Source organism: Serinus canaria, chromosome 1 (genome assembly GCF_022539315.1).
Source record: "Serinus canaria isolate serCan28SL12 chromosome 1, serCan2020, whole genome shotgun sequence".
Classification (NCBI taxonomy): domain Eukaryota; kingdom Metazoa; phylum Chordata; class Aves; order Passeriformes; family Fringillidae; genus Serinus; species Serinus canaria.
In genome coordinates this window covers 43,071,416-43,176,720 of record NC_066313.1, presented here as the reverse complement: position 1 = coordinate 43,176,720, position 105,305 = coordinate 43,071,416, and the positions used below count along the sequence as shown (strand labels likewise).

Below are 105,305 nucleotides of genomic sequence, written 5' to 3'. Positions count from 1 at the left end.
TCCAATCCAATCACAATCCAAGACGTCACCCTTTCTTCTAATGAGCTGAGAAATGTGCTCTTAAAACTAAAAGGCTCAATTAAAAAAAAAAAAAAAAAAAAAAAAAAAAAAGGAAGTAAGTTGTTAAAACTTCCTGCATGCTACAGCCTCTGAAATTAAATTTAAAAATTTAAAATCCTTAACGTCTTATAAAAAGATTATTCTCCCTGCCATCTTTACTATTTTCCTTTGGTGTTTTGAAACTCTGACAAGTGTCAGTTGATTTGCCCACGGCAAATCATTATACTCTGGAGAAAGTTTCCTATGCTTAGATGGAAAACAGAATAGAGAAGGGATCTCTGAACATGCCTACAGTATTTTTGAGAGAGAAAACTTTTTATGAAACCTATTGTAACCCTTACTGCCTTATGCCAATAGCATAAGAAAGCTGCAAAGACAATATACGGTACAGTCAGAGCACCCTTTTTATGGTCAGGGATTGTCCACATTATGCAATGTTATGCAATGTCAGGGTCTTCTGCTGCTCACTTTTCAGCCTCAAAGTTCTTTCTGAAGAGATAAGTGCAGAGGACAAGTGAAAGGTCTTTCTACTCTGGCTCCCAACAAGAGAAACAAAGATAACATAAAGAATTATTAAGACATTATCACTTCTTGCATTAACCTGTTCACATTTCATGCATGAACCACTTTCACACAGAAACTTGAGACTTGCGACCTTTGGACATGAGAATCTTTATACCTGAATTTTCTGGAGTACAAGTAGTTTGCAGAATAACAGACAGGGAATAATAACAGGTGGGAAAGATTTTCAGCTGCACTACTTGCCATTCCTCATAAAATTAAGCATAAGAAAAATAACCCCTCTTTTTCTGCCCATGACTCCTCATTTATAATTGAACCTGTGGCTTTTAGATTTTTCTCATTGTCCCCAAATGCATTAATATGTACCTGAGCAATAGGTAGATTGTGCTAGCTCTGCTATCCAGCTTGTCCATATTGGGGACCTGGGCATACTGGTTTCCAATAAGGGGATATTGGCATCCTGGCATATTCTGACATTTCAGCCCAAATTTCCAGGGCAGAGAAAAGAAGGCACTGTGTTAAGGAGGCAGTGCATCTGATTTGTAAATGAGGTGGTGCCAAGGCAACCCTGGAATCTGACCATGTTCCTATTGTCAAACTTCCTTACCCTCCAAAACTATGTATACACTCAGACTTAGGTGGCCCCTGGCCTGTATGGACTCTGATTATACTGGAAACATGTCCTGGCCCCGGTCCTGTGCCCTTGCATTCCAGCTGCTACTTTTGACATACTCACAAGAATATGAGAGTCTCAATAATTTTGTTCATGTTTTGAAAAGCTGTGTCAATCAACAGAGCTGGTTTGGTTTTTTTTTTCCCGGTGCTATGAAGTATAAATGCATATTAATACATGAAGATTTCACACAAACCCTCAAAATCTCAGGATCCTTTGTGGCCTTACTCATGGGTTGTGATCATAAGACATCATTTAACAAGATGATGCTACAGTAAGAAAGCCTGTAATGGTGTAAGATGATGTAATTGTCTTTATTGGCTAAATCCAGAGGGCAGCCTAGAAAGTGGGGGAAAAAAAAAAAAAACAAACCAAAACCAAAAGAGTAAATTTGGTATCTACTCTAGTCCAAGTAGCATTTTATGCTTTAAATAATTTAAAATGATCATTCCTGATCATTTTAAGTTGGATTAAACCACAACTGTCAGTCACTAAATGCCCCACATCAGTCCTCTGACTGGCATCAAGTTACACACTTGTGCAGCTGAAGCAAACTGCTAATCTGATGAGGCTTTCCTTCAGTCACTATTCAAGACATCAAGTACCTGATCCAGAGAATTCAGTGAAAATTTAGCACAGATTAAAGAAACTGTGAAGCTATATTCTGAAATAGGAATTTCTTTGCCTTTCAATGCATGGTGTATCTGTCTTTTTCCAGCAGTAACTTTGCAAATACGGACTCAGACAAACTATGCCAGGAGGACCTACTAATTTGGGTTCAGGGGTTACTGGCCACAGTCTGCCTGTTATAATTGCTGTTAGTGTGTACCTTTTATAATTGCTGTTAGTGTGTACCTTTTATAATTGCTGTTAGTTTGTACCTTACCCTTGCTCTGTCAGTTGAACTGTATCAAGCACTGATTGGTGTTTTTCTAAATTGAAAATGTAATTCTCCCACTGTAATCTTTCAAAAATTAATTTTCTAGTACTGAACTCTGGACGAACCAGGTCTTCAGGATTTCCTGCTGTCTTGCAAATTCAAGTAGCTTGACTGTCACAAACAGTGAAGCTGCATTTAACTGCTCCTCATGGAACTAAAGCATTTAGTCAGCATACAGATTGAAAACAAAGTGAATGGAAGAACTTCATTATGAATGATACATATGTTACAAAACTGTAGAATGTGTGAATTGGAAGGGATCCACAAGAATCATCAAAGTCCAGCTCCTGGCCCTACACAGGACACCCCAAGGATCACACCATGTGCCATTCTTTGTTGTACCATATGTTGTAGTTTGGGTTTGAGATGCATTTGCAACAGGAAAATAGTTTTCTTAACAGGTATTTTTACTATTGAACTATATAAATCTATCTAGTTTTGCTGAATTGTACTTTAGCAGTATCTACTTTACTGCTGTTTACTTTCTTATTCTTTCAGATTGCTTCTTTAGGAATCAGCATTTTGACAATATTGATAGTATTTGCATCAGGCCATCTGGACTTTGAAAAACCACTCAAATTAACAGTATGAACTACTAACAAAAATTAAAATGATAGTTTTAATTTTAACATAATTTCAATACAGCCACTAGTTATAACACAGTATGCAAACCATTAGTTAGAACTGCAAACAGCAAAAAAGTGATTAATTAAAGCTATCTTTTAAAGGCATTATACTTCATGAACCATTAGGAACGTAGTAGCAACAGATCATAGTCCATTACCAAATAAATGTACTTGCTGGTTGCTCTAGTGAACAAGTGATATATTAAACAGATCTAATACTTAACAAAGGTGAACTATGCCTCTGTTTTTATTCCACACTAAAAGCTTAGGCTAGCACTCTCTGTATTTTAAAAGCATACCATTCCTTTATTTTCTCCAAGGGGAATTCACATCTCCTTCATATTACATGGCTCAAAGTTATTGAGAGTTATTTCCCCTTGCTTATTACATGACCCTTTTATACCATCCTGCTTCTCCCCTGCAGTAAATCCACCCCTCTGTGGCCAGTAGCAGATTTCAGCTCTGCCGGAGGGGCTGCAGAGGAACATGATCCATAGAAAGAGACTAAAAACAGAGGGATCAACTGTGCAGCTCCCAACACAACTCAAATCTGCCTCTACACTTATTTGACTTGGAAGAAAGAACACATACGCTGGCGAGTGCATGCCTGCTGCCAGTAAAAGCCCTACTTTTTATTCCCTAATGGAGCTCAAGTCCTTTCACCATGTTATTGGTTGGTAATGTTTTTTTATGTTTTTGGGCTTACAGCATGTCTTTTCCATGTGAATTGCAGAAGAGGGAGAAGAATCGCTGTCCCTAACTTGTGGAAGCTGCAAGAACTGTGCCTAAAGCCCTTATACTATTACACAAAAATTAAACTTGTACTTTGTTAGTAAGTCATATTTTCTTCCCTTGACTTGCATTTCTGAGAATTTAATTATCTATATTTTCTTTCCTTCTTGCAAACTTCTCTCTCCTCTTTTGATCTTGTTTGGACTTACAGTGTGTCTGATCACTGCAGGTGCTGGGGAATATGGCTGTGGTCAAACTCTAGATTTGATTAAGTAATGCTGAGCTATGGGTCTTTGTCACTAATATATGGATAATAATAATAACAACAACAACAACAATAATAATACAGTTCACATTTCATTGCCATAGACTTGTTTTGTTCACCCCCAGAACTAAAAGGCCCTGTAATTGTTTTTATCACAGCTGTGATTAGTTCGAAAACCCTTGCAGTAACACTCGGAACTTTTAATTCTCTGAATCCTCTTGTAGATCTGCAATGGCTTTTGTCTCTTAGTCTATTGCTGATGACAAGTAAGGTATAAATACATGTCTCAGGAGGTCAAAGAGTATTAAAATAACTCATAAGTACTTCAAAATGGAAGTGATGGTAAAGCTGTTCTGAAGACCATTTTTCTCAAGCCCAGGTGACATTACTTTTATGTTCTAGGAACTTATCATTTTTTCCTGAGTTCACAAAGTAAGTATGCATTGTTTCCTTCAGTTATGCTCTGTCTATACAAAAGTCTTTGTGTTTAGAACACGTGCCATCATGCCATTTTGAATTAGTTTTCAAAGGAGCAAAATTGCTACATGCTAAAACCTAAAATGCTGCTTTTTACAGCTGCCAACATAAGCCCTGAGCAGCAGAACTGGCACAGCATGCTACATTCTTCTGCCCCCACCATGGCCCAGTTTACTACCACTTGGCTCCACTAACACTTCTCAGCTACTGGCATATGTCAGGTTACATGGGTGGTGTTAAGGTCAGGAAGCCAAGGAGCTAATAGTTTGGTTTTCCACCTATCTGTTGAGCAGTCTTCATGAAGCCATTAGGAATATATAATTTTGAACTTCTCCATCTCGCTGTTGAATGTGATTGGAATAAGCAAAGTGTCAGTGAGCAGGCAGATGTACCAAAATATTGTGTTAGCCTTATTTATTTTTCTTGGAAAGTAGAAGTTTGTTCAGAAGAAGCTGAACAAACTTTCAAATAATAGCCAAACAAATGTTCACTGAACTTCATCTGTAACTATCAAACCTTTATTCTGGGTTCGAATGTATTATTTTTGACTGTTCGGGTTTTTAATAGAAAGACAAGGAAAAAGTATTTATTGGATATATTAAGAGTACATTAATATAATCTTTGATATTAATCAAGCATTAAAAATGTCATGTTTTCTCTCGGTGCCCGGGGAGCGGGGGGGGCGGGACCGGGGGGCTGCGGCCATGGGAGCCGCCCCCGACCCGCCCGGGTCCCGGCCCCGGGCAGGCTCAGCCCCATCCCGGGTCCGCCCCGGCCCCGCCCCGGCCCCGGGCAGGCTCGGCCCCGGGGAGGGGGCGGCCGCGGAGCCAATGGGCGGCCATGACATGGCGGGAGCCGCGGGCGGGGCGGGCCCGCACGGGGCAGAGGTGGCTCATCCCGCTGCCCATCCCGCATCTCTCGGTCGCGGCGGCCGCAGGCATGGAGCCCTCGCAGGTTACCATTATCGGCAGGTAAAGGCTCTCGTCGCCCGCGGGAGGAGGTTCCGGCGCGGTGCCTGTAGGACGGGTGCCCGCGGCGTGCGAAGGGGCTTAGGCGCCTCTCCCGGCTCGGTCCGGCCTGCGGGAACGGGGTTTGGGGACTCGGGGTCGGGTACGGCCCTGCCGCAGCTGTCGCCAGTGCTGCAGCTGCCGGGTGTGTCTGCGAGGTGCTGGCTCGGGGCAGGAGGTGCGTTTTGCCCAGCCGCGGGGGCGCGCTGCTGCTGGATCTCGGGAAGTTGGGGGGATGCACCTGCTTGCCTCTACTTAAGTGTCTTTCTTTAAGCCCCTGACAGCTTTGTGCTACCGTAAAACAAACAGTAAACAAACATCTGTACCGAAGTAAGTCACCCTTTACGTGTGAAAGACTGCTGTCCCTTTTCATTGCAAAGCCTTGTGTGTAAGTGCAAGAGGAGTGGAGAAATCCAAGCACAGCTTAACGTCCGGTTAGTTAGCTATGTCAGGAATCTCCTAAGTTGGTCTTAGACACTCCTGAGGTGATATTGACTTGCCACAAAAGTCAGTAGTATTTCTGGCTTGTGTGAGAATGCATTGTTTTGTCCTCTCATTGAGCTGAATCTAAAGTTCTTTACTTGATCAAGAGTCAGGAGGGGAGAGGAAAGAGATGCAGGATAGTAACAGTCCCCTGTGCACCACCGTGCCTTGGTGCTACAAGTGTGGGCTGGAGCCAGCTTTATTAGCAAGGCCACTTGAACCCTCAGGATGGGAGTTTGGGTGCTGCTGTGTGACACTGACCAAACTGGCTGCTGGTACTCAGGGAAATTTTGTTCACTGTAGGTGTGTCTGAAGGGTCAGGAGAGTTGGGCTCTTGCCTGCTGTGGCTCCTGTGGCACTACTGCAAGTTTTGGTAGCACCTGTGGAAGTTGTGTGAGCAGATTTGGTTGTTAGTACTTTTATCTTTCACTGAGCCCAAAATGACAGCCCTTAAAGCGTCAGAAAGCGCCTTGGGGTGAAGGATGCTAACATCAGGTTGTGATGATGCTGTCATGTACAATGCAGTAACGGTGCAGGCCTGATACCTACCATCAACTTACTTTATGTGCTCTGTGGTTAAAAAAAAAAAAAAAAAAAAAACCACAATCCTAAAAGCCTGTATTACAGATTGGGTTTTTTTTTTTTTGTGTTTTAATGAAATTTAATTTAAAAGTGCAATTTAGAGACATTATGCTACTTTGTAAAGATACTGGTAGCTCAGATATGCTTATGCCAAGTTGAAGGGATTCAAATGCTTTTATTGTACAAATACTCATTAGCCATGAGGCTGCAGTAGCTAGCAAACCTTGACCATGCCTATTCCATAAGTTTTTCTGTTGCTTGCCCCAGAACTGATGAACTCTGGGCTTACTACAGAGATATTCTTTATTTTTACTTTTAAATTGTAGGTTTTGAGTGAAACCTTACTGTGTGCTTAACAGCACTAAATGCAAAACTTCACTTTTCTTATGTCCCAGTTATTTCTACTGATTCCTGCTATTTCCTGAAACTTCCTGTTTTGATCCTTTAAAAAAAGATATAGTTAAACCAAAGGCTGAGCATGTTCCTGTTTTTTCTTCCTTCTTTTCTCATCTGCTCCATTACTTTATCTCTGACTTTTGCTCCCCTTTTAATCTTTTATTGATGCCCTAATGGCCTTGAATTTTTCAGTTGCCAGACATCACTAAAGTTTAATGCTGCAAATACAATGATCTTGGAAGTGAGAGGAAATGCATGTAATTATCAAAACCCCCACTGTATCAATCATGTATCTTGAGTTCTGATCTTGTCTCTGTTACGGATTTTTTTTTCCCAATTTTTTGTGATTTCAGGTTACTTAAGCTTGTGACACTGTGCTTCCATTTGAAAAGACTGCTGCCTGCTACACATCTAATGAAGTTAGAACCTGCATCTCTTTAAGAGAGATAATAAAATTGTCAATTACTATAGATTTCCTCCGTGTATTGCTCAGTAATATGATTCACCAAAAGATGTAGGCAGACTGTTCCTACGTGTATCCAGCATGATAAAGTGCTTAATCTAAAAATAAAGGTAGTGCTAGAGGTGGATGGGTGGAAAAATAGTATCAGATGCATACTCAGTTGAGATTTTTTTTCCCTTTACATGTGCTTGTGGTACTTTCTGAATTGCTAAAGACCTGTGACTTCAGTAGCTGGGCCTTGGGTTTTCTAGTCACCTCTAAAGCAGGATCCTGCACTCTGGGATCAGTGGACTGCTGCCTGTCTTCAGTCTATGAGTTGAACAGATTTATTTATTTATTTAGTTAGTTAGTTAGTTACTTTTAATCTCTTCAATGTAAATGCATTAACCAAGTCCAGGTTAAGATTGTGGCTGACAAAACTGTTGGTGGTTGTGTCCAGTATCCCAAAGTAGTGGTTCCTTCTATTTGAATTCTGCTCTCCTGTTTTGTTTTCGATTTTTTTTTTCTTCCCCAATATTTTTGTTCCAGTTTTCAGAGAGGCTGCTATACACAGCCAGCAAAGGGTATTTCTCTGTTTGAGAGATTTGTTTCTCATCAGTATGTAACTGATCTTTTTATCAAATATCAAAGAGTCCAAGATCTGGTTTGGTTTTTGCAATGCTTTCAAGATCTCCTTTCCCCATTAAATGCTGATTTATTAATTGGCTGATTTATTTTTTTTTCAGTGGACTCATTGGTCGCAGCTGGGCCATGGTGTTTGCTGCTGGAGGCTTCAGAGTGAAACTTTATGATATTGCACAAGAGCAGCTAACAACTGCACTGGAAAATATTCGGTAGGTAACCCCACTTGAAATAACTGGGGTTGGAATGAAACTGTGGGATTTTTGTAATTATGAATCAATAGCCATATCTTGTTATTTCAGAGAGCATAGATTTTAGGCTTTGAAGAAAGCTTTTACTCAGAAGTACAGGTTAAGATCAGATCTGTGCTTCCAAGTGTCACTGACACTTCTGAAGGGAAATTTAATTTTTAAGTTATTCAAGATCTTACGTTTAAATTCAATTTTTTAAAATAATGCCTACCACCATTCGGCTATTTATAGGCTAGGTTTAAAATATGTGAATGTAAGAGTTTTTCCACAGAAAGACAACAAAGACCCTTTCAAAGTGGAGGTAGGTTAAGTTGGATTGTTGAGAAGCTCTGCTACAATTATTAGCATTTCATAACTGGTTTTTAAACTCTTAAACTGGTGTTTTTGAGTCCTAGAAGAACAAATTGCTAGCGTCATTGGTCAGTTGTAATTGAAGTAGGGAGCATCTTTAGAAGGAGTGCCAGTTTGAGGGTGTGAACATGACGTCACTCCCACCAGGTGAGTCCATGAAGCCTCTAGCCCTCTTCTGTTGCCCATGGCACTGTGGCTAAAGCCTCGCACTTTTGGTACTACAAGAGCTACAAGTTCAAGTCTTGCTTGTCTGCTCCCCTCCCCCAACCTTCATTGCCAACAGGTTAATTATCGATTCAGTCACTCTTAACTGGATTTCTTCCAAGTATTTCTCTAACCTTCCCTTGAACTGATATAAATCCTTCTGTGGCCTCCTTACCAAAGGACTTTGTGTTCTGCAGATTTACTGCCCGCTGCGTGAGGAGCCGTTCCCTTGTGTTTGTTTTGAACCTGGCTACTAACTTACTTTGATCCACCCCTAGTTCTTGTGCTAGAAGGAACATGTCTGCTTGGTCCTATGCACCCTCTTGCTGGGCCTGAAAATACAGCTTTTATCTGCCTGTGAGGGTGAAAGTACATTTATAAAGTGGCTCTGTGCACAGCCTTATGTTGCTGTATCGGCATTTAATGCTGGACTTCAGATGACTTCACAATTAGCATCAACCTAAAAGCATCAGCTCTCCCTTCACGATGCCTTGGAGTGACATGATGTCAGCTTGTGTATCGGCTGTATGGGGTGTAAGGTGCACCTGAGAAAATGTTGTGGTGTGTTGCATCCTAATTGCTTTCTGTAATAAGCCTTAAAGCAAACAGGAGTGACTTCAGGAACCCCTTGTAGATCAGTTCAGTTGTTGGAGTTCAGAAAGTAAGCAGTAAGTTAGAGTTCAGAAAGTAAACAGTCTAGTGAGATTCGCTAAAAAAGACTCAATAACAGAAGCGTGGGAAAATCCATCTCCTCTTTTTTTTCTTTTCAGGTAGATGTTAGACCAAAACATCTCTTTTGCCTCACATAGATGACACAAACTTTTGGGTTTTTTCAGAGTTGCTGTCATAGTAGTAGCCACAATACAATTCTGGATAATTAGGTGGCAGCTTTGTGGTGTTCATTACTAAAGCCAGTACTTGCCTCATATTTTTTCTTTTTCTAATAGCATCATGAGGATGTTAGCCTTCCAAGGTTTTCAGCTTGGAAACATGAAGCTTAGTGTAATAGGATAAAGTGCTATGTAAGTGGGTCTGTACTGTTGTGTGCCTGCATGTGTTCTCCTGTAGGAGTTCACAGAATCACACAATGGGTCATGTTGGAACGGAGTACTGAAGGTCATCTAGTCCTTCAGTCCTTGCTCAAGCCAGGTTTTCTAAAGCTCCTTGTATCTGACAGCTTTTGAATAGCTCCAGAAAAGAGACCCTACAATCCTTTTGGGCAAGCTGTTCCAGTGTTTAGTTACCCTCAGAGTAAAGAAGCTCTTTCTCTTGTTTAGGTGGAATTTCCTGTATTCCAGTTTCTGCTTGTTATCTTTTGTCATATTGCTTGGCACCACTGAGAAGAGCCTGGATCCCTTTCTTGACACCCTCCTTTCAGAGGCTTATAGACATTGTTGAGGTCCCCTGTGTTGTCTCTTCTCAAGGCTGAACAGGCCCAACTCCATCAGCGTTTCCTTGTAGGAGAGATGCTCTGGCACCATAATCATCTTTGTAACCTGCTGCTGGATCCCCTCTGGGAGCTCTGTGTCTTTCTTGTGCTGGACACAGCACTCCAGATGTGCCTCACCGGGGCAGAGTAGAGGAGCTGGATCTCCTCCCTTAACCTGCTGGCACTGCTCTTCCCAATGCACCCCAGGATCCAACTGGCCATTTGGGCCACAAGGACACTGCTGGCTCATGGACAGCTTGTTGTCCACCAAGCCCCCAGGTCCTTCTTCACAGAGCTGCTTTCCAGCAGGTCACCCCCAGCCTGTGCTGGTGCCTGGGGTTATTCCTCCCCAGGTTCAGGACCCTGCATTTGCCTTTGTTGAATTCCAGACAGTTCCTCTCTGCCCATTTCTCCAACCTGTCAAAGTCCTTCTGAAGGACTGCACAGACCTCTGGGGTATTGGCCACTCCTCCCAGCTTTGTGTCATCGGTGAACTTGCTGAGGAGGCACCTGCCCCTTCATCCAAGTCATTGGTAAGTTCAAGGCAAGTTCAGTTGAGTTCAAGGGAGTTTTTGCCTTTTACATAAGGTGATCTTAACTTATAATTAACTTGTGTATTTTGGCTATTGTAACACTCCAGTTAAAAAGTCTAGTTTCAGGAAAACATAGTTTTCGTGACAAGAATACAAAGCTACACAGTTTCTTCAACTACTATTTTAATGATTGTCTCTATCAAGATACAGTCAAACTTGTTTGCATTTATTTCATAGCACACAACCTGCACTAAATCACAGTGATTTACTGATTTGATACTTCTGTAAGAGCTGGAGCTTGAGCAGGTAATATGTGCTCACAGGAGAGCAGCAAGGGAATATCTGTCTGATAGAGCCAGCTGGTGACTGGTTCTCTGAACTTGATGTAATTTGCTTTCCTTTTTCCCTCCAAATAGAAAATACTTTTAGGGAAGTTTTTAGGCTTAGGGGTTTTGTGGTTTATTTTGTTTTAGTATTGGAACATATTTATTCCACTCGAGTCTGCAGTCCACAAACTTCTAGTGTATGGAGGTACGACTTACTGGGGAGAAACTGAAGTGTACAGGTGACTATTTGTAGTTTCCCTTTTCCAAATAAAATGGGTTTTGAGTAGTAAGCAACACTCACTTTACTTCTAAAAGGAGATGATACTTCTTTGATGGCAGAAGTGTTACTTAATTATTTTATGTTGTTGCCTTTTAGTCTGTTGACCTAGAAGTCATTGCCTTTTATATAAATTTAGAACATCTCAGGGTCTGCTGTAATGGAACCAGCTTTTGTTCTGATGAAGAAACAAACTAATGAACACCCTTATATCACACTGGACCTACTGAATGCATGCTCTAGTAGCCTGCCTTGGGAAATGTAATTTTTCATATCCAGCATGCTTTTTTTCCTGCATCGGTGTGATTCTGGTTTGAATGCAAGGTTGCTAAATTTTGAAATAATGAGAATTAGAAAAACAAGTAGTATCCTATTCCTGAAAGTAGTCCTAAAACACAGGATGTAGAAGTGCTTTAGTGCATGTCCCTCTGCCAAAAATAAATTTATGATTCTTGTAATACATAAACTTTTCTAAGTAGTTACTGTGCTATTGTTTAAACATAATTATTCTGCTGATAAAGGCTGATTAATTACCAGGCTTACTGGCTTAGTCTTCCAGTCTGTCTTATGTACTGCTTTGTTGTATTGGTACTGTATATATCAAGGGCAAAATGCAGCTTGGCTTAGGTCTTCTTTGATAGTTTTATCTAGCTCCTTTGAGGGCAGAACTTCTAAACAGATGATTCTTTTCAGAACACAGTTTAATACTGAGTGCCTGATCCTGGCACATCAAGCTTGTGCTAAATCATAGGCTTGATTCTACCTTTTGATTTTATCTCTGCCCCCCCCACCAGGCCCAAAAGTGCAATTAACTAGCTAAGCAAAACTGCTTCACTTGCAGAACTAAGTAGAGAACATATTGATAGGTTTTGGAAGGGGGTAGAGTCCTTCTTTACAAAGGTTCTGTCTGACTGTTCTGTTGACTGAGTTGAAAATACTTCCAAAAGGAAATGTTGTTTTTCACCTCATTCCTGTGTGGTAGCCAGTGACCATGGCAGCTGGAACAAATGATTTCAGTAAGGGTGATTTGTGTAATGACTGAAGTTGTGTTTTGAGAACAATTATGGTGCTCACATTTACCTGGTATGCAGAGTAACAGGTTGTCCAAGGAGTCAGTAAAATCTCCTTTCCTGAAAGCTTTCAAGCTTGGCTACACAAAACCTACTTGGTCTTTTCTGTCTCGGGCTAAAGATGAGTGATGTTTTGGTTTGTTCTCACCATGCCAAATACCCTCTCATTTATCAGACAGCACTAGATGGTAGTGCTTTGACTGATGGATAGTTCTAGTCTCTGGGCAACAGCAGCTGGCTGAACTTGTGAAGAGCAGGGCTGGTGTTTTCTTCTCTTCCTTCCCTTCTTGTTAGTGTGGGCAGTGTGGTTGTGATTAATTCTAGTAAGTATTTGCTGGTTGCAGCCATATGTGCTGAATACAACTGCCCGGTAGTGGCTGTGGATAAAGGTGAGGCAAGTGGGGTGTGAATAAGATAAGTGTTAGCATTGTTTTCAGGGTCCTTCTCGAAAGACTTTTAGAGTAGGATTTGTAAACAGAAGCATTTTATGTGATTAGGAGAGTTCCTGTAGATTGGATGCCTTATCCTGAAGCAAATACTAGCCCAGTTCCCAGAATAGTGCTGATGTGGGCAGACAGGTACAACAGTAAAGCATTGGAGGTAGGTGAAGCATAAGCTCAAAAAGGAAGTAGTATTTTCTTATCGGTGTGAATTCTTCATTCTTGAAAGACGTTACAGGTATTGAGTGAAACTCACTGAGCTGCACATACAATTCAGCTGCAGAGTGAAGCTGTGGATATGGCTGCAATGATTGCAGTCTGGGGTCATCCTAGGGATGATCCCCTAAAAATTTAGGCTGTCTTCATTAAGAAGTCATCCAGTAGAGGTCAGTGGTGCGCTGCTCTATGTACAAACCTTTGTGTCAATGTATGGTAAGTATCAGGGAACTCTGGTTTCCCACAGTACTTCAGCAATCTAATACCCCATGGGAATATACAGATAGTTTAATGTTTGAAAGATTAAAATTTGTTTGTGGAACAAAACTACCAGAATGGCTATAAGTAGATTGGCAAAGGTTGCAAAAAATTAAAATTTCCCAGGAGGGAAAGCCAAAATTGAAGTAATGCACAAATTTCCTACTCCTTGTTTTAACTGACTCAAATGCATGGCTAACATGAAGAGTGGTTATGTTAAAAAGAATTCTTTTTGTTTAGGAATAATAAAAATCAGTCCAGCCTCAAATTCCAAAGATGAAGATGGTAGTTTTGAAGGTTAACTAAGAAATGGTATTCTGAGTGCACAGTGTATTGTTAGTGGTTTATGCCAGAAAAGCAGAAATGCAGAATGGTTATCACTGGCACAGAAGGAAAGTTATGAGATGGGTGCTGCAAGCTGGGGGAAAAAAAAATAGAAGCTGGATCTCTTAGTCTATGACTGTAGCTTTTTTTACTCCCTCAGTCACCACTTATGTACTGTAATTTTGGAGAACCTGGGAGGGTGAGACAAATATAGTATTGTAATGAGAGTGAACAAGAACTTCACCCTCTTCTTCAAAGAAGAAAGTAATTCTGATATGGTCTCTTCAAATGTAACTTTTGTTTTGTGTGTGTTTTTGTTTGGTTTGAGGTTTTTTAAGCATGTGAGCAAGAGTATGCTGGATTTGGGCAAAAGCACCTGGGAAATGAACTTCTAATGAATGGATACTAAAGACTTTTTGAATTATTCATCTTGTCTCACAAGGTGCGAGGGAGCCAGAAGTTTGGATTCTGTAGCTTAGGGCACCTGTTTCTTTCCAGATGAAGCACTGGCATCTTTAGTGCTATAAACTTTAGGTGTTGGATGAAGTTTCTGTCTAGCATGCTGTATATTCCCTGTGACCTTGGGAAAGGGAGCTGAAGATCCCTGTTTCCTATTATTTGCCATAAATTGCTTAAGTTGAAGTCTGTGCTTTTCGGCCATCCATTTACCACGTCCTAAATTAAGCTGGTAGAAAGAATAAAGGATTTTTTTTTCCTGCTGGTGTTCATTAGGTCCATTTCCTCATGTCTTCATGAGGATGAGCAGTTTTTGCTGAATAATAACCAAAGGCTCAGAGGAGTTCTGTGTCAATGAAACTGATGAAAACTGAACTGATTTAACCATGATAAAGACTGCATCAAGGAGCTTTAGGTTGATTGTGATCAGACAGATTAATCCCACCTAATTTCTGTGGCTATTGTTCCTCTAAGCAGCTTAGAATGGTTTTGAAAAATGGCTTACTTGTTCTGGATGTTTGAGGGCTTCAAACTATAGAGACCTTTTCTGAAGAAGTGGCATGTCCAGTCCCAGCCAGGGTGTGTACCTGAGCATTCATTTCAAGTTTAGTAACTATTTAAAATTTTTGACACTTGTTCTGTAGTCATTAAAAAAACCTCCAAATGTAGTGGCATGGTTTTTATGAAGGACTCTTGCCTGCATTGAATATTTTTATTTATTTCTATACTAGTAAAGAGGTGTTCCCACAGTGAGGCTTTTAGCAAAAGAGCTGTTTGTAAAACTAAATGAAGTTTAATAAAGGGACCTTGCTTCCCATTAAATATGAGCCAAAAAAAACTCTTGCTGATTGTGCACCAGTTAAAATAAATTTGAAGTGGTGACCATCTGACATCTAGGTGTAGAGCTTGGAGCGGTCTGTGCTTGAAGAGAAGAAAAACCTTTGATAAGATGGGGAGGAAGGAGAAATTACTGAAATGAGCCTTTATATTTTTGAACAGAGATGTGTGCAGTGGCATGACAAATAGTGTAGTACATGGTTTGTTAAGAAGGTTTTTAAAAAAATTGATGGTAGCTGAACAATGATAATGTGTTTAAATGTGTCTGTGTTGTTTCTGTCAGCAAACAAATGAAAGAGATGGAGAAGTCGGGAGTCCTGAAAGGAGCTTTGAGTGCGGAGCAGCAGTTGGCTCTCATTAGTGTTTCTACAGACCTGAAGGCAGCAGTAGAGGGTGCTACTTTCATTCAGGTAAGCAAAGATTTGCCAGCTCATAGCAAACGGCTCAGAAAGATGATTAAAAGCTGTGCTACGCAGTAGGTGGGCACTGGAGATTTCAGCTTCATGACCCCATAAGCATATAGTCATGCTTGTTAAAGTTCTTTCTAACCTAGTATCCTGACATGGGAGATTATGCCTCTTTGCAGAATTTCTTACGCTAGAGTCCTTGCAAGTTTATTCTGAGTTATGGGGGGAGAGGCTGACAGCTAAGCTGAAAGGGAATTGCTGACCTCCATGTATAATAATGATTGTACCTGTTAGAAAGATGAATGTAAGGTGAAGGTTGGCAGGAGGTTTTTGGAGGACAGATTATCACCTAGAGAATGCCACACATTCTAGAACTGGGTCTAAAATGTGTTTTTTCCTCTCCAGGTATGTAGTGAAGGCGGGGAGTATGATATAAGGGAGGGCTGTTCTGACTGTGAGGGAGTGCTGTAGCCAAACACAGCTATCCCAGAATGCTAGAGTATTAAAACCAGGGTTGATACATAGGTTTGAAATCTGTCCTGCTAAGTAAAATTGGAATGGGGAACAAGCTGAACTGCTAGGACTGATAGTTTGTGGCTGCTTAATTATTAATATGCTCACTGGATTGGACATAGTGCAGAGAATAGGCTAATCTGGGATCATTTCTGGGATAAAGTATGAATGCGTTTTTGTTAGGATTGGCATCTTCTACCCTATGGCTCCCCAGTATTATTCCAGTGTTGTACCCTTAGCAGTCTCTACATGTATTTGTGCTGCACTCTCATTTACCTCTTACACTGTTTCAGGCTTTAAATCCCCAGTCTGATCAGCTGCAACACAACCCTAATAACAAATTGAACTGAAAAGAGCACAGACTTCCAGACCTTTTATTCCTCCCAATTTGGTGACGTAAGGAGGACAGAATGGGAGTCAGGGCGAAGCCTCATGCAGAAGTAAAAGTGTGAATGTACTCTAGCTTTTTACAGTGGTTCACTGTTTTGTGTTCACTCCTTTTCTTCATAGCATGAAACTATGTATTCACCCCTTACTCTTAAGCATATCTTACTCTTTCATCACTGATGAGCTCGGAACTTGTTATTTCGTAGTATTGTCTTCATGCATGTATTGCCTACTTCTACTGAATTTAATTTGCAAATTTATTGTCTAATCACTCAGACTTTTAAAGTCCCTTTGCAAATGTTTGTGGTTGTAATAATGATGGCCAACTTAAATTTCGTGAGCTAACTTTCAGGTCATTTATGAATGGATGTAGCAAAGGGCACAGCTATCTGTGAAACGCTACTGGCCAGCCTATTCCAGTAAGAACTGACTGTTCTTCCTAGCTTCTGCTTGTGAAAGCTGTCTTCTTGTTTCCAGTATTCTCATAGTTCTTGTTTTCTTTTGCTGTTTTAAGCAATTCTTACTACCTGGTATATCTGTATAGTGTCCTTACTTTCCCCTGTATCCTATCTGTAAGAATCTGATCCTTCTTAGTGCCAACTTTGTATCTCTTTAGCATTCTGACTTCTATTTTACTATCTTCTTTTGAAGCTGAACCTAGCTGTGATGGAGTTCTTGGGTCTTGTTGCTCTGGCAGGGATGTGGAGTTTTGGTATGCTTTTGGTCTCATGAGACAGGGTCTTTGACAAAATCTTGAGATTTTTGAACAAGGTCTTGCATGAAATGTCAGATTAAATCAAGATCCTGCCACTATCAGTTCATTTCCAAATTGGCATTGGGAAAATGTTGCAAAATCAAAGTAATTTTCTGTTAGAAGGAACCTGTGGAACTCATTTGGCCCAACCCGTTGCAGGACCAACTTGCATGAACTTGCACAGAATTTGTGCAGTTGAGTTTTGGGTAAGCACTTCTGGTCTCTCTGGGTAACATGTTACAATGTTTGATTACTGTCATTGCAACTTTTCCCTAATATCTAATTGGAAGTCTCTGCTTGCAACTTCAGTCTCTTGCCTGCTGTCCTACCAGCCTGCACCTCAGAGAACCTGTGTGTTCCTTTCAGGTAGCTGAAGACAGCGATGTTGTGTTGGTAGTCTCCAAACAGCAACAGTCTCCCTGGGGTAACTGCAGCTTTCTGGCACTATTTTATGTTCCCTTAGCCCTCTTGATGTCTCTAAACATGTAGTTATTTAGTATATAAATAAAAATAAACAAAATAGCTGCAGTGTGCCCATGGATAACAAGTCATATGTGTGAAACATGGTTGGTACTATTTGTATCAGCCCTCCAAACTATAGCATATAGTTTAGTTTTATTCCAAGTCTTAACAAATGCATAATGGAAGTGGGAAACTTATTTCAAATAGACTTTAATTTACTCTTGAAGGAGGGTGGTGGAACAGAAAGAAACAATCTAGGCTCACAACCTTATTTCAGCAGTGAGCAGACTACTTTGTGACTGACCCATGTTAAATTTAAGAAATGCTGCTTAGTGCAGCTTTGAATGTGGAAGGAAAAAATGTACTAATTGTAACTTATGAGCTCAAGTGTTCTGACTTTCAGTTACTTAAAAAATAAATATTGGTTGCATTAATCTTAGTCGAATATGGAGGAATCAATTTTCATGATATAACCTACTGATTAGCTTATTTCAAAATTTTCATGAGAACTCCATTTCTTTACCCTGGATTTCAGTTGGTTAAATCTTAACTTCTTTTCAAATCTGGCCTTTGTAGAATAAGTCCACTTAAAGCTTTAAAAAACTTCTTGATGTTTGCCCTCCATGAGTAAATTCTTCAGACAGTTGCCTTCTATGTAGTTTTCATAGGACATAACTTAAAACAGAAGGGATAAAATAGTAAAAAATGGAACTTCCTGGGTTAAATCAGTGAAGATACAAACGGGAAAAAGATGCAAGAGATAATTAGAAGGACTGAGAAGAAAATTTATAACAGTGATGTCTTGAACATTTCAAAAGGTTATATATTCTCTCTCCTGAGCATTTTCATGAAGTAACTTGTCTTGCTTAGTGTGCTTTACATCAACTTCAGAAAGAAATCAGTCTGTGTTTTGCTCTCAACCTGAGTATTCACACAAGTTCACTTCTCAGAACTTTCCTATGCTACTTGGAATAAGTGCATAGCCTATAGCATGTAGGTGAATGTACGCTGCAAGTTTTTATATCACTTAAAAGTTTTAATTCTGAAATAACTTTTCCATTAGCTGAAAACTCCATGGAGATAAATTAATGGATATGTTTGTACTATAATATTGCTGGCATACGACTCTCATGGGTGAGTTAAATGTGCTTATTTTTGTGCTCTTAGCTTTCCTGCATAAAAATATGATCACTTTTGTTTTCTGTCTGTGACTGTTGGGTACTGAACATCTTAGTTCTTTAATTATTAAGACCAGATTTTAGTCAATATGTGTCTAGGTCATAAATAAGATAAACTGAAAGAAGCGCAGCACTTGTATTATCTCTTACCACAACACTAGTAAAACAAAACCAAAGGTTTTAAGTTGAACAATTTACTAACTGAACAATGAAGTTTGCTAGCTGTCAGAGGAAGATTAGATGGCTAACCATTGCTAAGATGTTACTCTTGACATCTGAGCTGCTGTGTATTTTGGTGACTTGTGAGGACTGGCTTGGCTGGTTGAAGATGGACACAAAAGGTCGCTGAGAGGTGATCTCTGAACCTGTCTGTTGTGCTGTGGCATTGAACAGAACAGACTGGGCAAGGGGGTGAAGTTAAGATTTTAACTTACATCTTGTGTTCTTGAAGTAGTTATCCTTTTTACTTTGAAAAGAACTCTGCCTAAAAGCCTTAGAACAGTATCTTCATTCCCTGCCCACCTCTTTAAAAAGAGAGGGTGTTCTGCCCCCTCTCTTCTTCCTCCCCATTACACCTGCACAGGCTGTTGAGCTGGTGATAACCACACGAACAGATTTTCAACCTTGTATCTTTCAGATCTTCCAGAACTGGCTCTTTCATCTTTTCCAGTTAGACATATTTAAAAAAAAAGTGTTAACAGCTTTCAGAAAGTCTGGTGATGACTTCAGGGTGCAAAATCAGCATTGGCTTCAGAGCTTTGACGACAGGTGTCTTGTTTCTCTGGTCACAGAAGTTACTTTTTGACTGTCTGTTACCAGTTTCTGCTTGTAACTTTTGTTTGGCTTTGCTGACTTCTTTCAAGAACCCTTTTACTTGTGTGGATGAGGGAATGTCTGCAGACAGTGGGTGAAGATATCTTCAGCTGCCCTGAGCTCATAGGTGAAAGAACACACTGTTTTGGAGGCTCTGTTAGTCAGAGACCTCTGTGAAAACAAAACTGCTGGCAGGCAGAGTGTGCAAGCTTTGCAGTAAGATGGCATCTTCTGAACGGAGCCCTGGACAGACAAACATGGGTCTGTTTGCTCTCAGCTGGGCAAATATAACCTTAGGCCGGGTTTTACCCTACAGAGCTGAAAGAATGGCCTGAGGCACCAGAGGTTGTGCTTTGGCTTCTGAGGGAACATGTTTTAGGCATGGGACTTGACTTGCTGTCTTTGTATAAGTTTTGAGAAAATGATTTCTAATTTTAAATGTTGAAAATGATCAGATCTTAAAGACTTGCTGTAAAACATTTTATGAAGTCAGTGTCTGAGTTGAACTGAAAGATGATGTTGAGGTAAACAAACATCTTGTCAGTGTCACTGTAGTGGTGCCGCTCCTGAATGGACTTAGGCCCTTCCAAGTTTTCTAACATTTATTTCCCATCTATTCTGTGCATATAGCAGCTGATGTCATCTACCATTACAGTCTTGAATATGGTTTCAATCCTTGTTTCAGGAGGTTGTCGTTGCCAAAACTGTCATCCTGCCTGACAACTAATCTTGCTCTTCAGGTTCCCTTCCATTGCTCCCTGGTCCCTTTTCTGGGGTGGTGTTATGTTTCCCTTGCCTTTCCTAATCATTTCCCCTATTTTTGGTGGATGAGATCAGGGTTGAGAAAAACAGAAAATCTAGTATTTTGAGAGAAGATGTAGGGAGGAGGATGTCAGTCAACTAGTTTGAGATCTTATTGCCCTTTCCTGAAGGAACAAAAAGGATCTTCAACTGTCGCAGCCTGATCGACTCATCTGTCTTTTGAAAGTTTTGTTGGACATGTGAACATCGTGGAAAATGATTGATCTTTTCATGGCATGATACTAACAGGAGAAGAAGCAAACTTGTCTTCATTTGCTGTATTTGCTTTAAACAGAAAAACAGCCAAAAAGCCTCTCAAAGAAATGCCTCAAACCCTCCTAAATTTGTCTGATTTTAGAAAATGTAGTTCGGAAAACTAGTACCTCCACAAATCCTGTTTTTTTCTGCTAAAGGTTAAAAGGACACTTGCAATTCAGTAATTTATTCTGAACAGTATCAAATGTCAGTAACTTGATATTTTTATTGGTCAGATTCTTTAACAGACTATGTTTATGAAATGTAGGAAAGTACAAAATGTTTCCATCCAAGTGCTGGATTTCACCTCAGTGTTTACTTGCACAGTATCTTGCAGTCAACAGTCTTTTATGTCACTCAAGAGGTAGTGATTCATGAAGCATCAGATTTCGTACTCATATGAGCTCACAAGTTCAAGACAAATAAGAAGTTATCACTCCAGATCTAAAGTGATTTATAGCCCTTAATTAGTTTTTTAAATTAGGTTAGCCTGAAAGTGCTGGTACCTTTACCTGATCTTTTAGGACTGCTTTTACAATAAGTTTCTTTATCTCGTGATGAGACCAAAGGCAGGCAGGATCAGTCATACCTAGACAACTGTCTGTCAAAAGTGTGTTAACCTGTTCTTAAAATTCTCTTGTGGTGTGATTCCTTCTCCTCCCATGTTCAGCATGTTTGCTCCAGTGCATACATAACCCATCAGAAGTCTATAACTGAAGCTCTGGGATGTGAAACTCACATGCCTGTACTTTACTCATATTTTTTATAATTGTGTCACATGGTGATAATGTGGCCCTCCAATGCCTAACAAACAGCCAGTCTGCTCTTCAGTTAAAGGGGTTGCTGCCATTTTGATGCCTTTGTACTCTTGGATTGCAGAATAGCCGTAGTTAGTAAAATAGTTACGGTTCAAAATAAAAGTCTTGGTTGCCAAGCTTCTGTAGCTTGGTTTGGACTAACTAGAGATGGTTTACACCTAAAGAGACTTTTGTTGCAAATGATATTTTTGTTAATGATTTGGTTTTTGTTCATGAGCTTGAAACCGTCTTGGAGGAAGTTGTGTACCCACTTAGTGGAATGAGTATCTGCTGTGGGAAAGGGGCACAGGAGCTGATGAGTTCCTGTTCCCCTGTGTGTTCCCACTGGGTTGGGTTCCTGCCTCACATCCAAGTGTTTCAGGGGTTTTTTGTGGCGATTTGTTTTTTGGGGTTTTTTCCCTCCTTCTACCTCATTTTAACTGATCAAAATCCTGACACTGCACTGAAAGGTATCCAACAGCCTTGGGCCTCCTTTGACAACAGCTGTGTGTGTGTCTCATCCCAAAGCCATGCAAAAGTGTGTGTGCCTCCTACCCACCTGCTGGCCCTGCCTTTATCCTCAAGGAGGGTAGCCACAGTTTACAAAGGGAGACTGAAGTAAATATGTTTTCCCATTACCATCTTTGAAGTAATGAATCTTTGTTAGTCACCTTGTCTTAATAATGTCTTGGTATACTGTTAGATGCACATACTATCCATCTCTAAAGTGCCTCAAAATATGCATCTAAAACTATTTTTTGAGGGGAGTGTGATGGAAAAGTCCAAAATACTTGAAATCAAGTATTTGCATTTGAAATATTTAATGATTTTGAATTTTTTGAAATTACCAAACTTACTCAATGTCTTAAATATATACATATATATATTTGAGCTAAGTTCTATTGGCTAACAGTAATATCAGAAGCAAAATTGATACTTCTATTAAATAATTTGTTCTGATATTAAAAATACAATTTTCTGTCTCTGCTTGTTTCGCTAGCGGAACTCCCAGCCCCTGCAGTCAAAATGTGACATTTTTTAATTGCAGGTGGTATAGTTCCCCAGGTTCGTGTGTGTGACTATTGTTTACTGACTGGAGTGCACTTTAGTGTCTGACATGGAATACAATAAAAAAAGTACTCAAGTTTCCTTAAAAGAAGGTGCATCTTCACTCTTCCAGAATGGAGATACACACCTAAACCCTGCAGGAACAGAACAAACCAGCATATCAACACGAAAGCCTAAATAGAAATAATAATAATTAGGACTGAAATACTAATGATAGTAGTGAATGTTTTAAACACTCTTTTGTTTTAAATATAATTTGATGTGGATTCAATAAAAGGATGGCTGAAACACAGCAGTCTATATGCAAGATGGAACAAATAGATGGAATTTTGCTTTGGTAACTTCAGTAACCTCGACTTTGCCAGTGATACTGGAGGAAACAGAACTGGTTGTCAAATGGCAGGGTTTAATTTGAAGAGAGCTTATTTTAGCATATGTACTATTTTCAAAGAGGCTTTTACAAGAATCCTTTATTATATTATTTAGGTATGGTAAAATCATAGGGAATAATTGTATTTGACTATACAGTTGCTATAGATAGTAATTTGAAATCTCTATTTAATTAAATTTGCAGATCTGCTTTCAGGTGTTTTTAATGTCTGTCTTAAACAGCATTCAGGTTATGTGTATAGAAAAACCACAGGCCAAAGCTTTTTGTAGGTTTATATTAATCAGGCTTTATTTTAGAAATAAAATTGAAGATTGAAAGTAAAACAATCATGCCTGTCTTTTCTGTGAATTTTTTTTCTAGTGGATTATAACTACAGAAGGTAATGGAAGTATTTGTAGAAATGTATTAGGCACCAAACTTTCAGAAAAGCTCCTTTTCTGACATGCAGAACTCTTTGTCTCCTAATCCTGTGAAGTCCTTTATATTCCCAGAAAAAGCTGGACATTATTTGGTTCCTGTTGCAAGAATGCTGACAGTCTGGGTCCAGCTTGTGGGATAGTTTGGTGCTTTGAAAGCTGCTGCTATGGTCTCATTCTGAGAGGAGAGGATTGCTGTCACTTGACTCTGGGAACTGTTCTACAGGAGTGCCTTAAAAATGTCAGCAAAATCACAGCACTGACAAGCTGAGGCTTCCTAAAATGGTGTAAGTTTTCTATGTGTGTAAACAGGGCAGGGGCTTGTGGCATGTTTGGAGATCCTCACTTAACTGCAGAAGATGAGGAGTATTCTTGTTGCAAAGTGCTTACGGCTTCTAAACAATTTACCTGCTGCTTAAAACCTTACTGAATTTACTGGGAAAGGGGAAGTTGCAGAGCTCTAGAAAAGAATTTTCTACCTCAGCTGGCAAGGGCACAGGGTGTTCTTGCTATAGCAGCTGTGGTGTGGCAGTGAAATGCAGCTCTTGGGGGTTAGGTGGTACAAGACAAAGGTGAATAGCTGTAGGAGGGAGATAGCTGTGGGAGGGGAACAGGGTGTTTCTTGCTCTCCTTTGGGTTGATTGAGGAGCCAGTTGAGATCTTTTGGGTCAATGTTAGCAGGACCACCAATATGGGAGACTTTGTGGTAGATGTCTGCTATGGACCACTTGATCAGGAAGTAAAGGCCTTCTTCAGAAGCCTCACAGGCCCATGTCTTCATGGTGGGGCTTCAGCCACATCAGTATCTGCTGGAGGGACAACACAGGAGAGCACAAAGAATTCAGAAGGATTGTGGAATGCATTCATGGTAACTTTAACAGAGGTGGTTGAGGAGTAGAAGGAAGGACATGTTGTGCTGGACCTCACAAACAATGAAGAACTGGTTGGAGATGTGAGGGTCATGGGGAAGTCTTGACTACAGTGACCATGAGATGGTGAAGCTGAGGATCCTTGAGAGGAGAAACAAGACAAAAACTGGGATTACAGCCCTAGACTTCAGGAGGGACAATTGTGGCCTATTGGGCCAAAATCTACTTGGAAGAGTCCCATGGTATGGGATAGACTCCTGCAATGAAGGTGAGTCTAGGAGAGCTCAAGGCAGATCTATCTTCACTTGCAAGGATGTATATATTATCATAAACCTTCATATTAAGATTGCCAGGGAATAAAGACTTTCTTGTTTATGTTTTGAATTTGCACCAGACAGCATCTAGTCAGGAGGCAGGAATTCACTGTTGCGCAGCTTAGCTTTCAGACTTCTTTATGCAGTGATTCCTAATGCTGGTGGCTACTGTCAGACTCGTTATTGAGAAGGCTTGATGCTGCTCCCTGTCACAGCATCTCCAGATGATCTTACAGAAAGTGCCTTGCTTGTTGCTGAGTGGCAGCTAATATTTGACCTTCTGTTTCCTAGTTTAAATACCTGGCTTTCATCTTATACTGCTTGTGTAGGATGTCTACTTATTTTAGACCACTGTGTTGCTGGGCTTTGCTTCAGGCCATATTTTCTTTTCTCCCAGTGGTAATACATTGCTTGGAAGCAATTCTCATTGATAGTTTAAAGAAAAGTCATTTCACAAGATAGTGTTTTGGGAAGTGTTTTTCTAGGAGTTACAGAGGAATTGCTACCTTGGCTTATTTGAGAATGGATGGGAAGAACCTGGGGAGATGCCAGCATGTAAATATAGGAAAGTGAAGTGGTACATTTAGATGAGTGTGGATGAATGTGGAAGCACAGATGGTGGGTGGCATGGTGAGAAAGGCCTATACAAAAACACAGAGACACTGGATTTAAACAGATAAAACTCACTGGCTTTCCATGTACAGGGGGTGTGTCATGTGAGTGCAGTTTCTTATTTAGGGACAACTAGACCTCAATCACCATGTGGTGTATCAGTTAGCTAGGGAGGGAGTCTAGCATGTGTTTATCTTTGTGTAGTTCTTTACTGGTTCAAGTAGCTGCTATGTGTTCTCTGAACATGTATTTGAATAGTGTAATTCCTATTACATCTAAGCCTTTAATTCAATACAACACTTTCAGGAGATGAGTTTTAAAAATTAACAGCTGTCATGTTCTGATCAGGCTCTTAAGCAATGTCTAATAAATTCTAAATTAGAAGCCAGATTTGTAGCAACCTTGTTTAGGTGACCAGGCCTTGGAATAAAGGTTTATTGTTCTCTGCAAGTGAGAACTATGATCTTCCCTAAGAAAAGGGCACAGAAATATACAGTGTCACTTAAAATGCGTAGTAGTGCATGCTAACCTTTTTGCACTGATTCTTTGAGAGAAACTGTGGTAGCTTTAAACCCATATCTTACCTGCTCTCTGTTTGATATTCCCTTTCTCATGGTGAACAGAATAGCTTCAGACCTCTCCATAACTGACCACAAGTGAGGTTCCTGTTTAATGGATTGTTTAGAGCTTAATTTTCCCCCTGTTCTTCAGGGAATTGGTGTCTCTGAGAAAATAATTGCATGCTTGAGAACAGAAGCTTTATTGCAGTGGTCCAACAACCTGAATACAATTGTGACACTATACAAAATACTCCAAGCAAATGGGCCATTCAGAAACCTTACGTAATGGCAGGTTTGAGTTTCCAGCAGATTTGAGTTTGCCTTTTTGATTATCATCTGATGTGAGAGCAGGCTTAGAGTTTCAAGTTCACAAACCTATTCAAAGCAGCTCTTTTATTAGCTTGAACAGTATCTGAAGAGTTCTCATCATCGTTGGCTCCACTAAAAGAGACTATTTAAACTTAACCAACAAGCAGTGATTCTGGAACTATGAGCAGAGTATCATTTTGTTTTGATAAGGCTAATACTTTGGGCTCTATCTGGAGTTCTTAAATGACCCTGTTTATCTCTTTTGCATCATGGAACCTTTAGTACTGTTCCATGCAACTTATTTTTTAAGACTTCAGATTACTTTTAACCCATTTTTTGGTTTAAAAACTCTGGCCCTGGGTATTCTTGCCACAGAGTCTGTCTGAAGCAGCAGATGTTAAATGTAAATTTTGGATTACATCAAATGCGTAGCCTTTTCCCCTAATCTTGCTGTATGTAGATCAACATAACAGAAAGGACAGAATGAAGTACTGGCAGGTGGGAGATGGTTAGAGATGGAAAAGAGCAGGTATTTTCTGTGTGTTTTAAAGGGAAGGCTGAGGTTTTGCAACTTTGGGATCCTGTTTGGATTTTTTAAAACTCTTCCAAAACCCCTTGAAAACAGGCTGGCCTTCTTCCTCCATTTTCTTCTCATAGGCTGAAGACTGCTGCTTGTGGGGATCCACTGTAGTTATTATCCCATGTCCTTCTCCTCCCAGACTAGTGGATCTTTGCATGCTCTCCCTTGGGCATCTCCTGGAGATAACTTTGGAAATCTAGTGATTGTAGGTTGTGGCTCTTGGCTCACACGTGTAAAATTTCACACAGTGATGTAGAGCTGAATGTGGTCAGTAGCTTTGATAGCATTCATTTTACTTCAGATGGTCTTCAGAAGTCTTTCTCAGTGACCCTCATACTTAAAATGCATAAGTATCTTCATTAATTTCAACTCTAGGAGTTGTGTAAGCACAGGTTGCAGAGATGTACCTTTGAATCTCCTGCCATGGTTCTGGAATTTGTAAGTTTGTCTTCTTTTGAGATACACCTGTTCATTTCCATCTTGTCTTAGAGAGAATACTGACTTCTATCATGTGCGATACTCTTAAAAAAGTGGAAACCAGGTCTTATTCCTCTGTATTGTGTGATCTCCCTGTGTGAGTTAAAGTCTGTATTTTAGACAAAGCAGAATATTTTATTTTGCATTAAATCTCCTGCAGGGTGTGGTGGTCCATCTTCTGCTGTACATAAAGAAATGGAAAGCCCAAGAGTTTAACTGTGGGAAGATATTTTTGTGTTACTGGCTCACTGGTATATCTAGGCTGATTAAAAAATGGTTTGTGCTGAATTCCTAGGTGTCAATCTAGAATGGGATCAGTGAAGTCTGAGATGTATAGATAGGTACTATTGAACTACATGACTTCTAATACTGTTTTTTGGTTTTATTTCAGGAATGTACTCCAGAGAATCTGGAACTAAAAAAGAAGATTTTTGGTCAGTTGGATCTTATTGTGGGTGACAGTGTTATCTTGAGCAGCTCGACCTCTTGTCTCTTACCCAGCAAATTGTTTACTGGCCTTAAACATGTTAAGCAGTGCATCGTGTCACATCCTGTAAGTACGATGGCATGTTTCCTTTTTGTTTAAACTGCATCCCAGACTCTTTCCTGCAGTCTGAAAGACTCAGAAGGCTGTTTGGGGCTCTTGTGTGTCATTGTTAGTGTGCAGGGCCAATTTTTCAAAAAAGCTGTAGTTTGATTATTCTGCGAGCAGCAGCACTAATCTACAAAATTGAGAGGATGTAGCATGTTGCACGCTGTTGGATCAAGATATGTTCTGTGAGTCGTTGTGCTCATATTGTTGTGTGTTTCTTAAACTACTGGCTTTCAAACTGTAGGAATCCTATGTTTTGGGTACAAGTTCATAACATTGCTACTTTATTCTTGTGTCATTTTTAGTCTTTTCTAGTATCCTTTCTTAGCTTCCGTGGGGTAACAGTAAGAATCCAAAGACTGAGCTTCATGTGCTGGTCAGGCTATATTGATAAAAGATGGGAAATCTAGACTGCAGTTTCTTCAGACTTGTGATGCAGAAGCAATATTCCTTAATTTCTGAAAGAGGGATTAAGGAATGATGAAATGGAACAAACTGGACTTGGAGCTGAATTTGCATGCTTCATGACCAACAGGGCAGTGATGCAAAAATGGAATCACTAGAGGTTGCAGTAGAACCTCAGAATGGTCAAGGGCACTTGTGGGCTTCTGTAGAGGTCTGTTTGGAACTGCCAGACAGCAGTTTATCACATCTCTCCTCAGCATGGAAGAGCATTTTATATTGATCATCACTGGGATTCTTACTGCTTCTGTTTTCCACTATTCAAGAAGCTAAGGAATTTGTTAACCCAGTGTTAGTTGGGCGGTCAGCTGATCAGTTAAAGAGGACTGTTGTCCTGAAGAGAGGTGCTGTTCTGGTCTTTGCAGTTTGGCAACTACAGGATGTCTCTCCAGGGCATCCCTCAGAGTGTAAAGTAATTGTCAATTCCCTGGGCATGCACAAGAGTACAAAAATACAGCACTGCTTCGCTGTAGTGTCTCTACAGCTACCTGTGGCTTCCTGCTGTAGTGCCAAAGCATTTGGTTAGTGCCTTTCTGATACCCCTCTACCACCACTGTGCCTTGTGGTGCCTGCATAGAAAGGGGAACAAAAGGCTTGGTTTGTTTTTTTTTCTGTATAACAAGTTTTCAATCCCTTTTAATTATAAAAACGGTCAAATTTCAAAATATGTATCTGTGCCTAAATCTAGCCTTTCTCCAGTCTAAAATTCAATAGTTTCTTATCTCTTATTTCCAGGGTTACAGTTTTCTCTAGTGCAAGAGAAGAGATAATGTCTCTTTAACACTTCTATATTAAGTAACTATACAATTTCTTTTTTTTTTTAACCAGTTCCTGGCTGTGTGACTGTCTGTCTTTGATTTTACTGTACTCTTTCTTACTGTTTTCCCAAGCTGGTCTGTACCAGTTGACTTTATTTAGTCTGAGCTACAGTCTTCGTAGGAGCCACTCCAGAAACCAGGTTTTATCAGATCTGGAAAGGTGGTCTCTGCATAAACATTTTCTACATTTCTGTTGTAAGAATATGTATTTTGTCAAAACGAATGCTCTGGAGTACCTTAAAATGTCTGATTGTTCCCAAATGGCTTTGCAGTCCAAATGAGACTGTTTTTGTAGCTTCACTCAGCTGTACTGAGTGTACCAAAGAAACTGTAAACCAGTGTACTCTTTCAGGGGCCTTTCTGCATCTGCATCAGGAAACGTGCTTGCTTTGTAGTAGTTGTTGGCTTTGGGTGAGTTTTTTTGTTTTGTTTTAGTTTTTACTAAGATCTTGAACATAATAGTAGGATTTGGTGGCTGCAGGAATCAAGCAGCTCTGCAAGACAGTGAAAACAAGGGTGGAATTTGATATACCAGAAGAATTAAAAGCTGAAGTTGTACAGCCTCTGGCATGAGTGAGGGTGTTGAGATAAAATGAAAGGAAGTGCCCAAAGGGCAGAAGCAGCTCATCCCTTTGCTTAACATGGTTCAGTAACTAGTAAAAAAAAAACAATCTCACAGCACAGCTGTATGATAGAAAAGCACACAATAGTTACATTACAGTACAAAACAGGTACAGCTATTCTCTGAAAGCAGTTTCAAGCAGTGGATCAATAGAGGTCTGCTGCAGGGTGGTTCTCTTCTCATGTACTGTATAGGCCTGCTAGATGACTCAACTAGAAATATGGGGCTAGAGGAGACTGAGTGAAGTCCCCTGTTGTACAGGAAACCCTGCAATCAAATAACTCTAAAACGGCATTAAACTCTCTCCGATTATTTTTTTAACTCCACTACTCCTGTTAGAAATTGTTTGTGTCTTCTAATTTTTGTTCCAAACTCATTACTGGTCCATTAAAATTAATATTTATGTTTGTTGACAGCTTTTCTGTAATTTAATTCTTTTGAGCATTTTCTTTGTCATCTCCTTTCTTAGCTGTGTCTTTGTTACACTAAGGTGACCTTCTGTTCCCTGAATATATAACTTCTCATTTTTAGAAACTTTCCCCCATTCCCTACTTCATCTATGTTCTACTACTTTGAGTTTTTACCAATATCTATTATCTCACTCCTGAAAAATTGTCTTCCTGTATATCCTCAGTGTGCTCATGAACACACCTGTATGCTCCCTGTGCCAAGTTCGTGAAATGGAATACTTCAATAAGATCACTGTCAACAGTAATCTTCCAAGAAATTTTTAATAGCCTTAGTCTCTCTCAACAATTAACTTGTCCTCTTTCTGGCTGGAACCTGTGATATACTTAAGCCTTAGAGAATGTCTTGATGCTTGCAGTGCTTTGGGTCTTGCTCAATTGCCTGGCACCACTGGATGGTGTCCATCCACCACACCGTTCTCAGCATTGCTGACAGCACTGCCAAAAATACTGATGTGAGAGAGGCTATGTTGGGACACAAGCCCCTCTAAAAGGAGTGAAGTGTGTTCCATCAGTTAGAGCACATGTCAGACCCTGCAGGAAAGGGAACCATGTAAATACTGAAAAGAAAGAACACGCAGGGAGGAAAGGCTGCTTGCATATTCCTGTGACTAAATCCTGTCCTTGCATTTACAGGAGTATGGTTGAGAGTAGTTGACTATAAGGGAGCATGATGAAAGAATCAGTAGGTAATTACCATTCTTCAAATGTCAGTGTTGTTCCTGGTAGTAATTTATTATATGTTAGCCCCTTCTATTGCCTGGAGCTAGATGAGGAGCTGAATTTAACATCTTTAAGAATACAGCTGAAGGACTGCTACTTTGGAAAGAGAATGCATGCAGCTTAACTGTCTGTAACACTATGACCTGAAGAACTTTGAGCTGTTTCTAGGATGTTCTTTAGGATTTTTTTGTTTTTTACTTCAAAAATACATAACACAAAGGTCTTGACTTGATGAGAAATTACATTGGGAAGAGTCAGGGAGAGGCAATTTTTTTTCTAAGTACAGTGTTTGAAGGTAACCTGTTCTGCAACATTTTCAAAGTGTGTTTTATGTGATATCTGTTACTGTATTTAGCATATATTTACAGGCTTGAGCCAGTAGCTGCTTATCTGTTAAGTGTTGCATCTTACAGGTGGTGTTTAGCAATATTTTTGTTATAAAGTTCTTGACTGTTCTAAAAGGAAATGCCTTGCTTAATTTGGAAAGACAGGTGCTGATCATATGTCTCACAACAACAAATAGCCTGAATATTGAGCAAACAGTTCCTCAAGTCAGAATAAAGTCTTCTAGTACTGTTTGAGTGCTGTCATCTGTGGTGTAACTCCATGAATTTTGCTGGGGTTAAACAGAGTATGATTTAGTGAAAGTTTAATTTTTTCTTTTAATTTGAGTTAATGCACCAGCTTTTATTGGATTAGTGAAGTCTTTCAAGGTCTGAATATCAGGCTTGCTGTGTTCACTGGAAATTATCCAAGCTAGTGCCATTTATAAAAATGCTTTATATTAACTTGTTCTGTTGGTAGCTGATATTCTTCTTTTGTCTTTCTTCTTGAGGTAAATCCACCTTACTTTGTGCCGTTGGTTGAAATTGTTCCTCATCCAGAAACAGATCCTTCTACGACAGAGAGAACTTATGCCCTGATGAAGAAGATTGGTCAGTCTCCTGTCAAACTAAACAGAGAAATTGAGGGGTTTGTTCTGAATCGACTACAGTATGCAGTGATCAGTGAAGCTTGGAGACTTGTGGGTGTATGTATATCTTTTGTTTCAGTACTTTGTCAGTTCTGTAGATGTGATGAGTGAGATTTTATATTTAAACACTTTTTAAATTTGTCATCTTTGTTCAGCTGTCCCTTATGAACATAACATGTATATTTATATCTAAAGTAAGCCCAGTAAGAAGTGATGTCAGTTATAAAAAGCAAAGACTGACAAATATGAGGTGATATGCAATGGTAAAAATTATTCTTTATCCCACTTTCTTTTTTCAGAATGCTGTTATTTTTCAGGGCAATCAAAAGAATTATTTTAAAAGCACAGGAATCAAAATAGCAATTTTCTTTTTGTAGGCTTCTCATAATTTTGTTTGGTTTTTTCTAGTGTTGTTGGCCTGCTGTACAGTGGTCATGAAAATATTTTAAATTGTTTTCTCTTTGGCCTTTCAGGAACTGCACTCATAGGTTTAACTGTTACTTGATACTTGTAGGTAAAGACAGATTTCTCCTCCTCCTGCCCATTCAGACTTCTAGCTGAGGATCATTTGTTTGTGTGCCTTCAGCTTTTCCCACAGTTAGCTGCTCTGTGCTGAAGTCTCATCTTTCAGCAGGAGCTGAGTTATGAGTCTGTTGCTATTCTCCTGAGAAGAATTTCAACTGAGCTTTAATAGGACTTACTTTCTTGTTGTGGAGTGTTTTGATTTTTCAAGCTGTTTAAAACAACCATGCACACAAATACCCGAAAAGATCTTAAAACTAAAGTAATATTTCTGTAAACAAAGCAACTCTTTTTCCAAATAATAATAAGTAAAACAGTGTTGTGAGGAAAGAACCGTTCTGCTACTGGAGATGTTTATTTAAATTTTATAAATGGCTTCTGTTGTTAAAATTTTAATACAAAGTCCAAAGTTTATGATAAGAAAAACACCTTCAGAAAGCTGTAGTCAGATTGGAAATCATAGAATAGAAAAGACAGTAAGATACAATCACAGAATAGTTTGGGTTGGAAGGGTCCTCTGGAGATCATCTGGTCCCACTCCCCTATTACAGTAGTGTGCACAGGATCACGTCTAGGTGGGTTTTGAATAACTTCAGAAGAAAACATTCATTTTCGTTGGGCAGCCTGCTCGAGTGCTCTGTCACCCTCAAAGTAAAGATTTTTCCTATTCAGATGCAACTTTCTGAGTTTTTAGTTTGAGCCTGTTGTCCCTTGTGGACCAGTCACCCATGGTCAGCACAGGCATTCATGTAAAGCTTCAGAAATCTAACAGGATTCTTTCAGATCTCTGAGAGGATAAACTCAGTGGTGGAAGCCACTGCCATAGTAACCTAGGCAGGTTTGAAAAAATTTGAATGGATCCAGGGATCATTTAGACACACTGGACTGTGCAGAAGCAACCTCCAGCTTCAAAGTCTCAAAGACTTGACTCCTGGGAGCTGAGGCAGTACAGTAGATATCCCTGAAAGAACCATTGTCTGTTTGGTCTTGCTGTGGAAGGCATTTAAGAACACTTCATGGGCTGCTGTTGGAAAGGAAGTACTGAGTTGAGACAAACCTTTAGTATGAGCCTGTTGTATGGATGCTTTTGTGGCAGTGGTGGTTATGCGAATAGTAATAAAATAGTGCTTGAAGGGCTGACAGATTTAGAAAGTTGCTTTTGTTGTAAATCAAAGTTTCCAAGTTGTTCTGTTCCTGTATAATTTTATTGCATTTCAGCCAAATACACATTTAAACAGTAACAACTTTGGTGGCCGTATTTCCATTCCAGAAGCCTGAACAATAGCAGCTGTCAAAGGTGTATAGTTTCAGCTGTGTGACTTCAGGCTAAAAGGGCCTTTGATGAGAGGAGAATCACTGCAGATAGGTGAGAACTGCAGGCCTGGGCCAGTTTGGTGTTTCTACTGTTCTGCTGCCAACTTAGTAATTTTTATTGCAAGTCATGTTCTTTTGGTGTATTCCACCTTCCAAATGGGGAAACATAATTCTTGCTTCTGATTGTGAAGTCACTTTCCAGTTCTTACTGTTGGAATCATCAATCTCCCCAATTCTGTCTTTGAGAGACTCCTGAAAATCAAGTTTTACTCATGTTGGTTACATCTTGAATGAATGTTTTCATTACTCTGAGAAGCTCTGGGGGATTGTTGTTTTGTTGGAGTTTTTTGTTGGTTGGTTGATTGGTTGGGGTATTTTTTGGGTTTTTTTCAGTCAGTTGAGCTTATTTCATTAAAGAAACTACTAGAAGTTTCTCCAGTAAAACTACTAATGTCTTGTTAAAGTCATTGGTGGTAGGACAGACACGCAGTACAGCTGTACTTACAACATTTATCTTGAAAATGTTATAATAAATAGGCTGATTAGCTTACAGAATATGTCTTCATTCCCATATCTTTCTGGGAAACTGACAACCTGCCAGTCTTTCTCTTTTCTTTAGCAGTGCTGTGTTGGGATGGATGAGACATGGGCAAGGAATCATGTTATGAGAGAAAGGCTCTGATATAGAGCATGACAGTAAAGATGTGGCTGTGTAGAAAAAAATGTGCTTGCTGAATGTTGTGTAGGGCTCACTGACTTCTGCCACGTGGGTACAAGAGTAGGGCACACTTTTAACACAGCCAGAAATCTGAGGTAAGGCTCTGCCAGCACAGAAATCTCGGTGCAGGCTCAAGACTCCACATGGTGCTCAAGGTGGATGTAGCATGGATGCCGGAGCACAGAGAGGAGCATAACTCAGGGCAAAGAGATTAAAGTAGCAATGAGACACCTGAGTGTTGGGATACAGTTTGTCTTTGCTGAAGGTGCTGGGGTTCCAACCAGCTGCACACACAGGGAGGCTGGCATTTTACAGCAGGGCACAAAACAAGTGCTTTGAATGAAGGACTGGTCTGAATGTGGGAAGTGTGGTGATAAAGTGGTAAAAAATTATTAGGCTTGAAAGTTGAGATCCGATTTGTTGGAAAGTAGGAGAAAGAAAACTTGTTTGGAGATGTACCATTGAATGCTGAGAACTTTGTTTATGTGGATAATTAGGAATGTAGATTACAGAATGCAGAAGTTTGACTTTACAAGAACTTAGAAGCAAAGACCATTGATTCTTTTATGGGTCTAAAAGAGGTAATTTGAGCAAGTGCTTCTCTTTGAAGCAAGAGTGCTACAAAAAGATATTTTGGGTCTGAAATAGTCTTTTAGTGACAAGATGTCTTTTCAAAGATTGCTTTGACTTGCAAGTCACAAGCATTTGGGCAGTGCAGGTGTTTGTGGCAGGAAATTTTTGTATCAGTTATCTCTGTCTCCTCATGCTCCACATTTATTCCATGTTAAAGCAGATAGTGAGAGCACTCCCTTCTGTCTCTTTAAGGTCATGTGTCTGAGAACTTTTTGTAGGACCTCATAGCTTATCTGATACTGGCATTCTTGTAGGCTTCTTATTTATGTATTCAATTGTTAGGGCTCTAGTAGAAATGTTACAAAGCTGATAAAGATGAGAATAAAGCAAGTTCTATGAGATATTGAGGTTGAAGATCCTTATTCCTCTCTTATCAACCCTAAATTTTTATATTATCAGTTTGGAACTATTAGAATAACCTTTAGCCAGTAACAGGAAAAAGCCTCAAACTGCTTTCTCTGTTATTCTCTGTTACCATTTATTTGCTTTCTCACATCTCCATTGACAGTGGTCACTGGTGTGTCTGATTTTGTTCATTACTCTTGGAGCAGAAACTTACTGTGTTTATTTGCCTGGGAAGCACACTGTGCACTGAATACATCATTATTTTTGTACTTTTACCAGTACCAGTACATTTTAGAGTAGTTTAGGATTATGTTGCAAGGGGTATTAATTAAATAGCTTGACTTCATCTTGTTCTGAAGGTAAAATTTTTGTTAACATAATCAAGAAAATAACAACCAAACACTTCAGGAGTCTCAAGCCTTACTCTGAGTAGCTATGATTGTCATTTAACTATGGATCACTGAGTGAAATCTTACCTTTTTGAAATATTTTCCTAAGCATCACCTGGAATTTGCAAGGAGGTCATAAAATACAGCAGCAGAGATAGCAGGTGGAGCATGACAGTTTTTAACCTTGATATAATTTAGGAGTTTCAGGTGTTTCAGTTTTAGGAACATGTTAAAACTGTTACAGGATGAATTGTGTACATACTTTACTTATCTCTGCATAAGATTTTAATACTGTCTTAATGTGTTTTTTTTTTCTTAAAAGTGGATTTTCTTTTATGTTATAGTAATTGTAAAACATGAAAGAACAGGAAGGTCTTCAATTTTTGTTCATCTTTTGGAAAATAAAGTCATGGTTTGGCTATGTGTCCATTTTGGTTTGTTCTTGTGGCAATCAGGTGCATTGGCTTCAATCATTAATTTATGTACCTCTCTTTTCTCAAGTGACTAGCTTAGCAGACTTTAAATGTTGGCAAGACTTTTAAAGTCCAAATTCCTTACTATTAATTACACTACAGTGTTATTCAGACACTTTTTCCAAAAGATTGAAGATAAGGTATAGGATTAAACATTTAGTTACAATGCCTCATAAAAGGGGAAATATCATAAAAAGGAAGTTTAAAGGGACAGGAAAAGAAATAGTGTTGATACTAAGTGTTTCTTACAGGGTGAGGTGAATGAGGGTGCCATGGAAAAAGGAAGATAAAGGCCAGCAAAGCAAGGAGGTGTGAAGTGTGTAGGACAACAAGTTTCTTAAACGTTACGAAATGGAAAGATGTAGAGGGATATAGGAGAAGTTATCTGCTCAAAATGACAGGACTGGAAAAAGATCGCATCAGGGTGTGGATGGAAGGGACTTGATGGAAGTGACAGTGAAGAGGAGGGTGTAACAAGTACTGCTGAGACAGAATGCATGTTTAGTGGCAATCAGAGAAAAAAAAAAAGAATACTGAATTTGGAAAAGAAAGAGAATGAAATGGCAGATTTGGAAACAGAAAGTATGTGGTCCAGGAGACTACATACATAAAGAGTTATTTTAGACTAAAATAACTCTTTAACAGACTGGAGTGAGTAGGAGAACATGATGAATTGGTAGAATCAGCAAAAAGTAAGATTGTGATGTTTTTTGGTCATTGCATTTGGTATGATTACAAACCAAGTCCATGACAGAAATTGTGATGTAGGTGTGACTCAGAGATTAAAAGAAAGACTGCTGATTAAAACCAAGCAGGTTGGGTCAGAGCCTAATGCTGTAGACTGCAAAACCACCACAGGTTTCTGGAAAAGTGAAAAGGGTCCCTACATAGGGAGAAGCCCTAATAAAGTACCAAAGGTTCATTAGGATAATCCTGTGGTATCACTGGAGGTTGTAATCTCTAGGAAAATGAGATTGCAGTATATGAATGTTGTCATAAGAAGTGTGGAGGATTCTGAGATAGTCTGGATTTTGAAATTTGACTGGCCATTGGGATTACTGAGGATTTAGGAATTTATTTTAAATCTTAATTCTGTAGCTCTAAGAGCTTTTAGTAAACACCTACCATACTTTCTCTTCCCTCTGACAAGTACTGGAGGCAGAGGCTTACCAGAAGGGTAATCCAGGATGAAAAATCCCCTTGGGAAGATTAATTCACACCTACACTTAGTGAAACTGGATAGGAACTCGTTCAGTTCTTAGCATAAACATCAATCCTTGTGGAAGACACCTTGCTGACCTTGCAGCCTGGTGAATCATACCACCAACTGATGATCTCCTTACCATAAATGGGAGTAGGGTTATTGCCTAGGATAGGAAGGTCTAACTTGTTTATCATTTATGTGTTCTAATTTATGAAGAGAAGTAAAAAACCTTTTCTTTAGAAGGGTCTTTTTGACAAGTAGAAGCTGAACTCAATTGTATAGATAAAACACTGTATCCCTCAACTGAAGGGATCTGTCATGGTTTCCTTCTGGTAGCAACAATTTTTGCCTTTTAGCAGCTGCAAACATCAAATTGCAGCTATAGTCAAAAGGCCAAGAGCAAAACACTCATGATTCTGAGGGCACCTGTTCTTCAAATATATGAGGACTGTGGTATCCAAAGAAAGTAAGTTATTAATTTGGAAATTAATTTGCAATGACTCTGAAGTGCTTCAAGAGCCTGTTAACTCTTTTAACGTTGTTTACAGTTTTTAACTGCCACTGTGGTTCAAATGCTTGTCTGGAATTTGTGTTTAGTCTTTTGTCCACAAATCCATGTCAGCCAGGGGGGGCAGGGGGGAACCACTCATCAAGCACAGCTTTAGCAGCACAACTCATTGTTTGGATGAAGCATTCCCAACAGAAGAACACTTTTGTTGACTTTGCTGATGTTGTTCAGAGAAGTTGTGTTGCCATGTCAGGGGAAAAAGCTTTCACAGAATGTTTGGTGCCTGTGTTAGTTATCCTGATGCTGGTCTGTAATCTGAATTATCTCTGAGGTTTTTGTTTAGTCTTGTCTTTATGCAGGCCTTTCTATATGCCTCTAGATGAGTTACCTTACCATGTCTATGCTTTACCTTTAATTTGTAGAAAATAAGGCTTTCTTATCCCTGCCATTTTATGGCTAATTGTTAGGAGAACTGTGTGTTCCATTTATGGTCCATAGATCTTAATAATTATGTCTGTGTTTCCTTTTCAAAGTAGAGTTCTGCAACAAGGATTTAGACCAGCTTGGTTGGTAGGAATAAAGCCTACTAACAGGTTGAGTCTTGAGGTTGTCTTACAGAAGTCTCAGTTTAAGCCTTGAAACTGATGAAACTTGATGTCTGTGGCCAGCTGTAGAAGTTATGTTGATTTGTGGCTTTTAAGTTTCTTTTAAAGTAGCAGTAGATTATGTAAATCATGGACACAGGAACTGTGGGTGAGATTCAACTCATTTAAGATGGGATCTTGAAAATGTAGACAGTGATATCTAAGCTTCTTACTCATCTTTCAATGTGTGAGGAGAATTAGGCCCTTTTAGGACACAACTCATCTTACCTACTCTAGATGCCTGCTTTAGGATGCTGATTTCCTTTTTCCCCTGGTGATTATAAAGAAAGTCTAGATGGCTAGCTTAGATGTCAATGTCTACTACAGATCAGAAGAGCTGTCCTGTGTGCCTGTAACTCTAGCCCATGACTGCATGATACAAAGGGGCATTCAGACAGGGCCTTGCAAGAGAGAAACTTAACAGAAAATGATGTGGTTTTATCCAAGCAGATGAATAAATAAGTATGAGTATTCTGAAGCTTAAAGGGGCTTGTTAAGGAAGAGGCATTGAGTTAGGCTGAGCACCTCAGAGTAGGGGGAAAAGATAAATTAGAAGCAGTTCAGCGTCTCTTCCGCCTTTCTACTCAGAAGGAAATGTTTTCATGTCTCTGGGAATAAAAAGAACAAGTTTTCAAAACCTGATGAAAGTGGTTAGAACAAGTCTTCATTAATTCATATCTTTCTAGTAGGTGGAAAACAACCTCATGTAATAAATAGTATTCTTCTCAAGTAAATCTGTTCAGGTAAAGAACTGTAAATCACTTTTTACAAGCTTTTCTGTGCTTGCCCCAACCTGATGGAGGCCTTGGCTTTCTTGTAAGTGCTGCACATGGGTGGAACTTTCAACATGAGAAGTGCTTCATTTTGCTTGCTCCGTATCCTGACAGCTCTTGAGATGTGAGGCTGTCCGTGAACTTGAGAACCCTGGGCAGGTTGAGGCTGAGTAGGTTGAATGTTGGTCGAATTTTGTGGAAGGGAGTGGCAACTGCAATGCCTGCATGTTTAGACCCAGCCTTTTTTGGTGGCCTCAGGAGCAGTACCCTCTGGTACACCACCATTCTACCAATTGGGACTCTGCCCAAAAATCCAGAACTAAGAGAATATGAAGAGAGGTGTAACATTTAGCCAAAATTTAGAAGGGTTGGTATAGTACTTGGATTTGATATAAACTCTTTAGGCCATGTGCTATTTAGAGTGTCATGCTTGCTTTCTTCTCAGATTCTGGGACTAAGAAGTACAGTCCTAAAGATATGAATGAATGCTTATGATGAACCATAGGAAGGCTTGCATAGTAGATGGATATTTCTGGCACACAGCTGGGTTTTTTTCTTTGCAGCCTTAACTGCTATTTCTACCCTTAGTTTTTATTACTTCCTAATTTTTAAATTATATACAAAAAAATGGGAAATTTTGCATTAAAAGCAAACATTCACCATTCTTCCTTCCTGTTGTACTTTTGCTACTTAGGAAGGAGTAATATCTCCTACTGATCTAGACCTTGTGATGTCTGATGGATTGGGAATGCGATACGCATTTATTGGACCTCTGGAAACCATGCATCTTAATGCAGAAGGTAGGTAGTGTAAAATGTTAAGAATATGAAGGGAAGGCTAGCTTTGCACAAGACACTGGAAATGTTATGTAACAAACCAGGTTAGGATTGGTGCAACTAGGACTTGTCTCTTTTTTTAATATAATGGTAAGGAAAACTTCTTTCAAGTGCGAGGTCAGTGAAAGGAAATGGATATTGATTATCCTGTTACAAATGATCAGATGAAAGATGATAACCTATTAAAACACTACCTGTGTAATAATTTTTTTCTGAGATTCATGCCATCATACTTTGATAACATTGGTGTAGCCATAGTTCCAAACCATCTGAGTGTCAGGTAAAAATAACTATTGGAAAAGTTTAGCTGATAATCCAATGTCAACAGAAAATTACTTTCTATAGATGAATACCCCCCTGCTGCTGAATTTGTAGCAAAGCTGAATTTGTAAATATCCCTGGAGCTGCTGTACTTTAAGCTTAAATCCTGAGTAAAATAAAATTGCTTTTGTCAGCAAAATCCTGTGCATACAAAGCTGACTTGACAAAACAGTCAAGTAACAGTTTGATATCTGTCTTGCATAATTAATACTTTTAGATAGTATATGTGAATCCCAGGTAAATAAAAAGTGAATTACATAAAATGAAATAAAAATTATGGATCAGTGTCACAAAGGTTTGAGCAAAGACTTTGAAGAACTTCAAAAAGTTCAGATCACCTAAATACTAGCTCTTTATATTATGGGCTGTGTCTTTATTTTGCTTTTTTATGGTTCCTGATATGGTAGGCTCTGCTCTGCTGCTGGATCTTCTAGGCAGTGCTGCAGTACACTTGTGCACTGAACCATTTCCACAACAGCACCTTGTCAGCTGGCTCAGTAACTTGGATTATGAGAAGTATTGCTTCACTTCTGCACTTGCAGATACATTGTGTCTGAGTCTAGAGCTGCTCCTGTTTATGTGCTCACAGAGTGACTCAGGCTCTTGCTCTCATTAGTTGGTTTAAATCAAAATTGCTGATGTCAGGACATGTGATGGCTTATGTTCATAGTTCTGTGCCAGTGCCACCTTCTCTTTGGTTGCCCAGTATTGCTTCACATAATGTGGAATAATATGGACCTCCTCTTCATTGCCAAGGATTTACTTGACTAACCTGATCTCCCTCTAAATCAAGATGATCTGCTTAGTGGATGAGGAAAAAGATACTGTTTGCCTGGATTTTAGTAAAGCCTTTGACACCATTTTCCACAGCATTCTTCTGGAGAAACTGGCTGCTCACTGGGTAAAAGACTGTCTGGATGGCTGGGCCTAGAGAGTGGTGGGGACTGGAATTACATTCAGCTGGGGCTGGTCACAAATTGGTGTTCCCCAGGGCTCAGTGCTGGGCCCAGTCCTGTTTAATATCTTCACTGATGATCTGGATGAAAGGATCAAGTTCACCCTTAGTAAATTTGCAGATGGCACCAAGTTGGGTGGGAGTGTTGATTTGCTGGATGGCAGGAAGGCCCTGCAGAGTGATCTGGACATGCTGGATGTCAAGACCAATTGTGTGAGGTTCAGCAAGGCCAAGTGCCAGGTTCTGCACTGGGGTCACAACAACCCCGGGCAGCGCTGCAGGCTGGGGGCAGTGGCTGGGAAGCTGCCTGGTGGAAAAGGACCTGGGGGTGCTGGTCAATAGCATCTGAACATGATCCAGAGTGTGCCCAGGTGGCCCAGAAGGCCGATGGCATCCTGGCCTGGATCAGCCAGGGTGTGGCCAGCAGGAGCAGGGCAGTGACCGTCCCCCTGTACTCAACCCTGCTGAGGCCACAGCTCCAATCCTGTGCTCAGTTCTGGGCCCCTCACTGCAAGAGAGACATTGAGGGGCTGGAGCGTGTCCAGGGAAGGGCAACGGAGCTGGGGAAGGGTCTGGAGCACAAGTCCTGTGAGCAGCAGCTGAGGGAGCTGGGGGTGTTCAGCCTGGAGACAAGGAGGCTCGGGGAGATCTCATCACTCTCTACAGCTCCCTGACAGAAGGGTGTAGCCAAGTGGAGATCAGTCTGCTCTTCTAGGTAACAAGTGATAGGACAAGAGGAAATGGCTTAAAGTTGCACCAGGTAAAGTTTATATTGGATATTAGGGGAAAATTCTTCGTGGTAGGGGTTGTTAAGCATTGGAACAGGCTGCCCAAGGAAGTGGTTATGTCACTATCCCTGTGTGACATCCCTAAGAGACATGTAGATGGGGCAGTCAGGGACAAGGTTTGCTGGTGGACTTGGCAGTGCTGGGTTAACAGTTGGACTTGATCTTAGAAGTCTTTTCCAACCTAAATGACTTCACAATTCTATGAAACCCTTCTCTGATGCTTTGTACTAATACTGTCTGTTTTTATTAGTGGAAGGAAGTAGAGGTAGATACAAGAAACTGCCTCTATCCTTTTCATTAGCCTGTCAGCTTCACCAGCTTCACAGCACTTGCCTTTTTACAGCTATAAGATATTAGTTGCCCATGGTCTTAAACTCTTTGTTAATCCGTGAGGAAGGATGAAGGAAGCTTGTGAGAGAAAATAGTGTTATTTGCAGAGGGAGAGTCCCTTTTTTTGTTTTGTTTTGCTATGGTGATGTGACGTTTGGATTTGAATAAATTTATTCCAATTATTTTTTCTGAGATCAGTGTTTCTTCTTTCCCTGTGGGATGCATACATCAAGATCCTCCCCTGAACTTGCTATGGGCTATTGTCACTTTTTGTCTCTGTTAGTTCTTGCATCCTTTCCTCCATATTCATAAATGATCTATCAAACCTATTATCTAGGCCATTTCAGGTTACCATTTAATCAATGCACGAATATTAGGAATGCTGACTATTTGGCAGTGAGCCAACAGCCTTGAACATGGAATAAAATGACACTGTCAAGTAATTTAAAGGAGCAGAGACAGCAACAACAGTTTGAGGACTGAATTGCAACAGACAGGAAGGAAACTGCTTTGGGGAGGGGAAAAAAGCATACTGCATAATAATATAAAGTTGATTGTTGATTTCATCAAATAAAATTGATGTTGATATCTGTTTCAGATTTTGAGTTTGTCCTCTTATAATTTCCTATGCCAACATCACAACAAGTGCTGTTAAGTCTTACAAAGAAGATCAGTAGACTTCACTACAGTCAGTTTGCCTGTTTACTGTTGTGGGATTATGTTAGCAGCCACAACATCCCACCTGTATATGTACTGGGCAATCTGTGAATATAGTGAAGATGGTCCAGACTCAGTGAGATTGTATCTCCTAATTGCTTGTTTCCTGAAAAATCTGGTTTCTTCTTTTTTTTTTCTTTTTTTTCCAAGCCCTTGCAAGCAATCATCTGTAGAAGCAAAGGCTAGACTATAATATCCTGTGCTTTACAGGTTTGCAGCAAAAGTTCTTCATATGTATTTCACAATTGGCTTAGATCAGTTATTTTCTTAGTAGGTTATTTAGTGAGCTATACTTGGAACTTGATCTAAACTGCCAATACTAGCAGAAGAGCAGGATGGGGGGAGGTTGAAAGATCTTTGTTACTGTTTTCTCTCCTGTATTTATATAAACACCACTACAGGATTATATTCTACCTGTCACTCACTGAGGTATTCATACAGGTGTCTATAGGAGTTATGTGGAAATTTGGTCTGATGTATGGTCCCCATAAAGAAGGTACAAATATCCAGTAAGCTAGAAATGAGTCTTCATGACCAAAATTGTGTTTCTCTTACAGAAAGAGAATACTTGCTCATCCTAGGAAGCACCTGCCAGGTGAATTGGTTTTGGATGATAGGGGCAGAATGATTGAAAAACACAAAATATGAGAAGGAAAGAGTGGAGAATCATAAGTCATAGTTCAGAGGGAAGAAATGTTACTTGTTTTGTTGGGCAAGACATAGCCAGGTGTGGTTTCTAAGAATTATTCCAAACAGATATGCTGACTGGTTCAAGAGCAGAGATTATTTCCATTGCTATGGCCGCTACTTCAGTGTTGATGTACAGGGAGCAAACCAAGCTTTAACCCAGTTCAGGAGCTTTTGTACTGCGAGCTGGGCAGCTGATGTGAGAATGTCTAAGGTAGTAACATCCAAGAAAAGGAAGACTGCCTTCTTTTCTGTCCAGTCTATGTGTTACATTTTAGGATAATAAAATATCTCAACCTAGTTCACGATACTTGTAAAAGGATGCTCTGAGATGGAGTATCACAGTGGTATATAATCATACAAACCCTTTTAATGTTTGTAAACTCACCATATATTTCATATGTGTTTACATGCCTTCAGTTCCCTTCCCAATAGGCTGAAGAAAGCAGTTTATAGCCCTTCTAGAACTGTTGTTTGCCTCTGTGGAGCTGCCGGGCTTTTCTATATGGAAGAGTTGATATGCAGTAAGTCAAGGTGTGAATTTTTCAGGATACTGGCTGCTGTGCACCAGTTTCCTTCTATGGGCTCTTAGGTGTAAAGTAGCTCCCTCTGCTTTCTGAAAGGAACATACGGTTTTTCACAGGAATTATTTGTGCTTTATTCCTCAAGTCCTTATAGATGGTTCCCAAAGAAAGTGTCTTGATGCATTAATGAAAGAGTGTGAAATGATAACCAAGTGGTTCAGACTGAGGAATTCATCCCAAGTTTGAAACTGATCTAAGAAAATAAGCAGTTCATAATTACTCAGTGTAATTCCTTGGTCTAGCTCACAGCAGGCCTGAAGAAATACTTGTGCATTGCTGTTGGGATGGTAACACTGGCAGAACGAGAATAAAACTTTCTTTGGTGTTACCACTTTTTCAGTGTAGTTCCAAGTATTTGTGTGACTAGAGCCGTAAGTGAACTCATATAGCAATTAATGTAGTGTACAAAACGTCCTGTGAATTCACACCCTAGCTCAGAGCATGCATCTGTATTCAGACACACCCTTGATGAAGATAGGATTGCATTTAGAAAGTTGCCCTTGGAGGTGTAATGTCTAGAAATGTAATCCCTCTATCATTAAAAAAAGTTTGGGACTTCTGTTTCTTTGAACATAATATAACCATGTCAGATTCCCCTGTGATGTTCCCTTTTTTCTGTTAAAATATGCCTTTTTTTTTTCTGTTATCATCCATGCTCATCTTTCACTGCAGCCTCTTCTTAGATTTTATGTGCTAAAGTCAACCCCACCCCAGTCTTTTCAAATTGTTGATGCTATTGCATCAGTGGCTTGACCATCATGCCTCCTCTCTTTGAGTCATTACAGTATCTTAATATGCTGCTCATCAGGTTGAAAGTCATCAAGTTAATACTCAGTATGGTGGAGCACCCTCTCTTTGGCATGTTCCCTGTCCATGCTGGTGACACTTGTTCCTGACTCTCATTCTCTCTCACAAGTGTCTCAGTGTTCCTAGGCTGGTTTACTGAGTTTGCTTGCTTGTATCCTTCAGCCCTCATGCCTGTTGCCTTTCTTATAAAGAGAAAGGGATTAGACAGCATACAAGAAGCTGATACTTTAAACTGCTAACAAACTATAATGCATGAATATACTACGTTTTATACTGTTGTGTTTTCACTTCTCTTTTCCTACTGCTACAGTCATTGTCCTCCTTAAGAGCTTCACTTGTGTCTTCTTTAAGGGCAGTGAAGCACTTAATGCATGTTTCTAAGCTAAATATCTGTCTTGAGTTCCTTTTCCTTCATCAGTACTGTGTTCATCTTGGTTCATGCGACTACAGGCATTGCAGCAGTAACTATGTTTGCACCACACCAGTGCAAGTTCTCAGGTAAGGATCTGCAAACCTTAAGTGTGGTTATTAGAACAAATTCTTGTGGGAGAGTTCATTAGCCATTTTGGAAACTGCCTGGACTCTCATCGAAACTGAATAAACAGCAGCTTATTCCATTATTGGAGCCTTGTGTTTCCTAGATAAATATGGGCAGCTAAAGAACCTTGAATTAATGCCTTTGTCTACCTTGTGGTAATACATTTTTGTAACTAGACTGTAGAAGTCAGAAATGCTGAGAGAGTTTGGGATTTTCAAGGAAGATAGAGTATTCCCCTTTTCATCTCTATAATCCTGCATATACTGCTCCCTTAGAATTTTTTGTAACTCATTTTTCTTCTTTCACTCCCTGCCATAGCTGTGACTAAGTGGTGGAAGGAAGATTCAGGAAACTCCTACCTTTCCTGGAAGTGTTTCTGTTTTGTATTCATAGTTCTCAGTTGCCTGCTGCAACATCTGCCTCCTCCCATGGCCCCTTTCCTCCAACATTGACTAGGTGAGCGTGTGCAAGAAAGGGGAAGGTTTAGACAGGGAGCCAGCAAACCACACAGACGAGAGGAAGCTATCATCCTCTTTCTCTGTCCCAGATGCATCTTGTGTCATTCTTCTTCTCCAGTTGGAGATAATGAGGCACAGTGTGGGCACAGCAGTGGCCCTCACAGAGATGGTTGTTTTTATCAACCCCGTTTACCATCTTGCTATTTTTCCATCTCCCAGGTGCTCCTGTCTGTTTCACACTGTTTGTCAATGCTAATTCTTTCAGCTTAAGCTGCTCCCTCGGTAGTATCAACAAGGATTAAAGAGATTCTGTCATATTTGTTTGCCTTCTTGTCCCTATGGTCCAGCCAAGGGCTCTTCTTATCCACCTTTGTAACAGCCCTGACCCTTGAACCAAAGGACTTCTAAGTCTAAAGGCCTGGAGTCAAATATTTGCTATGAGTTTGTAGTTGAAAAGCAAAGTGATTTTTTCAGCAATATTCCCCATTGCTCAAGTGCCAGCTTCAAGAAGGCATTCAATCAGTTTATACCGATTACTGGAATCAAATTAAAATTGCATTTCACACTGGGAGAACTGTCTTAAGTTATTAATTTGAACTACTGATTTTTTTAATCCTTGAATGAGATTGTGGGTGTATTTGAACTTTTGGTCTACTGACTTCTCTTGAGACTTGAAAGATTTTGCAGTGCTCACCCCCTGCTTGGCATGTAGCATATGTGCCTGCACGTTACCATGTCAGCCACAATGTTGATATCAGCTGTGCTAATGCTGCTGCTCTTCTCTAGACCCCTAAGTTTTTTCTCACTTTTTCCTCTTTTGCTGACGTTGCGTAAGGCTTCTTTTCGTTAGTACATTACACGCAGTGGGTGAATTGTGCTACCCAGCCTGCGTTTGGCACGTCTCTGCTGCATTGATGAGCTACACCCACCCAGAAATTGTTCTGATTCACTCGAGCAGTAGGTGAACTGCCAGTAGGAGCTTGATTTCCAAGTCTAGCTGGCTGAGTGAGCTTTAAAGGCCATGTCCAGCTCAGGAGTTCATACTCAGCAGGTAAATGGTTCAGCCATGTCAAAGCATTCAGCTTTCCCAAGATACTAATGTGCCTGAGGCTTGTGAGAAAGATTTCTGGTGCACACTCTTCTAGTCTACCTTCTCATTACTGCCACAATCAAAAGTACTCAGATCTGTGGTATTATTGCACAAGCTTACCAGATGTTTGAAAGGTTGCCATTGACTTTTGGAAAAGTACCAAATCTTAACTATTCGGTCTAAGTGTCATAGACCTGTGTGAGCTGGGTAAATACCAGAATAATTGATAACTGACATTGCTCAGTTTACCATTCCTTTTGTTGCCTGTTGCTCATGGGGATTTGCTTGAATTGCTATATTTGACTGAGTAGCCTTTGTTTATTTTGTCATTGTCCAGCTGGCAACAGCTGCTGGCAGAATAAATAAGCACTCTTCTTCCTCAGTCATTTCTACTTATGCATGTGGGAACATTTTTGCTCAGACTTCTCACTGTTAAAAGACAAAGCTTACATGAGTAAGTTGCGTGTAACTATCTTTGTCTCGTGGCTGGTGCATGAGTCTTGTAAAGCATTGTCTTGGGTTCCCAGGATTGCTCATGTGGATAGCATACCCCCATTAGGTCAGTCTGTGTTGGTTTCAGGTGCTGAAGTCTGTGAGCCCAGCTGTTAAAATGTAATAGGCAAACACTTATGCTAATGGCAGGGTATGGTCAGAAAACCCTGATAACCAGTGGTCCTTTCCAGAGTGCTTATGGAAGTGGATGGTGGTCTCTGCTTCTTCCCCCCAGTTAAGAGATAGGATGATATCACAGCCTGTTCCACATCCTACAGTAATTCTTCTCTTCCTGAACCTCATTTCCTGCCAGGGATGTTTTGAAACCCACTAGGCAATCTGGAGGTTTCTGGCTGTGTGTCAATCAAGAAAATTGATCAAAATACAAATTTTCTGTATAATTAGAAAACCAATATATCTGTATGACTAGCTGTCATTCCTTCATGTGCTGGGGAAAGCTGGAATGTGCCAGATTGTATTCTAGGAATGCATATGCTCCATGGGTAGATGACACAAGGAAACAGACTAACCAAATGCTGGTTGTCACACTCTTGGCTCCATGAGTAGATAACACAAGGAAACACTAACTGGATGCTGGTTGTCACACTCTTGCCACCAAATATAGGTGCAAGCTATTTAACAAGACTGCGGTTTTTCTCAGAGCCTCCTCCTTCTTTCAGATACTGGAAAAGGTTTCTAGTCCATTTTTAAAAGAGTGGATTATTCTCAGATCTCTCTATGTTGCTCTTATGCAATGGACATATTCTGCTGTTCTGTCCTTTCAGTTGTTTAGCTGATGGTCATCATGAGTTTAGAGTGCTCAAGGAAATTTAGTACTTCCTTGAGGCTTTGTCAGTTCTTCTTTGGCCCAGAAACAAGAGTGTTCTCCATCCTCCTGCTGACCTCAGAGGCCTTTCAGAAACTCTGCACTTCAGTGATTTCAGGCGTGTTTAGCAGTCTGTGGTTTATGATACAAAGTTGGCAGTAGTCAGAGGTTTCCATTCATTCATCCCAGCCTCAGCCATTTTAGGGTTAGACAGGTGTGACTTTTAAGGTATTGATATCATACCGTAGCGCATTCCAGGGAACTGTTGAGGAAAGAGATCACTTTATGACTCTTGACCTGATTTGCATTCTTTTGTGTGATAGTCAGGCCTACCCACTAATATTTCCTGCATTTTGTGGTTTGATAAGACCATGGGAAGTTTTTGTTCGTGCTTCTCAGTCTGTATGATATCCTGAGTCTTCATGGAAGAGTTAGTAATTGTAACTGCTTGTCTCTGTCTTTCCCATGTTTCTCCTCTTTGCTTTGATAACTAGCAAATAAAAATAGCATTAAGTATGCAAATTCTTCAGTCTCTGTGGTTTTCAGAAGCCTTTAGTGGATGTCCATTACTTCTCAGATCTGGGGTGATCATCAGGATAATACACATAGGTGTGATAGGTTGGACTCAATGATCTCAAAGTCTCTTTCAACCTAGTTGATTCTGTGATTTTATCAGTGTCAGCTTGTTTTCTGCCAGACAAGCAGTGCTTATTTACTGTTGTGATGCAGTTCCTGACGTCCTGATTGGGAAAGGCTTATCCTTATCCTTTCTTGATTATGTGGTAGTTAATGGCACTAAAAAGTCTACTAGATATATACGTCTGGCTAAGTGACTGATTTCTCTTTTCGGTCCATGTATGATTTCATACTCTCTAGTGCCTCAACAATAATTGTTTAGAGATTCCTACTGCAGCTGGTGGAACTTGGGTCTTTCTGTAGTTCAGCCAAGGTCTACTTGGCTGCCATTTTACCCATCATTGCCTGGTAGCTGGTTCTCAGGTTCTCTGACCATGTGTTTTAAGAGCTTCACAGATCCTGTGTGAAGGTCCTGAGGTCAGAGCAAGCTCTCAGGGTTTCATACAGTCTTGAAAAACCCCAGAGGTGGAGACTGCACAACCTCTGTGGGCAACATGTGCCAGTGCTTGAGTGTCCAGTCTGAACCCCTCATATCAAATTGTGCCTGTTGTCCCTTGTCTTTCTGCTGTCCCACAAACGTAAAGAGCCTGGCTCTGTGTGCTCCCTGATCTACCCACAGGCTCTGCTGCAGCACTGCAAGCTGCTGGTAGGTTCCCCCACAGCCATCTCTCCTGCAGGCTGAACAAACCCAGATCCCCCAGCCTCTCCTCACAGGACAAGTGCTCTAGCCCCCACCATTTTGGTGGCTCCTGCTGAAGTTGCTCTGTTTTGTCAGTGTTTTTTTGTACTGGGGAGTCTCAAACTGAATGCAGTATTCTAGATGCAGTCTAATGAGTGCTGAGTAAAGGGTGTTAATCGCTTCCTTCAGTCTACTGTTAATTAACTTCAATCTGTTAACACAGCCTAGGCTGCTGGCCCTCTTTGCTGCCAGGGCACACTGTTGGTTCCTGTGCAGCTTGCTGCCTGCCTCTACCAGGAGTTCTTGGAGTTCACAAGTGTTGTTGCAAGGAGCTCTTCCTTCTGAGGTGCAGGAACTTGCATATGTCCTTGTTAAAGTTTTATATTGGCTCATTCCTCCAACCTTTCTAAGGGCAGTCCTGTCCTTCAATGTATCATCTACTCCATACCCCTCTAGCTCTCACTCCTACCCAGTTTGATACTATTCACAAACCTTATGAGCATGTTTTTTTAAGCAGTATGGGTCTCAGGACAGTTTCCTGCAATACTCCATTTTTGCTGGCCTCCAGGTGGAGTGCAATCCATTAACCACTACTTCTGAGCCTACATGTTCAACCCATTTTTTGTCCATCTAGTTGTCCAGACAGATAGACCCTAATGTCCTAACTTTGATACAAGAATATCATGAAAGACCATGGCAAATGCCTTTCTAAAGTTGAGGTAAATGATATCCACTACTTTCCTATTTTTCACAAACAGTTTTTTAATCACAGAAGGCAACAAGGTCAGTTAGACATGATTTATACCATTGGAGACTACGTGCTGATTGTCACAATCACTCTGTCATTCTTGTGTCCAGGAATTTTATTCAAGAGGACTTGCACCTTGATTTTCTTAGGGACAGAAGAGAGATTGATTGGCCTGTGATTTTTTTTCTACCTTTTTCGAAGATGGGTGCAATATTTGCCTTCAGTCATATGAAGATCTTGTGATGACATTGGTGCATTGACTGACTTTAAAGTACGGTAGAAAGCAGATTTGCAAAGGCATGCTAGTAACAATAAGGGCTATTACTAACAGTAGAAGTCCATTTTGTTGTCCCTTACATCCTTGCAAGTTTCAATTGGAGCTGATCTTTGGCTTTCCTGACACCATTCCTACATGCCTAGGTGGTGTTTCTCAACTTCTTCTTTACAGACTGTCCCTGCTTCCACCTGCTGTATGTCAGCTTTTTGTACTGGAGCTCATCCAAGCAAATCTCTTGTTACGTGTACTTGTCTTCCTGAATATGAAGATGGACTGTTCCTCCTCTTGGAGGGTGCTGTGCTTTACTGGCCTGTCCACAGGCTCTCACTCAGCCAGTCGCCCTTCCCATGGAATAGCTCCACAGATCTGAGCTGCCCCATTACAGATAAAGCACACCCCTTCCTTGTCTTTCCTGTGGCGTGTATCTCTCCAGTTGTGTGAGCCATCCCCACACACCTCACTTGCCCCTGATATAAGGTTTTTCTCACTAGATGGGCCAGGGTTTTGGCAAAGATGCCTTTTCTCCACTTTGTCAGCTGAATCCTGTCTCCCCCTAGAAGCGCTCAGCCATCAGAGAGGGTTAAAAAAGCCAAATCCCCATCTCTAACCCCAGTAAGGGGTTGCAAGATACTGATCTGCAAGATCCATCTGTTCCTCCTTTAGCCTTTTTCCTTCACTGGAGGCCACCTGTGTCTCCACTGCCTTTGACACTTTCCCCCTGAGCCCTGTTGTCCTTGATACACTCCGGGTTAATAAATGGAAGTCACGACAGGAATGCTTCAAGATATGACACGCACTGACTGGGAGGAGAGGTGAGAGCACTCTCCTCATGCTCCCTGGTCAGGGAAGCTTTCTGGTCACAAGTAACAAAGCACAGGTATATTCATGGCCGTGCACTACACCCTCACACAGCATTTTCAGATGGTGTGTGACATTCATTGGTTTTGCAATGCAGCCGTATCCTAAATAATTTTTCTGTGAACCTTAATGGAAATGGGGTGGATAGAATCCATTTTTCCTTGATGACCATTAGGTGTCTTAATCATAAGAGCAGACCATTTTTTGGGTTTCTTATTTTTGGGTCTCTGCCTGCTTAAGCACAGGCAGCCTTACTGACTTTAACTAGGAATTTCTGTTGAAATGTAACTTTTCACTCTTATTTTCAGGTGTTTCAAGTTATTGTGAAAGATATGCTGAAGGAATGAAACTTGTTCTGAACACCTTTGGGCCAGTTCCAGAATTTTCAGGTGAAACTGTGCAGAAAGTCAATCAGGTAAATATGGAGTTGATAAAAACAGTGACATGCAGAACAAAGAACCTTAGTTTTTATTTCAACATTTGTGCTATTTCAGTTTACTGCTGGAGGTATCTGTAGTTTGTATTTATTGTGTAAATGTGTACTTTAAGGGAAGAGATCAGTACAGCATGCATGTGAGTTCCTTTTGAAAGCACTTGGACAATACATCCTGGGAAAGGGAACTAGCAGTCACATTATTACTAGTAGCATTAATACCAGACAGAGGAGTCAGCTGCTAACAGCTGTGGGTTATTGGCATTTAATCCTCCATGCTATTTCCTACCACTTCCCTCCTCTTATTATGTTATTCTCAGCCTCCTTACCTACATGAATATTCATCCTGTGTCTTCCTCCTGCTCCATCTTTCTGCATGAACCTGTAGCTTTTTTTCTTCTAGGTGTTCTTTTTATACTTTACAAACCAGAGTTCCAGTTTGTCATGTGTGCAAATACATGTTTAACAGAACATGTATTTGAGCATATGTGAGCAGTCTGGTAAGGTTACTTGCATGTTTAAAGATAAAATGTGTTTAAGTGCTGTTCTGGATTGGGATCTAGTTTATGTAGTAACATTTCTAAGCCCACAGTTTGTTTATAGTCACTACATAGTCATTTTGAATGACCACAGGAATCAGCTGAAGTATTGTCATTTCCTAACTCTGCCTTTTCAAAAGGTGCCTTTTTAAATGATTCACTAAGAATATGTGTAGGGGTTGAATAATTTCTGATCAGCTGTCAGAGATTAATTCCAAATATGGAGGCAGCCTGTCTGGAAGATAACATTTTGTATTCCTATTTATGTTAATGCATTTTGAGGAAAGACATTATTTTATGCTTAAATAACATAGACTGCTTATAATTACAATCAATAATAATTTTGGCATAATTCATAATCAGAAGCTTTTAAATGGTATGAAACAGTTTGGCTTTCTTTATAGAAGGCTGGATTCCACTTCAACACCTGCTTCTGTGTCTTTATTATCTTCAGTCTTCAGTGCCAAAGATAAGCTTGCAGAGATCCTCTGTTAGAGTAAATCATTAAGCATTTTTTACCTTACTCCTCTGTCCCTCCCTCTGATTTTTTTCTGGAGTGACTGCAGCTTGCCAGTCATTGGTAGTGGGTCCATGTTTTACCCAGTTTCTCAACACTTTTAAGCCTAAGACCTCAGGTCCTGTTTTGGCAAAGATGACCTTGTGGTCTCTTTCTCAAAAAGAGACCACAAGGTCATCTTTTCTCCACTCTCAAAACAACTTTTTTTTCCTTGTCACTTCTAAGACAACTTTGTGCACTCAGAAATGCTTTTTTCCCTGTATTCCCTTGTCATTTTTATAATAACTGGTATTCTTAAGACAAAATATTTTTATAAACATGATATCCCTCACTGCATTTATGGGGAACCACACACAAGAATCTGGTTCAGAACACATTTTCAGCAGCATAAATGGCCAGGGTGTCTCCTTTCTACTTAAGAAAAGATTGTCATCAAAGAGTGACAGTGACTGTGTGGAGCAAATGAGGGAAGAGGCTAATGCTTTCTTGTTTCTGTAGTCATCTCTATTGCCACATTTAGGATAACCTTATCCAAGTGGGAGCATTTTTATTCCCATACAGGTTGGTTTCTTTCCAGTCACTCATCGAAAGAATTAGTGACCTATTTCTTGTGATAGCCTAAATGATAATTTGTGTGGATGGTGACTTGGTCTGACACAAGGAAAGCAGGAAAAAAATGCTGGTGAAACCTTTTCACTCAGATTATGAAATTTAGTTAAGTTAAATTTTCTCTTCCAGGCACTGTCTGAAAAAATCCCAGTTGTTCCAAAAGTCCTGGATGCCAGGAGAAAATGGAGAGATGAATGTCTCATTGGTCTTGCCAAACTGAAAACACAAATGAAATCTGACTGAGATGCACCTTGTCTAACAGGAGAGACCAAATGAAGAGCAGATCTTCATAAAAAGCAGAAATTTATAGTCATGCAGAAGAAAAGGCTGAATGGGCAATCAGTGATATATGCACATGGAAACCAATGAAACATTTGGTCCAAATTTGCCAAATTCTTGAATGACTAGAAACAGTTATTAAAAACTTCAGTTAAAATGTATCAAATTGCTATGTAAATGCTTTAGCTGTGTAAGCGTTAAGTAGCTTTAGCAACATTAATATTGTGCAATTCAGGAACATAATCACATTTTAAATAATGCATTTTTCACCTTGCTTAGGAATTCAGCACTTGAACAATATTTTCTAACACAGGGTTCTGAAACAGGCAAACATCAGCTGTTTGTCACTGGAGAAAATAAGCCCTCCCCTGCCAGTCACAGTGACAGTGAGGTAATTTGTAAAGCAGTGACTACAGATAGTGTAGGTTGTATTGAGCAAAGTGGATTCACTGGATGGTGAGCTGAGACCTCAGCAGCAGCTAAGGGTCACTTCAGTTCATGTCTGTTACTGTTTCACAATGCAGGGGAAAGAACTGCTCCTCCTTTCCCTCCCCTTGGCACTTCTATACCTGTATGGTGATCTAAATGTGAGTAAATACAACAGAATTCCCCCTTACATCCCCACCCCCTGGTTCTGTAAGACTTACCAGAGACCTACTTGGTCTTCAAGACCATGCACTTGAGAGCCCATGGCTTTGCTCACTGATGTTTGATGCTGGCTGTTGGCACTGCTGCATAAGTATGTGCCCAATTTTACAACTTGTCTGTGAAAAATAAGAGATCTGGATTTAGTAGCTGGTTTGGGAGACAGTGTGGTGTAGTGCATATCTGTCTGGGCTTTCTCCATGACTTTCCAAATGATCTTTGGAAACCAGTACACCTCTCTGCTGCCATGTCTATTTTATACATTCGTCGAAGCAAGATCTGCTTCTTTAAGCCTAAGCTGTAGCTGAAGGAACTCAGTTATCTGAGTTGGAACTAGATGATCTTTAAGGTCCCTTCCAACCCAAGACATTTGATGATTCTATGATCTGCTCTTCTGGTCCCCTAGAGAGGGAAATATCCAGCAGCTTAGATGTAGCATTTATGCTTTACTGCTGCCCTTCCCTCAGGAGATAACATCTCCACATAGAAAAACACAGGATACACCTGGGAGTAGGATCAACCTGAGGTGCTGCAGTGGCATGTTTTGGTCCACTGCAAAGTGTTATTATGAACATCTGTACTCTGTGATATAGTTGGACTTTGATCTTAGCTGGAACCTTGGGGCATTACTGTTAATGCAGATAGTAGGAATAACTTGAAACAGTGCATTGCACCCACCCTGCTTGAGTTATGCAGTTCTGAATTTGTGGTAGCTCATCGTGTAACTTCACAGTACAGATGCAGAAGTTTTAAGTCATTCTGCTAATTCTCACATGTTTTTGAAGAGGATGCAGTACAGAAATAAGCTGTTGTTTATTAAAGCTGTAACTTTACTAGTTGCTGTTTTGAGCTTGTATTGCTCGACACAAGTGGTGGGCCAAGAACACATCTCTGGATGTAAAACATATGATGGGAGACATAGTGCAGAGGTTGTCCTGTGCTTCTTTATAATCAGTGGAGTGAACAGGAAATTTGTAATCTCAAATTATTACTTTATCTCAATAGAGACTTAAAATGTTCATGTTTCTTCTCTTGTTTTTTATTGCCACAGTGACTGGCTCAACCTGCATATAGATACCTGAGAAGTCAGTCCTCACTCCTGAGGCCTTACTAGGCAATAGTAAATTCATTATGAGGTTGATTTCCTCATTTTGTGTATGGTTTTGCATTTCAAACAAGGCTGAAGAAGGTTCTAATTACTTTCAAGATTTGACCTGTTTTTCTTGTGGGCATATGACAGTGTCATAACTAATTAGCTTTCAGTGCTTCTGTTTACTCTGAGATTTTTTTAAAACTTGATCATGTCATGAAATATTTGCTGCTGTCTTTATTATTTGCTTATTAATAAAATATTTTAATGAGGAAAGTATTAGCTTGTGTGCCTCACTGTGATTGATGCTTGAGAGACAGAGCACATCTGTAGAGTGAGCAGCTGCTCCACAGGGTTACAGCAGATCTCACCTCGGAGCATCAGCTCCCACACAGGCTTACAGCTATAAGGGGAGGAGGGGGAAGGTGCTTGACAAAAAGTGTATTTTAACTGACATTTGCATAGGAGTTCCAGCCTCCAGGAGATATTTTTGCCCCATGAGGATTAGTCAGACAGAGGCACAGAGTGTCCACAGAGGTGGTACAGTCTTCCAACCTGGAGGTTTTCAAGTCCTGACTGGATGACGCCCTGAACAGCCTGGTCTGACCTCAAAACTGACTTGCTGTGAACAGGAGGTTATAGTAGAGACCTCCTAAGCTTCCTCCTGGTTCGCATTTCCTGATTTCAAGTTTTATTTGATGCATCAGAAATGTTGCTCCAGTCAAATATTTCTTTTGTTTGATTGTCAACAGAATGAGCAGTAGTTAAATGATCAAGTAACTATTTTATGGTAAACTATGAGATATTTTGGAATAATTGACCTTGTGGTTTCTTTTTTACACAGTTGCATATTTTAAATTCCTGTAATTTTTTATTCAGGTTACACCTGTAGAATTTTCTAAGGCTGTCTTTGTTACACTGTATTTTTCTCTGTTTCATCAATTTGATATTTATTGTTTTCCTTATTGCATGTATTTTCCTGTAAGTTACTGCTGCATATTGCAGTATAATTGAAGCAGTATCCAATACGTTCATACAACAGCCTTTGATTTTATTAAAAAGACATCTATAATGTGTGAGATAGGAAGAAAGGACAGATGCACAGAAATACTCCATTGCTTCTCTAAGGAAAGTCTCTAATACCTCTGTTTCCTAAATCTCTGAGTGTAGTGAGTAGCTTGCAGCTTGCAAAGCAGCTATATTAATTTACTTTCCCTGTTCTGTAGTCGTTTCCCTATTCTACTGTTAAATCATGATAAGTTTGAAAGTTAAAATGTATTTTTCTGATTGCACTATTGGAATGGTATTAAACTGTGTTATCCTATCTATTACCATCTTTTAGGCAAAGAGTGAACTGTGCTTCATTAGGGAAGCAGGAGAAGTGCTTGAGGTGCTTGTATAAAAACAGCAAAAAATCATTTTGAGACAAAGTGATGGAATTGTCAGTCTCAATTTCTCGAAAGATGAGATCTGTGCTGCCAGTGCCTGTATAGTCCCATGTCAGCATTGCATTGCCATAGTATGGAGTTACAAAAAGGGGTTTGAGAATCTCTAACTGTGGTGCCATTACAGGGATGGAGATGTGGAGGATGGGAGCTCTCAATAAGAAGAAGAGCCCAGCAGATGTGAACCTTACAATTACTTGAAGTATCAGGAGGAAAACCAAATGCTCTTCTGCTGTCAGCAGCCTACCAGGCCCAAAGGGAGTGTTTCACAAATTAATTTGGATCTAGTTAGAGTAAACAAGTGTAAATGAATATGTTTTCTGTAGCTGCCTGCTCATCTGCTCTGTTCCCTCAAGCTTCAGTGAGAATATGAGTGTGCACGCACATGCGGGTGCTGTTGCAGAGTGTAAAGACAAAAACTGACCCCAGGGGAAAATTCACATTCAATTTGGTAAGGATTTGTATGTACCAAGCCAACAGCCAAGGATTTCTTTCTGTACTTTTCTGTGATTTCAGAAAGAGAAAGGAGTTCCTTCCTTCAGCATGTTATTCAGAACTAAGCAGGGGTGCAGCTTAGAGCACATCACTTAGAGGAAGTTACATATGGACTAGTATCTGTTATAGTTCATTTTTTGGGTGGAACCTTCTCTAGAAAGGCTACACAAACCTCTTGGTTCTATTATAAACGGGAAATCATAAGAAACTGGCAGTGTTCTAGTTTTCTTTAGAGCAGTACAACTTATTTTCTTAACATATTCAAACAAATGCTTCTTGGGCTTGCAAGGATGGATTGTCCTTCACCAGACATGTAAATGGAGAGATGCTTGGAATAAAAGAGTACTCAGTGTGCATGAGATTTCTTCTTGAATGTGGGTGTGAAATGGAGATTTTAACATGTGTCTTGGTACACTCCTTCCAGCTACCTGCATTTCACACCTGTTTTCACAAGGAGCAGAGATGTTTCAGAAGCAGAATCATTCAGAAACCTGTTTCCTTTTATCTATGGGTACTTATCTATGTTTAGAATATAGTCTAACATGGAAAAGTTAACTTAAGAGTCCATAATTTCATGTGGATATAGGAAAGCTTTATGCTGAACTTACTTTTTTTTAGAAGATTCTACACAATAAGAGCTGTAAATTTGCCCTAAATTGAATGTTTGATCTGTTTAGCTTAAGCCTAGATGATAATACCGTTGTAGTTTCAACAGACTGCTCAAGGCCTCCACAAGGGTCCAACACCTCTGTGTCATCCCAATGGAAAGGTTTTCCAATAGAAAACATTAAAAAGACTTGGTAATTTAAAGGACTATGAAAACCCTTCTTTCCATTTACAATGTTTTTAAACTTTAACATCAGGTCTTGCACTAATTTTTCCAATACCATAACCTATTTTTCCAATACCAGTACCTACTTTCCACATCAAGCCATGGTTGCTTGTTCTTGGTCTGCTTAAACAGGCAATGCTCCTAAGGAATACCATGGGGGCATTTTTTAGCAGCCTAAGGAGAAAGTGATGAGGCTGGAAAAATCCTCACTGTGACTCTGATATTACTGAAAAAATGAGGTTGTTTATGAGTCAGCTTTGCTGCAAGCTGTGGTTGATGTAGAGCATGTTGTTGGTTTTTTTTATAAACCCTACTTCATGGGGTGAAATCTGCATACTAAGTCCTAAGTAGTAATATAGAAATTATTTCTGTGCAGTTAAAAACATATCTCTGGAATTGCCAGGCACAAAGGCAGCAGTCACAGAAGTGTGTAGTTTTCCACATTCCAGAGCACCTTGCGACCACAAAACCAGATTTTCTGATATTACTCAGCAATGCCATTTCAAAGCCATGCAGTAATGGAGAGATGTAATTGTCCCATTTCAAACACACGGGCTACTGGAGACAGCAAATTGCATAGCCAGGTGATTTCATGAAATGAGTATGCCTGTTGTCCATGTGGTACTGAATTTTATGGAGTAGCATGAAGTCACATTTTGTACTTCTACAAACCAGAAATATTATTGGAATATTGCTTTTGATTTTCCTTCTTTAGAAAGAAAAGTTAACTACAAACATCATCTCCCCTCTATCAGTATCTGTATCAGTGCATAGTAAAGGGTTATTACAGAAGTCTGAATACAGCTTCAGTTGCTGAGACATCTCATACTACTCCAGTGTGTTGTTTACAAAACAAAAACTATTAAAAAATAAGGATATGACTGCAGAGAAAAAATAGAGAATACAATTTTTCTTAGGAAGATGCAGGTATTATTTATATTATGACAAATAAAATCAGATTTAATCTGATCTTAGTGATCTAATCATTTATTATAAGGGAAAACCAGTAGGTAGGGATTAATGCAAACATATTTAAGCATCAGTAAAGAGGAGGTAGGTGCATGTTTTTTGCACTATGTAAACAGTTCTTACTGCATCTGAATATAGCTTTTGGTTTCAAGTCTCTTCTTAAAAAACTACAGTCCAGACTCCTCTGGAGTGTGCTGCCATAAAATGTTCTGAAACAACTGGCCAGACAGTGGCCACTGACTAGCCTCAGGTAGTTACTGCCATGTCCACCCTGTTGGTAGTCCTGTCCCCATGCCTGTGAAGAGCAAAACAAAGTGTAACTCCCAGCTGCCACCTCTCCTGTGAGCTGCAGGCGAGTTTCTTGCCTGTTGCCAGAAGGACTTTGCTCTGGCACACTGCTGCTGGCCATGCTGGCGCAGGTCAGTAAACAGGCGATGTGGGCAGCCTTGCTCACAGCCCTGGGGTTTGTTCTGTTTGTTAGGCCAGGTCAGTCTGTGCTGGCCTCCAGCATGGCTTGCTGCCCTGTTTCTGTAGCAAAGGGCTTTTGGCTGTACTGCCTGTATAGGCCAGTCTGCCCAGCTCCTGGGAAGCCAGCCACAGCCTGTTGCAGAGCTGGCAATGGATGTTAACAGCTCATCCTCATTTACCCATTTTTCAGGCTAACAAACTTGGACTATTCACCTATAAAATCAATTTTTTCCTTCCAAGATAGTTTACCTGTAATAGCTGAGATCCATCTGCCCTGGTGCTGTGCTGTTCCAAGCTCTTTTCTGTGATCCCTGCTGCAGCTTTTCTGATTTTTGCTGATGTGGGTTACTGCCAGCTGCCATCTACTTGATGGCATGACTTCAGTCTGAGGAAAGCTGGAGAACTTTCCATGATGTAAATATTCATTCCTCAGCAGCATGGGGGCTCTTTTGCCAGGATGTGTGTGGTTGCAGGACCTTCCTCTGGTGGTTGTGTCAAAGGTTCTGAAATTTTTGTTAAAAGGTAGAGGTGATCATCACTGGATGTTAGAGCCTACAAGGAGGGCTTTAACATGACCATGCTCATGATTTATGAGTAATTTAAAAGCCACATAATTTGTAAGCTGCCTAATTAAAGCAATGTTGAGACACTTCTAGAACAACACACAATCACCTTGTTTATAGCAGGAAAGCACAAAGGCCAGAACTGAATAAAACCCGGCTACCACGGGAAGACTGGTTTGTCCACAGCTGTCTCTTACTTTTGGCAACACTCAGTGAGCTTGTTTTCAATAGTGGCACTGAAACAGTGTTATTCTGGTTGCTTCTCATCCTTTTAGTGTGCATTTCCTCAAGAAGTTTCTCTGAGGGAAGCAAAACCTTGTATTTAGACACCATTTTTAAAAAATTTATGATCCTTTGTATGATTTCCAAGCTCATGTAGCCATAGGAGCTCATGAGCCCTATTCTATACTTTGTTGTATTTCTTCTTTTTCCATTTTTTAAGCTTTCCTTTGAATTGTCCATTCACCATCCACCTCTCTTCCCACATTAGTTTCTTGTAGTGACCCTTCATTACTGATGCTTGTCAGCTACATCTAAGCTTCTCAGCTACATTTCAAAGCTACACATGGGGATTAAATGCTACACAGATGTTGTACCAACCTCCCACTCCAGCCTCTACAAGCAAACTCTTTGTGATGAATACTGATTATTTCCAATCAGTAGATTGGATCTAAACTCTGAATCTGGCCATCTGGACCGTGTTTCATCATGGCTGGTGGCTCAAGGGTGTGTTTTGGTCATTCCCATTGCAGTTCCCCAGGCACAGCCCAGCAGCCCATTGGCAGAAACTTCTCTGACTCACATTCCTCCCAGGACAGTGCTGTGTGCTGCAGGTGCAGGAGTGCAAACGCAGCCTTTTCCTAATCCTCCCTGTTGACAGCAATGTTTGAATTCTCCAATTTAATCTCATGGTAGGTTCCAAGATGAAGCTGCTCCCTATTTTATGTCTGACTCAGTATTTACCTGTCAGCTTGGTACTTGCTGAGATCATTGGTGATCAGCTGCTCTGTGAGCCTTAAAGCAAAGTTATTGGCAGAAGGCCTTTTTAGACCATAGGGATTTTATGTTTGGGTCTGGAAGGCATAGGGCAATAGAAGAAGGACCCTTGTGGTCAGCAAAGTCCCTGTAATTTGGGAGATTATATTGCTTTTTTACCCTCACAGGGCAGGTCTCCCAGTCCCTGGCTCCTGCCTGTTGCCTTTTCAACTCCTTGCATCCTCCCTGAGAAGCAGAGACCTCACACAGGTGATGTGTGTTGGAAGTACCAGTGCTCACTGATGTAGCTTTTCTGAGCCCTCCTTCCCTCCAGCTCTCACTTCATATTCTTTCTTTCTATCGCCCAGCAATGGGATACATTTTTGCCTGTTTCCAGGCCTGTTTGGTAAATACTGTCCTTCCAGTCATGGTTTTCTCAAGGAGAGCTTTTTATTTTTGTTGCTTGAACTATTATTTTCAGGTGGTTTTTTTAGTGGTGTATGCAACAATTTTACCTGGAGAAAGCTCTTATGACAAATCTGTGACAGCTCTTCCTCTTTTTTTATTCCTTTTGTGAGAAAATTATGAAATGCCGAATACATGCTTCTACTTTTGAGAAGGTTTGGAATGGAACCAGGTATGGTTCACACAATTCTACCCTTGGCTAAAATCCCCAATTTACATACCTGGTAAAACCACAGTAACAGGGTGGAGAAAGTATAGTCTCCACAATTAAAATGCAAGCTGACTTAATGAAGGGAAATTTATTAGGGGAGAATTTTATGACAGTATATTTTCACCTCTGGCAATTTCATATACAACACCACAGACAGCACAGGGCTGAACAACACCCTGAGCACAGCCCAGACTGAGGGAGGCTGCACTGTGGGGGTCCTCAGATCTGTGTCAGCATCTGCCTTCACTGCCCAGGAGGACAGGCAATGGTCCTGGCCCACTCAGTTTCTTCTTGCTTTGTGCCTTCTCTTAGCTTGCATTTGTACCTTTACACAGTTCCTGCCCTACTACCCCATACTTCTAATTTTGTTAATCCATACCTGTTTGTCCTTTACACTCTCCTTCATTTTCCAGTTGCCTACTTAATGCTCAATTGCATCTTTGCATTCCCATTTTTCCCTTGGTGAAAGCCGGCAGTGCTCTGGGTCATGAACCCCCCCCAGGGGAAGAGGATTGGAGATGGCAGAGGGAATGGCTGCAAGACCTGCACAGGAGTCTGATCTGAGGGTGGCACCTTAGCAGAGGTCACTTACTCAAGCCATGGTCTGAGTCCTGAGCATGACAAGTTAAGAAATCTTGACTGGCATCCAATCCTGTGTCAGTCCAAGACCAGCAGATTTATCACCTGATGCTCAGCCTCCCTCATCTCCTTCTGATGCTCACAATTTTGGCTGACAGTTATTTTAACTGTTTGCTTGATCTTGAGCTTTGTTCCTTTTTGTGGGCATGGAGACCATCTTCACATACTTATCTACACTCTTGGGCTCATTGCTTATGAAATAGAATAAATAATATTTTTCAAACTTTTACAAGATTGTAGGAAGCTTGCCATAGCTGCAAATACAAGTATCAAGCTGCAAATACAAGTTTGATCCACAGCTTAGATTTTTTTAAAAAGTCTTCCTAAGTGTAAGTGAAGAAACTGAACAAGTTATTTAGAGCAGTTGCAGAGGTCTTTGAGTTCTTTTAGGAAAGGATTGAAACACACCTCTTGGAGATTACACAGATACCATTAGTACAAATCAGAGATCCTTGATCCCTATAAACATGCAAATTAGAAACAATTAAAATATACAACATGGCCTAATGCTTAATATTAGGATACACCTCATGCTCATGCAGCCACAAATTAGTTTATCTAAAGAGACCAAGAGGAAAATGAAGAAAAAGGTGGGGTGACATTGATCACAGTAAATAAAGTCTAGCTCTGAGAAGGTGGTTTCCAAAGAGATATTTTGGGACCATTTTAGGTCATTGTACACAGAAAAAGAAAAAAAAAAAAGAAAAAGAAAAAAAAATCCAACAAAAATACCCACAAAAAATCCAACCCCAAACTTACTGCAAACAAGAAAAATATTCAAGGAAGCAATCCAATATAGAGTGGTGGTGGGCATTATGGTAAAGCTACACAAACAATACATAATACGATGATTTCCAGAGGGGTATGAGCAATCCAGGGCTGCTGGGACATCCCCATTGCACAAACAAATGAAGAAATCACAAGAGCAGATACTCATAACTTTTAGAAAGGGGAAGCTGTGAAGGAAATAGGAAATAAAGTCAAGACAGAGGCATGTTGAAATAACCGGGGAAGGCCGAATCACTGTCAACACTGAGGCTATGATAGATGAGAGAACTGAAGAGGAAAACAGGAAATGGATGTGAAACTAGTAGGGGAAGACTGCTGGAACATCAGAAAAAATCTGCAAAACCAGGAGAGTGTAAATAGCAGGTTTTACTGCCTTTCCCTGATTTTATGGAAGGTCATCTCAATGCTTCCTTAGAGATATGATGGGAGAGACAGTATTGGAAGGAGCCTTGGTGAAAGTTGCTGTCAGTGGATTCACATCACTTTAAAGGCAGCAGTGAGCAAGTAGGAGCCAGTCAACCCCAACAGTTGGGCAGGGAGCTGGGGATGCCATAGGCTGGTCATGCTCATTCCTTGCAGGAGGCATCTGCTTCAGGGGGCAGCATTTTACAGGGTAAACAATGTCATGCAGACTAAAATGACAAGACTGTCATAAAACAAAATGAAGGTTTCAACAAGATTGCAGTTTTTCAAGAATTAGCAAACCTTCAGGCCATTGTCTGAGGTAAGTACTAATGGGGCCAAGGAGTTGTGGAGCTCCTGTGCTTCTCATTTCCATGAGCAGCAATTTGGCATTTAGGGGCTCGGAGCAATATTCCCATGGAAGATCTGAATGCTGTTCCCTGGTCACTGCATGTAAGACAGTATAAATAGCAGACATATTTAAATTAGTGACAACACTCTCCACTTCCTGCAAGTGTCAGTCCTTTCACCTTAGATTTACAGCCTCTCATCTCCAGTGTCTTCATCTAAGGCAAAGGGCAGAATGTTGTTGTGCAGGAATTAATAAGTAACAGATAGGTGCTATGTTTGCAGATGGACTCTGCACCACCAACTCCTCCATGGATGATGACAAATGCAGATTTGCTTAGCCACCTGTGTTGGACAGTACACTGGTACTGGAACCATTGTTTGAACCTCTCTTTGGTGCCCAAGTGCAAACATCTCCAATCCTGTGTGTGATGAGTCCATTGGTGTCATTCCATGGAGTGAGGATGGCTACAGCAGGAAAAAGGCTGGGTAAATAAAAGATGTGAATTTGAAACAAACGGGCAGATTAAAAGGATTGGTTGTAAAACAAAGTGAATATGCTGTGAGATAAGGGTACATAATGGGCTGCAGCTGAAAAGATTACAGTAGTGATATATAAAGAATGTCCTGAATTAATCACTTCCTTTGTGTAAGTATTTATGTTTTGCAAATCATTATCACTTAGCAACCTAAACTGTCCTTTTTACAGACTTAAATTGTTTCCTGGGGGTATTATCTCTGTCTGGCTCAGCAAAATTAAAACAGTAGCTCACTTAACACTGTCTATAAGTAGATGGAAATAGTTGGGTCCAGATGTGTTATGAATTGTGCTTAGAGAATTAACATGGTTTAGATCATAGAAAGTGGGGCATATTTGCTGTTCAACACTTTCTTATAGAGCAGTAATCTGTGTTTAGCTTTATGGATCTTATCAAATGCTTCTTCAAGCCAAGTCACAACTCTTGCCAAGAATACTTAATGCCACGTTTGAGGCGACGAAATGTAAGCCAGGGGGAGACCTGCAGGATTGCTGGGTTCCCTCTCTGTACTGAGACACCCTGAGGCCAGGGAGCCCTACTGGGCCCCCACCACAGCCACTCAGTGCAGCAAAACATCACACCCAGGTTTGTCTAAGGACTCCTGAAAAATCTCTCTGGAAAGGGATTCTCCAGCCTCTCCCACACTCCACACCTTGTACATCTTGGAAATATTCCCTAGTGGGTTGTCAAAGGACTCTTTGTTGCAGAAGGAAAATTGATTTCTTCATGTCTTTGTCTACAGATAATATAAAACAATCATTTTCTCAAGAAGGCTGTATGTGTTTGAGGATTGTTTCCATCTCTGTTCTGGAAATATTCTTTTCTTGGACTAAATGAGCCATGTTTTTCATTTTGAATCCCTTGGTGTATAATTCTCTTGATTCTTGTGCTCCTTGAATGCTTCTCACTTTGTCCAGGTCTGCATGTACCATGTCCAGACCAGGACCTCACACACTAGTTAATTAAGGCTAACATCTTTAGCCTTTATTAAACCACATCATATCAATGCTGACTTCTGTTTTAAGAGGAGTGAAGATAATGTGTGTCTTTTCCCAGTCCTCAGACTGATTTTCTGCCATGCCAGAGCAGTCTACACCATGCTCAGTGGTGATCCCAGCCAAACTCTAGTACATTCAGACCTCCCACCTGGGCTGCTTGCACCTCTTGCCCTTCCTTTTGCATGCTGTTATTTTCAGCCCTGTCTAGATGAGCAAAGAGTGAATCAGTGGAGAAACAGGAGTGGATGATGAGTGGCCTTGTCCTTTTCTTCCTCTCTGAAATCTGCTGCCCAGCACTTGTGGCTGGCAGGGAGGGCGGACTGGACTGGACTGGGCTGGGCTGGGCTGTGAGTCATCCTCCATTCCCTGCTCTCTTCCTAAGCCAGGAGCTGCTTGTTCCCTGCCAGCTCCAAGCTATGGCCAAGGTCCTGGCCCCATGCATGTACGGAAAAAAATCTTCCCTGCCTGTGCATATCTGCTGCTGTGGCACAAACATGGCCTCATTTAGAGGAGTGCTTCCTTCCCTTTGCTCGGATAGATGAGCTCTGCACTCCTCTGTGTCACTGCTGGCAGCAGATACCTGCTGCACAGCCCGATCAATGGCCTCACCATAAGGAATTTCAGCATAAAAATGGGTCCAAAAGTCTGCAAAACCCCAGCAGTTGTCCCATGACATCTTAACACCTGATGGAGAGTGAGATATTATGGATCCACAATGTGTTTTCAGTTCCTGAGCTGATTGTTAACAAGGAAAGTTTAAATACTTGATTAATGCTGCATTAATGCTAGAGGTACAGACCTGAAGGGAGAGGTGAACTGAGTGGTTAAATATTAAATAGCTTTAAACTGTTACAAATAGCATGTTTATGGCCATAGCTTTCCACTGAGAGTTCCCTTTAACACCTGAGCCTCTCAAACTCACAAGACATCCAGGCAGAGATGCTCTTCATCAGGGCCTGTCCACACTCCAGCTGTGGAGGGGCAGGACACAGCCTGCCTGGGCTAGGTTGGAGAAGCCATGTGATGGCAAAGGGGTACACACACCTGGCACTGCTCCAGTACTGCCAGCATCTGAGTCAGAGGTCTGGGGTAAAACCATGCAAGTTTTCATTGTCAAGAACACTTTCTATTTGTTATTAATAGTTTGGGAGGGTTTTTTAACTAGTTCTTTATATTAGAGCATTTGGCTACTTTAAGATGACTTTATTTCCACTGTGCACAATCTGCAGGATTAATAATGCACTGTGGGAGCTGGTTTTGATTTGACCTCTTCTGTTTGCCTATGCTGTTTGCAGAGATCTTCGCACTCACCAGGTGACACAAGCAGCCTTGACTTTACAAAGAGGGTATCTATCATCATTCAGCACTCATAAAATCCTGCAAACTGATGATCAGCATTTCATGGCTGTGCCTTCAACTTTGCTTGGTATTTGTAAATAATTTCTAAGAAGATTCTGTATGAAAGTGTTGAGGAAGAAGTGCAAGAAGTGCTGGATTGCATACTGCAGCATTATTTTCTGATTATCTCTTTCTTGTGAAATCTAAGCCCTCCTCACGTATGAACGGGCAAACCCTGCTCAGCATCTTTGAGTGAGGGGAGGCTTTTCCACCTGCCCTCCACTCCAGGAAGAGGTCGTGCTTCTCCCCTGCCCATTGGTGCTGTGGGGACCCACCAGAGCAGCAGGTGATGAAGCCACCCCGGCTCTAAGTAGGCCAGTGCGGGGGTATTAGTCATCCACTCCCCGCATGCCTCACTGCCTGTGCCCGGAGCAGATGTGTTCCACTGCCTTCATGTAACCCCCTAGAGGGCTGGCTGCTGATTAGGGCAGCCACCTCCCCCACTGCCACCAGCACCCAGCAGTGACCTTGAGCTGCAGGTGACACTGAAGCCTGCCATGAAGAGGCAGAGGTACCTATGAGCCTGGTGCAGGAAGACCTGCTGCAACAGTGCCAGCCCTGAACTGAAAAGCCCACTTGGGGCAAAACCCCTGGTCTTGGCTGGTAGGGCTTACCCTCTCTCTTACCCTCTGAGTTAGTTCCCACTCTCCCAGCTGGGAGGGCACCATTGGGATAGAGAGTCAAATTTTGTGTCAAAAGACACATGAGCTCCCCTTCACCCCCCAACCTCAGCCTCAGCTCCATCTCAAGCCAACAGTCCAGGTGGATTTTTAACAAGCATGAAGAATTGGTTTTGTCTAATCCTGTGTGTGCAACCATCAGGCAAGTTCTTATCTTGACTTAACCTACAGGTAAAACGACTCTGGTCATACTGCTAGCATATTTCAGGGATTTGTGTCCACACCCCTTGGTGTGTGCACTCCGATATCCCTCAGGTTATCTTTCATCATCGGTTACGCTTCAAGTCTCTGCAATCAGATACGGTTATCTGAGCAACAGGGAGAAATATTTACCAAAATGAAATTAAGATGGGAAAATGGAGAACAAAGAATAAAGGGAGGAGAAAAGAACTAAAGATGAAAACTCAGTGTTTGAAATTTGCACTGTTAGAAAATGGTTTCACTTTTGCACATTGTTCTATACAAGGAGATTTATCTCATGACATATATTCTTTGCCTTCTAGTTGGGATGGCAATTTGATTCTTGAGATACTTTGTTTTTTTCTTTCCTGCACATTTAGCTCCTGCTAATGCTGAGAGAGGTTGTTGGTGAGGGTCTCAAGAAAACTTGGATTGTGATGAGCCAGGGATGTTGAAAGTCCAGCTCTAGATAATGTTTCTACATTTCTACTCTTCTTCTGTACATCCATTAACTTTTTCCCAGAGTTTCTTCTTATGGGATGCTGTCTTGGCTACGATCAACAGGGGATGGCTGAGATCTGGGTACAGATTGCTGAGCTGAGGTGTTGCAGCACCTGCCAGCCAAGTACCATTCACCTGCCAAAGCAACCCATTGGGCCAAGGAACACCCCTGCCTTGGGACCCTTCAGTCCTTGTATGAGAGACTACTCCTGTGGCCATGACTGGGCAGAGCAGCTCAGTCACCTTGTGTTCTTCTACCAAACTCTTTGGGGATGGCTGGCAATGTCATTTGTCCCCCTGTTGTCCTGGTGGGAGGCTATGGAGAAGATGCTAAAAACAACAGCTTTGTCGACCATCACCATCTATTGCCTTCTCTGCATTGGCAGGTGGGATAAACCCCACCTGATTTCCTGTGGTCTCCTGCAGCACACAGCTCTGGCAGGACAGACAGTGGCAGAAAATATAGTTTCATTTTGCTTGTAACTGGGCAACAAAGAAAAGGATTTGTGATAAAACCAGAGCGGTCTTGTGGCAAAGGTGCCTTTAAGTCTGTCTCCTTGTCCTGTGCTGACAGCTGCTTGATGTTACAGCACTTAGGTTAACTCCTCAATGCTCCAAAACAGAAATTTCTGCCTCCTGATGGCAGATTTGGCTGCTTAATCACCATCAGCTTCTTTAAGTTCCAGAAATGGAAAGCTGCATCTAAACTCGGTGCTATTACCACAGGTACTGTCCACAGCCCTGTGGGGTTCAAATGGGATTCCTACTCCTTGCAGTTCATCTGGCTCTTCTGGACACACCCTGACTTGTGACTGCCATCTCAGCACTTAATTAAGGGGTTAATGGACATCTCCACCTACTTCTTGCTCAATGTGGTTGTAATGGCAGCCTGGACCCCTCTGGGAGGGAATGGGTCTCCTCTGGAATCTTCTTTACAACACTAAAACGTATTCCCATATAATGCTCTTGCCTTGCGAATGTCTGATGTGGTATGGGTTACAGCAACATCTTTGTGGACATGAAAAGTGTTAAAATGTAGCTATTTGCTCTGTTGCAAATGCCATGCTTTGCAAACTTAGGAAAGTATCTTGGGCGGCATGAATTTTGCCCTTAAGCACTAAGTAATGTGTGAATTACTACTTAAAATTAGTATCCCATACTTGTTAGGATTTGCTTTCTTCAGTAAGTTCCTTTGCTCCCTCCTCACTATGGGTCTGATATGTGCCATTATTCTTTCAATTAGTGCAAACTTTCCACCAGGCCCACAGGGATCAGGCTGCTCTGTGCCAAGGTTTTAGCTTGGGAGATTGTGACCTGCAGGACAAGAACTGTGGATGAGAACTTGGAGTGCTCCAGAGCAGTCTGGAAGCCTGTAGGTACAAGCTGAGTGGCACCACCAGCCCCCAGCCAGCCAAAATGCCAAGGTTAAAGTACCATCCTGACTTTGGAAAGGGGATCAAGGTCACACATAAGTAGCTCATGTAAAGTTTTCTTTCTCAAAACTCCTTCCTGCCTCATGCCACAGTGTCCCCCAAGGAAAAGTCCCAGGGAACACTTGTTCTCTGGGGTTAGGCTGGGAAACTGAGCAGGGAAACCAAGCGGATGTGTGATTTCCCAACAGGGTATGGAAGGCCTCTGCATTGCCAATACATGGGAGGTGATCTGTGTCACCACAAAGCTACAGAGGCATATGAAACAAAAGCCGGTCCGATTCCCTCTCTGAACTCCACTACATGCTGATGAGATGGACTCAGAGCCCCAGTGCTTAGCATAGGGAGGACCTGAATGCCCTCAAAGATGGGGGGGAAATCTGATGTTTCAGAGCTTGGGCTTTAGTTGGATTGTATCCACTTCAGTAAGGCTGAATTGTTTTCAGGACAGTTTTTCTTTTTTTAATGGAAGAAAGGAAAAATAAAATAGGCTCCTTGAGGGAAGAGAAGAAGTGGAAAGATAGGTCTTGGCACTATTTGACAGGACGTGACTCTAGGTAGCAAACCATCAAGATGAAAAAATAGTTTCTAATCCTGTGTAGCTTGTGGCATGGTCCATGATACAGGTTTTGGAGGCACGAATTTCAGTCCTTTTGCTGACCCAGCAGCTGCCTGTGTCAGCCATGGCTCTGCACCCCAGAAGAAGGCAGAGTCCCTCCTGGAGGTGAGACTCTCAAGTGCTTGCAGCAGCTGGGTCTTGGGCTGCTGGATAAGGATTGTCCTCATAGGGTATGGGCCATGCTGGGAAACATCACAGAGGCACCTGACAACCCCAGTCCTCTGGATGTTTGTGCATTGCAGCTCTCCTTCCTGCTTACAGTTGGGATGTGGATTTTATGTGCAAGACTCATCTCTCTTAAAAAGAGGGAAAGAGCAGCTATTTAGTTCTGCTTTGTACTCTGATTTTGCAAATTTACTATTAGTTTTATAGGTAGGCAATGACTTTTGTTTTCTCATTGGTGTGGCTATTTCGTGGCTGAAGAAAGAGCAGAGTTGTATATGAAGTACTGGGTAAAGAAGAAGTCACTCATGTTCAAGGCTCTGATGATATAAAATGTGTGCAGAAAACTCTTCTGCTCACATAAAATACAGAAGGTTTAATGAAACAGTCTCATGTTTCCTTTTTAAAAATTCAGAATCTCTTAAACCAAGAAAAATGCCTCCACTGGAAGGGAGTGCCAGTAATTACAGGCCTGCTCTCACATCCACTGGAAAAAGAGAAACAAGCAGCAGTTTCCCCTGAGGGAAGAGGGATTCTGGAAGTTAAACAGAAATGTTTATGCTTGTGAAGAGCTAAAAGGCTTCATAGGCACCCTGCTTCCCCCTCATACCCTGAGCACCTCAGAGCAATGCATCAGCCCTGCAGCACAGAGAAACAGCCCAGAAAAGAGCTTGCTTTCAGCAGCCCCATATTCTGCAGGGAGACGAAGAAACACCAGAACAGGGATGTGGCTAAGTATCAGCAGATCTTGCCCTCCAAAACTCCCACTGGGGACTATTTGCATATTCTTTCTGTGCAGGAGATCACTGTTTTTTCAATAGCTGAAGCCTTTGCCTGCCCAGATTGAAAACTACTGTTAGAGGATTTTCTTTGTTAAATTTAAAGCAACTCACATAAAAAAGGAAGCAATCTTGAGTTAGATGTGACTCATCTTTTACACATTGATCAATCTTCCTGTTTTCATTTCTGATTTGTATAATTTTGTTAAACTTGTATTTAAAACCTTTCCATAACATGGCTTTTGGCTTGGCACAAAATACAAATAATTATCCGCTCTATTAACATCTATATTCTATGAGAACTCGTCTGGCAAATGTGCCACGTAATCTACACAGGCATCGATCCTAAATTGAAAGACAGCATCAAAATCTGAGTCAGTTCTTCTACACATTATTAAGTGTCCATTTTAATGGAGACTTAATGGCCGTTGATGGCTGCCAATCTAATTTCATACTTGCCTGTCCCTATCCTGTGGCAGAAGACCACACAGATAACCAGAGCACAGCATAACATTTCTTTTTGTCTGCCTTTCACTTGGCTTTCATATGGATTTTTTCACATGATTTATGTCAGGAGCAATTTGATGATTCCATTCAGTTGATGGTCTCTCCTCTCTATCCTATCTCTCCAATCCCAGCCAAGATGAGTCGCTGAAAATCTTATACGGAGAAGCTGAACTCCATAGTCCAAAACACATTTCCTGACTGTTTACATTAGGTGGAGAATAATCTACAACTAAAGCAAATCTAGTTTCATAGCTAAGAGGCAAATCTTCCCTCCCCTGCAGCCATAGCACACCTTGACCATGGTGGAAGGACAACAATTTTGCTGCATGCAGTGAGGGAAGGAAGAACAGAAGGCAGTTTCCAATGGATGACCTCCCTTCTTCACTCTACACAGCAAGGTAGGAAGATCCCACAGTGGGAGGACACCCATGAGGCTGGAGGTTTGCAGCCATAGGAGGTCATAGTCAGGCTGTGTTATCTCATCCACTAAAACCAATCCAAAACATCCAAACTGCTGAGCGCCAGAATTTCAGAGATGTTAGCCAGCACACAAAACAAAGGGCATGACTGTCAGGACAAGGTAAGCAGGAGTCCATTCATCGCTTGGCAGAAGGTTGGGATAAATGGGAAGAGTCCTTCCTTAGGAGAAAAACTGGTTTGCTGGATGGTGAAGAAAGAGGTTCTCCTGTAACCTAAACGTGTCTAGCACAGACTCAGTGGGGACCTTTGTGTCATGGGACAAGGCTTCCCATGACCTGAGTCAGTTTGGTAATCCCCACACTGCAGATTACCACACAGACATGCACCCAAAGCAGCAGAAAAAACTGACGATTGCTTCCGTCATGAACCACAGATGCTCCCTAGATCTTCCTGCTGCCCCAGAAAATAATGTCATCATGCCAAACCAGGCAAAGCAGAGGGTATGACTATGTCCTGCATTGCCCAACCTCTGCCCACTCAGCTGACGCCTCTCTGGCCACACTGGTGAAGAAGAGAGGAGAAGGCTGGATGGGCATCTGGACAGGGGGAGCAGGTTGGCATGTTAGCCCATGGTTACCTAGGAACAGCTGTGGCCTGAGGTGGTTTTTGATGGGATAGGCTGTCCTTAGGTGTAATCCTAACTGGAATGTCTGATGGGAGACACTGGCTAAGCAGAGACCATCCCATTCTGCTGAGCAGGAGTTAGATGAGAGGCACTCACTGGCCACTGAAAGTCAATAGAGTTGGCTGAATGAAAACTCTTAGATAATACTAATGGGTTCAGCAGCGTGCTAAGAGTTGCTGGCTGATCTCAGCACCTTGTCTCTCACAGCAGCCCAGGGGATAGAGGGACACCCCATGGGATTACTGTAATTATGTCCTGTGGGGCAAAGGATATATTTCTTACTTCTTCACGTAGGATCTTGTACAGGCCATGAGGTATGAGTTGTACCTGACCAAATTAAAGAAAGGCTGTGATTTGAACTGGGACTATTCTGACAAAACTGGCTTGACTACCTTGACCTACCCATCTGGGGATTCTGGCACTAGAGGAAAGATTATCTCAGTGTCTTCAATTGATGGGAACGGAGAATTAACGCAGGAGGGATGAAAGCTGGAAAAATCCCTTCCTCCTTTCTCTTTCTGCAGCAACTGGCAGCCTAACTTAGTGATTGTCTCCTGAAAGGAAGAGGTTTGTCAAGACCTTCACTCCATCTCCATAACTTAATTTTTTCAAAAGTTAGGCAAGTGGTGGGGCTGGGGACAATGGTGCTTGAGCAGGAAAATGCTGCTAGCTTTCCGCTCATGTTGCTGAGTCACATTTACTCAGTTTGTGCGAGGAGTGATTAAAGAATTTCACAGTGGAGATGCTCCTGTGGGCACGTGCTGGGAATGACTCCTGCTCTAATCCAGTAGCTGACATAGCAAAATCTTGCACTCCATTGTGGCAAATCATTAAATCAAAGTCACAATCCATTTGGAGTAACTCATGGAAACTCATTATTATTTTGCCACTGCTTGTTGAACTGCTTAGATAATCAAAATGCTTGCGAGAACAGGGAAAAACACCTTCTTGGCCTAGAAGGTGCAAAGACCAGTGACACACCCCAAGTGAGAAGCAGCACAATGTGTGGGAGCAGAGAAAGAAGAACTTGGGAGGATATGAGCCATGAGACCCCTCTGGAGTTCCATGGGCCTCATCACAGTTAAACGTAATGTTTTCAAGGCAAGCTTTTACCTGCCCTCTCATTTCATTGCTACGGTGCAAGGGAGGTGAGGAGGAAGGTAATGAAAGCCCTTGCCATGTTTTGGAAGCCCAGCATCTTTTAAGATAGAGACAGCATAGGATCCTTGGCCTAATTGCCTGGGGAGACATGGGAAGTTCTGGGAGAGCCTGCTCCTTTTTCAACTTGGAAGTCTGGGAGTAGACAGCAAATTAATGGAGAATGTTTCCTTTAAGACATGACGAAAAATATTAATTACTGCTGAGGTTTCCATTCTGTACCAGCAGGAAGCCATTTTTCCAATCTGGCCAAAGATATTAAGTAATATTTGGCACATGACAACAGCATTGATACTTGTGCATTTCTATCACATTGGCTTGAGATTGATGTCAGTTACTCATTGAGGCTTGTTTCTGCAAACATGTAGGCAGGTTACCCGCTTATTCAAGGTCCCTGTGAAGCATTTTGTGGATTTATGGAAACATCCATGTCAGACCCTCAGCACTCCAGAGGCATCAAGGTAAATGTACACCTGGAGCTCTGAAGATTGACATTAGTTGTGACACTTCCAATAGGAAGGTAAATGACAGCATTTCTCAGACATGATCATTACAAAGTGAAAACGTCAATGTAACTAATAATACTTGAAACTATTTTCTCATTACTAATTATACCTCTGAAAGTGAATATGCAACTGCAGTTACCAAGTGATGGGGCAGTCAAAGGCCCATAAATACATTTTAACCACAATCATCCTTTTTGCTGATAGAAACCATGGCCTTCCACAGCTAAAGTGTACAAAAAAGCATAAAGAATATATGAAAGCAGTGACACTATGGAATTATGCAGGTTCTAAACAATCATAGAGAACAAAACATTTGAAGAAGACAAGTCATTTGAGAACTTAGCAGCTAATAAATTTTGACTCTTGTGCTGCATTTCTTAAGTTTCCACCCTCACTGTGTTTCTAAGGCTAAATCCTGTAGGCCTTTATCAGCTCACATTTAAGGGTTAATTTACAGAGCCTCTGTCCCATAGAACACAGTTCACTGTTCTTTGCAAAGCTGCATAAAACATTGTAAATGCGTTTCAGAAAAAAAAATAGTTGGAGCAGAAAATAAAAGGCAAATCATAGAGGAAGACCATTTTTTTTAGTGGTGAATCTAGATCCAGTGACAGTGAAGCAGCTGAACTAAAGGGTTATATAATTTACTCTGCCTGACTGAGCCAGTAAGGCAAATGGACAACTTGTATTTTTATATAGCTTTGTATTTATATATTCTTTCCCAAATTCATGTCTCTTACAGGCTGTAAAGTAGAAGCAGATATAAGTGGTTAAACTCCTTTGTCCAAATTCTGCTGTCATCTATGTTCATTAATTTTCTAAGACCTATGCAGAACCCATAACACAGAACCCACAGAAAGCATAGAACCCATAACACACCAACAACACCCTGACCTAGCCTTTGAAATGTGGCCTCTACAAGATGCCCCTCATGAGGCCCCTCTTGCTTCTTGGAAGTTGACCTTCTTTCAGAAGAGTCTAACAAATACTTTCCAAATTAGGGCTATTCAACCACCCCTGCCCAGAGACACAGAACATAATTACCAACATGATTTATCTGGAGAATTTTCAACTCCTGAACGTACTGTGGTGAAATTTGCTGATGGTATTCTTAGCATGCATAGGAGGGAGAGGTCTTTTTGTTAACATGTATCTCTAAGGTTATGTGTGTAGGATACCGACTTTTCAGCGCCCTGTACTCATGTTAACTATGTGTTGGCATTTTAGAAGTTGTCCTGTGTCCTTCACCACAGCTCTGTAATTTGAAATGCAGAAGAAGGAAACCTACTGGATTAATACAGAGGAAGACAGAAAATTCTTCAGATTTCCAAATGTGGAGAAAAGAGACCTCAGCTACCTCCCAGTGCATAGCCAGTTCTGCCTTTCACGACTGCATCGTGACGAGCATCTCACAATGCACTGCAATTCTTCCCTGCATGCTAGTGCATCAAAATGTTTCCACATCTGATTTTGTGTTTGTTTCTCAGTTTGAGATAAAACTACTTTCATAAATAATCTTGTAAAACTTTTGGGGTTTTATTTCTTGTATTTATTAGCACACACTAACACATGATAATTATATCACTATAATTATACCAATTGAAAATTCTGATTAGATTACTTACACAGATCCAACTTCATTTCTGAAGGAAGTGTGCTTCATATCAGTGTTTTCCCAAAGGGCAGAATTAGCTGAAGTGCAGGGTGGGGCTGAAAAAGGGAATAATTTCAGTCAGTCATTAACATTTTAGAAAAAGATTATATGCTTCACACCAAATAAAGGTAAAAGGACACAAATAGTGTTTAGCCATCTATGCAGCACTGGTTTTGCCATGGGAGTTCTTTGCCATTACAAATGGAAAGGCAGACTGTACATTGAAGAGAGTCCTCAATTTTTCTTAACATGTGCTCTGCACTATGAAAAGCCTGAAGCACTCATATTTTGTATATACGAATTCAGTGAATGCAACCACTATCAGAAAAACGTCTTGCCAAACACAGAAGATGGAAGATAACAAGAAGAGTCTGGCACCTGCTAATTCTGTTTCTAATTTTGATGTTATTTTAATTGCCATCATGGAGAATGGAATGAAGATTCTGAGGCCCAGTCCTGTTCTCATAACATTTTATGGGAGGTTTGGCACCAGCTTTCATGGGAACAGGACTGGGTGTCATACCTTCATATCCCAGTAATGTGAGAGGGATTGCCAGTATCTGTATCATCTGCAAAGTCTGATAGCCTCTGTAAATTAACAAATGTGCAGAAACTAACAGCAGGAGAGGAACTGCAAAGATGAATTCAAAGGGAATTGCCTATAGAGAGAAAAGAATGGATGTTAGAGCAGCAGAAATATGGCTGAGTTGCATTAAATAGGGTACAAAAAAGCTGATTATTCTCCCTAACATGCTGGGAGAAACTTAAGAGAACTGCACTCAGTTTTAGGAGACTGTAAAAAAAAGAAATAAACTGAAATGTGACTGAGTTTAAAGAAAAAAATCCCACCAAAGAATCCATAAGACACCAACAAAAAAACAAGCCCCAAAACTCAAAGACTGAGCTCTCCTGAGCTCCTAAAAACCTTCCAAGGGTTTTAGCTATTTGAAATCAATGGAATCTGCCATGAAACCCAGAAGGGTTTGAACAAAAATGCCCAAGGAATACAGTGGCTTTTACATGCATGAAAAAAAAAAGCAGAGAGAGATTAACTCACTGCAAGTGACATGGAAGACCCTCAGCCATGCAGTGTAGGTTTCTGCACTGAAAGGGTGGTCAGGCACTGGAACAGGCTGCCCAAGGAGGTGGTGGGGTCACCCTCCCTGGAAGCTCTCAAGAAACAACTGGACATGGCACATCATGCTATGGTTTAGTTGACAAAGCGGTGCTCAGTCAAAGGTTGGACTCGATGATCTTGTAGGTCTTTTCCAATCTAAACGATTCTGTGATTCTAGGAGTGAAGGTTCCTTAAAGACTTGAGGGGGAAAGAGGTGTCTTTGTGGACAATCAGACTCTCTCTTCAAGAAAACAACAAACCAGTGAAAAAGTGAGAGCCAGAGGAAGGAGGGGAAGCACCCTGTATCTATTCCCACAACACAGAAGCCAGATGTCAGCAGGCAACTGAATGATGGTGCTTACACTGGAGAGACAAGCACTCATTCCTGAGCCTTCTTCCGATACATTAGAATGAAAAATGGATAAATAAAGACAGTGCAGATGAGCAGGAAGTATGTCATGGCCAACAAGGCCTGGACAATGCAAAGCCAGAAAGGATATCTGCTCACACAAGATGTTGTGCATACTGGACAGACAGCATGGGCAAAGCTGACCTCACCTCTATGCACTGAACCAAAGTGGTCATGGAGAGGTATGGGCTCATGCTGAGCATTAATATAAATTCAGACTTACACCTTGACACAATTACTTTGGAGAAGAGTAATTCTCTGCTTAAACAAGTGTGTGCCTGCTCCCTGATTGATATCAGATGGAATGTGGAGCAGAACAGCAGAGAAAAGAGGACAAGATTTAGCTATATCTCATGTTTCTGCTGAACGGAGACAGTGAAACACAGAAAGATAAATTAAAGAGATCTGGGGAGATTGGGGAATGAAGTAAGGGCCAGAAAGTGGAGAGTCAGCAAGAAACCTGAACTACCATCAGAACATCTTAAGTGAAAACAACAGGCTAAAGAGAAGGAGCAATCAGGGAAGATACCCTTACAGTGAACACAGAAATCTCAAAGCAAGTGAATAGATCTGGGGCAGGGAATGGATTAAAAAGAGCCAAGAGCCTAGAGGATGCTAGATAACATGCAACAAGAGGAGAGAGGGTCTTCTGGATGACACCTTAAAGGAAGAAAAAAATGGGTACAGGCAAGTAGTGGAAATGAAGGAAAGAGAGCACTGGACAAGTGCTGATGCCTTTGTAGGATTCCTGCACAGAATAGGATACAAAAAAATCCTGCTATAGGAAGGGCAATCTGTCATGCATGAAACAAGTGAAATGCAAAGCCTTCAAGGGAACTCAAGAGCAGCTTTAGAGGAATCAAAGCAGGGACAGCTGCTGTGAGACACAGTGGTGAGAACTCCAGGAGGAAAAGTGGAGGTAGTCCCAGGGCTGAAGACAGGAAAAATCAGAGGAGAATGGAAATGAGAATTAGAGGGTGAGTTAGAGGAGCTCCTTGGGTAGGGGACAAGCTATGGGAACAGAAAAGGGAAGGTAACAGAGGATGTGGCTGGAGCAGAACAGTGAGCAGGTCCCAGGAGAAGTGCAGGTTGGTATAGGACCAGGGGCTGAGGTAGACAGCACAGATTAGGAGCCATGAGCCATTCTGGCAGCTGGCAGCAGGAGCTTGCTTATTCAGCAAGTCAGGCAGTAATTAATTAAATCAAGTCAGGCAGCAATCAGTCAGTTAAATCGGGTAACAATGACTCAATTAAGTTGAACTGGGGAACAATGAATTTATTACATCAAACCAGGGAACAATGAACCAATTAAATCAGCTGGAAGCCTCCACAGGTCCATCCAGAGCCTGGGCTAGGTGCCACCAGGGTGGGGGACTTGCTGCAGCTGCCTGCTCCAGGAGGAACATCACCACAGCAACTGAGCATTGCTGCTGACAGCCTTGCTTGTCCCCCCCTGCCCAGAGCGCAGAAGGACACGGCAGTCTACAGCCAGTCTGATGAAATGCTTGTAATAAACCAAAGGGGTGGGGAGATGCAAACTGTCAGCTTCCAAATTAGCAATAGTGTTGCAGAAATTACTAGGCTGCCTCAGGATGAAGAAAGCTCTGCCTTTCAAATCAGGCTGATGCTGGATATCCGGAGCTGTCAGCTTAAGAAATGGAGAGGCTTTGATGGGTGCCTGACAATGGGTTAGTCTATCCTAACTGGCATACAGGAGAGGTACATTTTCCAAGAGCATCCTGGAAGAACATGGCTACGTACTGAAACACCTGCCCATTCCCATTTTGACATTAAAAAGTGTAAATTAATGTGGATTGGTGTGAATCAGGCTGGTCATGTACTGGCAATGTTAAGAATATTTTCATCCCCTTTTGTTGCTTCCCTATATCATTTGGGATTAAAGGGTTTTTGGAGTTTGTTTTTTTTTGTTTTGTTTTTTTTTTGTTCTCTCCTGTTCCTTCTCTCTCCACAAGTAGGGGACATCCCTAAGATCGCCAAGTTCCCTTAGCAGGAAAGTAGCTGGTATGTTTCTCTTGGGACTTTTCATGCATATCAGTGAGCTGAAAATAAAAAAGGGAAGGTGTCATTGATAAGGACAACCTGAGGTCAAAAAGATGAGGAAGACAGCCATCTGCCCATTATTTAAGAGAAGTACAATCATAATCATTCTCTCAGGCACCTGCAAGGCCCTTGCAGGTGAAAAAAACCTTCTACTTTTCTAGGCAGTACAAATGCCTGACTTGCTGCAATAGTTAATGAACAGGGATATTGCATGGGCAACCTTTATCATACTACACATTATCATTAAAGTAATTATATTGAAAAGGAAATGACTCTTCAGGTGTTTTTTTCTGGCTAGATGAGGTCCTGGGATTTGCCCAGAGTGTGTAAATCAGGGCTAACACAAGTCCCGTAGAATGCTGATCAGCAAATTAAACTGAAAAGCTGAAGAAGAACAGCTTTCTGAGCAGTATACAACAAAGATGGGCTTGGTCCAAGACTTAGTATATATTATCAGTACTATATGTATCCCTGTTGTGTCCTAATAAATATGCCAAAGGACAGCGTGAACTTTGAAACACAGTGCCACAACAGTTTCACACTGAAGGACTGGACATAATTTTCTTTTCCCTGCTCTGAACTACTAAATAGTCAGAAGGCAAAAAGGGTCTAATTAGAGATGTGAAGGTTTGGAAAGGAAACAGAAATTTTCAAGAAGAAAAACCTCCTGCTTCCAGTCTGCACCACAGTGTTTGAGCAGCCGTCTGCCATGGAAAAATGGAAAAGAAACTTCCTGGGGGTTTGGCTTTTTTTCCTCCTCTTTTATCCCTTCTGAATAATATTAAGACTGAGCAGTTGGACTTGTTCTTATACAAATCTTCAGTCTAATGAAGAACATAAAAATCAGCTTAAAATTTCAGTCAACAGTTCTAGTAGTTTCAGAATCTGGTTTATAAGTCTCAGAAGAAAAACTTGACCCATGCTAATATTTCGAAAAGCATAATTTAAATGCTCTACAGGACAGTCAGTGATTGTGATTATGACCTTGACTGTGTTGATGACCTTCTAGACATTAACATGCACTATCAAAGAGGCTGACCTTATCCTAAATTTGGGCTTTATACCTAAAGCTAGTTTTGGTCAATAGGATGTGTGATAACTCTATTTTCAAAAAAAAAAAAAAAAAAAAGTATTTTCAAACTGCATTATCTTGTGAGGCATCTAGTGACACAAAATTTCTGAACCCTGTAACTTTATTTTTCTCTTTGTTTATTTGTCAGTAATGGATGGGGTTTATGTTTATCCATTACCTTCTTCTCACTTTTTACTTTAAAATCATGTCAATAAAGAAAACCTGTATTACAGTGCACTGCAGGAGAAGGGGCTGTCAGAATTCAAAGTAATCAATTCACATGTATTTATTTCACAGTTTTATCAAACAATAATTTTTATGTGCTAGCAAAATAATTCACTATATTTCTATAAGCTAGCTAAAGAAAAAATTCCTTATCTGTAAAGGAATAAGTACAATTTAACTCTGTTTACTAAGTGGCATGTATTACTAAATATATGCCCTTTTACCCTCATAAATAAAGAAGAAACACTGTGATTAACACTAGGACTTCCAGTCCTTAAATCTCCCATTCCTTTTGTTTTCTAGTGTCCCTTGAGTCATCATTCATCATTCAGAGAGGGTGCTGATGCTACTGGGTAAGAGAAATGTCATTCAACAAATGAGATATTAAAGAATTACCCAGTAGAGGAGAACCTGGTCTTTTTCTCCCTGTCACTCATTCACCTGGTGCTCCCCAGTGTCTAGGGAATAGATAGTTTGATACTATCTAATACTGGAAACACAGAATATCATTTAAGACTTTTCTTTGCTGTCAAAACTGGGTGCTTCTGCCTTGGGAGGAACACCAGGTGTTGGCCTCCAACTGTGACACTCCTGAAGGCAGTGCAGTGAAGACTTGATATAAGGCACCTCCAAGAGCTCCACACTGCCCATGGCATACCTCCTTTAGGCTTATCTGCCTTTAGGCAACTGTGAGACCCATGGGGCCTTGTTTCCACTAGCTTTTCATGGAAAAGACCTTCAAGATCATTGAGTTCAACCTTTGACCAACACCATGTCAACTGAACCATGTCACTAAGTTCCATGTCCAGTAGTTTCTTGAACATTTCCAGGGGTGGTGACTCCACCACCACTCTGGACAGCCTCTTCCAATGTCTGGCCAACACTTCAGTGAATAACTTCTTCCTGATGCCCAACCTCACTATCTCCTGGTGCAGCTTGAGGCTGTGTCCTCATCTCCTGTCATTGGCTGTCTGGGAGAAGATGCCCCACCTCACAACAACCTCCCTTAAGGCAGTTGTACAGAGAAAAAAGGTCTCCTGGGAGCCTCCTGTTCTACAGGCTAAACACCCCCATCTCCCTCAAGCTACTCCTCATAAGACTTACATTTTTGATTTCTATTTTCACAATATTTCTCTTACTGAAAAAAAAACAAACCACCAAACTTCTTTTCGGTGGCAAACACAGCCTAGCAAGGACAGCACAAAACTTAAAATTCTCTGCTGCAGTTAAACATAGCCAATGTTTAAAGTATGTCTCACCTTAAAAGGACACATTTCACTTTTTCAAGGTCAAAAAATCAAGCTGGAAGGTGACTGGAGAGAGAACAACACATGAGTTCCAGATGTCTCTTCTACAGCTTTTCTTCCACTAAGAGATGGGCTTTCCCTTTTGCAAAGTGCAGATGCATGACCAGGCCCAGAGCCAGCTCCCTTCCTCACACACACCATACACGTGGACCTTGAACATCATCTGAACACACAACTCCCACAGAAGTCAGTGAGCACAGGTAAACTCAGCCCTCAGATATTTATTGCAGGTCTAGTTCAGCATCACGTCATACATATACCTTGGGCCTGGTCCTACAGCTACTGCAGTGAACCAATTTCCCTGGGTTTCCCCTGGGTGGGGTATAACTAATGAATGGTCCCAGAGCTGATCCAGCTTTGCCCAATAAGTTGGATTACAAGCCTCCTCAGATCTCTTCCAACATGAATTTTCCTGGGGTCCTAATGTACAGGTTCTATGGATCTAACTGCATGGGTAAGAAAGGGTGGGAGAAAAGATAAGAAGCACAGAGACAGAGGCTAATGTTTAAAGTACAGCTGATGACAATTTCTTATCTTTCAAGTATTCTGTTTGTGCTAGAAATTCCTACCTCTTCTTCCTGAATGTGAAATCAAAATTAAGTAACTGATTTTTGCTAAAGATTTCCCCAGGGATTACTCGTATTCTAGAAGGCGGAAAGACAAGGCAGTAGAACTTAGTTGGAAATAATTTATCAATTGAGTCCTTATACTCCAAACACACACAAACGCAAGAGTTTTCACCTGAAGTCAGAGCAAATGTCCTGTTAGTCCAGTTGTGGTGTACATTTTCTTTGGAAATTTAGTTAAGAGGTTTACAAACCATTTACTTAATTTGATGTGCTTGTGTGCAAGACAGGGCACACAGTTTTGGGCAGGGATTTTTGAACCTAAAGTGAATTGTTTCCTCAGCAACTGTATTCCTTGGAAACTGAAAACTCTCCAAAATAGGTCTTTGCCCTGGCAAATATGCACATCTCCGTGAAAGCCGGAGAGTCTGCAGGGCACTGCTCTAGCATTTCAATCGCACTTGGAAAACAAACCTCAATAAGTCAGAAACTACTGGCTCTTCCCTCTGTGTTTGGCCAGTAGCTCTTTTAATGATTTCCAGGAGAGAAGACCAGGCTTTTTTTCTGTCCCAAGGCCCCTCTGACTACCTGGATTCCTCAAGATGGAAACACTATCAGACTATCTATTCCCTGTTATCTTAAATAGATATGCGTTTCCCCTGAAAAGACCCCATGCATCTACTGTCACCTTGATCTCTCTTCCCCTCAGGGTCTTCCCCGCAACCCCAGACCAGCCCCTTCGCGGCAGAAAGCTGCCCCGGGGCAGACACAAGCCCTGCCCACCCCTTTTTTTGGCTCTTAGCTCCTCACCTTGGAAGCCCCGATAGGCGCAGCCCCCTCGGCGGGGTAGAGCGGCGGGGACGGGCCCCGCCCCGGCTTCCCACCGCCGCCTCCGCGGGCGGCCGGAGGAGCGGGGCGCGGGCAGGGGCGGGCGAGGGGCGGGTTAAAAGCGGCTGCAGGTGAACGGGGAGGGACCTTAAAGCTCCGGGGCGGCGAGGCCGGGGCCGCCCGCTCCGCAGCCACCGGCGGAGCCACGTTGATCGGCGCAGCCCGGCCGCGGCGCCGCCAGCTCCCGGCGGGGTGAGCGCCCCTCAGCAGCGGGCCCCGCTGAGGCAGGTGAGGGGCGCGGCGGGAAGGGAAGGAGGGAAGGGGCCCGGAGGGGCAGCTGAGGCCGCACTTGTTGCGGGGCCGGGGCTGCGGCGGTGCCGCCGCCGGGAGCTCTGGTGGCGCTGCCCGCCGGGGAAAGAGCGGGGCCGGGCGCGGAGCCGCCGTGTGCGCTGCCCACCCTGCCCCGGCAGGATTTACCCTGCCCCGGCCGGATTTACCCTGCTCGGCATGGGCGCTCTTCGCTTCCCGTCCTCTGCTTGAGCGTCACGGGGAGCGCTCGAAGCCCGCGAGCAGTTTTGGTTGGGAATGCTCGTGTCTCTGTTGGTTACGCGTTTAACTTACGGCGAAATCTTTTTTCACCTCCCGGCAGCTCTCTGTGAGCGCGTTATGTGAAGTACGTACGACCAGCCACGACACCAGGCAAAATCAAGGTTCCTGCAATTACAGGTAATTTGCGACACGCCTACAGATGTTAAGAGAGCTGCGGGAAGGTAAACAGCTTGCATCAGTAAAACTGACAGGTCCTGTGAGTGTCTGATCACACGCTGGAAACATTCCTTAAAATTACAGGGGCAGTAGGAAATGAGGTGTGAGTCAGAAATAAATGAATTTCTGAGTATCGGGGCTGGCACAAAGAATGAGTACTTACAGTTTTAAATAAAACATGAAGGCCCTGCTGGAGTAAGGGCAGGAGTGCTTGCTTAGTGCCTGGCACTAGCTAGGTGCTGGGCATGTTTTGGGCATGACTGGCTTTTCCGTCACCAGGCTTTCCTACATTGGGTGTTACTTTCACAGTCTCTCATGCTGAAGAATCTCTCCCCTGTTCTCAACACGGGAATTATTTCCTTGTCGTGTATCCCATTAGTTTTCACCATGTGGCCTGAAAATACTCTTGAGACAACAGATAGAGGGTTGCAAGAAGGAAGTGGCCTTTTTTTCTTAAGAATGCTCTTTTAAATGCAGGTTTTATAACTTTGATAATTTATGGCTGTGTCCTATATGAAATACTGAGGGTTTGGGTCCAGATTGATTTGGGATCACCACAGCGTATGTGTGTACACTGAGTTAAAAGCAGAATAAAATATATTTTCATCCTTAATTTTGTTAAAGGAGTTATGTAATTGTTAACGTTTCTTGGCCTCCACTGCTTAGCCTGGAAATCCTGCTTGCCAGATACATCCTTTGAGGAGCCCCAGAGAAAAGAGAATAGGCAGGAGGATGTGTGTGTGATTGGGTTAGATCTGCCTTAGAGAGCAATGTGGAAGGAGCCTCAGCCTGGAAGAAGGTGGTATCTCCACGTGTCAACTAGGCATTGTAATGTAAATTTCCAGGCGGGCTTTTCAGCACATTTCCAGAGCCATGAGGTTACATCTGTACTGCATGTCAGTGTTTCTAGGCGACTTCAGATGGTTCCCAGAACTGTCAGTCTCATGACTGGTAGGATTATGTATATCAGAACTTAAAAATGGGACTGTAAAACCCCATGAATTATCATACTTCTCTGGAGAAATTGATTCTGTCCTGACAGGGCCACTTCTCTCAATTTGCTGAAGCTAGGCCTGTGACAGTGTTGCTGTTTTACATCCTTTGATGTGCAACCCAGGTAGATTATTTGGGCAGCCTTATTTATTTTGTGCAAAAAAAGTAATTGTACATGAAAAATGTATAGCAGACTATCTTAGTAACTGGAAAAATAACAGCACTTTGAGTTATATGTGCAAGTTTGTCACAGTCACTGCATAACCTCCGTGGGTACTTGCGAGTAAAGAAGATGCTTTTACAAATGGATTATTGTGAACACTTGCAGTTAAGTCAGAGGTCCCAGACACTGTGTGAAAGAGGAGCATGGGTTGAAGCTGGTTTTTTCTTTTGATGTTTTCCCTTGTTCTGTTCCTTGCTGATTTTAATTGTTACTTAATGACGACTGATGAGGTATCTGGAAGGAAAACTGTGACTCTTACCTGGCTAAATACCAGTGTGTGTAAGGAAAAGCTTGAAGTGATGATATATGAGGTGAGATAAAGTGCTGTCAAAACAGCAGGAATGTAGAAAAAGAGAAGCACATCTCCTGTTAGTTGATAAAAGAATGTTAAAACTAATTCTGTTCCTTATCGTATACCTGCATTTCTTCCTGTAATAGTTTTAAAAAGGAAAGACTTTACTTTTGATGAATGAAATAACAAAACACAGTGCACTGTAGCTTTCCTTGAGCATGTAAAATGTTAGTTTTTATAAGTGTAATTAATGTTTCCAAAAGGGTTTGAGTTGTGTGTGAAAGAAGACAGAGGCTTGTTAATTTTAGAGGAAAGGAGAGACTTGTAGAGGGAATGTAGACATCTGCCTAGGTGTAGGGGGATGGAAATAGGAATTAGGTAACAAGCTTAAAAGAAAAAGTAACATTAAAAAGTCATAACTGAAAAACTATTTTGATGACCAGAAGCAGGGCACAGTATCTCTAAAACTTTCTTTAAGATTTATGGGAAATAGGACACTTGTATCAGTGGAGACCTAGCCCTCAGGAATTCAGCTTTCTTCCAAAGTAAGAAGCTTTAAGCACACTTTGAAGGAAAGGTTTACAGGGGAAGATGGCTGAGACAGGCTAAACTCCAACAGGACTTGTGCTGTCTTTTTATGCCTTCAAGTGTGACCTCTGATTTCCTGTTTTGTATGAGTGGAATTAATTTTGTGCAGAGGTGTTCTGGAGGATAGGAATCTCCAGTTACACTTGCAGGCTGGTGAAACAGGTATGAATGCTTCCAAGCATCCTTGGAAAATGACTTAAAACTTATATGAGGACATGAATATGGGACAGTCATAAGGGTGTCATTGTGGGCAGAAACTGAACCCTTAAATGCTCCTGATATTTAAGTAGCATAATTTTTTAATAACGTATAACTACATACAAATTGGGTCCTAATCTGTTGGGTTTCTCTGGATTTCATGCTGGCTTTAATTAGAGCAAAGAATGTCCCTGTTTTCCTAAACTTGAGTAGAAGAAAAGAACAATGCTTGCAGTGTTCAGACCCGCAACTGTCAGAGGTTTCCTGTTCCCGATTAGTCTTTGCCTCTTCTTGTGTCAAATCAGATATACTGTAATCCTTCTGTTGTGGCTCTTCTCCTCTCCAGTTTCCACTCTGATCTGGAGATAGGTGTTCAGAACAAAGTTTAATAACTACTAGAGAGAATTGCACAGGCTTTTGTGATTGTTAGGCTGCTCCTTTGATATTTTTCAGCTTTTTAGGAAACAAGAAGAGTTGTTGATATGCAGCTGGAAGACTCTAGAATACTCATTGAAGTTTTTAATATACTCCTGTAAAAATAAAATAGCTGGAAGCTACCTATTAAAGGATTTTAGTTGCCAAGGTCTAAGTTCAAAGCTTTGTCTTCTTGCATTTTGAACTCTGCATTAAAGCTTGACCTGGTTTAGGTCACCCTAGGACAAAGCTATAGCAATGTAGGGAGCTGCATTCTTTTACAGGTGTCAGAAATATCCTGGATGATTAAATTCAAGCCTGGTGCTTCCAGCTTTGAACTGTTACTTATCTGTCTTGGTCCATTGAGCCTGTGAAGCTTGTAATGTAGTGGAGCATTTCAGGAGAGCAGCCCTGTGAGATGGTGAGATTTTTATCTCTAGTTTAATGTCTGGGAAACTGAGGATGAGGCAGACTGACAAATTAGGTAGGAAGTCTGAGGAAGTTAGCAAGTGATTGCTGTAGCCTGTGTACCCACCTTTCTTGGTGAAATGAAAGGATGCTGTCTTTTGGAAGATGTTAATCTGTATTTATTAGAAGCTTTCTTGCTTCAGCCTTGACAGTGCTGCTGTTCTTGTAGTACAGCCCCAAAACTAGCTCAGCAGCAGGAATAACGAAATCTACACACTGGCATTTAAGTGCTTGCTGTAAACTAGATGCCAGGTTGGCAGGGTGGAGGCATGCTGATGCAAAACTGCTGAAACACAGACTAGGGTGTTCTTTAAATCTGAATAATGACACAGCATTATGCAGCTCTAGGACACCTCGGTGCTGGTTATCACCTAGCTCTGTGAGCTCCTGCTCCAGTGCAGCTGTTGAGATCAACACCTGAAGGGAAGGTTGTCCCAGCAGCACATTTGAATGCATGTTGGACCTCAACGTGCAGCAGTACTTCTAGTGCGAAGTTGGGTCTTAAAATAATTTTGGCAATGATTTTACATCTGTTAGTTTAGATGTTCTGAAGCTTTTCTGTTGCAACAGTTCTGCATTAAATTGCTTCTCTTGGGTATGTGAGTTGCCTTTGTCCCCAGCTGGGGGGGTAAGCAGGAACACTTGAGACCAGTGCTTTTTGGCTTAAAGATTATCTTGGTTAACACATTCCCACTTGGAATAAAGTGACTTTTTTCTTGGCAGTCTGCTGATCTTTTATCAGTATCCGGAGGCACTGCAGAAAGTGGTGGAAAGTCACCCCAAACTGATAACTCCTGGTACATGGTAACACAAAAATTCTGATGGAGGTGAAGTCATTGTGAATACCCTCTAAATTTCTGTGTAAATCCAATACAGTAAATTGGTATCCAAACTGAAGGCAAGAAGGGTATGATCATAGTCTGAATTTGTGCATAAATTAGGGGTCTGTGGACCTCTTCTTGAATGGGACTCCTAGATGTTCCTGTAGTATAAGCAGATACTGTCCTACTTGCTTTTGACTACTTTTTTTTCTTGCTCGGTAATATCTTATATCACAAGAACCATATATGTATGTGATAGAGACACATCTTCTATTGCTTTTACATCTTCACTGTATTCCAGCTGTGGATTTAGCCAATGAGTGATGAATTTCCAGTATGACAGTCTTCAACAAAGGAAAATGGTGTCTGTTAACAAGCCAGCTAGACTCATAAAGAGGGGAGCTCAGTGATGATTTGCAGGGATTTTCACTGGGTGTGTGCACCGTGCTGTGATTGCGGTTTAATGTAGGCTTACAGGAGCTAGCTTTAAAGTAGAAGGCAGTCTAGCCATGGCAGCACAGAGCTCAAAGTACTGCCCATAAGCTGTAGAACTACAGAAGGAGTTAAGCTGTAGTTCTTCTCTTGCTGCTATCTAGCTTACTGGGTGGGGGGTGGGGGGGAGAAAAACCCCACAAATCAACAACAAAAAAAACCAAACTCCAAATGAAACACCTGCTTATGTGGCTATGTTGTGTCATCAAACAGAACTGTTTCCATTGTAACTTAACTTTTCAGTCAAGCACGGTGATCTTTTATGATTGTTTTTAGCTGTTAACTGTAACAACCATATCCCACTGTGGTCCTCTAATTGTTGAATGAAACAGAAGGTGCTGCTGGTAGTAGAACAGATATCTATGTGGAGACTTGGAAAAGCTTATTTTCATGCCCAGTTGCAATTTTTGTGAAGGAGAATTTAACATTTAATGCACTCCCCTCTTAGAAATAATTCTAAATGCTTATTCAACCTCGCTAACTTCAGCTGTCTTCTGTTCTTCCCATTTTCTTCCTTTATAACCAATCCCTATCCTCATTCCTACTTTATAGTTTTTCCCCAAAATTCACCTAAGCTTTCATGTCTTTAATGTGCTCTTGTAGAGTTCTGTACCAGCAAACTAGGTAAGTCCTTGGCTGTCTAAATACTATTATTTCTGTAAGCATTTGGCGTGATTTGCTCACATAGAAACAGTGTCTGGACTGGCCCTATTAAAATAGGACTTACCAACCCACTCATGGGATTTAATTTTCCTGCTTTCTTCTCCTTTGGTCTGCAAGACAGTTAATATTTTACTTGCTAGTGAAAAGGAAAGCAAGTATTTGGAAGACAGATAACCTATGATCAAGGTTCTAGCTTTTGAATGAGTAAAGAGTAAATGAGCCATCACATCAGTACAGATAACCCTTATGAGGTGTTTAGTTGAAGTGATCTGCACTGGTGGCTTTAGTAGCGTGAAGGGTCATACTTACTAAATTAAATTCTGCTTGGATCACTGTGTCTGTTTGTTGGAGAGGGGAGGACACTTTGGCAGTGTCTGAATTGCCTTTACTGGATCCCGTAAGTTGCATTGAGAGAAACTGTTTGAAGCCAGCTAGTAGGAAACACTGTGGCCAAAGTATTTGGATGGCATTCAGGCTGCCTGGATGTGGCACTACAATCTTTCAAGGAGAAGATAGTGAGACTTCACTGGTGTCTGCTCAGTGCCTGTAGCACTCTGAAGTAGTCCAGAAGTCATATGACTCTCCACCAGTGTCAAAACAAGCCTGAGAGGCTGTGAGCAAGAAGGAGCAAAGGTTGGTGACTTGCTCAGCAAGCAGTGGGAAGAACAGTGGATGGTGGCAGGAGGAGCTGAAGAGAGAGCTGGAAGATTTGGTAAGGTGTGTGGGAAGGGTGAAGGGAGGAGTGTTTGGGCAGATAGGAAAGACAAAGGCTTTTTTGGAAAGGAGAGGAGATGTAATCAGGAGACTCTGGACAAAAGACTGCCTCTTCAAAGTGTGGTGTCTTTTTTCTTCTTTCTTGATCCAGATACAGACATGTCTTTGCTAAAATTGAAGCACAGATTTTTGGCTTAACAAGCACAATATACTCAGAGAATATGGTGCAAGTCAGATGAAGAGGAGTGTTGCCAGTGCCTCTTTCCTGCTGACTGCTCATTCTTACCCATGCCTTGCAACTTGCAGCCTGGAGTTTCTGTTGTTGGTGGTTTTTTTGGGTTTTTGTTTGTTTGTTTTGGTTGTGGGTTTTGTTTGTTTTTTATGTAGCTGTCCTTTTCAGATGATCTGTGGGTCTACTGTTAAGCAGAATGATGAAATGGATTAGGTTTAAAAAAACCCAAACCAACCAAAACATACCAGTCCTGGGAAAAACTTATGGACAAGTTGCCTGCTTTATAATGCACCTCCACAAAGTCACAGGACATGAGCTATAGTGTGACCTTAGCAGAAAACAGAAGTAGGGGAGCTTCTTGAGCTAGCTATACACTGTGGAACTTGTATTTTGAATATCCTTCTGCACAGGGAGGAGGAAACAAATCCATGTGAAGTTATAACAAAATGGCAGCATTACTGGTGTGCAGTGAGTGAAGCTAAGAAACAAGGCTTATGAGGAGCAGGTGCATAGGTTTCACTTCACAGCCTTTTCACTCTAAGAAGATGGTTGGGACGGGCAGGGAGAGGATGGAATGACTGAGAAGAAAGTAAGGTCTCTGGAGGAGTTACAGGATAGGTGGATAATGTGTACAATACCACTGTTTGCCTGGTGCCTGTCTTCTACAGGATTTATTTTCAAATGTTCATAAGTATTTCTAGTCATAGTACTTAGCTGTAGTGTCATTTTAAAAGTACTGTAATTGCCATATGTGTGTAATAGTAACAGAGAAGACTAAAAAGTTGTAACTGTCCCTCTGTTAAACAATGCAATAATTGCAAAGGAAAATTCTGAAAGAATTTTCATCAATCAGATGATAGAAAAGGAGTGGAAACAGTTAAAAATCCAGCTGATAAGTTTAGTAAGGTTCTCTGGTATTGAGGGTCTTTCCGGTGTTCTCAAAGGTTGTTAACCCTAGAGACTCTCTGTAACTGTGTGCTAATGAACAAAGAATCTTTCTTCTAGGAGAAAATGACCTAGTAGGATAGCAAGGTAAATCTGTTTCTGTGTGGTTTCAGTCATATACAGAGGAAATAGCCTATATGGATTGTATGCATCCTGAAGGAGGGTCAGGAAAAGTTCTCTCCAACCTGGAGATCTTGGATCTCCCCCTTGGTTTTCGCCTCCTGGAGTATAACCCCACACAGTCAACCAGCAGGATCTGAGGGAAATGTAGTTTATGGACTAGTGAAGGGAGATTACATTTAAATCCCAGTAACTCAAGGAAAAGATACCATTGTGTTGCATAACAATTAAGTGTCCTCATTTTCTCTGAGCTGTTGTGTACTTTGACTGATACTCAGTCAAAGCATGTGGCCTCCTGATTATATGGATCTCACTGTAAACCAGGAAGGTATTTGACATTACTCAGAATGGGAGTGTGACGTGAAAGACAACTACAAAATACTGTCATCATTTTCTTCCTTATGTGGTGTGATCCAGCTCAGTCAGGAAAATCTTGTGATTGATATGATGACCTTTTTGCTAGTAGCTGCTCTTTAAAGCAACTTTGAAAAGATGATTTTGCTTATTGGTGCCATGTGCTGTAAATGCCAAAGAAATATGTGCTCTGAGATAAAAACACATTAACAAAGTTGTGAAATAAAAACCTGCATGAGCAATTTTAGAATCAAGAGATCTGTGAGCACTCCTAAAGGGTCCTGGCTGATAGGCAAAAGAAGTGCCAGTTTCTTGAATACACAGTACTTTGCAAACTAATTTTCTGTAAATCCATCTGAAGTGGAGGGGTGTGGGTAGATGGGCTGGAATGCCTCTGAATGCTCTCTGTGAAAAGCTGTTTGTGGAAGCTGCAAAAATTCAGACAATTTTGGTGTTCCTGAGGAGACTGAAAGGTGAAATCCTTAATTCATTACAGTACAGTCATAGTAATTAATTTGAAACATACTTGCTGGAAACTATATTGTTCTGTTGAAAAAGTCTCTGAGCTACTGCTGGCCTGTCTGAACTCTTCAAATGCTGACTATAGCACTCTCACAGCTTCTGAAATATCTCCCCTAATCTAGGACTAAAAAAGTCTGTGTTATGAGAAGAAGACTCCAACCTGACATGCATTCACAATGGAGGAGTCCTTATCCAATTACCTTTGCCTTATACTCTTATCCACTTGCCCTTTTTGTAGTTAGTGAAAAGAAAAGCAATTTTGGTATGAATCTTAAGCATTGATTTTAAACATCCAACTGGAGATGGATAACGACCAGGATTTTACTTTCATTGCTTCAAGCTAGTGCGGAGTTTGCTTTGACTAAGTATGCAGTCACACTTTTTAAACTGGGGAATGCAGGTTATCCAGACCTTCTCATGGAAGGTGCAGAGCATCAAAAGTAGTTGCTCAAGGCCTGTCTTTATTGAAGGAATGTACTCAAATCGTTATTTACACTCTAAAGATAAGGATAAACCCATTGGCTTTGATTTATTATAGGAATTCTAACATGTTATTTTTAACATAACATCTGCCTTACTTTTGGCTGATATCTTCTATAATTTTGTTACTGTTATCAAGCTACTAGAAGTTGTATCTTTTAATTTAAGGCTGTGTTCATAATTTTCCCATCTGTCTTTCTTACTTAATGTGGCATTGGCAAATACACCTAGTAGTCAAATGAATGTGGTGCCATGTGTGTAATCCAGGATGAAATACTACCTGCTGATATGTGATTAGGTTAGCATGTATGACTAGTTGTAGGTAAGCCCGCTGCATCAACAAAACGTTACCACAGCCAGTGGATGTGCTGCAATTATGATATTGCCTTTGTTTTAAACCACATGCTTGCTGGTATTTGTTTCCTGTCTTGATTAATCTTAGTTTTATTTATTTGTCTTGTCTTAGGTCAGAGGATTGAAACAAGACCATGGATTGGGGAGCTCTGCATACCATTTTGGGAGGTGTAAATAAGCACTCCACCAGTATTGGGAAGATATGGCTCACAGTCCTCTTCATCTTCCGTATCATGATCCTGGTTGTGGCTGCAGAGAGAGTCTGGGGAGATGAACAAGATGATTTTGTCTGCAACACGCTTCAGCCTGGCTGCAGAAATGTTTGCTATGACCATTTTTTCCCCATCTCTCACATCAGACTCTGGGCCCTGCAGCTGATCTTTGTCTCCACACCTGCGCTGCTGGTGGCCATGCATGTGGCTTACAGGAGGCATGAGAAGAAAAGGCAGTTCAGAAAAGGAGACCAGAAATGTGAATTCAAGGACATTGAAGAAATTCGGAAACAGAGGTTTCGTATTGAGGGCTCCTTGTGGTGGACGTACACCAGCAGCATCTTTTTCAGACTGGTCTTTGAAGCAGTCTTCATGTACGCGTTTTATTTCATGTACGATGGGTTCCGAATGCCTCGCTTAATGAAGTGTAATGCCTGGCCCTGCCCCAACACTGTAGACTGCTTTGTTTCCCGACCTACTGAAAAGACGGTGTTCACTATTTTCATGATTGCTGTGTCCAGCATTTGCATTCTTTTAAATGTGGCTGAATTGTGTTACTTACTGGCAAAGTTTTTCCTCAGAAGGTCTAAAAACGCTGGAAATTCAAAACAGCAACCCAACCATGAGAATAAGGAAGAAACCAAACAAAATGAAATGAACGAGTTAATATCTGATAGCTGCCAGAACACAGTTATAGGGTTTACAAGTAGCTAAGGTGGTGCCAGTGCTGATGTTCACTCTTTTTGGAGTGAAAGTTTTATTTAAAGGCTGCAAATGAAATTTGTTGTATGAAACAAAGCTGGGTGAGGTTTTGATGCATAGTGTCAGATGTCAAGTAGGTACACGTCTGGGAAAAGTCAGGGCAGCCTAAACATGTGAAAATTGCGTGAGGATTAAATAGGAAGATACACTTTCCTATGAGTACCCTTACAAGCTGACTATGACAAGTGGGAAGCCCACTGCTATCTTCATGCTGACACAGCTCCTGAAAACTAAATGCAACAGCAATAAGAACAAAACTCTTTCCAAGCTAGGTATTCTAGTATTACAAGATGTTTTGTAATAGTGATAGTTTTTACTTGTGAACTGATGATTTAAATATTTTTCTAAAATCTAAGATTCCATGTTACTTAAGGTGTTATAGTACACAACTGACTGTGTTTTATTTCTTAACCAGGCATATGCAGATGAACCCTGTAATACCATATTCATAGGGAGGAGAGAGCAATAGGCTACATACATCTTCACAGTTTTGCAAGTGCTGCTTGAGTCTGGGCAGGTAGCTTGAGATGCTTGCATACACGCTGCTGGCTGTAGGGGAATTGTATGAAAGCCCACCAGTGTGGACAATTGAGGTACCTAGATTCTGAGTGCAAACTCCTGCCTAAAAACAGCACAAGAATATAGATACAGCCTATGTAGACTTGTTTAAACAGCTAGCAGACCTGGTAATCTCATTGATCTCTTAATTGCTTACTGTCAGTTTTATAGCAACTTAAATAAGTTTATGTAGATGTTTATTTCTCTAATGTATTAGCTGTTTCTTTATACTGTATCACATCATGGAACTTTTTTGATTTGTTTGCTTTTTTTGTAGTAGACTGATGGTGCTGTTATGAGACTAGAGTCTGTCTGGTTTCATGGACATGGAAAAGTATTCCTGGAAATGGAGCAAGTCTTCTGAATAAAAGGCAAACACTTTAACCTTTCTTAGTGAAGTGAGAGTCTATATGTGAATGCTAGGCAAGATTTTAAGTAGGAACTTACAAAAAACTTTTTCAAGTAGAGACTCTACATCCCAAGTGCACATAACCTCTAGGCACCCCGCATTCCCATCCAGGGCACTGATGCCCTAATTCTGTTGTCCATACTCTAATGGAGATACACAGGGAACACTGAGTGCATGGCAGTATGTGGCTGTGGGAGGGGTGCATCAGTGAAAGCAGGGGCACCTGAAAGTCAGAGGTGGGTGCATGCAAAACAGCTATATTGTCTTGTGTGCCTCCTGTTTTGGGCCACTTTTCACCACCATGGATACACTGACCTCGGTAGAGCTAAGTTTTGGGGCTTTGTTTGTTTGTTGTCATTTTACAAATGGATTGGCCTCACTCTTTTTGTATAATTTTTGTATAATGCTCAGAACAAAGAGCAGGTATCCTTAGGAGCTGCTATTGCAGAGTGCCCTTTTCCTCGTGCTGTTGTATCACACTTCCTACAGGTGCTAGCACAGCTCTGTGTGTGTCCATGCTCTAAGAGGGCTTCAGTGGGTTAGTGGTTTTATTTGTGACTAGTAAAACCCTAACGGAGCAGGCACAAGCAACAGGAGAGAGAAAATACCTAGAGTCAGCTCTGTCCCTGCATGAGAGCCTGAGCTGGGCCCTGCCATTTATCTGTTCTCTTCCACTGGCAAACTCCTGATCTTTCCTGCCTTCACAGCACATTTTCTTTTTTTAATCACTGTTGTGAAAAGAAATTGCTGCTAGTCCTCAATGTGTCTACCAGCAAGCTTGAGGAAAAATATACACAACTATGGTATACTAGTGTGTATTATTCTCTGCAGATTTAAGGAAGCTGATCCCTTAGAGTCAGAAAAGGGGGTGCTCAGGCTGTATTTTGCTGGATCACTCCCCAGGCTGCCCAGGTACATAATCACAGTGGTGGCTCCAGGGTCTGAAGAAACTGCTACTTCTCTTCCAGGACCGTGTTTCATGGAACAGCTTGAGACTTGACTTTGATCTGGGACATCTGTGGATCACATACCATATTGTGAATATGAATGGAGATCAGTTAATAATTATGCTTGATTGTGTCTTACCTCCTTAGTGGTCAATTTGAAATAGCCCTATGCTGACTTCCAATATACCTGTGAAACACTTTGAGGTAGATATGTATTCCTCAAATGGAGGAGGGGTAATTTTTCTTGGTCTGTGATAAAATACAGGCCTGCAAAATCCCAAATGGGGATATAATGATAGCTCTCTCTGTGGTTTTTATTTTCCTGCTCACAAGTTTTCAAACAGTGAGTTCTATTCCAGCAGTTAGTTTTTTCTCGAATGTCTGTTCCATGACTGTTTTTCTTTTCATCCTGGGTAAGTGGGCAAAGTTTCAATGAAGACAGTGGTTGTCTGCAGTCCTTTGTAGGCCAGCACAAGTCTGTGTGTGGCCGTGCTGTAAAAGGATTTGGGTTGGCTGGACATTTCCAGTGTGGTAGCCAGGACCTGGTAAGGTGCAGTCTGGCAGCACTGCCCTGTTGCTGCAGTGTCCTGGCAGCAGATGGGTTGGGAACAAATGTGCAAGTCCCATCGAATCTGCACCAAGGGCAGCTGTAAATCAAAGAGCCAGAGCTGATCCAGGGCTTCACTTGTACTAAACTATTGATCATCTCAGCAGGCAAGACCAGTTGTGACTGATGTGTTTGGCTGAAGTATTTCTTCTCATTCTATGTACAGCCCTCATAATGAACACTCTCCTCTGAAATATCCCTAATTTCTGTTACTGCCAAGGTAAAGTCCCTGACAGTTTCAGTGCTCTCTTTAAATTATGTATTCCTAGTAGGTGGCACCATGATGAAATGACAGATATGTGCTTTGTTTCTCCAAGTCAGCTTCCCCCTGCCTGCTGCATTTTGTGGTCTCAGTAGAGGTGGCAGCTGTGTTTGGTAGGGTCACAGTTAACCCTTTCTGCAGGGAAAAGCCGAGCTTCTTTTCTTGGTTTCCAACTTCCTGTGTCGTTCCCTACTGGCTGAGGCTGGCTGGGGCTGTTCTGAACTGCAAAGCACACCTGCCACACATTCTCTGTGCTTGCCCTTGCTCCTTCTCTGCAGCCATCCCTCTGGAAGAGGGTCTCACCTACTGGTGACTGGGTTATACTGTACTGGCACTATCATCCTCCCATGGTAGTTCAACCAGTTTTCTCTGATGGCAGCTGGCTCAATTGTCTCTGGCCATCCCTGCTGCTGTTCCCCACCCTGTGATTTCTCCTTTGTTATGCCTGGGGCAGAGATTGCCTAAATTGGTTTTGATGCCAAAGGATTAATCAGAGCCTCTGGAAAAGCTCTCTTGCAAATTCTCTACATCCCCTCCCACCTTCTTGCCTTGCTGTCCTTTCAATAGGCAGGAGCTCTGACTGCCTATAAGTGCAGCAGCACTGGCTGCTGGACTCTATTCCTGTTATGCCCTTGACTCCAGCACCCTGCTCCATCCTCTCTCCCTCTCAGCCCCATTGCAACTTTGTTTTCCATTGACCTAGGCCCATCCCAGCAACCCTGCATGCCAAAGATCTAAAAGCAAACGAGACCAGCTGTGGGATGGTCTGAACCTGCTCTCCTCCTTTTGCACAGTCAGGCTGCCTCCCCTGTGCCAGGTCCTGCAGCTATGAGCTCTTTGCTGCCAGGGTAGAGTCACTTTGGCTCCCTAGCCCCTATTGTGGTGTGTGTTGTGTCAGCCCAGTGCCTCAGCTACCCTTGCCCTGCAAGCACATGCTGGGAAGCACTCCCACAGCCAACATGAGGCAGACCTCTGCTCCTAATTGCCTGCTTTGTTTTTCTATTGCCACTGTTATCTGTATTCCCCTCACTAAGCCAAAGCTGTATTACAACCCTATTGAAATAAATCTATTTCATAGAATTATAGAATAGTTTGGGTTGGAAGAGCCCTTCAGAGGTCATCTAGTACAACTCCATTGCAATGAGCAACGGTATCATCTAGATCAGGTTGCTCAGAGTCCCATCCAACATGACCCCGAATCTTTCTAGTGATGTGGCATCTACCATCTCTCTGAGCAACCTGTTCCAGTGTTTCACCATCCTCATTGTAAAAAATGTCATCCTTATATCTATCTAGTCTGAATCTGCCCTTCCTTTAGTTTAAAACCATTACCCTTGTCCTATTGTAACAGGCCCTGCTAAAAAAAATCTTTCTTATAAGCTCCTTTTAAGTACTAAAAGGCTGCAAAAAGGTCTCCTTGTAGCGTTCCCTTGTCCAGGCTGAACAACCTTAATTCTCTCAGCCTGTCTTCACAGAAGAGACCTTCCATTCCTCGCATCATTTTTGTGTCCCTCCCCTGGACCCACTCCAACAGGTCCACACCATTGCTGTTCTGAAGACTTCAGAGCTGGATCTAGCACTGCAGGTAGGGTCTGAGCAGAGCAGAGGGACAGAATCCCCTCCCTGGCCCTGCTACCCACCATGGGATGCAGACCAGGACACCACTGGCTTTCTGGGCTGTGAGAGCACACTGACAGCTTGTGTCCAGTCTCTCACCCACTAGCACCACCAAGTCCTCAGCAGGGCTGCTCTCAATCCCTCCATCCTATGGATCCTTAGGGTTGCCCTGACCCAGGCTGGCTTTGTTGAACTTTGTGAGGTTCCTATTGGCCCACTTCCTGAGCTTGTCCAGGTCCCTCGGTGTGTAATTTGGAAACTTGTTGAGGGTGCACTTGTCCCACTGTGTATTTCTGATATCACCGATGGAGATATACAGAATATTCTGAGTTGGAAGAGACCCACAAGGACCACAAAGTCCAACTCTTAAGGGAATGGCCCATATTCAAACAGACCACCTTGGTGTTATTAGCACTGTGCTCTAACCAACTGAGATAATCTCAGTGGCTCAAATTAAAGGTCATATGGTTTCAAATTGCCTGCCATGGCGGAGGAAAAGGGATAATAAGCAGTCTGGTCCCAATATGGAGGTGGTCCCTGAGGGACACCACTTTTTACCAGTTTCTATTGGGACAATCAACCATTGACCACTCCTTTTTGGATATGACCATCCCAACCTATTCCTCATCTATTGAACCACATACCCATTAAATCCACCTCTGCATTTCAGAGAGAAGGATGTTGTGAGTGGACTGTGCCAAAGGCCCTACAGAAATGCAGGTAAAGGACACCTGTAGCCCTTCTGTAGTCACCCCATCACAGAAGGCCTCTGGGTCCGTCATGCAGGACTTGTCCTTGGTGAAGCTGTGCTGGCTGTTTCAAACCCCCTCCCTGTCCTCCATGTGCCTTAGCACAGCTGTGCTCTCAGAGAGCATGGCCTCTGAAGCCAGAGGGACTGTCGGGATGAGATCCTACCCCACACTGGCCACTGCTGTCCCTGGCCAGAGACATCTCCACCCCAGCAAACTTCTTCACAGGGACATTGCAAGGGCTGCAGTGAGAGCATGACTGGTGTGGCAGCCTTTCCCCTGCCCAAGGCAGTGTGTATGACCGTTTCCCTGAAGAACCCTGTATTGTCAGGTTTGTAATTCCCAGCTTAGGCATGTAAAGGTGAATGACCTCCTTTTCAACTTCCACAGAAGCTGAAAATCACCTTCACATAAAAAGATGGGGGTGGGGTGCAAATAACATTTCTGCAGGTTCCCACCCGCTCGTCCCTGCACCCCTGACACTGTTCTGGGGTACGGCTGCTTCTCCAGCACGCACGCAGAGCCAGGTGGCTGGGGTGGACTTCTCCAGAAAGCAGCACCCAGCGCTGTGATTGACACACAAAGCAATTGGACAGGTGGGTCCGTGGGAGGAGAAGGCAGGGAGAGGTTCTTGCACAGCCCTGACTCAGCAATCAAGTCCCAGCAAGGGCCCCAGTCAGCACCCTGTCTCATCCCTGGCGAGAGGTGTATGGACAGGAGTGCCACTCCCTGCACCTTGTCACCATGGCCACCTCCTGCCTGAGCTGCTGGGACACACATCAATGCCAGAATTTGCACTTCAGCCTCCCCACCCCGCCAGTGCTCTGAACATCAGCCTGGCCCTTTCTGCAAGCTTGCAGATATTTCAGATCCAAAGCTCCTCACCGTCACTCAGCAAATCCCTGTTGATTCCAAGCAGGCTTGGGCCAGGCCCTTAGGAAGGGTGTAACTCCTTAAAAACACTGCAATACCACCCAGATATTTTCTGCACTCCCCTTTTGCAATATCAGTCCCATTCCACACAGCAGCTGTTACCTGCTGGCAGCAGATCTCCACTCTGGATTCGTAATTCCCAGCTGAGGCCGTGCCCACCCACTGCCAGCAGTGATGATGCCCCAGTGCTGGGCAGGCTGAAGAGCCTACACTGAAGTGTGGTCACGCTCTCACAGCCACTTCAGCCACTTCCAGTTTCTGCTGGTGGCTGCAGAAACAACTTCATTACTTAGAGGCGGGGGGGGGGAGCTCTCTAGAATGTTCTGGCTTAACAAATCCAAAAGACTTTTTCTCCTGCTGTGTTGGATGTTGGGTAGCCATTGATTTGTGTATGAGCCCATGAATCAGAGAAGTTTGGGACAGCAAGATCAGTAAAGCAGGAAGGTCTAAAGTTCACAACAGTGTATCTGGAATGGCTCTTGTAGCTTTTAGCCAGATGTGAATGACCCAGGTGGGAGAATTTAATCCAGTTATTAGGAATGATGGCTTGGGTTTAATTAAAATATTACCCAGGTAGGCACAGAGTGTGCTCAGTCGAGGGTAATAAAAAAAACGTTTGAAAGCATCCAAGAGAGGCTGTCAGAAAAAATTGCCACACTCAGCTATTTACTCAGTTTTTGGCTTCTTATCTGGTAAAAATTTAACTAGCTCACCATTCCCTGCAAAGTTTCCCAGAGCAGATAAGGCTTGTGCAGTGAGCGAGAATACACGTGTCTCCCACACCACAGCTGTCCAAAAGGGGCTGGACTCAGCTCTGATCCCACAGTTCTAAAGGAATGAATAAGGAAAATATTAGTTTGAATTGACACAGAATTAGTGTAGCAAAAAGTAGGATTCCCAGCAAATGCTTTAAAACCTGGGTTAAGGACTCAAGTTTTGCTTTGGCATCCCTTATAATTATTTATGTTTAAAGGGATATTTTCAGCAGAAGAGACTGATAAAAGATAAAATCGTTAGATGATGAAAGAGAAGTTTGGATCAGAAAATAATTAAGGTACATTGAGGAAAGATCTTTTTACCAGTAGCTCCATGATAGGTGAAAAATAAAATTAATTTCAAGGAAAGATTTTAACTCCTCATCCAACCCCCTGATTTCCAGTGGCTTGAACACCTTCAGGAACAAGAACTGTCTAGGCAGGCACTTCAGTCAGCTCTGCTCTGTGTCCTGAGGCAAAAGAAGGAAAAAAAAAAAAAAAAAAAAAGGCAAACCAAACCAACCAACCAAACAACCCTCCCCCCCCCAAATATTTAGATGTGTAAAGAAAAAAAATTGCTAATGAAATAGATAATTATATCTGGGAAGCAGGTTCAGCTGTCCTTGGGGGTCAGAGACCTAAAAGGGGGCTCTCAAAGACACAAATGATTTCTGGTACAGAGCTGGAAAGTGTGTCCACACCCAACAGAGGGGAGAAGTGATGACCAGAAACACCTTCCTTTTTCTTGGTCACTGTAAGGAAAAAGAGCAGCATCAATGAAGCAACTTCTTCATTTGTTCACAGGCACATGAAACTGATAACGTGGAACTTCATTTACTATGCATTACTTCACAGGAATTAGAGCTGAAAGGGGAATGCTGCTTAACTCAGGTTTGCCTCCTCACAGCCAAGTGGGATAACCTTGATTCCAAGCTTATTTTTGTATTTATCCACTGCTTATTGTAAAGATTAAATTCGTGCTGGATCTTCCTCTGCAGGGAGAGCCTGACTTGCCAAACTGCCACCCACGCTTTGTCCCTCTGGCATTCCTCCTGTTCTTCCCAGCACCGAGGTGGGGTTCATATGGAAGTTATATGGGGTTATATGGAGAAACCCCTTGTGCATCCCTCTGGTCCCTCCAGGGACAGCCGAGAGAGGAGTTGTGGATGAACAACATCCACAGGGGATAGTGGAAGCCGTCCAGTGAATTGAAGTGCCTGGAGGGCTGGGTGGCAGCTGGATGGGGGTTTCCTTTATTACAGCTCTGAACTGAGTAGGTGTCTGACATCTGTTTAAATCCTATCAAGTACCTAAATAGTCTCTTGGATCTCATCCCAAAACATATCTAACCCCTTTATCACTGTGTAGGAAACCTTGATTAGCAGTCAAAGGTTTTGGCAGTCAAAGACATCCTACCAGCTAATCACCAACCAAAGGGAACACTTCACAGCCTCTGGAGGACCGACTGTACAGCTGTGTGTCCTCGGCAGGAATGGTCTTGTGACATCACCTGGTTCAAACATAAATCACCAGCTCCTCAGCAAGCTAACTCTCACTTTTCTTCTTTTTTTTTCTGTTTTTGTTTTTGTCTTTTTGTTTGCTTGCTTTTCTTTTTAAACAGTTCTGTTTTTTTGCAGTGTCATTCACCAAAGAGCTGGGAGGTATTATCCAATCGACCACTGAAGAATGGCCAGCTATTACACATGATTAAAAGCCAGCAGAAAATGCATTGTTTCTTGATGGATCTGTTAGAAAGATAGGAAGAAATATTACTTTTTTACACACTTATTAAGGAATGAAAAAAAGGAGAATATTAGAAATAAGATGTCACAATCTGCAAATCTGAAGCAGCATCAAATTCACCTGGATCATACTTCAGTTGTATTTGACTTGAAGAATGCTTGAAGGAAAAGGGCTACCTGATATTGCTTGAGCATTTCCTATATGAGAAAGTCTGCTTTGATTAACTAAATTAATTTCATATTTGTCTTGATAAAATCCTGGAAAATTCCTGTGGTAGATATACTTCCATTAACCTAAAGCCTGGGTACATTATTTTAGCTTATTTTGGTAAGCTGTCAGTGCTGTGAAACCAATTTGAACATTGGGTAAATTCTCAGCACTAGCCAAGCCCAGCAAGACAGACAGCAAAAGCCCGAATATTTGTTATTTTGGAGTTTAACCACAATTTTCAGAGGGTGGAAGACGCCACTGAGGAGCTGAAACATGTTGCTGAAGTGATTCCTTTAGACTGCAGGGTTCAAACCCACATCTCCATCTAACCTCAGGAGAAAGAGTGAGAGTACCTCCCCCACTGGCACAGCTCACAAGCCCTCACTAGCTGTCCTGGGCTGTGGTATAGAAATGTAAGCCTTTCCAGAAAGTGGTGGGTTTCAGAAATCTGGCCAGTAACTTCTGGGCCTAATTGGAGAGTATTTAGACAACTTTCCCCATCTCATCCTTTGCTCTCAGGGGTTTCAAAGGGAGCACAAGCTGTTTTATTCCTGGAGCTGGACTGTGGCCACAACTCTGTCATAGCACGTGTCAAATAAGCAAAACCAAAACCAATAATTAATTTAGCTATTTTTAGAGATCATGCTGTGATTTTCACATCAGCAGGCAGTGCTATTACATTACTGGGTAGTGCTGAAAGTGTACTGAATACCACAGAAAAGGAAAAAGAGATGCAAAAACAATCAACCAGGCCAACTGGAGCTGTGCATAGCTAAAAGGGCATGAACAATCTTGTTTTTTATGCCCTTATGTTTTTTATTTCATGTCTCTGAAGTTATAGACATGATGGAATTTTGCTGACTTACAGGCAAAATACCTGTTCCTGGGACATACAATGGGCTGTACAACAATGCAACATGTCTTGACACAAGGAAGAATGACCTCACCTGGGGCTGTGGGCCGCAATTTGGAAATGAAGTGTTTCAACAGCAATTGCAATCCCTGGCAGGAACTGAAAACTCTGCATGTTCTGATCTTGAATGGAATTTCCTTGTGGCTTCACATAAATGCTGTCAATCCAAATAAATTCCAGTAGATTCCATCTCTTTTGAAATAATAGAAACTGCTGCAAGTGATTTATGATCACCCTTGCCTGATGCTCTACCCACAATGACAAAATATCTAGCAGTAAAACACCTGGTGTTGTTTAGACCTGATTTATTTTACACTTTTTGCACAAACTAAGCATGTACAGAGTTGCTGTAAGGTTGTTTTAATCTCATTATTCTGGTGTCCAGACAACATCCCCTGCACAGCTCAGGACAGCAGCCAGCCCTACCAGGCAGATGCCAGAAGGAGCACCCTGTTCCTTCCCTACACTGAACTGACCCCACTGTGAATGCCTCCTGGTCTCATTTTGGTTTGGAACCTCACAGCCTGTGGGTCACCAAGACCTGAAATTTGCCTCTCTTCCCATCACATGTTGAAACCCCAACATATTTGGGGAGCAATTTTGTCCTGCTATTTTTGCATTTGTGCACTTAGGTATGTACCAAGACAGCCCAACACCCAGTTCCTCTGTGCTGCCCTGACCAGGAAAGACATCCCAGTCCTTCACTGGCCAGACTGAGAAGGGACTGCACACACAGGTTGCACAGAAGAGAGTTATAACTGGGGGTCTCTTGGAGGGCTATCCTAGCACAGATAAGGGGCTCTGGTAAGGAATCCCCAGCTAACACATCTCAGCATGCCCTGAATGTGTGGGGTTTGGGCACTTCCCCTTGAGCACGCCTCAAGCAA

General features: G+C 41.6%; 2 protein-coding genes and 1 long non-coding RNA gene across 10 annotated transcripts; 2 read left to right on the top strand and 1 right to left on the bottom strand.

The window, feature by feature from the left end:
* Window positions 1–5,137: 5,137 nt before the first annotated feature.
* On the top strand, window positions 5,138–55,514 carry CRYL1 (crystallin lambda 1). Its single transcript, XM_009102817.3, has 8 exons — window positions 5,138–5,266; window positions 7,952–8,059; window positions 15,103–15,229; window positions 27,174–27,335; window positions 31,302–31,496; window positions 39,657–39,762; window positions 51,898–52,004; window positions 53,817–55,514. The coding sequence occupies exons 1-8, from the start codon at window positions 5,235–5,237 to the stop codon at window positions 53,928–53,930; spliced, it is 951 nt and encodes a 316-aa protein (XP_009101065.2). The 5' UTR covers window positions 5,138–5,234; the 3' UTR covers window positions 53,931–55,514.
* LOC127059219 (uncharacterized) lies at window positions 5,273–84,182 on the bottom strand. Of its 7 annotated transcripts, none has more exons than XR_007776836.1 (5): window positions 84,086–84,182; window positions 76,490–76,574; window positions 60,160–60,413; window positions 54,614–54,730; window positions 5,273–5,372 (listed from the first exon to the last, which is right to left on the bottom strand). It is a non-coding gene; the product is annotated as an uncharacterized LOC127059219 (long non-coding RNA). The 7 variants fall into 7 exon arrangements; XR_007776832.1 differs by lacking the exon at window positions 5,273–5,372 and adding an exon at window positions 22,914–23,870; XR_007776834.1 differs by lacking the exon at window positions 5,273–5,372 and adding an exon at window positions 22,914–23,867.
* A 106-nt stretch (window positions 84,183–84,288) lies between these two features.
* Window positions 84,289–95,662, top strand: LOC103827308 (gap junction beta-6 protein). Of its 2 annotated transcripts, none has more exons than XM_009102815.4 (3): window positions 84,289–84,391; window positions 84,753–84,829; window positions 93,854–95,662. In XM_009102815.4, the coding sequence occupies exon 3, from the start codon at window positions 93,876–93,878 to the stop codon at window positions 94,665–94,667; it is 792 nt and encodes a 263-aa protein (XP_009101063.1). In that variant the 5' UTR covers window positions 84,289–84,391; window positions 84,753–84,829; window positions 93,854–93,875; the 3' UTR covers window positions 94,668–95,662. The 2 variants fall into 2 exon arrangements, with proteins under 2 accessions (XP_009101063.1, XP_050826673.1); XM_050970716.1 differs by having other exon boundaries at window positions 84,753–84,873.
* The last annotated feature ends 9,643 nt before the right edge of the window (window positions 95,663–105,305 follow it).

What these genes read in the sequence shown, in the direction of transcription:
- LOC103827308 (XM_009102815.4), top strand. Translation starts at nt 93,876, where the DNA reads ATGGATTGGGGAGCTCTGCATACCATTTTGGGAGGTGTAAATAAGCAC.
- CRYL1 (XM_009102817.3), top strand. Translation starts at nt 5,235, where the DNA reads ATGGAGCCCTCGCAGGTTACCATTATCGGCAG. An exon ending in AGGGTGCTACTTTCATTCAG is followed by an intron (nt 15,230 to 27,173) that starts GTAAGCAAAGAT and finishes GTTTTATTTCAG; the next exon opens with GAATGTACTCCAGAGAATCT. An exon ending in CATGCATCTTAATGCAGAAG is followed by an intron (nt 39,763 to 51,897) that starts GTAGGTAGTGTA and finishes TCTTATTTTCAG; the next exon opens with GTGTTTCAAGTTATTGTGAA.